The sequence below is a fragment of the Hippocampus bargibanti genome, linkage group LG04, assembly GCF_051943395.1.
Source record: "Hippocampus bargibanti isolate YZ-2025 linkage group LG04, ASM5194339v1, whole genome shotgun sequence".
Classification (NCBI taxonomy): domain Eukaryota; kingdom Metazoa; phylum Chordata; class Actinopteri; order Syngnathiformes; family Syngnathidae; genus Hippocampus; species Hippocampus bargibanti.
This window is the reverse complement of record NC_142737.1, coordinates 11,480,319-11,624,497: the sequence shown is the minus strand read 5'-3', so window position 1 is coordinate 11,624,497 and position 144,179 is coordinate 11,480,319. Positions and strand designations below refer to the sequence as shown.

General features: G+C 40.6%; 4 protein-coding genes, 1 long non-coding RNA gene and 1 other non-coding gene across 12 annotated transcripts in view; 3 read left to right on the top strand and 3 right to left on the bottom strand.

The window, feature by feature from the left end:
* cspg4ba (chondroitin sulfate proteoglycan family member 4Ba) overlaps positions 1-4,077 on the bottom strand; it is a 26,358-nt gene extending 22,281 nt beyond the window's left edge. Inside the window, exon 1 of the mRNA XM_088994036.1 lies at positions 3,840-4,077. Coding sequence (XP_088850162.1) covers positions 3,840-3,933 — 94 coding nt within the window. The 5' untranslated portion in view covers positions 3,934-4,077. The remainder of the gene's footprint in view (positions 1-3,839) is intronic.
* Positions 4,078-34,787: 30,710 nt separating this feature from the next.
* LOC148898996 (uncharacterized) lies at positions 34,788-43,558 on the top strand. Of its 2 annotated transcripts, none has more exons than XR_016114678.1 (3): positions 34,788-34,824; positions 34,911-34,990; positions 42,913-43,558. It is a non-coding gene; the product is annotated as an uncharacterized LOC148898996 (long non-coding RNA). The 2 variants fall into 2 exon arrangements; XR_016114679.1 differs by having other exon boundaries at positions 42,418-43,558.
* Positions 43,559-57,207: 13,649 nt separating this feature from the next.
* On the bottom strand, positions 57,208-68,063 carry lipg (lipase, endothelial). The gene is made up of 10 exons (XM_088994034.1): positions 67,741-68,063; positions 65,893-66,065; positions 65,605-65,784; positions 64,105-64,216; positions 62,241-62,459; positions 61,907-62,149; positions 61,008-61,128; positions 59,666-59,893; positions 59,482-59,586; positions 57,208-57,878 (listed from the first exon to the last, which is right to left on the bottom strand). The coding sequence occupies exons 1-10, from the start codon at positions 67,808-67,810 to the stop codon at positions 57,866-57,868; spliced, it is 1,464 nt and encodes a 487-aa protein (XP_088850160.1). The 5' UTR covers positions 67,811-68,063; the 3' UTR covers positions 57,208-57,865.
* A 1,788-nt stretch (positions 68,064-69,851) lies between these two features.
* LOC148898994 (E3 ubiquitin-protein ligase KCMF1-like) lies at positions 69,852-86,251 on the top strand. Its single transcript, XM_088994030.1, has 7 exons — positions 69,852-70,011; positions 72,211-72,378; positions 73,742-73,881; positions 75,966-76,067; positions 77,996-78,176; positions 78,288-78,609; positions 79,709-86,251. Exons 1-7 carry the CDS (start codon positions 69,996-69,998, stop codon positions 80,037-80,039), a joined length of 1,260 nt encoding a protein of 419 aa, XP_088850156.1. The 5' UTR covers positions 69,852-69,995; the 3' UTR covers positions 80,040-86,251.
* On the bottom strand, positions 82,324-143,600 carry slc20a2 (solute carrier family 20 member 2). 6 transcript variants are annotated; one of them, XR_016114677.1, is made up of 12 exons: positions 143,293-143,600; positions 110,858-111,399; positions 108,934-109,074; positions 108,620-108,705; positions 104,062-104,158; positions 103,757-103,876; positions 100,850-101,083; positions 100,114-100,765; positions 99,168-99,353; positions 92,715-92,799; positions 91,027-91,111; positions 86,693-86,849 (listed from the first exon to the last, which is right to left on the bottom strand). XR_016114677.1 is itself a non-coding variant. In XM_088994027.1 (11 exons), the coding sequence occupies exons 2-11, from the start codon at positions 111,144-111,146 to the stop codon at positions 86,685-86,687; spliced, it is 2,055 nt and encodes a 684-aa protein (XP_088850153.1). In that variant the 5' UTR covers positions 111,147-111,399; positions 143,293-143,600; the 3' UTR covers positions 86,553-86,684. The 6 variants fall into 6 exon arrangements, 5 of the variants coding, with proteins under 5 accessions (XP_088850150.1, XP_088850151.1, XP_088850152.1 ...); XM_088994027.1 differs by lacking the exon at positions 91,027-91,111 and having other exon boundaries at positions 86,553-86,849; XM_088994028.1 differs by lacking the exon at positions 92,715-92,799 and having other exon boundaries at positions 86,553-86,849.
* trnas-uga (transfer RNA serine (anticodon UGA)) lies at positions 98,088-98,169 on the top strand. Its single transcript has one exon. It is a non-coding gene; the product is annotated as a tRNA-Ser (tRNA).
* Positions 143,601-144,179: the final 579 nt, after the last annotated feature.

Genomic DNA, 144,179 nt, shown 5'->3' with positions numbered 1-144,179 from the left:
TGTTTATCGGTTTGAAATAAGTAGGAATTTTATGTTGCCAAAGGACTCTTTGTAATTTTTCAGAAACTCCTGCAATGTACGGTACTGCTACTCCTCTCCTTTTTGTATCTTGAGAATTATTGGTTTCATCCCCTATTCTTTCTTTCTGACATTTGTTGAATGACCACTGAGGGTACCCACAGTTAGTGAGTGCTCTCCTGATATGTTTTGACTCCTTTTCTCTACCTTCAGTGCTAGTTGGTATTAGTTTAGCCCTATGCTGGAGGGTTCTGATAACTCCTAGTTTATGTTGTAAAGGGTGGTTAGAGTCAAAAAGTAAGTATTGGTCAGTGTGTGTAGCCTTCCTAAAGACTTGTTTTTAGCGCTCTGTCCTCTTTTATAATTACTTTGCAATCCAAGAAGGCTAGTTGGTTCTCTTGAATGTCCTCACGAGTAAATTTAATGTTGAAGTCTACAGAGTTGAGGTGATCTGTGAAGGATTGAATTTCTTGTTTCTTAATTATGACAAAAGTATCGTCTACATATCTAAACCAGTGTCTAGGTTTAGTCCCTGGGAAGGATGTGAGGGCCTGTTTCTCCATCTCTTCCATGTAAAGATTAGCCACTATGGGTGAAACTGGTGAGCCCATAGCACAACCATGAATTTGTTTATAATTTTTTTCCCGAAATTGAAAATACGTAGTATTAAGGCAGATTTCTAATAATTGGCAGATGTGATCCGGTTTAAGTTTGGTTCTTTCATGCAGAGAAACATTAAATTAGATTAGATATGTAGACGATACTTTTGTCATAATTAAGAAACAAGAAATTCAATCCTTCACAGATCACCTCAACTCTGTAGACTTCAACATTAAATTTAGTCGTGAGGACATTCAAGAGAACCAACTAGCCTTCTTGGATTGCAAAGTAATTATAAAAGAGGACAGAGCGCTAAAAACAGAAGTCTTTAGGAAGGCTACGCACACTGACCAATACTTACTTTTTGACTCTAACCACCCTTTACAACATAAACTAGGAGTTATCAGAACCCTCCAGCATAGGGCTAAACTAATACCAACTAGCACTGAAGGTAGAGAAAAGGAGTCAAAACATATCAGGAGAGCACTCACTAACTGTGGGTACCCTCAGTGGTCATTCAACAAATGTCAGAAAGAAAGAATAGGGGATGAAACCAATAATTCTCAAGATACAAAAAGGAGAGGAGTAGCAGTACCGTACATTGCAGGAGTTTCTGAAAAATTACAAAGAGTCCTTTGGCAACATAAAATTCCTACTTATTTCAAACCGATAAACACGTTAAGGCAAAAATTAGTGCATCCAAAAGATAGGCTACCAAACGAAAAAGAAAGTAATGTAGTTTATTCAATACATTGTAAGAATGAAAATTGTAAAGAGCAGTACATTGGGGAGACTCAACACATTCTCAAAAAAAGACTTTATCAACATCGCAGGGATAATATAAGTGGACCTCAATCGGCAGTACATTTGCACCTAAAAGCTAGCAACCACTCATTTGACGACAATGAGGCTAAAATCTTAGCGAAAGAACATAGATGGTTTGAAAGGGGGGTAAAAGAAGCGATTCTTATAAAACAACAAAATCCTTCATTAAACCGGTCTGGTGGGGTGAGGTTCAATTTGGATCGTTCATACAATAGCCTGCTTAGGCAAAACAGGTTAGGCAACTTTCATAATGCTGATGAGGGTCGTTATGCTGATGAGGTGACACCGGTGGGAGTGGAGGTAATAGGCCAGTCGTTAGTCAGGAATGTAGGAACAATCAGTGGGGCCACAGGGAGGGGTCCTCTGCCCCCCCCAACCTGAGAGTAGGGACCTATCATAGCTGTGTGCCCAGCGCCACCATGTCTGGACATTAGGGATATATAAATGGGGCCGATACGACCAGTCAGACTTTAGTTCGCTGACGAAGCCTCTTGGATAGGAGGCGAAACGTCCGAAACCTTCACTTTTGTACAGATGACGGCTGAAGAAACCTTCTCATCGATATAATGGGAAATGTTTCTGTTTTTGACCAAATCGGTTTTCGAACAGGTTTCTGGAACAGATTATGGTCGAAAACCAAGGTTTGACTGAATTGAGGATGTAACTACTCCATTAGAGCAGGTAATTGACTATGGCATATTGTGACTGCCTCAGTAAAGGAACTCCGTCATGAAGAGACAATTTAGGAAATGTTTTCAAACCAATTGTCGGTTGACCATAGTCACATAACAAATTGCATCCATTACTGTTGCTATTTCCAATGGAGTGAGTGAGTCACAGTGAAATGATTCCTGATTATCCCCACTGGCACAGCTGGGTTGAGTGAAGCCCACTGAATTTCTGTGACACATGCCAAGGATGAAATCAAGCAGACGAAGCTAATGAATACACATACGAGTGTTAACAATGTATATAGCCATAAAAATAACACACATGCACAGCCTTGTCCCTTAGGAAGGGAGGGTGGAGCCACTTGAGTGCAGTATTGTCGTCACCATGTGCAATAACTACGCTTTGCCGCATTGCTGTTCTCTACATGCGTAAAAGTTTTGAACCAATCACTGAAGCATGTTATGTTGTTAGTAAAAAATAGAAACATACAATGCAAGAAAAGATTCACTACCCCCGCACAATACAGTAGATTGACATCAAATTAGAGCTGTATTAACATTTCTGCGGGCCTGTTTTGAAAATAACTCGCCAGTGATGAGGTGTTGCGATTTTCTACAGATGTTGTAAAAGTGAGCATTTGAAAAATGTAAACGCGACCAAAGTTTACTAGAAATAAAGTGTCATATACTGACACTGATGTTTCCGAATTAAATGATTAGAGTTGGGTTATACCCAATATTGGTCGTCACTCAATCAAAAAGCACATATAGCAATGTTAGCTACATCACACAATTCATTTTTAACATTTTTGGAAAACAAGATCAAAAAAGTAGGTCAATATAAGAGACTCTTGCTTTCATTTAAAATTGTGGGAGTATTATGAACTACATGGCTGAGAATCTACACAGGGATAAAGAAAAAAAAATTACAAGCACATTTAATTTAATTGACATGGTGGCGGTGAGTTAGCAATGATTTGGTCAATTATACTGCGCATTACTGTGAGTTTGATGATAGAGAATTTAAAGGACAACCGACGTCACTTTTTTGTTTTTTAACTAACTGAATATTCAGAGCGAGTCTTAAAATGTAAAATATAGGTGTATGCGGTGGAATCTTATTAAAATACGCTCAGTATAAGTCATTTGAAGCCATTTTACAAATTATGGACACAATTTGTCCGGAGACATCGGTTGTCCTTTAAGATCACACAACAGATACACATAAAGAACAGGGGGAAACACACAATCCTTAGCAAGCAAATCAGATTTTTTTTAACTGATATTGATACAGACAAAAAGTCACGATCATAGTAACACTTACGGGCAATTTACAGTGTTCAATTAATCTAACGTATCTTTTGGAAGTTGAAAGTAAGCCAGATAAAATCCATTCAAACAGGTGCAGAACGCAATGTTAAGATTCACACACTGAATCTTACAATTGTGAGGCATTTTGGCTGTAAGAGATACACATATTGTACGATGATAAACTTCATTCTTATATACTTTGTTGTAATCATTTTCAGCATAATTATTTGCTATATCTTACAGCTTGCAAAACCTAACACCAATGTTGACCTTTTTAGGTATTTTTTGGTAGTGGGCGTCATCAAACAATGAATGAATGCAATAGTTTGACTAAAAGAAGGTATTGCACGATAAAGTTGCAGGAAATTATATCCTGGTTTGTGTCGTGAGTTAGATTGAAGGCAGCGTAGTTACCTCCCGACGCTAGCTCGACCAGGAACGACCACCAAAACAGCCTGCAGACCCCCAGCAGCAACTTCTTCGGTGCATTTTTCCCAAAGGAGAACATCTTCCTTCACTAAGTCGACATTTCACATGCTTGCACACGGCGTTTATCTTATTGTCTTCTTTGGTTTGTAGTCCGACAGAGTTTCAACGGGTTCTGTGAGAGAAAACCGGAGTAAAGAGGGGACCACTTGGAAAGCACAGGGGAATTGAAAGACTCCGCCTCGTGAGCGCGCCAGCGCTCTCGTGAACGCGCGTTCCAAAATAACTGCGAGAAGACAAGCGAGTTGTCGAAAGAGGGGTGATTCATTTTCATTTACTTTTTTGTATTGTAACGATTTCAAAGAACAAGCAGCTTTTTTATATATATGAAATAAAACAACTGTAAAAATAATACAACGATTTTTTTTTTTCAAAACACGTTGACGACTGGTCGTTACCTGTTGCCAGGCGAAGGTCACTTGACTCATTCAAGTCATGCCACATAAATTTTATACAGTAAAGTCTCGTTATATCGATATTCAAGGGAGTCCGAAAAAATGTCGATATAACCGGGACTATCGATATATACGACCCTGTTTGCATGTAATTTTCTCCGTGCGTGCATAGAAATAGTCTCGATATAACCGGGACTATCGATATATCTGATATCGATATAACGAGACTTTACTGTATATTACATGTGGTGAGCGATCGGGGCCTGCAGGGCCTTCTCTGCTGGCCTAAAAATATCAGAATCATAGACTACTGTTAATTATATTATGTCAATGTTATTTTATTAAATAATTTCAAATTGTCTTTGTTTCCTTTCATTGCTTTTCCCTTATTGTGCTGCTTCCAGATGTGTTTTTGTATTTAAGAATTTAACCATTTAACCAATCACATTTCAGCCATCATTTGTTACCATGGTCAGAAATGTACCTGGACGCCTTCACAATCAGTCCTGCAGGCCATGGAGCATAAAAATCAATGTTGAGGAAACTGTTGCTTTAAAGGACAACCGACGCCACTTTTTTGTTTCTTAACTGACATCAGAAAAACGTTTTATAGCATCTAAAATACCCAAAACACGCAGTATGATATTTTTATTCAAATGCAAAACACCAATAAAAATGACTTAAAGTGTCCAAAATCTGCAAAAAAATGAGCTGCGAATTGGGCATTTTCAGAAAGTCCCGCCCCCAGTTTGTGACATCACACCAAGACGTCTTGCATTGCTTGAGAATCAAAACAATGGCTTCAGATTCAGAGAATATGCTTTCTTGTTACACATCCAGTTATGAATATGATTCAAATAGTTCTGAAGAGGAAAGCATACATGTTTGCAATCGATTAAAGAATTTATTTTTGAGGCAACATTGGGGAGAAACGATCACCAGAAAAGAGGCAAAAAATGCCGACCCCCTGTGGCCACCTCCGTTTTTTACAGGCTGATAAATTCCTTATATGGAGCTTGGACACCCTCTTCTTGTGGCTTTTGGGTGCAACACAAGGTTTTCAGACAAAACAATACAGCAAAATACATTGACGTGATGGAAGGACTGCTACAATGTGTCTTTTTTCGGTCAGGGGGTGTTCCTTTAGTGACATCACATACGGACGCGTCACCAACTCAAAAACAAGACTTCCTGAATATTCAGCGTGTCTTAAAATGTAAAATATAGCTATATGCGGTGGAATCTTTTGAAAATACGGTCAGTAGAAGTCATTTGTTTGTGAATGTTCACATTTACCGTTGAAATACTAAATCGAGACTAGCGGTGAGGCAGCAGCCGGCTGAGCCTCACCATGGATTGCGCAATGTCTATGCTAATTGTGCTGGCTTGCTCTGCAGTGAGAGACCGCATTGCTGTCCCTCTGCATATCGATATTAAAGTGTTCAAACACTTTTAGTATATGAACTAAATTTCTACTGTTTAGCTGGTGTATTTCATGTACAGTCACTGTACACTATAAACACTGTACTATAGTGTTTATTTTATTTTGATCAAAACTGTGTGCATAGGTGAGGCACACAGTTCTCCTGCGTCATGACAGGGGGCGCTTCTTGCGACTCCTCGGCTGCAGAATAATAGAATTAGTGACAGCAAGCTACAGTAAACAACAGCAAGTAAAGTGCAACCATCCAGTCATTTTTTTCGTGTTGCTTGGCCTTATTTTCAGAATGGAGGATTACATATATAAATTGAAAGAATTTTCTAAACTGGACTTTCAATCGAAGCAGGAGATCATAATTAAAGGAAGACCAACACCGGACTGTATTGCTCACAAACGGTGAGGAATTAATGTAAATCTCCAGGACAGCTTCTCAGCCTTTTGGCCAAGAAGGAGCTCATGGTCACTGTTCCAGCTACTACAGCATTGGTGGGGCGGTCATTCTCAGGACAAAAGACTGAAAACATACAGTCGGAACAGGACTGATCAAGGATGACTTTCTTCACTGGCAGTGATCTCCATTGAGACAGAGAGACTTTTAAAACTGAAGAATGACAAGGAAGGCTTCTACAAAGAAGTTATCGATGCATTTCTACAGAAGAAGCGGCGCATGGACTTCATTTATAAGTAAAGGTAACACAATAAGGTTTTTTTCATTCTTTTTTCTATACTACAGTTTGTATATATAAAGAATGCTGCCATGACATTTTAAACAAAACACGTTAACTGTTGCCAATCAAATGCTGAATAAGCTACTCTGTAGAGTTCGTTTGTAAATCTGACTGTGATGTCATGTTCCTCACAGGCCATGAACCTCATCGCACGTCACTGGTAAAGACACAGAAGACCTAAACCTTTCCTGATAAAATCATTCTGTTGTAATATTTTAAACGATATATATATTTTTTGTTTTATACAAGAAAATGCGTGTAGTTTCTCGCAATTGGGAAAAAAGAAATATAAATAATTTAAATCAACTAAATGAACAAATAAATCATACTTTTCACGTCGGAATACATTTAAAACAAAAAGGCTGCAAAGGGGCACTATGTCCAACAGAGGGCGTGAGAAGGCTATAGTATTTTTTGTTCCGTCCATGGTAGGTTCTACATACACCCTTCAAGTCTGGAAGACGTGCGCGCGCGCGCGCGTGTGTGTGCGTGTGTGCGCGTGTGCGTGTGTGTGTGTGTGTGTGTGTGTGTGTGTGTGTGTGTGTGTGTGTGTGTAAGCCTCCATATATGTTCATCTATTAGACTTTAAAACTCTATTAGCGTGAGCGTGTGTTACTTGCAGGTTGAGTGAACGCTGGCGCGAATGGCTGCCCGCAGAAGAAAAAAAAGTTCTTATCCCATGACTGTAAAGTGTCCTTGAGAGTTTTGAAAGGCATTTAGAAATAAAATGTATTATTATTATATGTATGTATGTATTATTATTATTATTGTTGTTGTTATTGTTATTATTTCATCCATCTATTTTCTACTCACGAGGGGCATGCTGGACCCTATCCCAGCTGTCTTCAAGCAATAATCGGGATACACCATGATGAACTGGTTTCCAACCAATCGACGAACAATCATCTATAATAACAATTTAGTGCTCTATTAGCCTACCACACATTTTTGGAATGTGGGAGGAAACAGGAGTACCTAGAGAAAATCCACACAGGCACAGTGGAATACAGTATATACAAGAAGTGCAGAGTTGGAATCGAACCTTGGAGCTGTACACTGTGAGGCCGACGCACTATGCAGTCAACCACTGGTCCCGGGCCTAAACAGTACTAGACTACTGAAATAACTACAATCTACTTCAGTACCATGTATGCACTTTTTGGCTCCACTTTATCACTGTTGTTTTTTTCTCATTTGTGTGTAGTAGGAAAATACAGAACAAACCGCATCCCGTCTTGGTTCAACATGGGACGCAACATGTAATTCCCAATTAAAGGACGTTTCCGTATTTTAGGGGACGGGTGGCAACGTTAAACTATGGCACTCATTGGCACAATAGGTGGAAAATAAATACTGGTTCAAGATGTAAAATGCAAAAAAATGCTGACCTCAGACTGAGGTTCGGATTTTTTTTATGTCCTTTTTTTCATGTTGGCGAGCTGTCATTCAAAAGTCAAAGACTGACTGTGTCACATTTCTGTGACCTCCCTCAAATTAGATTAACAAATTATTCCCTATAATTTCAAGCGTTCAAAATGCGGTTCTGGTCTGCTTTCATTGGCCTTGTAACACGGAACCGCTCCGTGCAAACTCACAAAACGCAGAACCAAGCCGAAGGTTATTGTTATGTTTGGCCCCTTGGAGCGTAGCCTCCAAACCTGAGTGGGTGTGTGGTTGCTCCTCCATCTGCCACGATGTGGGGAGTCCCAGGTGCTTTTTTGAAATGCCACAATAGAAATGAAGCTGCTATATGTGCGCGTGTGTGTGTGTGTGTGTGTGTGTATATGTGTGTGTGTATATATATATATATATATATATATATATATATATATATATATATATATATATATATATATACACACATACACACGCACGTGCAGCGCTAAGTCAGACTTTCGGCTGACAGCCTGGAAGCTGAGTCAGCCCCTTTTCAATACGGTGGTAAAATTTCACAGCAGTTGCCTCATGCTTGTTTAGGAATGATATGATCCTTAGCGGAATTATTGTATTCACAGTGGTGCAAAGATAATAACCGTGAACAAGCCTGCATTGTGTGTCGGTACACAGGGAGCCCTTGACACATGGTGGTAATGGGGGAAAAAGGTAGACTTGATGAAAGAACAGATCACCGAGTTGGTCGTGAAGTGAGTGAATAAGAATGGGGGGGGGGGGGGCTATAAATGAAACGTTAACGGGAAATCTCGGCCCCCTTTGCAGTGGAATTTGACATTCTCAAGATACCCAAAAACTTTTTGAAATAAGTGGAAGGGCTGGTGGTACCGGTTACAGGACAATGATCACCGCCAACCGCCAAACCGGTGATTCAAAGCCAGATGTAGCGAAGGCGTTATGATGAATGAAACATTTTCAATATGTTGGAGGTCAAATTGATCTATATGGTCAAATTGATCTACCGTATTTTCCGGTGTATAAGGCACACCCAAAAGCCTTGATTTTCTTCAAAAGATGACCCTGTGGCTTTTGCGCAGGTATGCCTTATATGTGAGCCACAACAGGTTTTTCAACTGTCAGCAGCCACAGACTCCATTTCCCCCGTAGAAGAAGTAGTGCGTAACGCCAGCCTCTCCTGTAGAGCCTTATATTGTGGTGTGCCTTATACTTGGAAAACTTTAATCTATTTCTATATTAAAGGGACATATGTCTTCTTGTGCCGGTCCCAAGCCCGGATAAATACAGAGGGTTGTGTCAGGAAGGGCATCCGACGTAAAAGCTTGGCCAAAACAAACATGCGGATCATACCTCTAAAGATGGAGGACACTGAAGGGAAAAGCCGAAAGGAAAAAAAGAGGATATTTGGAAAACATTTTTGTCGTTCATTGAAGGTGCGCCTTGTAGTCCGGTGCGCCTTATACATTGGAAAATACAGCACTGTCAGCAGTCACGACTGCATTACCCCCTGTAGAAGTAGTGCGTACCTCCAGCCTCTACTGTAGCACCTAATAATGTGGTGTGTTTTTTATTTTGAAAACTGTTACATATTTATATAATATATTTTTAAACTTTTTTTCATTCATTCAAGGTGTGCCTTATAGTTCGATGCACCTTTACACCGGAACATACAGTACAGGTAACATCCTACTTACGACCAGCTCGACTTACGACCAGCTCGATTTACGACCACCCGTACTTACAACCATGACCTCCAGACCCTATTTTTTACAATTGTAATTCTACACCTGGCACTGCAACGCGCTAGCAAGCCGGGAGGACAATTTTGGCCTGGCATCGCACTCTCGTGATGGCACCAGAAGGGGGCGGGGGGGTGTTGCGTGTCATTTAGCCTCCGAGTCTCTATTCAACATTTTGAATGGATTTCGACTTACGACCATTACGATTTACGGCCGTTTGGTCGGAACGGAACTTGGTCGTAAGTCGAATGTTACCTGTATATCGGAAATGTGGGGTAGAGAGGGATGAACTTATTCCACTGGCCCCTTTTCTTAAAAAACGTTCACTTGTGACTCAAGAATTCAATCAAGAACAAAATGACCTCCAATATAAAAAAATTTTTTTTAACCCATTCACCGCTATTTCCGAATTTATTCGGGAATGGCAAATTTGTTCAGGTTTTGGTTTTCATGCTGGGGGAGGGGTGCGGATAAAGCGCTGGTCAGACCTTGAGTAATGTTTTTCCCTCCCAGGAAGTGGCATTATTTGCCTTTTGTACAGCCGCCCCCATTTCAAGCTCATATAACTCAAGACACATAGAACTTAGGAATTAACTATTTTTTCTGATGAAAGAAAAGAGAAAAGCGGTTTCTTACGCTGCATTGAATGTTCATATAGTCGAAAATCTCAATATTCTATGGGTCCTGGAATTTGAATGAAAATAACAAAAACCCTGGCACTGGAGTGAACACATTTTTGCACGTCGTCTGGCAGGGAATTAGTTAACCTAACTAAAAAAAAGATTAATTTTTATTTAGATTAAAAAAAATGGTTACATTAAAAAGTGAAATTGGTCGACTGCACATTCTTGGGAAATGTTTTCCGGATGTCGGCAGGCGTGACCTCCTCCTTACCTGCTGGTGAGTCACCGTTGGGCGTTGAACAGGAGCTTCCAAGAAGGTGAGTAAAAGACACAGTACATGTTCAGATGCAGATAAAGAAGTTATGAGGAGTGCCAACAATCAAAGAGATGAGTCATGTAAACGCAACGCAGAATCCAATATCATATCAGGCATTCTCGTATGGAATTTACATCTTCTCTTTATCGCGTGTTTTCTTTATGGATACACCGGCTTCCTGCAACATTAAAAAAATAGCATGCTGGTTGTCGGTTTGTCAAAATTAAACGCTGAAATGCATTTTTTTTTCCACAGCTCACATTGACGCCTGATCAAGTCATTCATGATTTTACTTCCAATGTGAGCACGATGGTCTGTTTACTTCCTCGTCGTGCAGTGACCCACTACCCCAAGCTTTTAACTGACGCATGGCGCCAAGCCAGGATTGAGAAACGTCGTTTCTGTGTTTCCCGTTTCCACAACCCAAGCAAGGATAGAAGTGTGAAGCGGTTGTCAGTGGTCCAGGATCTCCAGAATACAGAGCCATCTTTTCACACCAGCTTCACAAACACACACACACACCAGGCTCAGAGAGGACCACCCTTTGAATCTATGCTGGTGGGAGTAGGGTGAGGGGGATGTGTGGGGGGGATACCATGGAAACTGGCAATGACCGCAAGGCCCACTTTCTAGGCATCCCAATGCCCAGAATCACACCCGGACGGAGGATTTCGGAGAGTAATGCGGTTTTTCATGGGGGCCCTGTGATTGATTCGAGCGACACAGAGATACCATTGAGCTGCACTGCGTGAATACCAACAAGTCAGTGAGGATGTTCAAGCATGCGGGAGTGTGGGGGTTGGGCGGGGGGGGGGGAGATAAGATAATTGCTGGGAAACGTGTGCAAGCAAATACTGTAAACGATGGAGAGCACACAAGCGAGAGGCTGCATTCGCCCCTACTTCAACACGTCTTCATTTTTGCTATGAGAAGAAATGAGCGTCAGCGCAGAGCGCCGATACGTATGTGGAACTGTCGCGGCTTGGTATTGAAGCGGATTTACGAGGGACGGGAGATGTGAGACAATCTCTGTTTGTCATTGGATGATACAGCTTTTTGTTTGCTTTAAACATTTAGCATGGAGCAGACGTGCACATTTCACCCTGACGTCCCTGATCCACTGGTGAAAAGGACGCTTTGATCCTCTCCTCTTTCATCTAGAACTGCTTCATACAATGAAAAGGGTCCAGAAAGTGTTTAAGATTGAATGACTGTGTCTTTTGTGTTGTGTCAGATTATTTGTGATTTATTGTTGTTGTTGTTTGATTAAAGATGGCGCGGGCGAGAGTGGCTGCCTTTAGAGCTGCCTTTTCTACTTCTTCCTTTCATAACTTTGCTGCTGTGAAATCTTAATTTCTCCACTGCGAGACTAATAAAAGCTATAATTCAATCCAATCCAATATCCAGCCTCAACCGACCATCGGCCACTGAGTGTCTTTATTTAGTCCGAGCTCTTTTGCAGGAAGCGTCGAGTTGCAGCACGTCATGTGTATTTCCAGTGAGTCAAAAGATGCATCTGTCCAATGTCCCCCACCTCCTCCCACCTCCCTTTAAGACAGGGGGGTCAAAGTCATTTTTTGCCGCGGGCCACATTGTAGTTATGGTTTCCTCTCGAGGGTCGTTATGAATTTGGGGAACCCATTAGAATGTTTAAATCCCTTCAAATATTACATATAGAGCACACAGAAAATTAATGAATAACTCGTTTTTTAATCTGAAGTCAAGAATAATGACTTTTATTGTGGTTGACATCCAAAAATATGAAATTTTGGCTCAGATTTTAGCAATCATCATGGAATTTAACAAGTTTAATTTGCTTTCGCGGGTGGAAAAAAATGATGTGGCGGGCCGGATTTGGCCTTGACTTTGACACCTCATAAGATAACAGCAGTCATACGCTATGCAAGCATCTTCATCACATAAAAGTAAAATGTAAAAAACATGTTTTTAAAAAACTGCTGGATCATCAAAGCCGGTTCAAAGTTGAAGATGCACTTGTCATCAACCCGTCGCATCTTTTAGATGGATCAGCAACCCCGATTGGAGGCTAATGTGAGAAGTGTATTAATAGAGTGAAAGTGACGCTGCTTCTGCAGGTATTACATATCCAAGATTATGACTCCTTACCGAAGCGAAACATGTTTCTCAGCGCAGAGGAACGAGTCGGTATTGCCGATTCTTCGGGTCAACGATGAATATTCAGCGCAAGAAGCCATTTCAACAATGTTTGCTAGTTAACTCATTCACTGCCAGACGTGCAAAAATATGCCCACTCCAGTGTCAGGGTTTTTGTCATTTTCACTTAAATTGCAGGATCCACAAAATATTGAGTTTTAGGACTACATAAACATTCAATGCAGTGTAAGAAACCGTAGACTCTCTTCTTTCATCAGAAAAAAGAGTTAATTCCAATAGTTACTGCATATGGGTCTCGAGTAATATAAGGTGCAAGTTGGGGCGGCTGTACAAAAGGAAAAAAAAACATTGCCAGAGGTCTGACCAGCGCTTTATCGGTACCCCCTGCAAGTAAAACCAAAACCCGAACAAATCTGGCGCTCTGCATCAGATTTTTAATTCCAGAGTAAATTCTGGAATGGCAGTGAATGAGTTAATAATCACAGTGAAGACATCATGAGAATCAACATCTCGGACTTTCTTTCACGTTGTGGCCAAAGCTTACGTCATCTTTGATACGCAGAGGGTATGGTCAAAGTTTTTCAGACATAAGAGACTTCGGAAACTTCTGCGCCTTAGAGGCATGACCATCGCTGTGCAGCAGCTGTAAATTTAAATTATTTCTCTGCTTGGATAGTTTCATGTCCGTCTGGAAATCAGGTCTTGCAGCACCAAAGCGGAACATTAACAATTAATTAATTGCAGATAAGTTAAAACATCTGATTTTTGTCAGCCTTGGCTGAGACATCGTTAGACAGGGAGTGACCAGTGTTTATGGGGTCCTGGGGGTGTTTGATGACCCTTGTTTGAAAATGTGCTTGACTTTAACAATAGGGTTAAAGATTCAAGTTTTTGGACCCCAGTTTTTCCATACATGGAGTTTTGAAATCTACTTTTGTGAAAGCGGCGATATCATGTAATCTTTGGACTCATTCACTGCCATTCACAAATATATTTGGGAATTGAAAATATGACAGAGCGCCATTATATATCAATATACCTTGCATTTTTATTTTACTACGATTAGAATATCTTGTTTTTTATCCTTTCACCCCCTCACCCCATCCCCTTTCAAATTGCTGCTGAGGACTGCAAATTTCCCCGTTGTGGGACGAATAAAGGTTTTCTGATTCTGATTCATTCCAGAATTTGTCGGGTTTTGTTTTTTTCAGGCTTGGGTGCCGATATATCGCTGGCCATGGCCTCTGGCAATGTTTTTTTCTTTTCCACATGGGGGCAGATTTCCCTTATTTCCATGTTAGCGCTTTGTTCCAGCTTCAGCTGTTGTTAAAGCGCTGTATAAACTAATATGTATATATTGCATTGTATTTTGTACAGCCACCCTCATTTCAAGCTCACATAACTCCAGACGTATATAATTGAGTAATCTTTTTTTCTGATGAAAGAAGAGAGTCTAAGGTTTCTGACACTGTATTAATGTTTATGCAGTCATAAAACTCAATATCCTGCGGATCCTGAAATTCAAGTGACAATGACAAAAACCCTGGCAGTGGAGTGGACATTTTTTTGCATATCTATGGCAGTGAATGAGTTAAAAAAACATTTCATCTTTGTATCCTTTCGATAGCAACATGGTAGTACCGAAGCCAATGAGGTCGTGGGTAAAGATCAGATTATGCAAGAACTTTGCAGCAGAACTGTGCTTTTAATGCTTTCAAGTTTTTCTTTGATGGCCTGGCATTAAGAATATAGTGTAGCAGCATGTTTTGTTTGTGTGCTTTGTCGCAGAAGATAAACGGGCATACCTTAACTCATTAAGTGCCAGTTGTGCACTGGATGTGTCCACTCCAGTGCCAGGGATTTTGTCATTTTCACTCGAATTCCAGGACCTATAGAATTTTAGGACTGCATAAACATCCAATGCAGCGTAAGAAACCCGAAACTCTTTTTCTTTATCAAAAAAAAAAAAGTGTTAATTCCTAAGTTATATGGTTCTGGAGTTATCTGAGCTTGAAATTGGGGCGGCTGTACAAAATACCATACAGTGAGTACTTGATAATTAATATAGAGCTTTAACAACAGCTGAAGCTGGAACAAAACACTAAAATGGGAAAAAAAGGGAATGCTGCCCCCTTGTGGAAGGGAAAAACACCGCTTGATCGGCACCCTCCTCCCGCCGTAAGGAAAACCAAAACCCGGACAAATTCGAGAATGGGCCTCCACGTCACATTTTCAATTCCATAATAAATTCAGGAATGGCAGTGACTGAGTTAACTGCAACACAATCGAACGAGGTTGGAAAAAAGGAATTCAAGAACCACACGTCTTTTCAACACACGGGTTTGTCAAACAAATATATATATATTTTTTTTTCTTCACCGCTGATTTAGTACTATTAAACGCATAGCTTGGTTGAATTCAATTAAGCACCTTTTATTTTCTTAACACGCAGCTAACATTCTTTCCATAGTTTGTTTGCTCGTGTCAAATACTATACTGTATATCTAGTACTGTATACATAAACATTCATTTAGTCTTTTTTTTTTTAAATTGCGGTAAACTTATGTATTTGGTAGATTTTCACGGGAAAACGTGTGTATCCTTCCAGTACAAATAATGGTTAAGCCTTCACCTAACTATTCTGCCGCGACCTCTATGCTGACTCTGGCTTTGTCAGCCGACCGGATTCTTAACAACACTCCCTGGCAACAAACAACTTTGGGAAAAGAATTGGAGTGATATCGACTGTACACTTTGATATACACGCCAAAAGCAAACAATGGGAGACATTTTGCTGTGGCTCCTATGACATTTCCAAGTTATGTTGGAGGTTGCAGATTGTTCTTTACCCCCAAGGAGCTGGCGGAACAGGTTTTCTATGGAATCATCGGCGGGGTTGCTGGGATGAGAAAGAGGCGCGGCCTAGCGTGTGAACAGGCGTGCCATTGGGTGAAAAGCTCAGGTGATATGCAGCAGCCATTAAATCTGATTGACATAGCATTATAGCCGTAGTGCTAATTTGACTCTTAATGCAAATACAAGCGAGTTGAAAAACTCGTCCAGCAGATGGCGCAATTTGTATTACTTTCCAGTTTTATAAAATATATAATAATAATAATAATTATTATTATTATTATTAATATTATTATTATTGTTATTATTATACGTTTTAGTTATGAGAGCCATTCAAAGCTCTCAAGGACACTTTACAATTACAAGGACATAAATAAAATCCTAGATAAAATTATGAAAAGAGATAAACCCGCCTATTTAAAATTGTATTTTCTGTGTAGCTCTTTCTCTTGTTTCTATTTCTAATTTTATTTTATTTATTGTATTCTATTTTGTGGTTGTATTTTATTTATGATATTACCTATGCTTGTCTGTAACTGTTAAGTGTCCTTGAGAGCTTTGAAAGGCGCTTAAAATATAATGTATTATTATTATTATTATTATTATTATTATTATTATTATTATTATTGTTTTGTTGTTATTATAAAACTACAGAGAAAGTGATTTTAAATAGGTGGGTTTTGAGATGGGATTTGAAGGTCGGAAGAGAATCAATTTTAACTCATTCACTGCCAGACGTGCAAAAATCCATCCATTTCAGTGACAGGGTTTTCATCATTGTCACTCAAATTCGAGCACCCACAGAATATTGAGTTTTAGGACTACATAAGGATTCAATGCAGCATAAGAAACATTAGACTCTCTTCTTTTATCAAAAAAAAGAGTTAATTCCTAAATTATATGGGCATGGAGTTATATGATCTTGAAATGAGTGTGGCTGTCCAAAATACAATGCAATACATACATATTGGTTTATGTAGCACGTTAACAACAGCTGAAGTTGGAAATGAAATGGATTATTATTATTAAAAGTGCTGACATGGAAAAAGGGAAATGCTGCTCCCTTGTGGAAAAAAAAACAACACCCAAACAAATTTGGGAATGGCGCTCTATGTCATATTTGTAATTCCCGAATAAATCCGTGAATGGCAGTTAATGAGTTAAACGGAATCCAAAGTGGTGATTTAATCTCAAATGTGTATGAATAAACTCATGCTACTAAAAGTTCAGTTTGAAGCAATCATGGAGGCGTGTGGCTTTCAAATAGATGAGTGGGTGTGGTTTGCCCTTTTCAATCACACGTGCTTCGTCAGGCACATGCGATGGAGCCCTCGGATTTCGGCACAATTATAAATATGAACATGCTGTAATTATTATCCGCCGAAAAATGTACTTGTTGGACTTTTTAAGATTAGCAATCGACACCGCCTTGTATTTAAAAATGGAGAGAGCTTTAAACTACGATGACATATGCCTCCAATTATCTGTCTGAGTCTGAATGGAGATTAGGACAATATTGCATAAGAAGGTTATACAATTTTAAAGACATAGGTAAGAATGGGATCCAGTTTATCAAGACACACGTTCCGCAGTTTTCCCTCACAGTTTAGGAATGTCATCCTGGGAAACAAACATGTTTACGCAAGACCATACAGGGCACCATTGTACAGTAATATCACCTGACTGCATAATAATCTGACTTGTATATTTTGCTACTTTATGTAGCCATGTGACAAGGTCAAAAATAATCTCCCCTCATTTTTGGAGGGGGAATGTGACCTTTGCGTATGTGATGAATGTGGTTGGGTAAGACTGACATCTGTTAAATCATCATTTATAAAAACACTGCACATTTGTACAGCCATATTATTTCACTTGTTAATTTTTTTGCATTCTCTTTTTAGTTTCTTTTTTTTTTGGGGGGGGGTATTGCTGGAAAGGTTTGGAACTAATTCATCATGGCTTCATTTTTGATAACACAAAAGAGGCATTTCATCGGTGGCATGCAGACCTTTTTAACTCATTCACTGCCATTCCTGAATTTATTCGGAATTTGAAAATATGACAAAGAGCGGAATTCTTGAATTAGTCCTGGTTTTGTTTTTTTCCTGCTTGTGTGCCGATAAAGTACTGGCCAGACCCGTGGCTATGGTTTTTTTCCCATCCACAAGGGGGCAGCATTTCCCTTTTTCCCATGTTAGCGCTTTGTTCCAGCTTCAGCTGTTGTTAAAGCGCTATATAAATCAATATGTATGTATTGCATTGTGTTTTGGACAGCCGCCCTCGTTTCCAGTTCATATAACTCCAGACCCAGATAATCTAGGAAATAACTCCTTTTTTTTCTGGTGAAAGAAGAGAGTCTAAGGCAGGGGTGTCAAAGTCATTTTTTGCCGCGGGCCACATTGCAGTTATGGTTTCCTCTCGAGGGCCGTTATGAATTTGGGGAACCCATTAGAATGTTTAAATCCCTTCAAATATTACATATAGAGCACACAGCAAATTAATGAATAACTCGTTTTCAAATCTGAAGTCAAGAATAATGACTTTTATTGTGGTTGACATCCAAAAGTATGAAATTTTGGCTCAGATTTTAGCAATCATCATGGAATTTAACAAGTTTGATTTGCTTTCGCGGGCCGAAAAAAATGATGTGGCGGGCCGGATTTGGCCCGCGGGCCTTGACTTTGACACCTGTGGTCTAAGGTTTCATACCCAGCATTGAATGTTTATGGAGTCCTAAAACTCAATATGCTGGAATTCAAGTGACAATAACAAAAACCCTGGCACTGGAGTGGACACATTTTTGCATGTCTGGCAGTGAATGAGTTAATGTCTACCCTATGTTTAAAATGTCACAAAAATGTGATTGTTAATTTTTCAAATACATTGATTAATGTATTTCAATGGGAGGATTGTGACACGTTACTTTTAATGTAAGGTATTTGTGATTTATTTGATGTAGTATTTTAAATGTCCTGTAAAGCACCTGTAACGCTGAAGCGGTTATAAAGGCTATATATAAATAAAGCTGTATTGTATTGTATTCCCTTTAGTGCAGGTCTATCTAGCAGCCCCTATTATAACCTCGATTCTATGCACCTTGTAATACGCTGGGCTCTGTATATGAAAAGTTTTAAAATAAGATATTGAAGATGCGCCTTATACTCCGAAGCGCCTTATAGTGTGGAAAATATGGTAAGATAAGAAGTGGACGAGCGTGATTGCTTGCAATTTGATTGACCTAAGTAGCTCTGCTGTATTCTAAATAATTTTACAACATTGAATATTGGAGCTGAGCTACATGCATACGAATACTAGAATGTCACGAAGGGGTCTTTTCTCATGTGTGTAAGAACAAAGCCAGGCTCAGTTTAATTCACATTTGATGGGTGTGAGAACAAATGTCTCTAATCACCTGGCAAGCTACCAGCTCAGTGTGTCCTCCTTTCTTCTTCCCCTTGATGTCTCCCCATCTCCTGCCCACTTCACCGTCTCGATTTCTTTCATCCCCTCGAATTCAGTGCCAGAAAAATGTCTCGCTCTTCCTCGCTCAACTTGCAAATGTCACATGACCAAAACCCAGAAAACAGGCGAGTCGTGATAGGTTGAAAACTAGTGATGTTATGATATTGTTGTTGTTTTTATCACAGTATTAAAAAAAACAGACAAATTTGTTGAAAAAAAAAAATGGATTTTTTTTTTGTTTTGGCCATATTAGAAATGTAATTGTTTTATTATATTTGTTGTTTTGTGCACTGGTCTATACCATCGCTGTGCGGTGGAATATTTGGATTCCCCAAACCACAGGTGTCAAAGTCAAGACCCAGGGGCCAAATCCGGCCCGCCACATCAATTTTTCAGCCCACGAAAGCAAATCGAACTTCCATCGAAATTCCATGATGCTTGCTAAAATCCTAACCAAAATGTCATATTGTTGGATGAAAACCACAATAACAGTCCTTATTCTTGACTTCAGATTTGAAAACTAGTGATTCATTAATTTGTTGTGCGCTCTTTATGTAATATGTGGAGGGGATTGAACATTATAATGGCTTCCCCAAATTCATAACGGCCCTCGAGAGGAAACCATAACTACAATGTGGCCCGAAGGAAAAAAATGACTTTGACACCCCTGCTCCAAACCAATAGTCGTCAGAATAGCCGCATTAAAAATATTATTATTATTATTAATAGTAATAATAATAATAATAATACATTTTATTTTAAGCACCTTTCAAAGCTCTCAAGGATAATAAATAGATAATAAAGAAGTAAATATAACAAACACACACTACTTATTCCTTTCCTAGTCCTAGTAGTCGCCGAAACATGTCAGCTAATTGAACACCTACACTGTCTGTAAGTAAAGAATCTGCTTAATATTAGATATCAAGTAGACAGGACGAACGGCTTTCCTCTGACTGTTATCACTTTGCTGCTGTGAAATGTAAATGTCTCCACTGCGAGACTAATAAAAACTAATCCAATCCAATCCAATCCTATAAAAAGCACCATTTTACTTCCGCTAGACAACATAGCATGATTCAAGTTAGTACTGTCCCTTGTATTGCTGCTGCCGTCTAAATTGTCACCTTACAAAAACTAAATTGTTCCACCCATCCTAGTGAACTGACATGTCCCTTTGTATCTCATCGACACTCTGGAAGCATCATCCAGAAAGTGCTGCATTAGCGGAGCGATTTAGCAGCACATAGCACTCGCATGCTAACATTAGTGACAAGGACAATGGAAAAATTGTTGGGGAAACACACTTATTTCAAACTCTATATCCCAGAGATGTGTTTAAGTTTTTATTTATTCATTTACCGTAAATTCCGGACTATAAGCCGCTACTTTTTCCCCAAACTTTCAACCCTGCGGCTATTTCAGTGATGCGGCCAATTTATGTAATTTTTCTAACAGCCGCCAGCAGCGCTCGAGTAGAACAGGTAAGATTAAGACCGGTGGAATATATGCCTCGAGGAAGACTGCAACTTCTCATCTTGAGCATAAATGAAATTAGCGTGAACATACCCTCATCATGAAAAATAAAAAAAGAAAGGCATATGACGCAGCTTTCAAACTAAAAGCAATCGAGCTGTCCGATAAAGAAGGAAACTGAGCTGCTGCACGTAATCTTGGCATAAACAAATCGATGGTGAGACGCTGGAAACGGCAGCGGGAAGAACTGGAGCAACATAAAAAGACGAAAAAAGCTTTCAGAGATAATAAAAGCAGGTGGCCCGAACTGGAAAACATTCTAGAAGACTGGGTGAACACACAGAGAGCAGATGGTCGAGGTGTTTCGACTGTGCAGATCAGACTGAAAGCAAAAACAATCGCCACCCAAAAGAAAATTCCGGATTGACAGCGAGAGAGAGGCTGAGGTAGCGTGCGACGACGTCTATACTACACTATTTCATTCCGACACTGAGGACGATGACTTGGATGGCTTCAGTTCAAAGGAGGAAAATGAACACGGTTTACCGCGATTTTCACCAGTATGTTCTTTTACCAGACCTGTTATACTGTGTTGCTATTGTGTTGCTAGCGTGTTGTTACCATGTTGCTACCGTTTCACTGCCGCGTCACAAGCATTAAAACTTTGAAAACGCTCTCTTTGTGCCATCTTTCTTTGTAAATATATTTACATGTTTTAATGTGGGCACATGCGGCTTATATACAGGTGCGGCGTGTGTATGTACAAAATCGATTTTCCTCTAAAAATGTAGTGGGTGAAGCTTATAATCAGGTGCGCTCTATAGTCCGGAAATTCCGGTAAGTCTTTGAACTCACTACAATGACACTGAAAGAAGTGATTTTTTTTGTATACACCACCATTTTCAAAGGGCCTCATGGGAAGTGAGAGTTGGTAGTGTGCTGTGTCAGATACTGAGAAGGGTGCTGGGGACTACCCCTGTGGAGGTGTTTTATCACATTATGAGCAAGGGAGGAAATGAAACATGCACTCACTGGATGGAGCAGTAGGTACAACATCTCATGATAGCTATGGTTAACAAAAATTATATCTTTCAAATCGATAAAAAATATAATTGGTAGGGTTTGTATTTTCATTCGATCACAGTGGGTTTAGGCCCAATCTGAACCCAGTGGAAAAAGGAATATATATATACAGTGATGCCTCAGTTTACGAACCCCTTGGCTTACGAACTTTTCGTTTTACGAACATTAAATTTATGAAAAATTTACCTTGGCATACAAACTTTACCTTGGCATACGAACTTCATTACACGGAGCTGCCTCAATGAGTGCTGTGTCGTTTGCGAACGAGCCCATTCTATCAACAAATTCCCCGCCCCAAGTCTCCGGTTAAAGCCATGTGATTGGTCAAGAACGCAGCATTGAGGGGGGGGGGTGGTGGTTTAATCATTAAAGAGACAGGCACAGTGAGACAGTTTCAACTTTGTTAGTTCAAAGACAGAGTGTAGACTGCAAGGTTAAAATAACCCATCAATCAGGCTCCACAAACAACCCACACAAGCCATCTGTACACTTGATGCAAAAAGCTATCAACCCAGCTAAACAGAACGCAATTGATGAGGAACTAAATAAAATGATCACAGAGAAAGCCCCTCCAAGGGATCATTCCTCAAGATGGTTTAAGAAGAAGGCTACGTTCCTCATCAAGTGTTTAATGCTGAAGAAACCGGCCACTCCATTCCATCAAGCCATCAACGACCATCACAAAGGTAAATAAAATGACTTTATTATACAGACCAATTTATTTCTTTAATTATAACACAATGGCACATTTATTATACATAAAATAAGGTATATTTTGTGTCGTTTTAAGGCTTAGAAAATTAGAAAGTAGAAATTTATGTTTTATGGGCACCTGGGAATGGATTATTCTCATTTTAATTGTTTCCTATGGGAAATTAATTTTTGGGATACATACTTTTCGCCTTACACACTCTGTCTGGGAACCAATTAAGTTCGTAACCCAAGGTATCACTGCATATATATTTTTGGTCGGAGAGCAAGGGGATTAGTGGTTTGCAGATCTGCCTCACAGTTCTGAGGTTCGGGGTTCAAAACTGGTCTTGCGGGGAGTTTACATGTGGGTGTTTTCGCTGGCTACTGTGGCTTCCTACCACATTCCAAAAACATGGAAGGGGTGACGACTCTAAATTATTCACATGCACAAATGTGAGTGTGAATGAAGGTTTCTCTATATACAGGAGTGTTTTATTTTATTATTCCCTCTGTTGAAAGTACACCTTGGGGTGCGTTGTATGTGTACCTTGCCGAATGTGTTCCTCTCTGCACACCTGTCTCTTGCTCGGGAAGACACACCTGTTTCTCGACCATATCCCCGCATTTTATGAACACCCCCCCAGGTCACATGTAACATACTTCGTAAAAGGATACAGATGTATGTAACACATACCTATCCACAGTCAAACACTATCCAATTACCGTAGTTCTTTTTCAGACTATGCAACAAACGTTAATGTTGCATAATAATTCCATCTGCCAAGGGGGGTTATGGGTTTTTTGTTGTTTGAACGATGACACCAAACTATTGGGTCAATATCACTATCAAGTGTCTTTGCTGTATCTTTAACAGTCATTGAGTCAACATGAAAACGTTGGCAGAATAATGAAACTGAGGTCTTATTGGAAGAGGGCAAACATTTACGCACGTAGCACTGCAATTAGAAGTTATGTAAAATGTGTTTTGTTGATTTTATATGTTATTTGCTGTTGTGGGTCATTTTCATTATGTATATTCTCCCTAAAAAAGCTAACAATTAAATAGATGGTTTCAGTAGCATAGTATCATAGTAGCATTTGAACAGCTCAGGGTGAAACAGTGTAGAGTTACAGAATAAATATTAAAAACGACTTTCAAAAAGTCCAACTATATTTGTTGAACAGTAGACAGTCCCATTTGAAAAGGAATGCATTTCGGTTTCATGAAAGACTTTCATGAAATTTTCCATGTGTGAATGTGAATTTGAATGTAGGTTTTATACGTACCCTTCGATTTACGGCCGGTCCAATCCAAAGTAATCTGGGTTAGAATCCAACTCACCCGCAACGAGTGTTTTATAAAACGGATGCATGGCAATTTTCATGTACCGTAAGTGGTTTCTCCGTAAAACACAAATATTTTTCTATTCGACACTATTGTCCAAATCTGCAAAGTGAGCAATAATTACAACATGGATTCATTTCTAAAACGATCTCAAACGTGTAATTGTATCCTAAAGACACAAGAGGCATTTTCGCCTCCACGTGTGTTGAATTAAAAGAGTGATCCCGTTTCTTTAAACAAAACATTGCGGGGGGCAGTTAAATATACTTGTGGGCACCATGACCTTACATTATATTTACTCTGGCCACTCACTGTTAATTACATGTCCGCTTTTCCTCCGAGTGTGGACTTCATGTCATTCCAACGTTATTTTATTTTATTCTTTATGACGCAGGCATGACATTCTGATATCCGCTTTCTGTCACACTGCCAACTTTACACTCAGTCGCTGATATGTGTTCAACATTGACTCAAGCAATGGAAACGTTCACTCATATTTGTGGGTGAGATTCACTGAGTTACACTAGAGTCCAAATCGGTTAAAATAGTGCCATGCTGGAGATTCAAGTCTTTAAAGGGACCATATCAGGGGCCTCCGGAAGGCATAGACTTACTTGATGAAAATAAGGATGTGACCATTACATTTTTTTAAAGTATTATAAAGTACAACATATTGTACCATATGTTATTTGGGCACTTTACAACATACTGTACTCGATATATAGTGTTTTAGGTTTCCCCATTTGTTTTCTCACCACACAATGTGGCGGTTGTTTAGGTACCTAGCTACCTGTTATTTAGCAAACGGAAAATGTTTAAAAATCCTGCTTACATAATATATCAGCAGAGTTCTAATGGTTGAAGAGTCTATCACGCTAGGTATGTAGCGAGCTAGGTATCTAGCTAGATAGCTTGAAACCTAGCTAGCTAGGTATCGACTTATCTAGCGAGGCATCGAGCTAGCTAGCTTGATACCTATTGACTTACCTAGCTAGGTATCTAGATAGCTAGCTTGATACCTAGCTACCGAGGTATCAAGACATACATACAGATACATAGCGAGCTTGATAGACTCTTCAACTATTAGCACTCTGCTGATATATTATGTAAGCAGGATTTTTAACCATTATTTTCAGTTTGCTAAATAACAGGTAGCTAGGTATCTAGCTAGCCGAGCGAGCTGACTAACCTCTCGTATCTGTCATGGTCAGACTCGCCATGTATGTGGGTTACTCATAATCAGAGCTACCAAACGGTCACTGACATCTGATTGGTGAGTAACGGTGGGATGTGGAAGAGGGTAACTTGAGTTTGTGTCATTCTCTCTATTTGTGTTAGTGTGTGTGTCTGTCTGCAATGGCATGGACACTTTGACTTTGAGTCAATGAGCTAGTTGGGTCTTCTCCTAACCCGTAGATTCCTGACCTACATTGTAGGTCAATAAGGACGTGGGGGGTTGCCGATAAGGGGCTGGTCAGACCTCTGACAATGTTTCCCTCCCACGAGGGGGCAGCATTTGCCTTTTGCTACCATTTCAAGCAAGATAACTCCAGACCCATATAACTTAGGAATTAACTCTTTTTTTCTGATGAAAGAAGAGAGTGTAAGGTTTCTTATGCTGCACTGAATGTTTATGTAGTCCTAAAATTCAATATTCTGTGGGTTGTGAATTTTGAGTGAAAATGACAAAATCCCTGACGCTGAAGTGGACACATAATTTCACATTGTCTGGCAGTGAATGAGTTGAAGTGAATTGAATGTCTTGATTGTAAGGATCATCTTATTTCTGAGGTGATATTCTAATTTATTTTGATGTTTGAGTTTTCATTCTCAAAAAGGTATAATTGCACAGAAATGCAACAAAGACTGAAACTCTTTTCCAAACCAATTGAAGAAGTATGAAGCTCTGAATGCAAAAAAAAAATATATATATATATATATATATATATATATATATATATATATATATATATATATATATATATATATATATATATATATATATATATATATATATATATAATATATATATAAATTTTTGTTCAAAGCTTGTCATGTAATATTGTATCAGCTAAAAAAGCTCGACAAAAAAAGTTTTTGGGAGGCTTCCAAAATGATGTGATGCCGAGATGAAGCGGATGATGCGAATGTGCTTTGCAGATGGCTGCACACGTTAACAAGTGATGGGAACTTCTTTCTTCAGCCAAACCTTTTGGTCCCGCGACAAATTCTGGGTGATGTGATGAGAACATTCCCTTCCACTGCACATACTTCCTTCATTATACAAGCACCAAAATAATGCCACGTGTGTTGTGGCGGCCAACACAACCTGGTACTACAGAACTCGGGACAATTAAATGACTGAAAGATGCAAAACTGGACTGGCACCCATCAAATCTGTCTTTGTCGCTTTTATAGACCACTCACTGAAACAGTATACTTAGACAAGATAATATTAACTCATTCACTGCCAGACAATGTGCAAAAATGTGTCCACTCCAGTGCCAGGGTTTTTGTCATTTTCACTCAAATTGCAGGACCCATAGAATATTGCGTTTTAGGACTACATAAAAAAAATCAATACAGCGTTAGATATACATATTGATTTATATAGCGCTTTAACAACAGCTGAAGCTGTAACAAAGCATTAATTACTAAGTTATATGGGTCTGGAGTTATCTGCGGTTGAAAGGCTGCCCCCTTGTGGGAGGAAAAACATTGTCAGAGGTCTGACCGAAGCTTGAAACGCACCGCAGCAAGAAATAACAAAAAACAAACACATTCGGGAATATCGCTCCACATCATGCTTTTAAATTCCAGAATAATTTCAGGAATGGCAGTGAATGAGTAAATGTTGCTGCATGGGCTGCTTGGTTGCTCGACTGGCACGTTTGCCTCATAAGCCAGAGGTGTAAGGTTCCTGTGTGGGTTTTCTCCGGGTAATAATAATAATAATAATAATAATAATAATATATTTAATTTACAAGTGCCTTTCAAAACTGTCAAGGTCACTTTACAAGTCTGAGGATCATTTTTTTTCTGTGGGTGAGCAGCGGCAGACACACGCACTAGCGTTCACTCAACACAGAAGTAAATGGATAGAAGGCTAGCTAAAAGCTAGACAACAGATAGCCAGCTAGATAGCCATCCAGCTAGACAGCAAACAGATAGCCAGCCAGCCAGATAGCTAATAGACAGCAAATAGATAACGAACTAGGTAGCCAGCTAGATAGCCAGCCAGGTACCCGGCTAAGCAGCCAGCCAGATAGCCAGCCAGATAGCCAGCTAGATAGCTAATAGCCATCTATCTAGATAGCCAGCCAGATAGCTAATAGACAGCAAATAGATAGCTAGCTGGGTAGTCAGCCAGGTAGCCAGCTAGCTAGCCAGCTAGATAGTCAGATCGCTAATAGATCGCAAATAGATAGCTAGGTAACCAGTCAGGTTTCGTCCCACATGACAAAAACAAGAATGGATCGTCTCGAGGTTTGATTGGGGTTGGTGACAAGGCACAGGCATTTCCACTCCAGTTGGTACTGGACCAACCCCCCCTCAATCCCCCCCCCCCAAAATATATATATATATATATATATATATATATATATATATATATATATATATATATATATATATATATATATATATAAACAAAAAATATACAAAGCAAAACCACAACGCTGTAGGTCAAGGTACAACTGTATATGGAGTTTTGGCGTTAAGTAAATGTTTGAAAGAAATTCTCATTGGAAGGCCTCGTTGTTCTTGAAGGTCGTGGTTGTCCTTTCAACTTTCTTTCTTGTGTCCACTACAACCAAGGAATGTTCATGACCTTTACTTGACATTGTTGCCAACTTGCCATGGTGCTGGCGAACTATTTTGACTCCCCGTATAGGCCGAAACACTACATGTTGCATTAAATAAGGTGGTGATTATTTTGAAAGATTAATAAATTGAGTCAAAGTATAGCATAGAATTAGAAATATTGTTTTATTTTAATCAGGTCTATTTCACATAAGTATTTCATGACCTCCATTACTAATTGATAAGACAACGTTTGTAAGGGAGTTTGTAACTTACAACAGTTATGTTTCAAAAGCATCTAATTCCAAAACAGGTCTTTCTACATTCTTTTCTGTTTGATAAGAATCAGGTCATCATAATACATTGAGAACATTGTAGACGATGGCCATTGTTTTGCGTAAATACAGTTGTAACACAAATTAAAAAAGTTAGAGTAAAAGTTACATAAACTATTTAAATTACTATCAGAATTGTGTTAGTGGTAGAGGGTGTGGAGGTAACTGTAAGAAAATAGTCTTCTCCTAAAATAAAGTAAAAATAGAAGATAATTTCATTTTGGAGTATTGCGCAATACAATTGTAATATTGCAAGAAAGTGTTCTTTAAAGGACAACAGACACCATTATTTTGTTTCCTAACTGACATCAGAAAAACATTTTATAGAATCTAAAATACCCAAAACACGCAAGCTGATATTTTTAGTCAAATGCAAAACACCAATAAAAATGACTTAAAGTGTGCTGAAACTGCAAAAAAATTGAGCTGTGAATTGGGGATTTTCAGAAAGTCCCGCCCCCGGTGTGCGACGTCATGCCAAGACGTCTAGCCTTGCTCGAGAATCAAAACAATGGCTTCAGATTCTGAGAAAATGCTTTCTTGTTACGCATCCAGTTATGAATATGATTCAAATAGTTCTGAAGAGGAAAGCATAAATGTTTGCAATCGATTACAGAAGTCTTTATTAAAGAATGATTAAAGAATATAGCATCCCGGAAAATGCACACGATGGCGCCAGGGATCCGTTGGAAATGGGCTGATTTGTCTGCTGGGAATTTGTGTCAACTAGTATCAAATAGTCGTCTTGCAGCAACACACAACGATCTACCACCGCGTTATTTATGTGTTTTCCTTCTAATTTCGCCATCAACACGAAGTTTTCAGACCAAACAAAGTACCCAAAATGCGTTGTGTGTCTCTTTCTCGGTCAGGGGCGTTCCTTCCGTGACGTGACGTCAGGACTCGTCACCAACTCGAAAACAAGACTTCCTGCATATTCAGCGTGAGTCTTAAAACGTAAAATATAGCTATATGCCGTGGAATCTTTGTAAAATACGCTCAGTAGAAGTCATTTGAAGTGATTTTACAAATTATGGACACAACTTGTCCGAAGGCGTCGGTTGTCCTTTAAATCCGATTTTCTTGTTTAACGATTTACTCATTGGAATTCATTCATTCTCACAACATTGCAGCTCATTTTTGTCAGCACTTTGGTAAACTGCAGCAGAGTTTCACGTTTGATGGTCATTTCATTTCACTGAAAAGTCAAAAAGACAAACCACTCGAGTTGTGCCAATGGCCTACTGGGGTAAACGTGTGTGAGTGTGTGTGTGTGTGTGTGTGTGTGTGTGTGTGTGTCTGTTGGCATCGCATGCAGAGGTGGCAGCTGCAAGCTCATGTGTTCCCCAGCTGTCCTTTTGCAGCCTTGCAGCTCAGAGTTTACATAACACACACCCCCATGCACGTTGCCCCCGAGCCCCCCGGTCCCCTCCTCCCTCCGCAGTCTCTTTACGGCCTCATCTTCACACTGGACTGCATTTGATGTGTCAGCCCAATGGAAAATCCAGTCCATACAGTGGATCTGTGTATAAAATCGGTGGTGGTTCGTATAGAGAAGCAAATTAGCCGTTTAAATTTGAATGTTGAATCATCATTTTTCATATTGGGAGTCAGAACGGGGTCATAGCTTCATACTCACTTGCACTGTCACATTGGAACGTTTAGGTAGCAAAAACTCATGTCGCGGTATTTGGGCCAAGCGGCAAGCTAGCAACAAGCTCTTTTAATGAGAAGAGAAAGGATTACTGGATGGCCTAAACAACTACGTGAACTGGTGCGTGACTAAACAGTGTCATTTCTACCATCCTCCAATGTCCTCTTCTCTTGATGACATCACGCCATCACCTTCCCCCAAAGGCCACGTGAAACCACAGAACTTGTGACTACTACTACTACAGTATGTATATGGAGAGTGCACGCCGTTTGTGAAAGCGTTTTAAAAAAAGCATCAAATTCAGTCGGTCAATAAAGTCTATCTAAGCAGCATATAAACATCTTTGATTCTCTGTTGGCATATTTTGACGCCGGGCAGCAGATATCACCACCCAGGTTAGCTTAGTGCTAGCTAGCAGCTGGTACAACATAACAGGACAGATTTCAAATTGGTCTAAAAGAAGAAACGCGGCGGTGTACAGAAAGGAATCCTTGAGTTTAAAATAAGTTACAATGCAATACATATTGATTGCTATATTTACTTTAAACTAAAAAGGAAAACAATTCCATAGAAGGTGATGCGGCTGAATTTTGAAATATTTTCCAGGAAGTGCGTCACGGTTTGCATGGTGGTGGATCCCAAAAAAGCAGGCAGGAGGGAGCCGGAGGGTGGATTTGACAAATTGTATTTAAATGAAGTCAGCAGGAACAAAATCTCAAACATCAAAGTCGTCTGAACAGAAAGGTACAAAGTATAAAAGAAAACCATGAGTAAAAATCTGCCACAATTAAACAAACCTGACAGGGTGAAGTAATCACATACAACGGCCCGACAACAAATGGTCGTGCCGGGAGTCCTTGTAACTGCCACTGATTGGAACGACCAACACCTGTGCAGGTGCAGGCGGGGCCTTGATGAAACATTTTGGTATAGATAAAGCACCACACTCCATTAACCATTTAATATTACAATCAAATTGGATTTTTCATTTATTGGAAATGTTTGGGACTTGCGGATGTGGATTTTGATTGCAAGTCTGAGCGCTAACATATCAGATATTCCATTACTCAATATTAGATACACCTGCAAACAGTAATCAGATTGTCACGTTTCGTTTTGCGACCAACGGGTGGCACTGTAGAGCCCCGCCTGCAGCTGCGCAAGTGTTGTTGTTTTATTCAATGGCAGTTAAAATCACTAATGACACAACGATTCTGGGTCTGGTCATTCTTTGTTTCACCCTGTCTTTTGTTGTTGTTTGCTACTTTGGACGTTTCTGTTTTAATGACTTTGTTGTTTGAGATTTTGTTCCTGCTGACTTTATTTAATACAATGTGTCAAATAAACCCTGATTCTCCCTCCTGACTGCTTCTTTTTTGGGGCCCTCCACCACCTCCACCAGTCAAATCGTGACACAAATTATGTCTTTCGAGAGTGTCGATAGTTGACATGAGAGCACAGAAATGTTTATAACAAATTTTTTCTCTGTCTGTATGCATGTATGCATGAATGCATGTATGCATGTAGGTAGGTAGGTAGGTATGTATGTGTGTATGCGTGAATGTGTGTGTATATGGGTGTCTGTGTGTATGAGTGTATTTATTTATTTATTTATTTATTTATTTATTTATTTTAATGTTGACTGTTGGTTAAGGAATTGAGACTCCCTGAGTTGTGGCAACATTAACGCGATGCAAAGGGAAGAATTGGAAATCCCTCCGACTTCACATCTCAGACAACCTGGGCTAGGCTATGAAGAGCACCCAGACCAATCCGCCCCTCCAAAATAAATAAATAAATATTCGGCCCCCCATGAGGAAGACTAAGAGTCGTGAAAGGCCACAGAGTGAAAAATAGCTTCTTCCCCATGGCTGTGTCGCGGAATTCTGCATATTAGTACAGTGGTGCCTTGAGATTTGCATTTAATTAACTCAATGACCGCAATTTTTTTTTTTTAAAGGAAAGAAAAAACCGTTTATAACGTCAAAAAACATAATAAAATTAAAATGAAAGAATGAAACTGTACAATATAATTCATTGGAACCACATGGGTAAACCCTAAACGATTTGGCTCATCACATTGAAGAAAAAACTATGATGTAGAAGTTAAAAATCTTGAAAAAGTCAAGCGTGAAAAACAAGATAATATTCCTGAGTATATTTTAATAGACGGTATATCGAACGAAAGCACCCTGAGGAAGTAACTCATCATGAGCACTTTCCCACCGAGGCGACACAAAGTGCCTTTTGTTTGGCTCGGTGCCACACATTCATTGGCTCATATTCAAAGAGAGTGCCGGGTCACGGCACAGAGATTAGGGTCACCCCGAAAGGCATGTTAGGGGAAACTGAGGAAGGAGGGTTGAGGAGGGGTCTCGGGGGTAAGGTTGGACATGGCGAAGTGATATATGTGTACATGACAGCAAATTAGTCTCGTTTGAATATGATGCTGATTTGTGATGCTTTCCGAGTCATAACTTTCGAGGAAAAACGTTTTTTGTGGTTGAGAATGAAACTGCAATATATTTCTGATTAGGTCTTCTTTTTCATAAATTCATAACTGTCTCGATGTCTCCCTTATCATAGGCATCATAATCTTCCACTAAAGCCCTTTAAAAATGTTGTACGGATGAAGTTTTATCACTCTCGGCATCTATCAGACGTTTTATGGCAGGGGTGTCAAACCATTTTTTTCCCGCATGTAGATGAAGAACATTTTCAATTTTCGACCAAATCAGGTTTTGAAGAGATTTCTGGAACAGATTATGGTCGAAAAACCGAGGTTTGACTGTATTTAATAGACAGTTTCAGGAGTCCTAAATACAGATTTATCTTAATGGGCCAATGCACCAAAGGTATATTGTTCATGTACTTTTTGTGTACCGTATTTTCAGGTGTATAAGGTGCACCGGAGTATAAGGCGCACCCCACTATAAGGCGCACCTGTAATCAATGTCTGAAACACATGACAAAAAGTTACCGGACACCAGGGCAGACAACTCTGAAAAGTTGTGAAACACAATAATAAGACGACTAATCGCAAAAAAAAAACAGTGTTGCAAAAATTAGTGCATCCAAAAGATAGGCTACCAAATGAAAAACAAAGTAATATAGTTTATTCCATACATTGTAAGAATGAAAATTGTAAAGAGAAGTACATTGGGGAGACTCAACAAATTCTCAAAAAAAGACTTTATCAACATCGCAGGGATAATACTAGTGGTCCTCAATCGGCAGTACATTTGCACCTAAAAGCTAGCAACCACTCATTTGACGACAATGAGGTTAAAATCTTAGCGAAAGAACATAGATGGTTTAAAAGGGGGGCAAAAGAAGCGATTCTTATAAAACAACAAAATCCTTCATTAAACCGGTCTGGTGGGGTGAGGTTCAATTTGGATCGTTCATACAATAGCCTGCTTAGGCAAAACAGGTTAGGCAACTTTCGCAATGCTGATGAGGCGATACCGGTGAGAGTGGGGGAAATGGGCCAGTCGTTAGTCAGGAATGTAGGAACAATCAGTGGGGCGGCAGGGAGTGGTCCTCTGCTCCCCCCAACCTGATTGTAGGGACCTATCATAGCTGTGTCCGGCGCCGCCATGGCTGGACATTAGGGATATATAAATAGGGCCGATACGACCAGTCAGACTTTAGTTCGCTGACGAAGCCTCTTGGATAGGAGGTGAAACGTCCGAAACTTTCAAATTTGTACAGATAACGGCTGAAGAAACCTTCTCATCGAAAGTATTAAGGATTGATCATCAGAATATATAGCGGAACAACACTTTAAAATGTACCGACCGCAAATTGCTTAATTTATCGTAAATATCCCTTGCTGATGATTTTGTTCTGGTTATCCTTTGTCCAAACACTGTTCGGCATGTTGCACAATGCAATGTTTGCGTTGCGTCACGTGCTACAAGCCACGTGAACTCCTCTTTCTACGGTGCTTTTAATGTACGTTTATGTTTTGTAGCCTCATTAATTTTGTTAGCTTCTTTTGAATCGTTCTTCTGGGGAAATGACACTCGGGAAAGTGCGGAAGCACGAATGCGGGCTTCTGATTGGCTGTCGAGTATGCAAATTGCCAAACAAACCGAAACTTCCAAACCGAACGAAGATTTTGAATTTTTTTTTTCTTGAAAAAGTTGTCGGCCACCGGTACGGAGACGTTTTGTAAGTTGTACGCCCAACGTAAAAGTTGCACGCCCCGGGCGTCCGGGCAGCTGTTGTTTCAGACATTGCTGTAATATATACAAGTTTTCCAATATGCACACCACATTATAAGGTGCTACGGTAGAGGATAGAATTACGCACAACTTCTTCTAAGAGGAGTTTGTGGCTGCTGACAGTCGTTACGAGACCGTTTGTGGCTCAATATTACTTCACATATAAGGCTCACCTACGTATAAGGCACAGCTCATCGTTTGAAGAAAATCAAGGCTTTTGGTTGCGCTTTATACACCGGAAAATACAGTATGTTGTAGATGCCTTCCTCGTATCATGATTTGACTTTATTATGGGTAAAAAATACCATTGTTTTCATATCATATGATATTGTTGAATTTATCCAGCCTTAAATGCTCATCCCAGACAATATTGTCAGACATTAAACGCGTTTAAGAGAATAAAATATTGGGAGGGGGGTAAGGACAGTGGCTACTACAGTGGACAAATCATGTAATCAAGAGTCTGTGTAAGCTCTCAGTCGTACAGGAGTGGTCCATCAACCACTGAAGAAACCTTTTCATCCATGGCGTTGCATAGAGAAAAAAAGATAACTCTGATTCTCTCTTTAGGAGACACCTTGAATGTATGTCGGGGTGTAGAAAAAAAGAGCAATGCTCTGACTGTTCCATGAGTCATTATTCCTAAAAGTTCCACCAAGATTCCTTGAGAACTGTACTGACAAACACTGTAACCCCGTGGTGGCTATAAAGGACAACACAGACGTCTTTCATATTTTCCTTCAACGTGCCGGAAACGTGACCCGCATAATCCCGCCGGAATCCGCACGTTCTCATCAACAGAGCCGTTTGTCACACATTTACAAAATCAACAGCAATGGCGATGTTGAATGAAGTGACCAATGGAGATGGAATGTGCAGAATGTCTGAACACGCTGACGTGCCTGTCGCTAATTTGAATGACACGCGCGAGTAACCCACACGCACCCAACGCAGAAAAGGAAATCTCCCCTGTCAATGAACCATAGTAACCCCCGGATAAGGTGAGGCCATATCTCTCGGCCAATCAGAATAGAGCGAAAATCAGGCAGTGTACTCTGAGCCAATGGTGATGCTTATGATCCTTCCCCCACACCCTGTTCCTCCTGAGTTCAGTTTTAGGCAGATCCTTTTCATTCTTTATGAAACACACTTTCGCAAGCCCCGCGGGCGGACGTGAGCTTACCCTCGGCGGTGCGTGATGCTCATTCATCTTTTGTTCTTGTATCTCTTCTAAGCTTCATGTCACAATGTCTCCCTCATTCATTTGCATGCCGCAGATACCCACGTCGACACCGCGTCACCAACGATGTCCGTCAGAATCAGAATCTGAATCAAAAAGACTCTCTCAACATCGCAGGTACAATGCTAGTGGACCTCAATCTGCTGTACATCTGCACCTGTATGCTAGCAAACACTCATTTGACGACAGTGAGGTTAAAATCTTAGCTAAAGATGGTTTGAAAGGGGACTAAAAGAAGCAATTTTTGTAAACAGCAAAACCCTTCACCAAAATGGCCATGGCGGTTTAAGGTTTAATTGCGACTGTGCTTACAACAAACTTCTTAGGTCGTTACCACGTAGGCTTAGTCATGTGAATTAGGTGATACCAGAGCTAATGAGGCAATCAGAGTCAGGGATAGAACATTAAAGGTAATTAAGAGGTAATCAGATTGGCTTCAGGGAGTAGTCTACTGCTCCCCCAGCCTTAGACCAGGGACCTATCAGGGCAGAGGTCTGGCACAGCCACCTATGTCCATTAAGGATATATATATGTAGGGCCAGGGATACCAGCACAACTTTAGTTCGCTGACGAAGCTCGTCGGATGAGGAGCGAAATGTCCGACACATTCAAAGTACAGATGACAGCTGAAGAAACATTTTCCTCAATGGACCACTCCTGTTCGACTGAGAGCATACACAGACCAATTATACAGTTACAGACGCTCCCCTACTTACAAACATTCGAGTTACGAACAATGGTACATACAAACATTTTTGTAGTAACATATGTAGTATTCTCTCTAGTTAAACATATCTTTATAAAGCATATATTTATTTACTTATATAAGCCTTAAACATACATTCCATACAAAATATAGCACTGAAGCAACTTATGAACAAATTCACCTTACGAACGACCGTTTGGAACGTATCTCGTTCGTAAGTTGGGGAGCGTCTGTATATTTGTGTTACTGTTTAGAAAGTTAATGGCGAAGGGGGAAGAAGCTGTTTAAAGGGCAACCGACGTCAATTTTTTGTTTTTTAACTGACATCAGAAAAACGTTTTATAGCATCTAAAATACCCCAAACACGCAGTATGATATTTTTTGTCAAATGCAAAACACCAATAAAAATGACTTGTGTCCAAAATCTGCAAAAAAAAAATTGAGCTGCGAATTGGGCATTTTCAGAAAGTCCCGCCCTCAGTTCGTGACGTCACACCAAGACGTCTTGCATTGCTGGAGAATAAAAACAATGGCTTCAAATTCGGAGAATATGCTTTCTTGTTACACATCCAGTTATGAATATGATTCAAATAGTTCTGAAGAGGAAAGCATACATGTTTGCCATCGATTAAAGAAGTCCTTCCGTGTCATTTTGAGGCATCTGGACTGCAATGTAACGTCCCACAAAAAAGGCAGAAAAATGGCGACCAGCTCCTGTGAGGAATGAAACAGTCCGTTTCCACAGGCTGTTACATTCCTTGCATGGAGCTTGGACTCCCTCTGCTGGCGGCTTTTGGATGTAACACAAGGGTTTAAAAAAAACAGTACAGCAAAATACATTGACGTGATGGAAAGACGCCACAATGCGTCTTTTTTACAGTCAGGGGGGGGTCCTTTTCTGACGTCACGTGAGGACTCGTCACCAACTCAAAAACAAGACTTCCGGAATATTCAGCGCGAGTCTTAAAACGTAAAATATAGCTATATGCGTTGGAATCTTATTTAAAATACGCCCAGTAGAAGTCATTTGAAGCCATTTTACAAATTATGGACACAACTTGTCCTGAGACGTCGGTTGTCCTTTAAATATCTGCTGGATTTGGTGCGCATGGATCGTAGCGCCTGCATTAGGGGAGTAGTTGGAAAAGGTGGTGGGCAGGGTGTGGAGCGTCCAGTAGGATTTTCTGCGCTCTTGTCTTGATTCTTGCAGTGTGTCGTCGAGAGTGGGTCGGGCGGTGCGAAAGATTTTTTTTTTATTTCCGCCCCGAACCAAGCCGTGATGGAAGTACACAAAAAATACAAATAAAATTGTCCCATGTAGGCGTGTCGAGATGTATACTTAAATGGCGCGTGAGCAAGCGCGATGTAATTTGAGGTGGGGAATGCTGACATCTGTGAATGACGGTTGCATAATCCCCATCAAGCTAAGACAGGACCGTGTCTGTTCTGTCCACGACTCGCATTCCCACAGAATCCCGTAACGCGGCGTCAAGACTCAGGTGGTCCGTTCCCATACGTGAGCAAGATGGAAAGGTTCAGAGATCAGCTAGTGAAAAACATTCCTTGTTTGATTTGGAGACCGTCTTTTGAGAGAATGTAATCGAAAACGCTTTATGGAGTGGAGTGTACTGTATATCCGTCATCCCAAACAAAGTTGTTGATGGGAAAGTAGAGTTTTTGAGCGAGTTTGTTTCACTTGACAGCGGGTGGCGCAGTGACCTAGTGATTAGCGCTGTTGCCTCGGGGTTGCAAGGTTCTGGGTTTGAATGCTTATTACCATTCCAAAACATGATAGTTAACAATAAAGACTTTCTTTGTGGGACATTTCCATACTAGGCCCAAATTTGAAATTTTTGGTTGGTCATTGTGTTCTGCACAAACAAAGTAAGAATTTAATTGAGTGTAAAGGAGAGTGCCGTGTGTGAGGTCGTATTTTTGAAAAGGGACATAAACCTTCATTGCTAGATCTGCAGCACAGAAGAATATTTTGTTCCATTTCCATAACCACATTATTAACATTTATGCCACACAACAATGAGCATATTGAAACAGGCAAGTTGCAGATTATTTTTTACTAATATCTATAAATTTGGGAATAAAATATTTATTTATTTGTTCTTATATGTGTTTAAACCCGTTTTTGCAAAAATATATATAAATATATTTTCTTGATTTTTTTTGCCTTGAAATTGTGAATCCCTTCAACTTTTTTTCAACATTTTAGTTTGATTACGGGGAAAAACTATTTCTATGTCAATTACCGTATTTTCCGGTGTATAGGACGCACCAGAGTATAAGGCGCACCCCCAATCAATGATGTATTTTCAAACTTTTTCCATATATAAGGCACACCTTCAATGAATGAAAAAAACGTTTTGCAAATATAATATAGAAATACAGTGATACCTCAGCTTACGAATTGGTTCCCAGAAAGTGTGTGTAAGGCGAAAAGTTCGTCGACCAAACTTTTATTTCCCATAAGAAACCATTAAAAATGAGAATAATCCATTCCCAGGTTCCTATAAAACACAATTTTCTACTAAATAAGCCTTAAAACCACACAAAATATACCTTATCTTATGTATAATAAATGTGCTATTGTAATTAAATAAATAAACTGTACTGTATAATAAAGTCATTTTATTTACCTTTGTGATGGTCGTTGATGTAGTTGCCTCTTGATGATATCTTGATGATAGTTGCCATGCTTTCTCGACGATCATACCCTCACTCACACTGTCCCCTGCTAGCTGCTTTTCGTTAATCCAAATCAACAGAGGTTTTTCAACCTCTTCTATTGCCTGAGACCGTTGCTTAGTCAACACAGAAACACCCTTTGCCACACGTAGAAATGGTCGACTTAAAAGTACTCAAAAGTACTCCACTCGATAACAAACCACGTCTGCACTCAAAAAAAGGGGGTGACAAAAACTAGTCTGTCAGTCACCGTGGCACTGCGTGGTTTGGTTCGTCCACCGAAAACTAGTTTGTCAGCCAAGACTATATGCTTGCGAATTTAATCTTCATGAGGCGAAAAGTTGGCGAGCTAAAGTGTTTGTGAACTGAGTTATCATGTTTTCCAAATATAAGGCACACCACATTATAGGGCGCTACGGTAGAGGACTGAGTTATGCACTACTTTCTACAGGGGGAAATTGAGTCGGTGGCTGACAGTAGTCACCAGTCCTGTTATGGCTCAATATGACTTCACCTATAACGTGCACCTGCGTATAAGGCACAGGGTCATCTTGTAAAGTAAATCAAGGCTTTTGGGTGCATCTTGTACATCGTAAAATACAGTAATGCCACTGCAGTCCCATTCTTAGCAAGTTGGCAAAAAAAGATACAGTATGTCATCTCCTCTAGAACAGTACCAATTGTTGTAGGACACAGTCAAGCATCTGCTGTGAAGTCAACACTGTAAACATTATTACTGTTTGTTCATTTCCTGTATCTTCACAAGATAAGTGGAAGGAGCAGTCCAGATAAAGCATAGAAACATCTGTTACGCTTCTCCCTCTGCCGATTTTCTCTTTCACCTTTTTCATGTTTGGGCGTCATTCCATTGCGGCACTGGAAATTGTGTCACTTCTTCTCCTTGACTGTTTCATTCAAAACCAAAGAACGTTTTGCATTGAGTCTCTGAGCAATTTACCTACGTAAGATCAGGAGACTGTTAGTAAGATTTTCATTGGTGTTTAATGTAATGACTCATGCTCAATTTGATTTTTTTTTTTGCTTTTTGGAAGGGAGGTTGTGGCTCACAAAGCTGTGTTAGACACCTGCTTGTTGCTGCACGCTGCAACATCAGACGACTGCTGAGCATGTTTTCACAGATGTAAGGCGGGCATTGTGTCATTCGGGTGTCTTTACCAACTATGTACCGTATGTCATAAAAACACACAGTGTGGTTTTCTCATAACAGTAATTAAACGATAAAAAAGGTCTTAAAAATAAGCAGTCTGCCTGCAAACGGGGCATGTATTGGTATTATCTATTGGCGTGGCCTGAATTGTTCAATTATTTATTTTCTACAGCGTTCTTCCTTTCTAAGAAGACATTGATCACATTTGTGATTTCTCACAATAATTAGGAAATAGATGCAATTCATAAAATATATCGGCCAGGATTCACATTTTGGATTGGATTAGCCTTTATTAGTCTCGCAGTGGAGAAATTTACATTTTCACAGCAGCAAAGTGATGAAAATAAGAGGAAAGGAAGAAGTACAAAAACAAAATACAGATGCTGCTGTAAAGGTGGCCATTCTCACGGTTCCATCATGAAGTCAAAACAACAACAAACAAACAACAAAAAAACGACTAAAATAACTAAATAACAAATAATGTTACACAACATAAAAGACGCAGACAGTCATTCAATCTTAAGGACATTCTACACCTCTGTTGTATGAAGCATTTCTAGATTAAAGAGGAGAGGACCAAAGCGTCCTTTTCACCAGTGGATCAGAGACGTCATGGTGGAATGTGCATGTCTGCTACAAGCTAAATGATGAAAGCAAACACGCAGCTGTGCATCCATTGACGAAAAGATTGTCTCATATCTTCTGTCCCATGTAAATCCGCTTCAATTCCAAGCTGCGACAGTTCCACATACGCATCGACGCTCCTTTCTTCTCATCGTGTGCCATGCATCCATTCAGCCGCAGACTGTCCAACAGTTTCACAATCGCTCCAGAGCTGTTCAGCGATGACAGTCAAATGGCACAGACGTTCTTCCCAAATCAAAAACAGTGCTGGCATATGCTGAAAAGGTGCAACCGCTCAGCAGAGTCTCCTCCTTGTTGAATGCCGTGGCCAAAAATGAATCGGCAAAATGATCGTTTCTACAATAATCCTGAAGAGTCACAATGTTTCATCAGCGCTGAGCTATTTTTGGAGTAGGCCCGACGGGCTGGTCATATTGTTTGCAAGGGCTTCCTGGTGACTGCGGGCACCATATTGGTGATTCCTGGTATACACAAACAAACATTAACACCTATGGACGGACTATTTAGAGCAGGGGTCGGGAACCTTTTTGACGAAGAGAGCCATAAAAGTAAAATATTTAGAAATGGCTTTCAGCGAGAGCCACAACACACGCGTGCACACACACACGCACGGCCACTTTTCAACAAAATGTCAGAATGTATTATTTAAAATACAGTAAAGTCTCGTTATATCGATACTCAAGGGAGTTCGAAAAAATATCGATATAACCGGGACTATCGATATATCCGACCCTGTTTGCATGTAATTTTATCCGTGCGTGCATAGAAATAGTATCGATATAACCGGGACTATCGATATATCCAATATCGATATAACGAGACTTTACTGTAACTTTGTGATAGTACACACCGTTAAAATGAATGGTTTTCCGTTCCTCACGATTGGTAAAAATCCAGCCAAACGATCGGAATGAAAGTCAACTTGCCGGCTCCATACGCAAAGTTACTGCTAGCTAGCCTGCACATGGCTCATTAGCTTCCACATTTGCGATGCAACATACTTCTCACAGAAGTATATTGATGCTAACATTAACATGGGGTTTGTTAAAATGTCACTGACATTCATGTGTTTCAGCGATGGTATTGTTTCATTGCAAATTAGAATCAGAACCTTTTCTCTCGACAAAGGCGAATTTGGTGTATTCAAGCTGAAGTGTACTTTGTTTTTACTCGTGGGGCTCATTTAAAGGGGCGTTTACCTGTTTCGACTGACGGCCAGTATCTCATCTCATCTCATCTCATCAGCCCCAACAGAAAATGAACAGAAAAAAGCGAGAATATGTATTTAGATTTATCGGAGAGCCATATGCAATCATCAAAAGAGCCATATATGGCTCGCCAGCCATAGGTTCCCGACCCCTGATTTAGAGCAAAGGTTTCAAGCCCATTTTTGTGGAGGGCCACATTTTAGTGACCATTTCCCTTGGAGAGCCATTATAACTTTATTCACATTGTCGAGAATAATGGCTTATTGTTTAAGTTACTGGAATGATGTGTTGTGCAATAGGAAATTGCTTACAATGTCTCTCTAATTTATTACACAAGAGAATTTGAAATTTTGGTACGTATTTTAGCAAGCGTTATGGAAGTTGCCATGCTTGATTTGCTTTCGCGGGCCGAATAAAATGATGTGGGGGGCCAGATTTGGCCTTGACTTTGACAGCTGTGAATGAGAGGCTTCAGTGAACCAAAAATACACGTGTCACATCATCCATACATCCTGTACCTTATTTACATGGCTGGCACACAGTGCATGACACGACATGACTTCATTTGACTAATTTGCATGATTCCGAAGAACATATGTAAATGAGACTCTGACTTATGCAGCATCTTGAAATCATACTTATTTAAAGGACAACCGACGCCTCCGGACAAGTTGTGTCCATAATTTGTAAAATGGCTTCAAATGACTTCTACTGGGCGTATTTTACAAAGATTCCACCGCATATAGCTATATTTTACGTTTTAAGACTCGTGCTGAATATTCAGGAAGTCTTGTTTTCGAATTGGTGACGAGTCCGTACGTGACGTCACTGAAGGAACGCCCCTGACCGAAAAAAGGACACATTGTAGCAGTCCTTCCATCACGTCAATATATTTTGCTGTACTTGTTTGGTCTGAAAACGTCATGTTGCACCAAAAAGAGCCAGAAGAGGGCAACCAAGCTCCATGTAAGGAATTTATCAGCCTGTGGAAACGGGCTGATTCATTCGATTGCAAACATGTGTGCTTTCCTCTTCAGAACTATTTGAATCATATTCATAACTGGATGTGTAACAAGAATGCATATTCTCCGAATCTAAAGCCATTGTTTTGATTTTCCAGCAATGTCTTGGTGTGACGTCACGAACTGGGGGCGGGACTTTCTGAAAATGCCCAATTCGCAGCTCAATTTTTTGGCAGATTTTGGACACTTTAAGTCATTTTTATTGGTGTTTTGCATTTGAATAAAAATATCATACTGTGTGTTTTGGGTATTTTAGATGCTATGAAACGTTTTTCTGATGTCAGGAAACAAAAAAGTGACAATGTATGAAAAAAAGTTGTCAAAAAAGTGACAATGTATGAATGTTACCCTCATGCAGTATCCCTGTTGCCATCTGACATTTATTTAATTCATAGGGCACAAGCAATGTGAAATACATGCAAGTCATTTGTGCCATCCTTGAAAAATTAGCATTCGGGTCACTTTAAAGCGTTAAAAATAAAAAATAAATAAGACTCTCTAGGTCACCTGTCCATCATGGACTTGTAAAATCACTTTCTTCTCCTACATGGAGTATTTCATGAAGTTAATGCTGTTTCCATGACTTCCTGTAGGAAAAAACGTTGCCAAATATGAATAAATTGGCAAGCTCTCCAATGTTGCTTTTGCCTGTAAAAGTCATCAGGAGTCATTCATCGACCTCGCTGGACTTCACCACAGGTCATCTCGCTCACGTACAACCCTAGAACATGCGTTGGCATTAAAAGATTAACAGTAAATCCGTGATTGTAGTTCTGATGAGGGATGAAGTTTGCTTTGAGGTGGGATCTGTCATCCGCTGACACGTCACGATGGTTTGATCTTGACATCTTGTGAATGAGCCCATGTGATTTTACAGCGTCAAATCCCTTCTACTGTATAGATCTGATGGGTAAGCCGATCAGCACGGCGTTTACCTGATCTGAACCCACACCGTTAAAATGACTTCTATCAAAGCACAAATGAGCTTTTTGCCGGTACTGTACGTGGTTGTTAAAAAGGAAGAGCCGATATGTTCCATTTTTCATAGACATTCGCAGGTTCACTTCCTTTTCAAACCAGCGCATTTTGTGAAAGTAGATGATTTATTGCATATGTGGCCCATTTCTCAAACCAGGTGATCAAATATTGTTCTGATTAGGAGTTCAAAACTGCAAAAAGCCTGTTCATTCATTGAGCTACAAAAATAAAAGCATTCCTGCATCTAAAGTTTCTTCCTAACTGTGACTTGAAGCTCATTTCATGCCGTGGTCAGCGATATAAAACCATTTCAATACGCCTTCTTTTCAGATTGGACTGAGAATTACTGTACATGAATGAGACAGTTTTTTTCTTCCTCTTCCCAGCTTTGCTTGCATTCCTCATATTTGTTCCCATGAGAAAGTCCCAGCCTTCACTTCAGACACCCAAAGATGCAGCAAAAGAGCAAATCGCATCTCTTTGAATAAAGCTTTGTTTTATTGTCCATGATAGTGGTCCAATTTTACAACGGTATGTAAGGTTCCCATCTCCCATCAAATAATTGCTTACAGTATATACACAAAAGTATACATATTTTGATGGAAATTTATTACATGTCATATTTATGTTAATTTTTTTAATTCTTTTTTTAAGAGGGCGAGTAAAGATATACAACTGCCTATTACTCCTTCCAGATACATTTTAAATATGCTAGTAGGCTGTTCATGGGCTTTTTTTCTTCTATATATATTTTTTTTTTTGAGTCGTACAGGCTTATGGTCACATTAATGGCCGAAAAAGTTTTGACTTTTTAAGAACTATTGTAAATAAACAAACCATTCACACTTTGATTCAAATATAGGGATACATTTGAGTTTGTAAACGCTGGAAGATGCAATTCCATTCCATTTCCATGAAAATGATTGTAGAATTTAGTTAAGGGTTTGTCACGTTCATTGTTTTTATTTTGATACTTGAGGACTGTTTATAGCAGGTGTGCTCAACCTTTTTTGACCAAAAGACCTACAGTACTTTTCGATGAACCAGCCTGCCGGGATCAACCAGCTACGACACACGCGCGCAACGAACGCACATACACACAAGCCATACCGGGTCCTTAAAACGAACAAAACGTGAAAATAAAATCAACACAAAAGTTGGTTTACCTTTGTTGAGTCCCGACGATGAGGCACGGGGGGCACTTTTGCATCATGTTTAAGACCATAGCTGATTCAGCTAAGTTTACGTGTTGCCGTTTTAAAATGCTTCTCCCGGCATTTCACATTCACATTCTTCGCCGGTGCCCTCTGTGAATTGTACATTAAACATACTCTGAATTAAAATAATAATCACTGCAAAAAAATATCGCTCAAGAGCGATTATCGTTCGCTGCTGACCGCGATCAACTTCCGGTTATCCGGGTCACGCTCATCACGTGACCTGCGGATTTTAAACGTTAGTTTAGTTTAGTTTACTTTAGTTTAGTTTAGTTTAAATAGAGACTGATCGGCGCATCATACAATTATATTAGCATAAACAATAACAATATTGCATTTGGCCGTCAAGTTTATTTTTCAACTAAATGTGTTGTGTCATTTATTAAAATGTCAATCTGATTCTGTGTAATTATATGAATGGAATTTTTAATTATAATATAAACTTCTCAGCATCTCACAAAAAAAACAGATTTAATCGCCAGAAATGATTCACCATGGGAAATTTAAATGGAGTTGAATCAGAACATTTCCCAGAAGCATTCAACAATGGATTGTTCAAAGGCTTATTCTTCTATTACTGGTAAAATGACATTTCTCGCCAAACAAATGATCCAAACAATCCTAGAGAACCAAGTAGACTTCTTGGCACTTCCGGTTGATTAAGAATCCAAGCATTCACCAAACTTGACCTTTTGCTTCTGGGTCTGTGTTTACATGCTGGGAGAGTCACCTTTGAATGTATTCTAATAACCCGGATTGAATTAATAGATTTTTATAAATGCTATGGTGTGAACGGAGAAATTTCATTGGTGAAGAGACTGACGGTGAGTTTCAGAGGCCAGTTGGAGCCAATTAACTCATTCACTGTCAGACGATGTGTAAAAATGTGTCCACTGCAGTGTCAGGGTTTTTGTCATTGTCACTCGAATTGCAGGACCCACAGAATATTGAGTTATAGGACTACATAAACATTCAATTCAGCATAAGAAACTGAGACTCTCTTTTTTCATCAGTAAAAAATAGTTATTTCCTCAATTCTGTTGGGTCTGGAGTTATATGAGCTTGAAATAAGGGTGGTTGTGCAAAACACAATGCAATACATACATATTGGTTTATATAGCGCTTTAACAACCGCTGAAGTTGGAACAAAGCGCTTGCATGGGGAAAAAGGGAAATGCTGCCCCCTTGTGGAAGGGAAAATAAATCTGGCCAGTGCTTTATCAGCACCCAAGCAAGAAAAAAAAAAAAAACCTGAACTAATGGCGCTCTACATTAAATTCGTGAATGGCAGTGAATGAGTTAAAACATCATCTGCGCAAGCAATAGTTTTTTAAACATGTCATTGATCGCAGTGTATCCGCAAATGGTGCAATGCAGTGTGTATTTAGTGCCGAGTAAATAAGGAAAGTCAGGAAATTAATTTATAAAACTCTGTTCTTTTCTATATGCTGCACGACTCACACTGCCAAGAAGGTGCAAGTGATCAAGGGGGGTAAAAAAATTCAACACTCAAACACGCAATCGTCATTAATGAAAACAGATTTAAAGGACAACCGACACCATTTTTTTGTTTCCTGACATCAGAAAAACGTTTTATAGTATCTAAAATACCCAAAACACGCAGGCTGATATTTTTAGTCAATTCCAAAACACCAATGAAAATGACTTCGAGTGTCCCAAAACTATTTCAAGATGACCCCGGAAATGCCGAGTTTCACGCCAGGACATCTTGGCTTGCTCTAGAATCAAAACAATGGCTTCAGATTCGGAGAAGATGCTTTCTTGTTACTCATCCACTTATGAATATGATTCAAATAGTTCTGAAGAGCAAAGCAGAAATGTTTGCAATCGATTAAAGAAGTCCTTCCAGATCAATTGAGCCGTCTGGACTCCAATGTAGCTCCCCGAAAATGCACAAGATGGCGCCCAAGCTCCGTTGGAAATGGGCTGATTGGTCTGTTGGGAATTTGTGTCAACTATTATCAAATAGTCATCTTGGTGCAACACACAACGATTCACCATCGCATTATTTATGTTTTCCTGCTAATTTCGCCATCAACATGGGTCAACACGATGTTTTCAGACCAAACAAAGTACCCAAAATGCATTGTGTGTCGCTTTCTCGGTCAGGGGCGTTCCAGACGTGACGTCACGTCAGGCATCATCATCAACTACAAAACAAGCCTTTCTGAATATTCAGCACAAGTCTTAAAACATAAAATATAGCTATATGTGGAGCAATCTTTGTAAAATACGCTCAGTAGGAGTCATGTGAAGTGATTTTACAAATTATGGACACAATTTGTCCGGGGGCGTGGGTTGTCCTTTAAATTGATTACGTCCAGATTTGTGTTTGAAAATAGGCCATGGCATTAATGTTTTAATTTTTAAAGCAATAAAAAACAATGTGTAGTTTGCAATGTGTTGTTTTGAAGGCCAGTTTAGAAAAGTTAAATATCATATCAAACTTATTTCATGCCGTTTATTTCCACGTCAGGTCATGATGCAATTCCAGTCACAATTCCAGTCGCCTTTCTATTATTTTGAGTGCAGTAAACGATGATTTCATATGGCAGTCATAAAAACAAAAGGAAATCCACGTGACACCACAAACATTGACGTCAGGTTGTGTTTGAATGTCACCCGCTGTGTAACACAAGCCCCTTCTAAACAAAACAAGTCTTAAACGCAAGGCCGGAGCTCATGGCATGCGTTCCCTGATTGGACGTTTGTCTGCCAGTCGATCATTACGTACTTCATAATAATAGTCACACCCGGTGATGTTCTGTACTCTTGTGGCGTCAAGGCGTTCTCGGGAGACATTAGTGGAACAGGTCGCTGGGACCAAGGGCATTACGTTGAAGATGACAATGAGATGTCACAAGACCAACTGTTTCCAGTCAACAATGTGACAGAGAGGTACAAAATGGCGGCCCCCATCCCCCCACTTGTATACAGTACAGTTTTGGTAGGAGTCTAGCAAACCTGTGAACCAGCCGTATTGTGTACGATTTTTTGCACATTTTTAGATGTGTACGGCATACAAGAGGGTTTGTACGGGAAACGCAAAAAATGTTAAATATAATTTTGAGATATTTTCAATTCCGTTTTCATCATTAAATATTAGCAAGATCAGGGCATTGTCATCAAATGGTGAGTATAGTTTTTGCTTGTTTAAATGTTTCTGTGCCAATGACCACTTTGTGTTTGGGAGCCTTTTACTGAGCGAGTTGCTTGTTTTGTAGCCACAAAGGGACATAAGTGTTCTTGTGCCGGTCCCAAGCCCGGATAAATACAGAGGGTTGTGTCAGGAAGGGCATCCGACGTAAAAGCTTGGCCAAAACAAACATGCGGATCAAACCTCTGAAGATGGAGGACACTGATTCGCTGTGGAGACCCCTTGAAGGGAAAAGCCGAAAGGAAAAGAAGAAGTAATATTAATTCTAACAAATATTGCTACTTGTAAAAAGCAAAGTCGACCACCAAGAAAACAAGTCCGTGCGAAAAGTCTCAAGAAACAAAAGTTCCGAGAAGACAAGTTCCGGTCAAGTGGAATTTTATTTTGAAATTGGTTAAATTATATATTTTACTGTGTTTTGTCTTCTGTAATATTAGTCATATTTTTTAATAAAAATTATACATCGTAAGAACACAAATTCCTTTTTTTGTTGTTGCTCTGGACAAATTCCATTTGTAATATCATTCATATTTTTTTATAAACATACTGTACATTGTAAAAACACAAATTCAATTATTTTTTTTGCTATGGACAAATTCAATTAGTCCACAGCAAAAAAAAAAGCCACAATGCTCTACAACAAAGAACATACTTGATTATTGCTAGAAATTGCGTTCCTGATCCACTGCTAAAAAGGACTATTTAATCCTCTCCTCTTTCATCTAGAACTGCTTCATGTCAGAAAGAGGGTACAGCAGGTTCTGAAGAATGAATGACTCTCTGTGTCTTTGTGTTGTCATATTATTTGTTATTTAGTTTTTTGTTTTTATTTTTGTGACTTCAAGATGGCGCCGCCGCGAGAGTGGACGCCTTTCCAGCAGCTCCTGTATTTTGTTTTTCTACTTCTTCTTTCCTTTCATAACTTTGCTGCTATGAAATGTGAATTTCTCCACTGCAAGACGAATAAAAGTACATCCAATCCAATCACGTTTAACTTTTAATTTTGTTCATAAAATTGTGCGATGAAATATCACACATGCAGTTTTTTTTTCTCAATAAGTAAGGAAAAATTGAGCTGTTAGTAAGATCACAGTGTCTCGCAGTTTAACAGGTATGGTATAGCTCATATTTTTTGGGTAAATGTTGAAAACATGAAGACTTGGTTCCAATCTAACTGTGACGTCCACAATCAAACGTTAATTCCCTTATGACATCATCAATGTATTAGCACCAAAAACAAATAGGTCATTCCGCATGCTAAGCTAGCCTCCATACTGTAAATAAATAAATAAAAACTATGCATATGCTTGCTAAAATTTGTCTGATGCTAAACGTGGGATCTTCACAATTTCACACCGCAGCTCAATATTGATAGTGTGCTCGTTCAAGTAACAGCTTCACACTTTATGACCTTTTATTTCCTCGAAAGTCTGCTGGACTTCTTACTTGGAAAAGCCGAACAATCCATGTGACCTGAGTTCTTTTAACTCTGGCCAAGATCGGACCATTCGTCATATCAGAACTGCTAAGGTGGGCAGTGTGAGGTTCTCACAACAGCTCGGAGTTTCCACTACGAGTGCAGTCACATTCTTAACTACGCGATAGCGAGTGACCCACGTGGTATCAGCTGGTGTGATTATCGGGCCAACGTGTGTCAAGATCTGCCTAGCACGATTTGCTACAAAGCTAGCGGCTAAAGCAGGAAGTCCATTAAAAGAATGTTTCAACATAATATATCTCTGTGGTTGTGAGGTCATAAACAGTAGGTGTATTTATTTATTTTTGGGTGTTGTTTGTAAAGTTTTGAGCACAATGCAGTGATACCTCGGTTTACGAACCTCTTGGCATACGAACTTTTCGGTTTACGAACGTTACATTCATGAAAATTGTACCTTGGCATACAAACTTTACCTTGGCATACGAACCTTTTTTGTACACTGAGCTGCCTCAATGAGTGATGTGTCGTTCGCGAACGAGCCCGTTCTTCTAACAAGAAAATGGCAGCCGACTGTTTTTGTCCTCTATTCCCTGCCCCCACTCTTTGGTTAAAGCCACGTGATTGGTCAAGAACGCAGCAGTGAGGGGGGTGGTTTAAACATTAAAGAGACAGGCAGACGACAGTGAGAGAGCTTCAACTTTGATAGTTCAAAGGCAGAGTGTAGACTGCAAGGTTAAAATATCCCATCAATCGGGCTTCACAAACAACCCGCACAAGCCATCTGTACACTTGATGCAAAAAGCTATCAACCCAGCTAAATCATTCCTCAAGATGGTGAAAGAAGAAGGCTACGTTCTTCATCAAGTTCCATCAAGCCATCAACGACCATCACAAATGTAATTAAAACCACTTTATGATACAGTACAGTTTATTTCTTTAATTATAATACCGTAGCACATTTATTATACATAAAATAAGGTATATTTTGTGTAGGTTTAGAAAATAAGAAAGTAGAAAAATATGTTTTATGGGGACCTGGGAGCGGATTATTCTCATTTTAATGGTTTCCTATGGGGAAATTAATTTTTGCGATACAAACTTTTCACCTTACACACTCTGTCTGGGAACCAATTAAGTTCGTAAGCCAAGGTATCACTGTATGTGCTTCGGCATACCAGTTTAGCGAGTGAGCTAAGCGCTCAGGTTTTTAGCCTTGTCAGTCCGCCCAATGACGTACTTGTGCTATCATTGTCGTGTCGGCATTTTTATTTCAAGTACGCAAATGAACTCCAGGATTTGGGAAAATCAGCTTTTCCATTCGGGAGGATTTGTGGTAACCGAATAGAACCACCACCTCTTCCCAGCTGTGTCAGAAAATTAGAACAGTAACATGATATTTTAAATATTTTATTCCATGGTTTCAGGGTTTGTGTTGGCATTCAGAATGCGGTATGAGGTTTCGGAGATGAAGGGGAGCCTCCATTTTCTCTGGTTGATGAGGTTACTGGACTTTGGAGATGAATCATTACATAACATTCATTCATTTATTCATTCCATATCCATATCCATATCCATATCCATATCATATCCATCCATCCACTTTATCCTCACGAGGGTTGTGGTGGGTTCTGGACCCTATCCTAGGTGTTTTTGGGCTGGAGGTTGGGGACACCCTGAACTGGTTGACAGCCAATCACAGGGCGCACAGAGACAAACAACCATTGACGCTCTAGGGACAATTTAGAGTGTTCAATCAGTCGGCCATACATGTTTTTGGAATGTGGAAGGAAACTGGAGTACCCGGAGAAAACCCATGTAATGGGGAGAACAAGCAAACTCCACACAGGAAAGCTGGAATGGGATTTGAACTCACAACCTCTGCACTGTGAAGTCACCATGCTAACCACTTGACTATCTACCAGTGACTACCAATACATTTTGTACTGGAATATATTTTGGGAGTAACTTGTTTCACCCTGTTTATTTCCGCATCAGGCCAGTATGCGGTTGCCCACACTTTCCTATAGGATGCCTTTTATTTTGTCTGCAGGTCACAATGACTACAAATGGCAGCCATAAAAACAAAAGGAAATCAACGTGACACCGCAAACATTGACGTCAGGTATACTGTACAGACGTGCATGTATAGATCCGCCTGTCTGTTGTCCGTCTGTCTGCTACCGAGTGACATAAAGTTATTTGAATTGAAGCCAATTCACGTGGGATAGCAGATATGAGACAATTTCTTTTCATCAATGGATGCTCCAGCTTCGTATTTGCTTTCAACATTTAGCTTTTAGCAGATGTGCACATTTCACAATGACATCCCTGATCCACTGGTGAAAAGGATGCTTTTGATCCTCTCCTCTTTCATACCTGCTGTAAAGGTAGCCACTCTCGCATCTTGAGGTAAATAAAAAATAATAAATAACAATGTGACACAACACAAAAAGACACAGACCGTCATTCAATCCTAAGCACTCTGCACCTTTTTGTTGCATGAAGCAATTCAAGATGAAAGAGGAAAGGATCAAAAGTTTCCTTTTCACCAGTGGATCAGGGCCGTCATGGTGAAATGTGCACATCTGCTACAAGCGAAACATTGAAAGCAAACACAAGGCAGTAGCATCCATTGACAAAAAGAGACTTACACACACACATATTTCCTGTCCCATGTAAATCCGCCTCAATTCCGAGCCGCGACAGTTCCACATCCATTTGACACCCTTGCGTTAACCCTAATGAGGAAACATATGGAAAATGGACGGAGGTACCCTGTGTTGAAGTACCATCACATCAGTTCCCTCAATTCTTTTGCACGCGTTTTGTTGTATGAGGCAGTTCTCTATCCTGTAATTTGTTTTTCTACTTCTTCCTTTCCTTTCCTCTTCCTTTTCACAAATTTCTCCACTGTAAGACTAATAAAGGCGAATCCAATCCAACAATTGAAACAACCTTGACACAGCGAATGTGTCTCCAGAAAATCCAAACAATAAATGCCACATTGTAGCGGATTTGCCTCCAAGTGGGTCAAACAAATGTTTACGTCTATCTAAGAAAATGTGACGCAAATGAATATTCCATTTAAAATGCACTCGATGACTCAAATGTGCGGCGTATACGGACGCTGAAATCACCAAAGCAACGGGGCACAACATCAAAATTCCATGCCCTCGCCACGGTCTGAGTTTGCTCCAGCTTGTCTCTCGGAGTAAAAATGGGTCACATGCTGCAGCGAGCGGTGAGGATAAGGGTAGGAATTGAAGGTGTTGTATGTACGGGTGTCCCTGAATCCTGGATATACTGTAACAACGTAACAACATGTTAGAACAAGTAAAGTAAGTAACAACATCAACCTTTTCTTCACAAGTGTGGGAAATCAGATTAAAGTTAGATTCTAGTAGGATAATACGAAATGTGTTTTCTTGAAAATAAAGTCAAAATGGGCCGAGGCAATTTGAAGTGGGGTGAGGGGAGTATGAATAGTGAACATTCACATAGAAGGCAGGCATTTAAGGCAGATCTTCCAAAATAAAAAATATCAAAAGATACAGCTAAAAGTGAACAACAAATAAAGAAAACAAACTAGAATATATTTGAAATATATTTTTGTTCAATTTGGAAAAAGAAAAACATAATTGTGTCTATCTGTAAATATCCTTGCTCGATTCTAAATGTTATTTTATATCAGTGTCTGAGATAACGTCTGCCCGGACCCCCGGGGCGTGCAACATTTGTTTTATTGAATAAAGCAAACATTTGAATGAAGATTTTGAAATCGGAATAAATTATTCTGATTTTGAAATCTTCGTTGGGTTTGGAAATTTTGGAATTTCGGCTCGTTTGGCAATTTGCATACTCGGCACGGCAGCCAATCAGAAGCCTGATTCGTGCTTCCGGACTTTCCCGAGTGTTATCACATCGTGCATTTGCGTATCATTTTCCAAAGTAGATGCACAGAACCTCAGCCCAGAAGAAAAATTCAAAAGAAGCTAACAACATTTATCGATAAAAAGGTTTCTTCAGCCGTCATCTGTACTTCTTTGAAGGTATCGGACGTTTCGCTTCTTATCCACGAAGCTTCGTCAGCAAATTAAACCTTAAAGGACAACCGACGTCTCCGGACAAGTTGTGTCCATAATTTGTAAAATGGCTTCAAATGACTTCTACTGGGCGTATTTTAATAAGATTCCACCGCATATAGCTATATTTCATGTTTTAAGACTCGCGCTGAACATTCAGGAAGTCTTGTTTTTCAGTTGGTGACGAGTCCTCACGTGACGTCAGAAAAGGACCGCCTCCTGACCGTAAAAAGACGCATTGTAGCGTCTTTCCATCACGTCAATGTATTTTGCTGTACTGTTTTTTCTGAAAACCTTATTTTACATCCAAAAGCCGCCAGCAGAGGGAGTCCAAGCTCCATGGAAGAATTTATCAGCCTGTGGAAACGGGCTGATTCATTCCTTACGGCTCGGTGGCCATTTTCTTGCCTTTTTTTGGGTGTGACATTCCCCCCCGCCCATTTGCCTCAAAATGACACGGAAGGATTTCTTTAATCGATTGCAAACATGTATGCTTTCCTCTTCAGAACTATTTGAATCATATTCATAACTGGATGTGTAACAAGAAAGCATATTCTCCGAATCTGAAGCCATTGTTTTGATTCTCCAGCAATGCAAGACGTCTTGGCGTGACGTCGCGAACTGGGGGCGGGACTTTCTGAAAATGCCCAATTCGCAGCTCAATTTTTTATTGGTGTTTTTCATTTGACTAAAAATATCAGCCTGCGTGTTTTGGGTATTTTAGATGCTATAAAACGTTTTTCTGATGTCAGTTAAGAAACAAAAAAGTGACGTCGGTTGCCCTTTAATTGACGGTAAATATCCCTTGCTGAAGATTTTGCTCCAGTTGTGGTTTGCAGCTTTAGTTTGCTGACGAAGCTTCTTGGATAAGAAGCGAAACATCCGACACCTTCAAAGAAGTACAGATGACGGCTGAAGAAACCTTTTCATCGATGGACCACTCCTCTACGACTGAGAGCTTACACAGACGTAACAACATTTCTGACGCTAGAAAACGTAAACGTACATTATCCTGTGACTGTAAAGTGTCCTCGAGAGTTTTGAAAGGCGCTTAGAAATTAAGTGTATTATTATTATTATTATTATTATTATTATTATTATTATTATTAAAAGCATGGTGGAAAGAGGAGTTCACGTGGGTTGTAGCAGACGACGCAACGCAAACATTGCATTGTGCAACAAGACGAACAGTGAATAGACAAACCACAACTGGAGCAAAATTATCAGCAAGGGATATCTACGATAAATTATGCGAGGGAGCATTTGTGGTAGGTACTTTGCAACAATGTTGTTGTTTTTTTTTTTGCGATTAGTCGTCTTATTGTGTTTCAAGTTATGAAAAATGGGGCAGGAAACTTTATGGCCGGGCAGGTAACTTTTCAGAGTTGTCTGCCCCGGTGTACACTAACATTTTCTCATGAGTTTCAGACACTGTTTAGATATATATTTTTTTTATGTATTTTATTTTCAAAAAAATATGGTAACCATGAGCTGTTGTAAAAGCGCTATATTAATCAATATGTATTGTATGTATGTATTGTATGACCACCATAATACTAGTTGTAGTTATTATTGTTATAGTAGCATGTTTATAACACATCCTCACAGATACAGAACTGAACTGTACAGACAAACAAAATTATACCAAAAAAGCCATATTTACTCATCCACAATATAGTATAGAGTGTTTGCACAAGGCAAAGAGAAGCAAGGACAGACAGTGTTGCACCATTTACAGTAAATTAACAGCACATCCTTCATCTTCTCTGTATTTCAGTACTATTTTGAAAGATCAAAAGATAGTTGGGTTAACACAAAGGATGGGGGATGAATTGTCATGATGTAGTTTTTCTGGCACGGGCAAATGTGTTACAAGAATGCAGGAACGCTGTTAATTACTATGCAAAGTCTGACAAGTCTATCATAAGGCGCTGTGTTTATGTACGGGTGTGTGGGGTGATTTATGATTGTGGCTACACATGAACTAACTTGCAAGGTAGCAAAAATCCGGAGGGACAAAATAAATTTCGATTACAATCAGGAAATGTAAAAGCGGCAGAAAGAAAAAAATACTTGTCAAGGGGTGGAAATTTTTGATTTGAGGTTACGCTGCGGAATTTTTGAACCATTTTAAATTGTATCCATAAACTTTGGTATTTAGGGTCATATAATGAAAAAAAATCATAGTTGCACTTAAGTTTTAAATTGAGCAGTTGCACAAGACTCCCACCCCAACCCCATCCCTCTTCAATTGCTGCTGTGGACTGCAAATTTCCCAATTGCGGGACAAATAAAGGTATTCTGATTCTGATATTTAGCCTAGCTCAAATGCAAGCCTACTTTGATGCCCCCGCCCGGACGAGCCGCATTTCTGAGGCTTGCACACTTACCTCTGACTATGCCTCACCACAATAGGAAAAAACAGAAAGATAGATATGCTTTAATCTGCTTATCATTGGCACCCATTGAGTGAAAAAAAGCAATATGGACTGAATCCCAAAAATTAATTTCCTATAGGAAACCATTAAAATGAGAATAATCCGTTCCCAGGTCCCCATAAAACATAATTTTGTATTTTCTCATTTTATAAGCCTTAAAACTGCACACAATCTACCTTATTTTATGTATAATAAATGTGCTATGGTATTATAATTAAAGAAAAAAACTGTACTGTACAATAAAGTCATTTTGTTTACCTTTGTGATGGTCGTTGATGGCTTGATGGAATGGAGGGGCCGCTTTCATCACCATTAAACACTTGATGAGGAACGCAGCCTTCTTTCACCATCTTGAGGAATGATCCCTTGGAGGTGATTCCTCTGCGATAATTTTACCTTTTTCCTCATCAATTGTGTTCTGTTTAGCTGGGTTGATAGCTGTTTGCATCGAGTGTACAGATGGCTTGTGCGGGTTGTTTGTGGAACCTGTACGAAAAAAAGTTCGTAAGCCAAGGGGTTCGTGAACAGAGGTATCAATAATATATATACACATATATATATGTACACACATACATACACATATATATATACATACATACACATATATATATATATATACATACATACATACATATATATATATATATATATATATATATATATATATATATATATATATATATATATATATATATATACACATATATACACACATACATACATACATACATACATACATATATATATATATATTGAAATGTATATTTTATGGAAACCCGGCAACGGATTATTCATATATATCTCATCTCATTTTCCGTACCGCTTATTCCTCATTAGGGTCGCGGGGGTTGCTGGAGCCTATCTCAGCTGTCTTCGGGCACGAGGCGGGGGACACCCTGAATTGGTTGCCAGCCAATCGCAGGGCACACAAAGACATACAACAGTCACTCTCACACTCACACCTAGGGACAATTTGGAGTGGTCAATCTGCCTGCCATGCATGTTTTTAGAGTGTGGGAGGAAACCGGAGGACCCGGAGAAAACCCACGCGGGTCCGGGGAGAACATGCAAACTCCACAGAACCGGCGACCTCTGCACTGTGAAGCCAGTGTGCTAACCACTCGACTACCGGGCCGCCTTATATATATATATATATATATATATATATATATATATATATATATATATATATATATATATATATATATATATATATATATATATATATACATACACACACACACACACACACACACACACACACATACATATACATACACACACACATATTTTTAACATCCAGCTTCAACATTTTTTGTGGTAGATTGTGGTAAATTGGGGGGGAGTCGCTTAGGGGGGAGATTTTTTTTTCTCCCTAAAAACATGAGTTGCCCCCTCTACTAAAAAAAGACAATACAAAACCCCAAAAAAATATTGCATTATTTCCATTTGGTTTCATACAAGGTTTCCAACTTCAAAAATACCTGGAATTTTGCAACCCTCATCACTCATGGAAAGAAAAGAGGAAGCTCAAGAAGAAGCTCAAGAGGAATCAAATTAATAGGAATAACAGGCAAATTTCTTTTATTTCCAAAAAAAAGATTATTTACATTATGTACAGAAACACACCCCACAGAACATACAGTAACACACTAAAACAGCCATGTGCAATGAGATCAGGACCGCTTCCAAATATACAGTGTATCAGTAATCTCACTCAGCAGCAGAAAGGCACACTCGTTGGTCATAGTCACCCCAGACATACAATTACTGCATCTAAAAAAGCCATTTGACACTATTATGGGATGTGCTATGATAAATAACATTGGTCTTGCAGTGCTTCAATTTTGTTTTCCATAAATTAAAAAAAGACACTTAAAATGTACAGTACACAGACTACAATAGTTGGTGTATTTCCACTGACAGACGTTCTACCTCAACATTCCGTAACTCTCGAGTGATCTTCTAAAGACCGCATTGACCTCTGTTCCCTTCCTGGCCTCTCAAGGCAAGAGAAGCGCTCCAAGTTTCCAGGAACCAACAATTTCAGGTGCACTTTAAAATGTCTGATGCCTCAAACCACTCCCGCTGTGCGTTGATCCTTCCTCCTCCGTTTAAAAATAAAAATAAAAAGTGCTCGGATAAAGCGAAGGCTCGCTTCACCAATTGGGTCCTTGTGGTCGTGGTGCATCGATTTGTAAGAAGCATCGGGGGCTTACATGGGCAGCCTGTGCATGACAAAAAACAACTTTAGTGGGATAATCCAATTTTTTATTTTCCTCTTCACAATGATAAAATAAAATGTCAAAAGTAGCCAACAAGTCAAGGTGGCAAAGCAAGAGGAATATGCTAGCAAAGACAAAAACTAAATAAAATACAGTGATACCTCGGTTTACAAACCCCTTCGCTTACGAACTTTTCAGTTTACGAACGTTACATTTATGAAAATTTTACCTTGGCATACGAACTTTTTTCGTACATGGAGCTGCCTGAATGAGTGATGTGTCTTCGCGAACGAGCCTGTTCCTCTATCAACAAAATGGCAGCCGACTGTTTGTGTCCTCTATTCCCCGTCCCCAGTCTTCAGTTAAAGCCACGTGATTGGTCAAGAACGCAGTGAGGGGGTGGTTTAAAGTTTCAACTGTGATAGTTCAAAGGCAGAGTGTAGACTGCAAGGTTAAAATATCCCATCAATTAGGCTCCACAAACAACAATCTGTACACTTGATGCAAAAAAAGCTATCAACCCAGCTAAACAGAACAAAATTGATGAGGAACTAGATAAAAGTATCGCAGACAAAGCACCTACAAGGGATTATTCCTCAAGATTATAAAAGAAGGTTACGTTCCTCATCAAGTGTTTAATGCTGATGAAACCGGCCACTCCATTCCATCAAGCCATCAACGACCATCACCAAGGTCAATAAAATGACTTTATTATAAAGTAAAGTATATTTCTTAAATTATAAATAGTATAATAGATCATTTATTAAACATAAAATAACGTATATTTTGTGTAGTTTTAAGGCTAAGAAATAAAGTAGAAAATTATGTTTTATGGGGACCTGGGAACAGATTATGCTCATTTTAATGGTTTCCTATGGGAATTTAATTTTTGGGATACACACTTTTCGCCTTACACACTCTGTCTGGGAACCAATTAAGTTCGTAAGCCAAGGTATCGCTGTAGATGCTGGCAAAAGCAGGAGAAAATTCCAGGCAGTGCTGGCAAATTAAGTTAGATTCATAGTCAAGTCGGCAAAAGAAGCGCAAAAGACTTGGTCAAGAACAAATTGTGAAAAATTCTAGAAAAAGTGGAGGGAGTTGAAATGGAATAAGCAAATAGGAAGTCAATGCCAATAATAGATAGAAGGTATGGTAGCTAAAGAAGGGCAAGTCTAAACAAAGCTGCAAAAAAGGGGAGGTGCCAGCAGTGTTGGGAAAGTAAGAGTCGTTCGTACAAAATAAGCGTCAAATAAAAAATAATAATAATAATGTTTCATTTCTAAGCGGCTTTCAAAACTCTCACGGACACTTTACAGTCACAGGATGAATTTTTCTGTGGGTGAGCAGCGGCAGCCACACGCGCGAGCGTTCACTCATCCCGAAAGTAACTCAAATAGATAGAAAGGTAGCTCGCAAGCTAATCGATAGCTAATAGCTAGCTAGATAGCTAATAGTTGCTTTATAAAGTGAGTATTGTGCTTGAAATCGGGAGTCTCCCGACCAAATCATGAGACTTAACATGTATGGGAGGCAGGGTGGCATCTTAAAAAAACATAATATGGGTTTTAAAACTTGGTTTAAAAAGATTTGACAAAAGTCTTCTTACCGTTTTCTTGGTTTCACTTCCCATCCGTCGCGACACTTGACGAACGTTAGCGATTCGCCAGGTGAAATTTCTGTTTTCAACGGGTCTTGGGCACAGAAGGTAAATCTACAAAAACAAGAATCCGTCAGCGGGCATGTTTAACATCAACTGTGTGTTCACAGACTATCCATTCATTACCACTCACTTCTTCTGAGTTTCTCCGGCTTTCACGCGAATCCGTCGGATCTCCAGCACAGGTTTGGCAGAGGTGGGGTTCCAGCCCCAGAAACTCTTCTTGATGTTCTTCCACACCGAGTACAAAGACTCGCCCTCGCCTTCCCAACTCAGGCGGATCTTGAGCAGGTCACCGATGTCTTGTTCGGTGAACACCAGGAAGGTGTTGGTCAAGTTCAGGCCAATGGAGGCGTCGTGCCTACGCAAACCAAAAAAAAAAAAAAAACATGCAGTGAACAGAGTCAGACAGAGTTTAGCAACATTGTTTTGAGGTACAGTGACACCTTGGCTTACGAACTTAATTGGTTCCCAGACAGAGTGTGTAAGACGAAAAGTGTGTATCCCAAAAATTAATTTCCCATAGGAAACTATTAAAATGAGAATAATCCGTTCCCAGGTCCCCATAAAACATAATTTTCAATTTTCTAAGCCTCAAAACTACACAAAATATACCTTATTTTATGTATAATAAATGTGCTATTGTATTATAATTAAAGACATAAATTGTACTGTATAATAAAGTCATTTTATTTACCTTTGTGATGGTCGTTGATGACTTGATGAGGAACGTAGCCTTCTTTCACCATCTTGAGGAATGATCCCTTGTAGGTGCTTCCTCTGCGATAATTTTACCTAGTTCCTCATCAATTGTGTTCTATTTAGCTGGGTTGGTAGCTTTTTGCATCAAGTGTACAGATGGCTTGTGCGGGTTATTTGTGGAGCCTGATTGATAGGATACTTTAACCTTCCAGTCTACACTTTGCAACTACTCTACACTATCAAAGTTGAAACAAGTCCAAATTTTACTGTTTTCTATCCATTTTCTCACCATTTCACTTTTGTTTTTTTGTTTCAAGCTCTGTTGTCTCCTTTTCGTGTGTGTGTGTGTGTGTATGTGTGTGTTTTCTCACTCGCTGTTGTCTGCCTGTATTTTTAATGTTTAAGCCCCCATCTCCACCCCTCACTGTTGCGTTCTTGACCAATACGTGGCTTTAACCAAAGACGCCATTTTGTTTTTGGGAGAACGGCCTCACTCTCTCTCTCTGTCTGTCTGTAACCCCCACCCCCTGACTGCTGCTTTCTTGACCAATCAGGTGTCTTTAACCGAAGACAGGGGGCGGGGAATAGAGGACAAAACAGTTGGCCACCATTTTCTTGTTAGGAGCACGGGCTCGTTCGCGAACGACACATCACTCATTGTGGCAGCTCCGTGTGTATCCCGAAAAATAGTTTGTATGCCAAGGTAACATTTTCATAAATTTAACGTTCGTAAACCGAAAGGTTCGTAACTGTACTTTAAATGTGGAACTTACACGTCAACCCAGATGTCTTCCGTGTCATTATGAGCTCCGATCAACTTGACGTGGAATGTCGGGTCAGCGTTATCCGCCTGCTTCCTGTTGAACACGTGCATCTTCATCTGGTAGTGGTAACCTTCAAGATAACGCAATTGGGTGTTAATGATTCAACAAGTCATTCAAGGGCAGTCGCGTGACTTTAGGTTAATAATAACAAGACGTAATAAATGGGGGCAGGGTGCGGTGAACTATATTCCACCATGAATACATAAATAAAAAAAAAATAATTGAACAATTTTAGGTTGTAGTTGGGCTGGTGAAACTAGCTAAAGCTAATAAGGCCAGCAAAAAAGATTACAAGCCACACTGGCAAAGAAAAGGGTCAAAACTAAGATGCCAAAGGGTACGAAAATTGAACCCAAGGCGATCAAATGAGTAATAATTTAAAAAAAAGAAAGGAAGATAACTTGACTCGCACAAAAAAAGAAAAAAGTGGATGGAGCACACGCAAGCCAGGTCTTCGGTAGCAAAAACGCTAACAGGAATGATAGCAAAATAGGTATAAAAAAAATCTATCCATCTAGCTAGCTAGTTAGCTACATATAGCTAGCTAGCTAGCTATATGTTTCTACTTTTTTGACTGTAGATTTGTACTGTACTTACTGGCCAGCATTATTTTATCTTCCCTAAAGCCGTAAATTATTTTCCCAGCATTTATTGATTTTATCAGGAAACATTTAATAATTATTTTGCTAGAATGAGAAGCTCAGACTTCATGCGCCATCATAACTTCGACTTTCACTTCTATGGCAAAACGAGGAGTAAATCAAAGCAATGTTGGCTTCCCGTTTGAACAAGTCGCAAAAAAAGTTCTGAGTTGCTAAAAACGACAAAAGCGGGACATGACAACTTACCTCCAAATGGGGTGTCGGCTCGGGTCTTCAGGTACATTTTGCTGTTGCGTCTCTTGCGCATTCTGCGGGCCTCGTAGCCAATATTGTTGCAGCGGTTTTTGCGGCAGCTCAGACAGATGCCCTTCTTGAAGCGATCCGGATCGGTGCACTGGTACGCGAAGGTCACGTGGTCCCGGTTCATCAACGAGTCAACAAAAAGGTGGACCGCTCGCTCGTGCTCACATTTCATCACGTCCATGAAGTCTGGATCAAGGAGGGTGGAGGACGTTGATATTCATTAAAAACTGATCGACTAGGTCAGGGGTCAAACTCAGCGATTCCCAGTCCGACTTACTTCCAGCCATGACCAGCACGTCGCCGAATGAGCACCCGGGTTGGACATCGCCTCCATTGGGGTAGATGTCCACGTCGCCGACGGGCTGTTGAATCCCGATGCTCACTCCTAAAGCTTTCTTGTTGTACGTGTGGAGGACGTCGACAAAATCGGCGTCATCCGGCGAAAGGCGATTCTCTTGCGTCACACCCTCAAACATCGGCCCCGCTGGGTCCAAACCTAATCAGAAAGACCCCATATCAGTACAACAGTGATACCTCGGTTTACGAACCCCTTGGCTTATGAACTTTTCGGTTTATGAACGTTAAATTTATGAAAATGTTACTGATAGAGTGTTTATGCACATTAGTAAACATATTACGTTATTTCATGTTTAGATTAAGTAAACATATGTTTTTTCATGTTTAGCTTAGTATATATTATGAATTGTGCACGTTTAATTTCAGTCTAATTTAGTTAAATAAAACTATCAGTCTTATTAGTACAATAGCCGTGGAAGGAAAAAAGCAGCGGCTCCAACTTCAATCTAAGACCCGCCCAACACTGAGTTGCTCGTAACCGATTGGACGGGAAAGGTCGACTTGTTCGCAACTGATTGGACAACAGATCGCCACTCTGTACGTTTAAAAACTTGTCAGAGCGGGAGCTCTCTCTCTTGCTTTTCTCTTTGTTCTTTGTGCTCTTGTGCGCATGTCTTCGTCCCACCGAGACGAGAAGTGCTTTCTCTGTCTCATTAGAATAAAGTAGATGTTTGTCCACCATCTATTGTACTTGCTGATATTTTTATCAAGTGAACTCCAGACAATGCGCGAACCAGGAAAGACAAACGAAGATTTAATCGGACAGTTACCTTGGCATACGAACTATTTTTCAGGATACACACGGAGCTGCCACAATGTCGTTCGCAAACGAGCCCGTTCTCTTAAAATAAAATGGCAGCCGGCTTGTTTAGGTCCTCTATTCCCCGCCCCCAGTCATCGGTTAAAGCCTCGTGATTGGTCAAGAACGCAGCAGTGAGGGGGGAGGGGGTTACAGACAGAGTGAGTGAAGCCAATCTCCAAAAAAGGAAATGGCTGCCGACATTTTTTGTCCTCTATTCCACGCCCCCAGTCTTCGGTTAAAGCCATGTGATTGGTCAAGAACGCAGCAGTGAGGGGAGATGGTTTAAACATTAAAGAGACAGACAGATGACAGAAAGAGAGTGACAAAATGGATAGAAAACAGTGAATCGTTTCAACTTTGATAGTTCAAAGGCAGAGTGTAGACTGGAAGGTTAAAATTCCCATCAATCAGGCTCCACAAATAACCCGCACTAGCCATCAGTTCAATTTGAAATGAAAAGACAAGCAAAGGAACCAGCTATTAATGAAGTTTCTAGTGTGTCTGCTTGCATCTGTTGCTGTTGCAATATCACAACTTCCAAGATGTACAACCCAGAGCTCCTTGACAGTTTATGCAAAAAAGCTATCCATTCCATCAAGCCATCAACAACCATCACAAAGTTAAATAAAACAATTTCATTCTACAGTACAGTTTATTTCTTTAATTGTAATACCATAGCACATTTAGTATACATAAACTAAGGTATGTTTTTGCGTAGTTTTAAGGCTTAGAAAATTGACAATTATGTTTTATGGGGACCTGGGAACTGATTATTCTCATTTTAATGGTTTCCTATGGGAAATTAATTTTTGGGATACACACTTTTCGCCTTACACACTCTGTCTGGGAACCAATTAAGTTTGTAAGCCAAGGTATCACTGTACAAACACACACTATGAGTAGCAGTGAGTAGACTTTTTTCCTACTCCCGTGGGGTCCACTCCCATTTTCAAACTACAGAGAGGACCGGTGCACAACATACCTGTGATTCTCCCGAGGGATCCTCGCACATGCGTCCCAGCAAAGCCCGCGACGTGAGCCCCTAAACTGTAACCAATTAGGTGCACCTTCTCCAGAGGCAATTGCAGCTCATCCTGTTAAAGAAAAAAATATATAAATAAAACCGACGACATCAGCAGCTGCTACAATGAACAAATGCTGGTGGTTAGCCAGCCACGCTCAGTTCACATGGACAAGGCTTTCTTCCACGCAACGCCGCCTTTGCCATCTGTCTTGACGGAAACGTCTTTGTCCAACCTTTAGAGGATGGAAGCAGCCCAAAATCCCTTTTCTGGATTGGCGTTCTGTGGACTGGTCTCGTTTTAATACCGCAGCAGAATTTTACTGAGTTCGAGTTTGAGAGAACTGATGTGATGGTACTTCAACACAGGATACATCCGTCCATTTTCCATATATTTCCTCATTAGGGTTTACGCAAGGGTGTCAAATGGATGTGGAACTGTCACGGCTTGGAATTGAAGCGGATTTACGTGACACAAGAGATGTGCGTGTGATAATCTCTTTTTGTCAATGGATGCTACAGCTTCGCGTTTGCTTTCAATATTTAGCTTGTCGCGGACATGCATATTTCACCATGACGTTCCTGATCCATTAGTGAAAAGGACGCTTTGATTCTCTCCTCTTTCGTCTAGAACTGCTTCATATAACAAATAGGGTGCAGAAAGTGCTTAAGATTGAATGCTTGTGTCTTTTGTGTTGTGGCATATTAGTTTTTTGTTGTTGTTTGATCCAAGATGGCGCAGCGAGTGTGGTTGCCTTTCCAGCAGCTCTGTATTTTATTTTTCTACTTCTTCCTTTCCTCTTACTTTCATCACTTTGCTGCTATGAAATGTAAATTTCTCCACTTTGTATTATATATTATATTCAATTTTTGCCATGGGCCACATTGAAATAATAATAATAATAATAATAATAATAATAATAATAATAATAATAATAAATTTCATTTATAAGCATTGTAGTTATGGTACCATTATGAATTTGGGGAAACCATTACAATGTTTAATCCCCTGCACATATTGCATATAGAGCGCATAACAAATTAATGATTAACTAATTTTAAAATTTAAAGTAAAAAATAATGACTGATTGTGGTTGACATGGGACAATTTGAAATTTTGCTTTGACTTTAGCAAGCATCATGGAATTTCACAAGTTGGATTTGCTTTCGCGGGCCAAATAAAATGATACAGCAGACCAGATTTGGCCCGCGGGCCTAGACTTTGACACCCGTGGGTTAACAGGAAACCTGAAGGCATCACATGTGACATGCTGGACCAGTCTAAATCATACCATGGGACACAAAGATTAGTATTCAACTAACATCTTAATTTTACAGACATCGGCAAAAGCTGTGAGGCAGAACTGCAAGGCAGATATGAAAACCACCAGTCCACCATGCCATTTTCAAAATGTCTTTTTTCCAAATTCCAATTTCAGTTTGTCAGGTGACATTTTGTACCTGGAGCCAGTCGAGCATGATGGCGATGTCCTTTCCGACGGTGTGCGTGTAGTTGACAGCATCTTGGTACAACTGCTGGGCCATGGAGATCCAGTCCACCACAACCACATTGGCCTCGCTCTCACGCTCCATGACGGCGGCCACCAGTTTGTACATCCAGTTCTCAAAGATACCACTTACCTGGATTTAAAAAAAAAACACGCAGGAGGTCGTTTTAATCCGGGTGTTTTTTTCCCCCAGATTTGTTCGACACATTCAGACAAATTGAAAAATGTTGTTTCAACTGACCGTCCAGCCATGGATGATGAAAATGGTCTTGGCTGTGGCGTTGAAGCCGCATTTTTGCAGACAGTCCTTGTTTCCGGCATTTAAGTAGCAGCCCTCCTGATCCAGATCCAAACTCTTCCTCATGTTGTATTTAACTGTGATATCAATACCCTCCGTTGGTGACTCATCTCCACCTAAGCAGAAGTTCAAGGTGAAGACTAAACATGCAACCCAAAAAAAATACATCACAGGAGGTCCCTCATTTGTTTATTTTTTGGTGTATGGATCCAAAGTTTTGATCTTCAGTTGTCAAATTTAGGAACAAATATGTCTGTTTAGTTTGAAAAGGAAGTAAAATCAGCCATTTTTATAAAACAGCCAAACCCTTCACTAAATCGCCATGGTGGTTCGAGGTTTAATTTAGACCGCGCTTACAACAGACTTCTTAGGTCATTACCACATAGGCTTAGTCATGCTGATGAGGTGATACCAGAGCTAATGTGGCAATCAGAGCCAGGCATAGGGCCAGAGTTACCATCACAACATTAGTTCGCTGACGAAGCTCTTCGGGTGAGGAGCGAAACGTCAGACACCTTCAAAGAAGTACTGATGATGGCTGAAGAAACCTTTTCATCGATTTTAGGAAGAAATATATACTACTAAATATAATACTTTTTAATCTAAATTTACCCCAAGTCGGCAAATATCTTAATTGGTCTTAGTTTTACTCCCCCCGTGCTTTCTCCTATCTTTGTGACTGCTTTACTTCCTTGCATACAATAGTTGTCCATGTAAAGCAGTGGTTAGACTTCTGCCAATGTTTTTTTTTTCTTCCACGAGGGAGCAGCATATGCCATTTGTCCATGTTAGTGTTTTGTCACAGCTTCAGCTATTGTTTAAGAGCTGTATTCATCAACATATATTGTATTGTATTAATGCACTAAACCTACCCAACATGGGTACCAGTCCGTTATGCCCCAAGGATACATGATGAAATTAAATTGGAAGTCTGCCATATTGGGTTGAAGGCACGATTGCGAGGCAAAGAAAAGGGATGCTCATCCTTTTTCATCCCTTGATCTTAATTTTCCTACCTGGTGCTTTATACTATCTTCATGGCTGCTTTATTTCATTTATATGATAGTTGTCCATGGCGCTTTGTTCCAGCTTCAGGTATTGTTAAACCACAATATAAATCAATATGTACTGGATTGCATTGTATTCTGGCATTCATTTGCCAAAGTGAATCAAATGCACAGGCTGTGTAGGTTTTGCCACCCAAACAAACTTTGAAAAGCCAGTTGGATTAAATAAAACCAAATTACTTGGAGGCCATGTCTTTCACACAGCTGCAGCAGCCATATTTTGGATTGGATTTGCCTTTATTAGTTTCGCAGTGGAGAAATACATAATTGCACATCATCATGACACATGCATGTCGGCCTTGCATTATTATATTTCCAATGGGAGTGTGCATGGTACAGGTGTAAAAAAATGCAAATGTAATAACATAAACTTAGTGCAAATATTACAGACTGTTGGGTTGGTTTGACTATGAAAATATGCAGTTTTTTTTTTTTGTTAGACAAAATGGTTGAAATGGGACCAATGCGAGACTAATATAGGCAAATCCAATCCAAATACAATGAACACGAACGCTCAGTCGCTGGAAATGCGCTGACTTGGCATATGAATGAATGCGTTTTCTTTTTTTTTTTCCTGCTCCGGTCAACAATTTATAATTAATAATTTACCCTGGGGATGTAACAAAAGCGGAAACGAGTTGATTGACATACATATTGGAAATATAAAATCCAAGTGGATCAATGAATAGACGTGTAATGAAAAAAACAACAACAACAATCTTACCGTGTTGTCCCTGCGTAAAGCCAGTAGTGCACAGTAGAAGAATCCACGGCCAGTGGGTTTTATGATTCATTTGAAAGCCGAGTTTTTTTTTTGTTTTGTTTTAAACGCGTCTTTGTGTGGTCGTGGCGGGACAAAAAGAGTCGGAAAAAACCGGCCTTGGTGCGTCTAGGTGCGTCTTGGTGCGTTGGTCCGTGTGGCTGGTCGAAACGGTGCGAAGCGAACTCACTCGGGTGACCAAGGCAAAAATGTATGAGGTGGCATCAAGGCGCTCATTAGAGTTTTAAATAGTTTCCTCCGGGATTTTGAAGTCATCTGATCATGGGCTGATCTGCAGAGGCTCTGATTGGTCAAGCCCCCGTTTGTTTACGTCGGGGGGCGCGGCCAATGTTCAATGAAGACGTAGTAAGACGTGCTTCTCACGTTAAACGTCAAGAGGCGTGTGCGACCAACACACGCACACACACACACACACACACACACACACACACACACGTACGCGTGCTTGGAGAAAGGAAAGATGTGTTGCATTGAAGCAAGGTCATGTATTTGTTGCCTAATTCACACAATGTGTCGAATGTACACATGACTTAGTGTGTGGGGGTGGGGGGGGCAACATGCTTTTCACATGAAATCCCATTGATGACTACAAGAGCAGGCTGCGCTTTGTCGTAAAAGCTTCACACAGAATGAACAGGACCCGGTGGTGTTGGTGCTACGGTTGTGGGGGCACCTCGGGGCACCATCCCCCACGAAATCCCCTCCTTTCACGACCATTCTCCTTCCCCTTTCTTTGCTTGGCTCTCGGGCAAACCACCATCTTAGTTCACTTTCAATTGATGAGTTGAAGAATGGCTGCGACAATAACAATACCGCTGTGTGCGCGCGTGTATTGGTGTGTGCGAGTGTGTGTGGATGTGTGTGTGTGTGTGTGTGTGTGTGTGTGTGTGTGTGTGTGTGTGTGTGTGTGTGTGTGTGTGTGTGTGTGTGTGTGTGTGTGTGTGTGTGTGTGTGTGTGTGTGTGTGTGTGTGTGTGTGTGTGTGTGTGTGTGCGCGTGTGCCACCACGACGATCCACTGCCCCCTGTGGCGAAATTGTTATCTTAATTTAATTTTAATATACAGTAAAGTCTCGTTATATCGATATCGGATATATCCCGGTTATATCGATACTATTTCTATGCACGCACGGAGAAAATTACATGCAAACAGGGTCGGATATATCGATATTTTTTCGGACTCCCTTGAATATCGATATAACGAGACTTTACTGTAGTAATTCAATTCTCATTATTAATTCAGAGTGTCGATCCTTGGAAGTGAAGCGGATTTACATGGGGCAGGAGATGAGAGAATATCTCTTTTTCATCAATGGATGCTACCGCTGTGTGTTTGCTTTCAACATTTAGCTTGGAGGTGCACATTCCACCTCGACGTCCCTGATCCACTGGTGTAAAGGACACTTTGATCCTCTCCTCTTTCATCTAGAACTGCTTCATGCAACAAAGAGGTGCAGAAAGTGTTTAATATTGAATGACTGTTTGTGTCTTTTGTGTTGTGTCACATTATTTCTTTATTTTTTTTACTTCAAAATGGCACCGCGAGAGTGGCTACCTTTACAGTAGCTCTTGTATTTTATTTCTTGCTGCTGTGAAATGTAAATTTCTCCACAGTGAGACAAATAATGGCTAATCTAATCTAATCTAATCTAATCTAATCTAATCTAATGTAATCGAATCTGTAACCAAAATAGTTGAAATATTATTTTTGCATAACACTGTGGAGTAGAGACTTCCACGATTGACTTTTATGCATCTGGTGTGGTATTGTATTGTATTCACATTAGTTTATGATTCGGATATTTTTAGGCCAGCAGAGAAGGCCTTACAGGCCATGACGGTCCACCACGGATGAAAAGGAACTAGGTTACCCAAGGGTCGCGGGTGTACCCCAGCCCTAAACCAGCTGCCTTCGGGCAGCATTAAGCCGAGTCATATCGTCTTGCAGGGCCAGACAACCGATCTGCAGTGGTTCCATAACAATGACAACACCGCCATCCTGCGTCCGAATGTGCGATGAGCCGAACGGTGACACAGCAGGAGGCGGACGCAGGGAGGGCAGCAACTCACCGGATCCTTCATGAGGGAAGAGGCCAGGGACAGCCAGCAATCCCCGGCTTCTCCTTCTCTTCACTAATATATTCTTCGTTTCGCTTTTCCGAGTCATCCCCGAGCCCGGGGCCGCTTTCGGCTTCGTAGGATGTCCCGCCATGAAGGTAGGAAAAATCGGCCCCCATATAGCGAGCAAGGTCGCCGTTTGCCAGAAACGTTGACGGTGCGGTGCGGGGAAACAGCACCGGCTAAGGGAAGCTAACCGATAATGTCTTACTAGTAGTCGTTGGGCGGTGTTAGCAGCGTGGACGCGTGATGACAAACCAGTCAACACGAATGTCCATAAACTCAATGGTGAAATAATGACTGGCATGCGCGTTCAAATGCGAACCGGAGTCAGAGACGACACTGTCAAATAGGCGGAAGAAGACCCAGAACATTTTTGCTAAGTGCAGCTAACGCGCTTTAGTTAGCATGGCGGCTAGCCCAAGCTCCGGTGTTGGTTGTGGTTACCACACTAAGCTGAGGTTGGCATTGCCGATAATTGGCAGCTGCAAGTCGGGGCGAGGCTGCTCTCGCATGTCGCTTGATTCATTTCAGATCCAAGCCCCTTCTTGCTATAATAAAGTTGGCCCACCTTGGAGAGCTAATGTGTGACAAATGTTCAGTCCAAGCATGCCCTTGCGGCCAACCTTGTCCCGGCTTCAAAAAGTCCGTCCATAATAATTCCACCATGCCATATCACACGTTAAATCGACCCTTTTGAGATGATTCAAACGTTGAATTAGAAAACAACCTGGCTCATAAGCAGCTCGTTCAGTCCTTGCGAGGCTACTTAATCAGGCTCCAAGCGGCCCTCCACTCACGTGTACACTGTTTAAAATAATCAGAACGTTGACAGTTCAGGAAAACTGAAGTTCAAAACACAGCACTATGCATCGTTATTACAATTGTGAAGTAGGAGTTGAAAATATCAATAAAATCACAATGAGAGTGCTGTCAATTATAGTCATTTATGATGCAGCGATTAGTCTAATTATTTCCAGGGTCACCTGCTTTAGGTGGAAATCACCCAATCATATAAAATACGTGTTTTTTTTTCCCGCTCATGCTTTTAAGGATTAACATATTCACGGCCATTCCCGAATTTATTCAAGAATTGAAAAGTGTGACGTTGAGTGCTATTCCCGAATTTGTTCAGGTGTTGGTTTTTCTTGCGCGGGTACTGATAAAGTGCTGGTCAAAACTCTGGCAATGTTTTTCCCTTCCATGAGAGGCCAGCATTTGCCTTTTGTCCATTTTAGCGCCTTGTTATAACTTTGAGCTGTTGTTAAAGCGCTATATAAATCAGTATGTATGCATTGTATGATATTTTGTACAGGCGTCCCAATTTCAAGCTCAGATAACTCCAGAACCATATAACTTGGGAATTAATAGTTTTTTTCTGATGAAAGAAGACAGCCTAAGGTTTCTTACGCTGCACTGAATGTTTATGCAGTCCTAAAACTCAATATTCTATGGGTCCTGCAATTTGAGTCAAAATGACAAAAACCCCGGCATTGGAGTGGAGATCCTTGGCACATAGTCTGGCAGAGAATGAGTAATTTAATTAATAAATTAAATATTTTAAAATACCAATTTCCCCATTGTGGAACTGTTAAAGGCTTTCTAAATTTGATTCTGATATAAATCAATATGTATATATTGTATTGTATTGTATTGTATTTTGGACAGCCGCCCCCATTTCGAGCTCAGATACCTCCAGATCCATATAACTTAGGAACTAACTCTTTTTTTATGAAAGAAGAGATTCTAAGATTTCTAATGCTGTATTGAATGTTTATGTCATCCTAAAACTCAATATTCTGTGGGTCCTGCAATTTAAGTAACAATGACAAAAACCCTGGCACTGGGAATGGACACATTTTTGCGCATCGTCTGGCAGTGAATGAGTTAAAGTTAGTATTAAATTGACCTGTGCATGCATATATCTTTTGGAGGTGCGGCCTAGTAGGGTGGCATGTGACTTTGTAAAATCTTGCTTGTGAGTTTCTGGATGAGTTCTCTTGGTGTCTATGTTTTCCCAATTTCCCCGACATTCAATAAAAAGCTAAAAGGTGCAGTGGACGTCCTTTTCCCATATGCGATGGCAAGCTAACTTTTGGCTTGTCCAATCAAGGGTCGCCGCAGCGAGTCACCACGTGATTTATTTGGTCCATTAATTAGCCCCGGATGCCGTTCTTGACACACGTCACCTATTTTTATCTGTGCTCGGTATCTGGATACTGCCCGCAAATTTAAAAATAAAAACCGAGGGTGGGAAAAAAAACAACGGACACTGTTTTCCATCTCTGTGTTCTCAGGCGTGAGCTGCGATGCGTGTTTGAAGGGCAACTTCCGGGGGCGACGCTACAAATGTTTAATCTGCTACGACTATGATCTGTGCGCCTCGTGCTACGAGAGCGGCGCCACCACTACCAGACATACTACGGAGCACCCCATGCAGTGTATATTGACACGGGTTGACTTTGGTGAGTGCTGCTTACAACTTAACTGTACTTTGTGGTAAAGTGCACAAAAGTTCTCAAAAGCCAACGGTCCGGTCCGCCTTATCATCCCGTGTACCTTACGTATGAATCAATATTCCGATTTCCTGGTCTTTTAAGTGTTTTCTCAAGCATTTGTTTACAGATGCAGTGGTTGTGAAAACACTCAACACAAACAAACACTCAACACTATCAAGAAACCTGTATTGTATTGTGTTGTATTCCCTTTATCGCCGCTCCATTTGTGGATGCATGACGCAACCGCAGGCACAATTGTACTTTCTATGCATCTTATAATGCGGTGCGCCCTATAAAACAAAACACTTTTAAAATAGTCCATTCATTCAAGGTGTGCTTTATAATCAAAATCACCTTTTTTGTGTGGAAAATATGATATGCAAACATCCCAAAAAATCATAGCACACTTAACCTTCCCTTGTAAATTCATTTTACAAGAAGCTATCTTCATTGATGGAAAAAAACAAACAAGGCCTGTTATTGAAGGCAACTTCAATCTAATGTAATAATAATAATAATAATAATAATAATAAATTTCATTTCTAAGCGCCTTTCAAAACTCTCAATGACACTTTGCAGTCATGTAATATTTTGTGTGGGTGAGCAGCGTGATGTAATATGATATAATTAATATCAGAATCATCTTTCTTGCCAAGTATGTAGAACACACAAGGAATTTGTTTCCGGTCGAACATGCTGCACTAGTATCATGAGCAAAAAAATTGCAAAGAGGCACTATACAATTCCATTTGGGATTATTATATATATATATATATATATATATATATATATATATATATATATATATATATATATATATATATATATATATATATATATATATATATATATATATATATATATATATATATATATATATATATATATATATATATATATATATATATATATATATATACATATGTGTGTATGTGTGTGTGTATGTATGTATGTATGTATGTATGTATGTATATATATATATATATATATAGATATATATAGATATATATAGATATATATATAGATATAAAACAACACAATACAATATATATATGTAGGGCAATGAGTCTGCACTTGAGTGGATCATTAAAAGTTTATGAATGAGAACTGTCAAGTAGTCCCACTTGCATAATTTAAAAAGTCGCCACAAGCACTTGTGGCAAAAGACTACGAGTATTTGTGGTTGACTCGGCTGTGATTTGACAGGAAAAGTTGGCAGGAAAGCCCAAGTCAATGAATATGCGGTGGCTCCTTCTCTGTTGTTAGATAATCAACACACAGATCACACTTTGGTCCTGGCTGATAATGCCTCATCCTTCTTTGCCACCAGACTTGTATTACGGCGGAGAAGCCTTCTCGGTGGAACAGCCCCAAGCCTTCACGTGTCCCTACTGTGGCAGGATGGGCTACACAGAGTTATCCCTGCAGGAACACGTGGCCGCAGAGCACACGGAGACCTCCACAGAAGTGGTATGGCGCTTTCAAGATGTATGACCGTCATCGGATCCTGTATTTTGACATCAACTTGCGACCGCCTGACCTCGGAAATTGATGCAAACTGTAATGATCGCCGTTGAAAGACACTGTTCTTCCCCTTTTGATTGACATAAAGCATAACCCAATGCTTTAATATTATTGCAAATAAAATGCTTAGAATATATTTCAAATCAACTAGTACATGTAAAATATTGTTGGCGCTATAAATGTATAAATGTACTTCCTGAATGACAATACAATACTTCTTAAAGGACAACAGACACCATTTTTTTGTTTCCTAACTGACATCAGAAAAACGTTTTGTAGCATCTAAAATACCCACACAGGCTGATATTTTTAGTCAAATGCAAAACACCAATAAAATGAGTGAAAGTGTCCCAAAACGACTTCAAAATGACCTTGGAGATGCCGAGTTTCAGAAGGTCCCGCCCCCTTGTTCATGACGTCACGCCAGGACGTCTTGCCTTGCTCAAGAATCAAAACAATGGCTTCAGATTTGGAGAAGATGCTTTTTGTTACTCATCCAGTGTTGAATATGATTCGAATAGTTCTGAAGAGGAAAGCATAAATGTTTGCAATTGATTAAAGAATGTCCTTTAAAGGACAACCGACGTCTCCGGACAAGTTGTGTCCATAATTTGTAAAATGGCCTCAAATGACTTCTACTGAGCGTATTTTACAAAGATTCCACCGCATATAGCTATATTTTACGTTTTAAGACTTGTGCTGAATATTCAGGAAGTCTTGTTTTTGAGTTGGTGACGAGTCCGTACGTGACGTCACTGAAGGAACGCCTCCGACAGAAATTTTTTTTTAACATTGTAGCAGTCCTTCCATCACGTCAATGTATTTTGCTGTACTTGTTTGGTCTGAAAACCTCGTGTTGCACCAAAATCCACCAGAAGAGGGCAACCAAGCTCCATGAAAGGAATTTATCAGCCTGTTAAAACAGGCTAATTAATTCCTCACAGGAGCTTGGACGCTATTTTCTGGCTCTTTTTTGGTGATCCATTTCCCCCCAATGTTGCCTCAAAATGGCACGGAATAAATTCTTTAATCGATTGCAAACGTGTGCTTTCCTCTTCAGAACTTTTTGAATCATATTCATAACTGGATGTGTAACAAGAAAGCATATTCTCCGAATCTGAAGCCATTGTTTTGATTCACAAGAAATGCAAGCCGTCTCGGCGTGACGTCACGAACTGGGGGCGGGACTTTCTGAAAATGCCCAATTCGCAGCTCAATTTTTTTGCAGATTTTGGACACTTTAAGTCATTTTTATTGGTGTTTTGCAATTGACTAAAAATATCATACTGCGTGTTTTGGGTATTTTAGATGCTATAAAACATTTTTCTGATGTCAGTTAGGAAACAAAAAAGTGATGTCGGTTGTCCTTTAAGGGTGCGTGTGTTGTCTAAGCAGTGGTCTCAGGCAATAGAAGAGGTTGAAAAACTTCTGTTGATTTGAATTAATGAAAAGCAGCTAGCGGGGGACGGTGTGAGTGAGGGTATTATCGCTGAGAAAGCACGGCCACTTTACTCGGATATCATCAAGAGGCAACTACATCAATGACCATCACAAAGGCAAATAAAACGACTTTATTATACAGTACAGTTTATTTAATTACAATCCAATAGCACATTTATTATTCATAAGATAAGGTATATTTTGTGTAGTTTTAAGGTTTATTTAGTAGAAAAGTATGTTTTATGGGGAACTGCGAACGGATTATTCTCATTTTTAATTGTTTCTTATGAGAAAGAAATGTTTGGCAGACAAAGTTTTCGCCTGACACACTTTCCGGGAACCAATTAAGTTCGTGAGCTGAGGTATCACTGTATTTTCCTCATTCGCTTCAAAGCTAAACGTCTCTCCTGCAACGCTCCAGCCACCTGTCGCTAAATACCAACGCGCTTCTCAACATGCCTCTTATGTAAAAGCAACCTGTTGATGATGAGTCCCGTATCTTGAAATGTCACAGGGATTCGCAATTATTAACGCTAGCAACTCGGTGGAACCTCGTCTGTTTACTTCCTTGTTTTTTTGTTGTCCTGCAGATCTGCCCCATATGCGCAGCGCTGCCGGGCGGAGACCCCAATCATGTGACGGACGACTTTGCTGCCCACCTTACACTTGAACACAGAGCACCCAGAGACCTGATATCCTTTATAATCCCGATACTTTTCCCACAGACTAATGTTACCGCAGACTGACATGGTGCTTTGTTTCGAAAGAAGTTGGGGCGAAAGCAGAGAGCCAAGAGGAAACGGCACGTAAAAAGACAGAGCGTTCAAAGGGTTACACTTAATTCATTCACTGCCATTCCCAAGTTTGAAAATATGACGTAGTGGTTTTTCTAACGGCGGGTGCCGATAAAGCGCTGGTCAGACCTCTGGCAGGGTTTTTCCTGTCCGCGAGGGGGCAGCATTTGCCTTTTGTACATGTTAGTGCTTTGTTACAGTTTCAGCTGTTGTTAAAGGGCTATATAAATCAATACGTATGTATTGCATTGTGTTTTGTACAGACGCCCCCATTTTAAGCTCAGATAACTCCAGACCCATATAACATAGAAATTAACTCTTTTTTTCGAATGAAAGAGTGTCTAAGGTTTCTTACGCTGAATTGAATGTTTATGTAGTCCTAAAACTCAATATTCTGTGGCTCTTGGAGGAATTTGAGTGACAATGACAAAAATCCTGGCACTGGGGTGGACACATTTTCGCACATCTGGCAGAAGACAGCTTATTTCACATCGCCCATCCCCACTAGCTCCAACCTATTTTTATGCCCCCACATGTCTCAAAGCTGCAAAACATGACGCATCCTCCCGTATCCTTTTGAGTGTTCGACTCATCTGCATTTGCTTGCCATGTGGCAGCGATCCACTCTGGGGACTCGATTGTGGCGGTCTGTTTATCGAAACACTTTCAATTAGATGTGGCGGAGTGGTGGGGGGGGCATTTGTGGTGAAGAATCAAAAGAACAAGTCTCGCTATTTTGCAAATTGCTTTTACTCAGCGCCACAGTGTGTGGAGCAGGTTCTGTTTGAATGAATCAGGTGCACAAGCTAAGTAGCTACCGACTTGTATCTTTAACTCATTCACTGCCAGATGATGTGCAAAAATGTGTCCACTCCAGTGCCAGGATTGTTGTAATTGTCACTCAAAATTGCAGGAAGTCTCAGAATATTGAGTTTTAAGACGACGTAAACATTCAATTCAGCGTAAGAAACCTTAGACTCTCTTCTTTCATCAGGAAAAAAAGTTAATTCCCAAGTTATATGGGTCTGGAGTTATCTGAGCTTGAAATGAGGGTGACTGTACAAAATACAATATGTACATATTGATTTATATCAGAATCAAAATCACAAATCCTTTAATAGTCCCACAATGGCGAAATTTGCATTTTAAAATATTTCATTTATTAACTCATTCACTGCCAGATGATGTGCAAAAATGTGTCCACTCCAGTGCCAGGGTTTTTGTCATTTTCACTCACATTGCAGCAAGCCTCAGAATATTCAGTTTTAGGACTACATAAACATTCAATACAGAGAAAGAAACCTTACTCTCTTCTTTCATCAGAAAGAGAGTTAATTCCTAAATGTTATGGGTCTGGAGTTATATGAGGTTGAAATGTGGGCGGCTACAAAATATAATACAATGCATATATCTTGATTTATGTAGCACTTTAACAACAGCTGACACTGTAACAAAGCACTAACATGGACAAAAGGCAAATGCTGCCCCTTTGTGGAGGAGAAAAACATTGCCATAGGTCTGACCAGCGCTTTATCGGCAACCAGCAAGAAAAACCAAAACCCGAACAAATTCGGGAATGGCAGCGAATGAGTTAAAGCTTCAGTTACTGCGCACGATTGAAGTGAAAATTTTCGGGTATGGTCTTCGGTGCACCTAAAACGGAACCGAGTTTTGTTTCACAGAGAAGCACGTAATCCTTTTGAATTTGGCGACAAGTATTATGTTTTATAAGCTACGCTAACGAATGAATCACTGGATGTTTTTTGCTGTTGTTATTTTGCTTTTCCAAAAAAATGGTGACAACATTCCTTAATGGCGCTATTCACGACGAATCGAGCGGCGTGCGCCACGTGAGGCGGATGTTCCACCCTGGGCGCGGATTGGGCGGCCCCCGTGCCCGCAGGTCAAACATGCACTTCACCAGCAACACCACTGGGGGGCTCTCGACCAGTCAGAACTCCTCTCAAAGCTCCAGTTACAGTCGGGAAGCCATGGACCCCATCGCAGGTGCGATTTTAGTCGGGGCGGGTGAGCGGATGGAATTTGTTCCGTGAGCATTTTTTTGGGTTTGCTCCCATCGTGTGGGTTTAAACAAAATATTTCCGGGTCCTCCGACAGAGCTTTTATCGCAGCTGTCTGGTGTGCGGCGCTCGGCGGGCGGCCAGCTTAGTTCGGGCCCATCGGCCTCGCAGTTGCAGCAGCTCCAGATGCAGCTCCAACTCGAGCGGCAACAAGCGCAGGCGGCGCGCCAGCAGCTCGAGACGGCGCGCAACGCCACACGTGGCGGACGCGCCAACGCCATCCTCAACGCCAACTTGTCCGCCGCCGCAAACAACCCCAACCTGAGCGCCAACCACAATAGCAACCCCGGGACGAACGTCGGCCCTTCGGAGAGCCCCACCCAGCACACGGCGCACAGCTCCCACTTTCTACTCAACAGGTCAGCTTTTTTTAACCAATTCAAACCAATCGCATTTAACTTGTTCACTGCCATTCCTAAATTTATTCGGAAATTGAAAAGACGACGTGGAGCGCCATTCCCGAATTTGTTCGGGTTTTGGTTTTTCTTGCTGGAGGTGATGATAAAGCGCTGATCAGACCTCTGGCAAGGTTTTTTTTTCCCCTTCCACAAGTGGGCAGCATTTCCCTTATTTATATGGTAACGCTTTGTTTCAGCTTCAGCTGTTGTTAAAGCACTATTTAAATCAATGTATTGTATTGTATTTTGGACCCGCCCTCATTTCAAGCTCATATATCTCAAGAACCATATAACTTGGGAATTAACTCTTTTTTTTCTGATGAAAGAAGACAGTCCAACTAAGGTTTCTTATGCTGCATTGAATGTTTATGTAGTCCTAAAACTCAATATTCTGTGGGTCTTGGAATTTGAGTGACAATGACAAAAACCCTGGCACTAGAGTGGACTCATTTTCGCACATCATCTGGCAGCGAATGATTAAAAAATAATAATACATTTTATTTCTAAGAGCCTTTCAAAACTCAAGGTCACTTGACAGTCACAGGATAAGATTTTCTGTGGGTGAGCAGCGGCAGCCACACGCGCGAGCTTTCACTCAACCCGGAATAACTCAAAAAGATAGAAAGCTATCTAGCTAATAGAATGCTAGATAGTTAGCTAACTATATAGCTAATATGTTTCCTGACTCAAATAGCTAGCTAGCTATATTGCTAATAGTTAGCTCTCTAGCTATCTAGATAACTAATAGATAGCTAGCCAACTAGATAGCTAATATGTTTCCGGACTCAAATAGCTAGCTAACTATATTTCTAATAGCTAGCTAGCTAATAGATAGCTTGCTAGCTAGATAGCTAATGTTTCCTGACCCGTCCAGTTGCAAATGGCTGAAGAGTTGCTCGCGTGCCCAGATAAAAACCATCGCCAGAGGTCTGAGCAGCGCTTTATCAGCACCCCTGCAAGAAAAACCAAAACCCGAAGAAATTTGGGAATGTAAGCGGATGAGTTAAACGTTGTACACTCATCCAAATGTCTTTTTTTTTTCAACCCATGCTTTCCACAGACTAAGCGAAGCGCGCGTGTCCGAAGCTGAGCGTCAAGCGTGTGAAGCGCAATGGGCAGACAGGAGCTTGTTCGTGACGGAGCTCCTTCTGTCCACACTATTAGCAGAACAACAACACCACCATCACCACCACCACCGCGACGACGTCGAGGACGACATCGCCGAGCGCTGCCGCCGCAATCCCGGCTCGCTGCGCAACTTCGCTGACTTCCAGTCCATGGGCTGCATGGACGTGATGACGCTGGACGTGGCGCTGGAAAACCTCAACCTCAAAGAGAACAGCGCCGCCGCCTCCCCTGCCAAGAAAGAGCCGCCTTCCCCGTCCCTTTGATGGAGCAAATCAAACCCCAAAACAAACAAAAAACTGCAAATTACCCCCTCAAAACCTTCACCCCCCTTCCTATTTTTTGTTTCTTTTCACTCTTCACTGACAACCCTCCTCCTCGCCCCCATTGCCGTGTGCATCTGAAATTTAAGTTAGACGAGTGAATGTGAGAGAGAACTCTGAATCTATTATTAAAAAAATGCAAAAACAAATCTATATCAAAGCTGATAATCACTTAACTTACACGCTGGCCGCGAAAGATGGTCACGGAAAAAAATACTGCTGTTAAAAGCTAATACGCATGATCAAGTTTCACGTACACACTCGTGATCGACAGCCGTCACCCGTGCCCCCCCCCCCCCCCCTTCTATTGTCACCAGGCTTTCGAATGACTCGACACACTACAACACTTTCTATCAAACACAAACATTCACTCGGACCCTTATGTGTGTGTGTGCGCGGTCTCCACGCCTGGAAGTGAAGGGAACCCCGTCCTTTTATACTCAACCCCCCGCCCCCCCCGACCAATCCCACTAACTTCTCTCTTCGTTCCGATGGATGTGCGCCAGGCCTCATGAAGAAGACATGCAATGTATGAACTTGCGAGCTGAGTCGACCTTTCAGTGTGGACCACAATAAACATGTTTTGGATGGAAAATCAACTAACAAAATACTGTACTCACTCTATGTGTGCGCATCACCGTCTGCCTGCAAGTTTCGTTTCCCACGTGATTTATGACTCACAGACAGAATTTTAGCGGTGAATGCAAAGGAAAAAAGTATTGGAAGTTCCTGTGCAATTTGTCATAAAGTGCCATTTAAATGCTTTGTGGGCTTCCTTCTCTGAATAACGTGTTCATTTTAAAGTCAAATTGTTTGAGGAGAAACTTCAGAGGATTGGAGAAGTGGCCGAATAATTCATTATACAGCGATACCTCGCTTTTACGAACCCCTTGGCTTACGAACTTTTCGGTTTACGAACGTTAAATTTATGAAACTTTTACCTTGGCATACACTTTACCTTGGCATACGAACTTTTTCGTACACGGAGCTGCCTCAATATGTGATGTGTCGTTTGCGAACGAGCCCGTTCTTCTCACAACAAAGTGGCAGCCGACTGTTTTTGTCCTCTATTCCCCGCCCCCAGTCTTCGGTTAAAGCCACGTGATTGGTCCAGAATGCAGCAGTGAGGGGAGGTGGTTTAAACATTAAAGAGACAGGCAGACGACAGTGAGAGTTTTAACTTTGATAGTTCAAAGGCAGTGTAGACTGCAAGGTTAAAATATTGCATAATCAGGCTCCACAAACAACCCGCGTAAGCCATCTGTACACTTGCTGCAAAAAGCTATCGACACAGCTAAACAACACGAGGAACGAGATACAATTATCACAGAGAAAGCACAAGAGATCATTCCTCAAGATGGTGAAAGAAGAAGGTTACGTTCCTCATCAAGTGTTTAATGCTGATGAAACCGGACACTCCATTCCATCAAGCCATCAACGACCATCACAAAGGTCAATAAAACGACTTTATTATACAGTATTCATTTCTTTAATTATAATACCATGGCACATTTATTATACATAAAATTAGGTATATTTTGTGTAGTTTTAAGGCTTAGAAAATTAGAAAGTAGAAAATTATGTTTTATGGGGACCTGGGAGTGGATTATTCTCATTTTAATGGTTTCCTATTGGAAAGTATTTTTGGGATACACACTTCGCCTTCCACACTGTCTGGGAAGCAATTAAGTTCGTAAGCCAAGGTATCACTGTATCTTGAAATCGCAACAAATGTATTCTTGTGTAAGTACAAGTTTATCAGAAAATATCATTTTTTGGCTCAACTTTTTGGTGTAAAACTCTAGATACTTTCATATGCTATTGACCAAGTTTTGTCATAATTCTTTTATACTTGAGTTGTTCCGCTCTCTTTACAGTATATTCCCCTAATTCACTTTTTTTTCCCACAAAAATCACTTTTTTCCAATGCTTTCTTGCAAAAACATGTTTTTTTTGCTTGATTTTTTTTGCTTGAAATTCTGGGCAAAACTTGCCTTTTTAATTACACAAAATTGACTAAATTTAATTTTCAAATCTTACATTTGAACGGTCTTCAACCAAGACATCCGGGACCTTCATCGAAGTAACTGAAAAGACACACAAAATACACAAAAATGGTCAACCTAATCATGGGTGTGAATGATTGGTAGGTGACCAATCCTGGGCATATGGAATGTTCAGAACATTTCAGAAGTCACGAAATAAGAATAGGCAACACAATAAAATATGTATTCTTTGTAATTTTAATTCCCATAATTTAGTTTAAATGCAGACATTTTTTCCTCACGATAATCTTAAATAAAGACATTACAGTACGATAGAAGCAAATCAGAGTAAGAGTTTGTTGAAGCAGGCTACAGTTTTTTTTAATTGTTTGTTAAATTCACACGTCAAACGTGATGCAGCGAGGGGACAGGGAGTAGCGTTAAACATTCAAAAGACGACACGGAGCTGGAAAAAAAGCCCGCAGGCAGGCCGGCCGGGGGGCGAGGACCACCACGTTCGACGACGATAACGCACGCAGGTCAATCACGATCAAATCGGCAACTCCAAGCACTGAGACTTTGGGGGAGGGGCTATTTCGACAGAGTGGGCGGAGCTACGCAGTAAAGCGCGACTGACGTTTTCGAGCAAGCAGGGGAAAAAAATGTACATTCCGTCCCCGCTGGTTGCACGACTTTTTTTTGAGGTAAACACGAGTTTGCATTCATCACAATGGGAAAATGTCACCCTCTACTGGCAATTTACGCTAATTTGTGCAATGATATTTGTTTTTGAGCTATTGTTTTGGTTAGACAGTGAACACTCGAATTTTTAATCACGAAAAACTGTCCTGAACAGGCAAGTTTTGTCATGTTTTTGTCATTTCCATAACATTAATCAGAATGCCGTGTTCTGACTGGTTGCATACAACACACTGAAAACGAATAGATCGAGACAAATAGACATTCCAACCAAAGTATTTTTTTTAATTTGAATGACGTCTGTTATTACGAAAAACACGAAGCTCTGTAGATAATCCAGAAATAATTGGATATTTTTTTCTGATTTAGAAATATTTGCGTAAAATAAAACGTCTTTTTTCGTGTATTTTAAAATACAAATTCAAACATCGAAGTATTGGTTTCCACCAAAATGATGAAAAACAGTCAAAAATATCAAATAGGTTGCGAGTCTTGATTTTGGTCTCTCAGTTTTTTTGTCTTTATACTTTTGGAGCATTTTTTGCATTAAAATATTACTTTTTAAATTATATGTGCAGTATTTTAACGTTAAAGAAATTTTGTGAAACATCAAAACAATGAATGCAACCTGTGTTAGCTTCCGGGTGTTCACTGTACTAGAATTTCTCGTCATTGATATGGTTGATGTTTATCAGTCGGAGCCATTACTCATATTTCTTTTACACAAACTGCCACCAGAGGCCGATGTTTAACACCACTTAGAGCTTGTGCTTCCCCTTTGACTTTTGGGGGCTGACACTGCTCGGACTAATACGTACAAAACAAAACAGTGGTGGGAGTTACCAACATAAGGGGAGGGGGGCTCGCATATTATCAGCCCACGTTAGTTGGTGGCTAACAATCCTCCTTTTACAAATGATAACTAATTCCGACCACACATTTCTGACAATTCATTCTGTTCCATTATTGCTGCATTTAGGACCCCCCATGCTTCGACCTCCCTCTACCCGGCACGCGCCCAAACACAAACAGTAAAAGAATGTCTTCACACATCCACGCCGTTGAGTAAAACGTTTACCCAAATTGTGTTTTTTTACACACGCCTCGCCATTGTTTTCCATTATTGCTGTGATTACAGACCCCCCCCCCCCACCCTGTCGCCCTCATCACACACATACACAGACACGAGTAACGGCCAATAAAATGTCCAGTTTACCTTTTTTCACGATGTACGCCAACTTTAACACCCTTTCACTCTGTCTTGGCCCAACTGGCTACGTGGCTAACGCTAGCAAGATGGCCGCGGGCCTGTGCCATTTTTCCCCAAACAGGAGGGAAACAAAATTACAAAGTATATAGTCGTCCGCAATATCCAAACACGGGAGGTTCTATTTGAAACTATCAGCAGCCGACGGGTATCCCCAGTTAAAATATTGTAGAAAAATATAGTTTTGATGAAAGCGCTCGTTAAAATCTTTTAGCTGTCGCGCTCAAGTGGCGTGGGGATGGTTAGCATTGCAGCAGCTACAAAAATAACAGAAATCATTCTTCTCTCTTACTAGACACTTCTGGTTCGTGTGAAAATGCTCATTGGCATCGTGAGGCAAAGTGACATTTTTTCCAGTCTTGATATGAATACTAACAAAGAGTATTAGGGCCAAGCTGACAAAAACAATTCATCAGGAAATGAGAGCCAAAGGTGGGAACCAAGTTACATATGAAGACAATATTGTAATTTTAACTGGTCATATTTTGGAGATAAAGAAGTTGTACGATAGATTAAAGTCATTATTATGAGTATTAATTTGTATATTATTGAGGAAAACTGTTTATTTGAGCTTAATGTTTTAATATTACAAAAATAAAATTGGATATTTGAGTCACAATACTGTAACATTGAACTATTATATTCTTGTGTAAGTTTTTTTCAAATGGTATTTTTTTAAAGTATGATTAAATTTGTATGTTTTTAATCTCAGTCAATATTACGAGAATACTATGTTTTTGAGATTAGTTGTAATATCAGAATCAGAATCATCTTTTTTGCCATGTAGAACACACAAGGAATTTGTTTCCGGTATTGCCCAATACTACAGTTTACTACTACTACTACTACTACTACAGTTTTTCAACGCATCCTATTTTAAAGAACATTTTGAAGAAACTCATATTTTCAACAGTAAAGTCAAAAAATATTCCATAAAAGTGAAGTTGTATACTACATAAATGAAGTCTTACATTTTCAAGATGTGGTCATTTTTACCAGACCTACATCTTTTACACTTTGGTTGACCAAAAATATTTTTTTATGAAAGAGGACTTTCTTTAAAAGCAGTCATATTTTCCAGAACAATTCCAATATTTTTATACTTATTGATATTTCCGGGAGTTACAGATATAGGATTCAATTTTTTTTTTATTTTTTGATAGATTACCAACAATATCCAACTCCATTCTTAGAAAAATCCAACCTTCATCTCAGAGAGCGATTATCTATATTTTTAACTGGCCCTAATACTCGTTGGAAGTTTACAATGTAAACACCACAGTACGAAATGATTGAGCACAAAGGAAACACAGCGTGTCACAAAAGGCAAGTGGCTACCATGTAAGCAAACAATTGTTCATCTTCAAAAATTACAATAAAATTTAAAAAGATACACTACAAGCAACTTGATTATGCTTGGATAAATTAAAAGAAAATAAGATTAAAGTTTTTGTTCGTCTACGGGGTCACATGACCCAGTTACAAAGCTGGTGATGATCAGTACTGGTGAGGTCATTCTACTTGCTAGGAGTCAAACAGCAGGTTTGGAGGAGCTACATACGTGATAAGTAAGCTCTGCATATTGTTATGAATAATAATACTGTACTATAATTTTGATATGACACATTGAGGCATCTCGTTGGAGCACATTTGTCACGTGACACCAAATGGATAGAAAACAAAAACAAGGCAGATATGAGCTTTTTTCTTGGAGCGTTTTGGCTTCCCGCTGCACCTTAAACCTTTTGAAAAGTTATCATGGCGATTAAAATAGTTGCCTTTGGCACGGTGATTCGTGGGAGAATTACCTTTTTATTCCTCTATTCTTCAAATACAGCCGCCTTTAACTTAGCAGCAAAATAATAGGTCCTCTTCTTTTTATGCGATTGGCAACCAGCATATCGGTGCAATACCGCCACCTATCGTGACGCCTTGGTATTACACCAAGGATCAAATTTTCTCATTTTCATAGATGAATTTCCCATAAAAATAATAAAAAAAGAAACATATTCTGTATATGATGAAAAGGTGCAGAGAAGAATCCATTTCCCGACAGTTTAAACAAATACAACAAATCATGAGCCACCTTCTCAACCCACTCGCTCAAATTCTTGAAGGTCAGTATTTACAGTACAGATTTACGGTATAGTACATCCAAAACCCATTCAGAAACACACACACACACACACACACACACACACACACACACACACAAGCATACAAAAAAATAACTCTGTAGTCAATTATGATTTTTTTTTCTTTCTTTGTATGATATCGTGATCGAGAAATAAAGACGCAGAGACAGTCTGATCATCAACATCATCACTTCCTCCACTTGTAGCTGGCTAACATGAGAGGGGTTGGTTAAGTCCATGTACATGAAATCCCGTCATGATCGGCTAATACGTACACTTTTATTATTTTTGTTGCAGTAATAATTGTCTCAACCACGTTTTAAATTTTTGGGGACGTGAATTTGAGCTGTCTGTACAGTACTGTAGATTCAGAACCAACCCTCCTCACGGCCGTTTAATTTTTTCTGCTTCCTTTACCTCCGGCAACCCAGTAAGCAAACACCTCTCTGGACTTCCTCTCAGACTTGCAAGGCCCTCCTTGACGGCAGCGCCTCTCTCTCCCTCACACGTAGGGCAGGATGCCGTAGACGAAGACGGCCATGACGGCGGCGCTGAACAGGCCGGCCACGGGCACCGTGACGAACCACGCCAGAAAGATATTTCTGAAGAGACGCCAGTCCACAGCCTTCCTGGAGCGGATCCAGCCCACGGCCACCACCGAGCCCACCTGCGGGACCACCGGGGGGAGGCAAGCGTCAGAGAAAATGCTGTCAGCTATCACGCTACGGAAAGCGCAAACACGTCACAACAGAAAGCTGCAGGCTGCTTTTCTCTTTTTTTATTTGGATTTTACTTATTTAATCAACTAATTATACAAACATTGAATATTACCTATACAATGTTAAGTACTAACCATCCATTTTCAACTCTAAAGAGGGTCTGTTAGAGATGTTCGGTCGGACAATGTGAACAAAGGCTCAAACATAGGAAGACTGTCTTTTACTGCCGGCAGGGGACATAGTCATTCATGACCAACACCCAACTTCTGCGGCCCTCTGCCAAGCTATGTATTGAGAGTATATGCAAATTTAAGTGATACATTAGTAAAACATAGTCTTCGTAATTTGAATACCACACCCCTGGATGTCCCATGGTACAAACACCAACATCCAGAAACCACCAGAACATGGACATTTTAATGGTTGTCCTTTCCATGAACTGATAGATTTGTAACCTGGCTAATGAGCTCTTCCTGTGAAGGAGTTCACCAAGTCCTAAATTTCGTTCAAGGCCACATCTCCGGGTATTGTTGGAGCATATCACAGCTGACTTTGGGCTAAACGCCAACTTCACCCTGAAGTTTTTGGCACTCAGTCACAGGACAAATACGGAGACAAACAACCATACACGCCTACATTCACAGCATCACTGAGTGGGAACTGATTCTACGCTTGACACACACAAGTCCGGCGAGTGTACCACAACATCACCAGCGATTGGTATACAATAATGTTACTTTTCATTGAAACATTTACAAATTCAATAAAATTGCTTTTGTTTGTCCTTTCTTGTTGATCTGATCTGGTTGAAACTGTCTTCCATACATCTTGCTCCTTTATTATTATAGTTTCATAAAAAAATGTATTGATTAATGTATGTTAAACATTACATTTTTCAATCGTTTGTTATATAGGACAACCGACGCCTCCGGACAAGTTGTGTCCATAATTTGTAAAATCACTTCAAATGACGTCTACTGAGCGTATTTTACAAAGATTCCACGGTATAGAGCTATATCTTACGTTTTAAGACTCGCGCTGAATATTCAGGAAGTCTTGTTTTTGAGTTGGTGACGATTCCTGACATCACGTCACGGAGGGAACGCCCCTGACCGAGAAAGCGACACACAATGCATTTTGGGTACTTTGTTTGGTCTGAAAACTTCGTGTTGATCCGTGTTGATGGCGAAATTAGAAGGAAGACACATAAATAACGCAATGGTGAATCGTTGTGTGTTGCACCAAGACTACTATTTGATACTAGTTGACATAAATTCCCAGTAAACAAATCAGCCCATTTCCAACAGAGCTTGGGCCCCATCTTGTGCATTTTCTGGGACATTACATTGGAGTCCTGACGGCTCAAATCGATATGGGAGGACTTCTTTAATCGATTGTAAACAAGTATGCTTTCCTCTTCAGAACTATTTGAATCATATTCATAACTGAATGAGTGACAAGAAAGCATCTTCTCCGAATCTCAAGCCATTGTTTTGATTGTAGAGCGAAGATGTCCAGGCGTGATGTCACGAACGAGGGGGCGGGACCTTCTGAAACTCGCATTTTGAAGGAGTTTTAGGACACTTTAAGTCATTTTTATTGGTGTTTTGCACTGTGTTGACTAAAAATATCAACCTGCGTGTTTTGGGTATTTTAGATGCTATAAAACGTTTTTCTGATGTCAGTTAGAAAACAAAAAAATGGTGTCGGTTGTCCTTTAAATTAATGAATAAACACATTTCTAAAAAAGTACAAAAACAGCCTGCAGCCTGCTTCTAAAATGCACACTTTCATATGCGCTGGTTAGTTTAAGCAAGCCGGTTAAATAATTTGTCACGTTATAAAATATTGTAACAAGTGGAAGTCTGAAATCAACACTTCTGTTGCGTGAAATTAATAATTATCATAATTCAACATTTTACTTTGAACAACACCAAATAGCTGATGTCAGACCTCCATCGAGCGAGCCTATGTCCACTCACCTTCTTTTACCGCCGTCACAGAATCAAAGGAGTCTAATTTTACAATCGCAAAAGGTCACATGACCAGAAAGTGCAATGGATGCTGGGGCGGTCACAAGCCAAAGGGGGAATACGTTGGCTGGCACGCCATTTGTGTTTTGGACCAATGTGCCAATGCATGTTGGTGCAACGACACAGGCCAAACAAGATTTTGTTTTGATTTCAAGCATGCGGCGATGAAGCGTCAACTTGACGCGACCTCTGTGTTGCTGACAGCATGCCAGCGGTCATTGCACATCATCGCAGCATGGAGCAGCTCGAGGCGCCTCATCAATCTGAGGCCACCTGGGGAACGGCCGCTAAAGCTGTCAACACTGTGTGGAAACTCTTCTTGAAATCAGGTTTAATTACATGAAAAAAAGAAAGAAACAAACATTATCTGTGTTCCTCTTTCAGTCTGACAACTTGAGCGGGTTTCCCAGAAATCAATCAATCAATCAAATCAGTCATATGACTCGAAACATCAGAGAGTGAAGCATTTTGCCATCAGGGTGTATTAAGGAGTGAGCCAGGAATGTGAGGGAAATGGTGATGTCGATAAATTGACATATTAGTGCTCAATTACGTACCAGTTTTGACGTTTGTGCAGTTTCCCCCTCCTGCCACTCATCTGAATTAACAAAAGTGGCCATTTTAGACACTCTGAGTGAGAACGTTATTTTGAACGTGTGATCTTGAGGAACCATTAACTCCATAACTGCCATTCGCAATTTTTTGGGGGGAATTGAAACGCATGACGTGGACCACCATTCCTGAATTTGTTCGGGTTTTGTTTTATGTTGGGGGTGGGGGGGGGGGGGGGGTTCGGTCAAACCTCTGGCAATGTTTTCCCCTCACACGAGGGGTCAGCATTTACCTTTTCTAAAGCCACCCTCATTTCAAGCTCATATAACTCCAGACATATATAATTTAGGAATTAACTCTATTTTTCTGATGAAAGAAGAGAATCTAAGGTTTCTTACACTGCATTGAATGTTTATGTAGACCTACAACTCAATATTCTTTGGGTCCTGGAATTTGAGTGACAATGACAAAAACCCTGTCACTGGATCGGACACATTTTTTGCACGTCTGGCAGTGAATGAGTTAAATTAATGCTACCCACTTTTTTGTAGCACTATTTTTAATGGCTCTTCTCACGAGGCATTTAAATCATTCATCGCCAGACAAAAAAATAATACAATAAATACATATTGATTTATATCAGTGAATGATTTAAATGGCTCATGAGAAGAGGAGCTCACGTTTGACAATGCAATGTTAAGGGTTGAACAAAACTGTTTTTTGGTTTGTTTTCTTTGGGGGGGTCTCTTGTCAACTGAATGGCTTGAAGGGACAAGAATTCCACCCAAAACCAGCAACACACATAGGGCTGTGCATCTTTCTGTGTGTTTTTGTTGTTTTTTTACTTGCCGAAACATTATAGCTATGAATTACAAAGTGTTTAAAAAAAGTATAAAAACAGTGCTACAAAAAAGTGGGTAGCATTAATTTAACTCATTCACTGCCAGACAAAATGTGTCTGATCCAGTGCCAGGGTTTTTGTCATTTTCATTCAAATTCCAGGACGCACCGAATGTTGAGTTTTAGGACGACATAAACATTCAATGCAGTGTAACAAACCTGAGACTCTCTTTTTTCATCAAAAAAAAAAAAGTTAGTTAATTCCTAGGTTAGATGGGTTTGGTGTTATCTGAGCTTGAAATGGGGGCGCCTGTACAAAAGGCAAATGCTGTCTCCTTGTGGGAGGGAAAAACATTATCAGAGGTCTAACCGGAGCATGGGAATGGCGCTCCACGTCATGTTTTTCAATTCCCAAATAAATTTGGGAATGGCAGTGAATGAGTTAAAAAAGGGACCAAATTAAATTTAGGGACATAGAAATACATCTTCTTTTCCCAATTTCCTCAATTTCCCATTGACCAGTGTGATTATTAATGTCCTCTGATTATTCTATTCAATCAATGAATTTTGAGGGAAAAAACTGCACAAAGGACCAAAACCGCAACTGTGGAGCTGTGATTAGCGATTCCTTCATCTACATGTGACACTGCGACGCCGCGCTTTGTTTAAAGCGCAGCTTCGCGATAGGAGGCTGGGATACCTTGCAGTGGGTGGAGCTTATTGGGATGCCCACATTTGATGCAACAAGCACTGTTAGCGCACTCATTACTTCAATGCAAAATCCGCTGTGAAGACAGATGAGGAGAGAGAGAGAGAGAGACAGACAGAAAGAAAGAGCGAGAGAGAGCGAGAGGGAGAGACAAACATGGAGAGAGATGGGAGAGGTAAAAAAAAAGTGGAAAACAAGTTGTGACAGGTGGGCAGGGCGGGGTATGCGGACGGGAGGGGGCTGGGGGTAAGGGGGGTCTGCTTCGCAGTCAAGCACAGGAGGGTGGAGGGCCCACACGCCAAACCATGCGAGTGCTGACAAGGAGAAATGGAAAAGAGGAATGAGACAGGATGAGACGTCATGCTGTTTGGAAAAGGGGGGGTGGTGGTCATCAAGGATGACCTGGGGCGTCTCGTACAGTCCAGTCTGGTTCCGACATTCCTGTAAAGAGGCGGAGGAGAGGGGCCGCACGCAGATCTGTAAGGGGCTACCAGAATCCAGCTGCACATAATCCTCTTTGGAGATTGTGATGATTGTCAGCGTTGGAGCAATTATGATCATTTTAAAATTTCACAACTATCATCTAATTGTCTATAAAATTGTATTTTCGCTTTGATGCACTAAGAAACCTGATAACATGATAAGCAATCCACTGGACTAACCGCTGTCCCCATTGAGCATGATGTGAGGTAAGAAGATCCCTGGTAAGAATGTTAAAAAAAGCTATAATAATAATAATAATAAGAATTATTATTATTATTATTATTATTATTATTATTATTATTATTATTATTATTATTATTATTATTATACTATGAATAATAATAGTAATAATTAAAATATCAATACTACTACTACTAATAATAATAATATTCAGAATATGAATAATAATAATAATGATGATACTACTACTACTAATTATACTAATAATACTACTAATCATAATAAAGTTATTTTTAATACTACTACTATTACTGATAATAATAATATTAATAATATTTATACTACTACTACTACTACTACAAATAAAAATAGTAATAACAATATCAGTTATAACAATAATAATAATGATAATAATAATATTGATAATGTTATTAATATGACAACTACTATTAATACTACTTCTAATGATAACAATAATATTTATACTACTACTACTAATAATAATAGTAATAACAACAATATCAATAATAATATTAATAAGAACAATAATAATAAATTATTAATATTAATTAATTAATTAAATTAATTAAATTAATATATTACTACTACTACTAATATTATACTACTAATAATAATAATATTTATACTACTACAGTACTAATACTACTACTAACAATAGCAATAATAATAATAATAATAATAATAATAATAATAATAATAATAATAATAATAATAATAATAATAATAATATGTGGCAATTCTGGGGCATCAATCAAATTTTAGAATGGATTGGGTTCAACCTTGAAGATTCCCCTTGGAAGAGAGAGAAAAAAAAGTTACATCCAGTTCCCCCGTAATAATGTTGATGTACTTTGGCCTGAACTTTGTGTGCTTCTGAACATGCATGACTGGTAACCCCCTGAGGAAGTGCGTGCGTGCCCTCGCGCCCTGAACAAATCCTGTAGAGGGACAAAGGCTTGAGTTGAGGTCCCATGGAATCCACTGGGTTGTCATACCTTGCAGTGGGTGGTACTGACAGGGATTCCGATATTGGAAGCCAACACGACTGTGAGTGCGGACGCCAGTTCAATAGTGAATCCACTGTGGAGGGGGAGGAGGGAGGAGGAGGAGGAGCAAAGACACATTTTTTCATTCAAATTGCCCACAGCATGTGTGTGTGTGTATGGGGGGGGGGGTGGTATTTGTGTTGAGGGAGAGGGGCTGCCCGATGGCACCGTCTGGCTACATTCCAAGCAAGCACTAAAAGTGCGAGTCACGCAACTGCTATTTAAAATATGCTAAACACAGACACACACACACATTCACACACACACACACACACACACACACACGCGCACACACACACACACACACACACACACACACACACGCACACACACACACACACACACACACACACACACGCACACACACACACACACACGCACACACACACACACAAATGCACTGATAAAACATATGATTGCACTTTGTACATGTGTAAAAAAACATGAAAATGACTGTTTACGACAAATATTGTATCTTTGTCCATCAACAGACGTCAGCGACAAGCAGAACAGCAGTTCTAGGCTCTTCCATGTCCACCTGTTGCCATTCATACAACAGAATAAAAGCTTTATGGTTAACTAAACAGGCCTAGATTTTACACTACATACAGTATTTTCTGGCATATAAGGCGCACCAGAGTATAAGACGCACCCCCAATGAATGGGGGTGCGTCTTATATATATGGGACCTCAAAATATTTTGAAACCTTTTCCATACATTTATAAGGTGCACTGGATTATAAGGCGCAGCTTCAATGAATGAAGAAACGGTTTCCAAATATATACATATGTAACAGTCTTCCAAATATAAGGCACATCGCATTATAAGGCGCTACAGTAGAGGCTGGGGTTAGGCACTATTTATTCTACGGGGATTGGGGGTGTAATGGGAGTCGTGGCTGCTGACAGTAATTGCGGGACCTGTTGTGACTCAATATAACTTCACATATAAGGCGCACCGGCGTAAAGGCGCAAGGTCATCTTTTGAAGAAAATTAAGGCTTTTGGGTGCTCCTTATACACCGGAAAATATGGTACATCAACGTAACTTTTACAGCACAATTTACATATTTTCGATGCAAATACTTGCACGGACGACTACAAGACCCAAAAACTATGAGTTCCTATCACTTGAGGAGAAATGGTTTCCTATTCCAAACAAAGCCTAAAGCTCAAAACACTCACGTCTGTGTTGTATTCACACCAAATAGTCTGTAGTTCATGGAAGAAGAGCACCATGACAAATCATGCGACACTATCCTTAATTGTCTCCTGTCTCTGTAATACTCACGGCGTTGACCCAAATAGTCCTAACACTTACTGAGTCGTCTGTGATGTTCGTTTCCACAGATGTTCCATCGCTGCAAGGCATTGACTCAATGACCCTTGTGATGTGTAAGAAACAGCTAGCTGCCCCAAATAATCCAAATAAAGGCAGTATGTGTTTTTCCTTGTTTCATCATGAATACCCCCCATTCCATGGGTCCGTTGTTCAACTACAGTGATACCTTGGCTTACGAACTTCATTGGTTCCCAGACAGTGTGTAAGGCGAAAAGTGTGTATGCCAAAAAATACTTTCCCATAGGAAATCATTAAAATGAGAATAATACGTTCCCAGGTCCCCATAAAACATAAGTTTCTACTTTCTAATTTTCTAAACCTTAAAACTACACAACATATACCTTATTTTATGTATAATAAATGTGCTATGGTATGGTATAATTAAATACATAAACTGTACAGTATAATAAAGTTGTTTTATTTACCTTTGTGATGGTCGTTGATAGCTTAATGGAATGGAGTGGCCGGTTTCATCAGCATTTAAACACTTGATGAGGACCCTTTTTCACCATCTTGAGGAATGATACCTTGTAGGTGCTTTCTCTGCGATAATTTTACCTTTTTCCTCAGCTATTGTGTTCTGTTTAGCTGGGTTGATAGCTTTTGTATCAAGTGTACAGATGGCTTGTGCGGGTTATTTGTGGAGCCTGATTGATGGGATATTTTAACCTTCCAGTCTACACTCTGCTTTTGAACTATCAAAGTTGAAACGAGTCCATATTTCACTGTTTTCTATCCATTCTCACCGTTTCACTTTTGTGTTTTTTTTTCACTTTTGTTTTTTTGTTTCAAGCTCTGTCATCTCCCTTTCGTGTGTGTGTGTGTGTTTTCTCACACTCTCTCTGTCGTCTGCCTGTTTAATGTTTAAACCTCCCCCCCACTGCTGCGTTCTTGACCAATCACGTGGCTTTAACCGGAGATGCCATTTTGTTTTTGGGAGAACGGCCTTACTCTCTCTCTCTCTGTCTGTAACCCCCACCCCCTTGTTATTGACCAATCACATGGCTTTAACGGAAGACTGGGGGCCATTTTCTTGTTAGGAGAACGGGCTCGTTCGTGAACGACACATCACTCATTGTGGCAGCTCCGTGTGTGTCCCGAAAAATAGTTTGTATGCCAAGGTAAAATTTTCAGAAATGTAACGTTCGTATACCGAAAAGTTTGTAAGCCAAGGGGTTCGTAAACCTAGGTATCACTGTATAGGAGTGTGGGCGCTGAGCGCTTTTTCTTCTCAGTGGATCGCTGGCAAAGCCGTATGAGAGCGGCAACAATGGCCGACAATGAAGAAAATAAATGTTTCCGTCCATTAAACTTCTTATGAATCCGCAATGTGCATTTGCAGTGTCGGCGCAACCAAATGTGAGGCCGCATAATAGAGGCACAACCAGTCGAGAACATTAACACATTGGCCTGCCCTGGCTCCCACACGGCGAGGCATGGAAACAGACCACGGGAGGAAGGAGCTCCTTTGGAACGCCGAACCAGAGCAAATTTGCCTTTGGGCGCTGGCAACGAGCTGTGACGGTGATGGAGGGGAGGGGGGGCATTAGAAAACAAAAGGAAGGAAGGAAAGAAGGTGCCAAAGAGAGAGGAGACATGGAGAAAGGGGTTGAAAAAAACCATCAGACAGAATCACTGTGAGAATGACCGCGAGATTTCGATGTGAAGCACGATGAAAAAAAAAAAAAAAAAAAACAAGACAAGAGAAAACGATGAGGAGGGGAATATTAATTAATTAATTAATTAATATCATATTAATTCCTAAATGATATGGGTCTGGAGTTATATGAGCTTGAAATGAGGGTGGCGGTCCAAAATATAATGCAATACTTACATATTGCGCTTTAAAAACAGTTGAAGCTGGAACAAAGTGCTAACATGGAAAAAAAAGGGAAATGCTACCCCCTTGTGGAAAAAAAAAAACATTGCCAGTGGTCTGGCCAGCACTTTATCGGCACCTACACAAGAAAAAACAATACAAAACCAGAACAAATTCGGGAATGGCGCTCTACGTCATATTTTCAATTCCCGAATAAATTTGTGAATGGCAGTGAATGAGTTGAGCAGAGATTGAAGAAGTTTAATGGACGGAGCGTGATGGAATGAAGAATAAGTGGGAAGCGCAAAAGAACGAGTCGGGCTAGCTTTTCTCGTCTGGTAAAATGGACTGAAGCCAGCGTCCCAATGCGCTAACTTGTCCTCCTCCACTTGATATACTTCACTTTACCCAGAAGGCCAAAGTACTTCCTGCTGCCTCTTGTGATGCATGTCACAGAAGAAACCTTGAACAGTCATGACTCGTATTCAGAAGGGCTAAGCTTTCAAAGAAAAGCCCTTGACGGAGGAAAGGGGGAAAAAATGGAGAGACGTTTGGCTGAATTTCACTGTAGAAAAATCATTTTTTCACAGTGCCAAAATAAATAATGTGACAAGGAATTGGGGGAGAAAAATGATACAAATCCAACCTAATGCAAATCCAACCTAATGTGAAATGTGATCATGTCAGCCTGGTCAAGCAACTTAATGACCTGAGATTCGCTGAAAGCACTCAACCAAAAAATGACAAAGTCACCCAATTAGCTGCGTCCGCTGCTGGTTGAAATTAAAGCGCTTGTTCATTTCAAATACGATTTGAGAAGTCAAGCCTATTCTAAATGACTTGGGAGGGAGCGGCGAGGTCCATCTCAGGCTGTTTTTGGAATGGGATATAGCACTGGCGTCAAAGTCACGGCCCAGGGGGCCAGATCTGGCCCACCATATCATTTTATTTGGCCCGCGAAAGCAAATCAAACTTGATGCTTGCTGAAGTCCAAACAAAAATGTCAAATTGTTGTATGTAAACTACAATAACAGTCATTATTCTTGACTTCAGATCCATACACAAGTTATTCATTAATTTGTTAACCAATCTAATGGTTTCCCCAAATTCATAACGGCCCTCGAGAGGAAACCGTAACGACAATGTGGCCCGCGGCAAAAAAAAGACTGACAGCCTTGGTCCATCCATTTTCCGTACCGCTTATTCCTCATTAGGGTCGCGGGGGTTGCTGGAGCCGAACCCAGCTGTCTTCGGGCACGAGGCGGGGGTCACCCTGAATTGGTTGTCAGCCAATCGCAGGTCACACAAAGACAAACAACAGTCACTCTCACAATCACACCTCGGGACAATTTGGACTGTTCAATCTGCCTGCCATGCATGTTTTTGGAATGTGGGAGGGAACCAGAGGACCCGGAGAAAACCCACGCGGGCCCGGGGAGAACATGTAAACTCCACACAGGGAGGCCGGAGCGGGACGCGAACCGGCGACCTTTGCACTGTGAAGCCGGCGTACTAACCACTCGACGACCGGGCCGAGCCCTGGTACACAAGGAAATAAAATCTACACAAGCATGAGGAAAACACACAAACTACGTTGCGCTGTTATTGCACTTGAAGCCGTAAGCTTAGAAAGAGCAGATAAAAATGTTCCTGACGCAGGCATGCATGAATCTCCACCCCACGTCCATCAAAAAAAAATGCCAGCAAGCGAAAAGGCAGAACATGCATCAATAGGGAGCATACAATACATAGTCAAGGATATGCGCTGAACACTATTTCGGTCTAAGGACAGAGCGAGCCCTTGAGCTTCTGATATATTCCTGATCATTATGTAACAAGTGGACAAACCGAAGAACAACATGCAGCGTGTCACTCCCATTTTCATTCTATACCCGAAGGCCTAACAAATGCAACCGGCATCTGAGTCCATTCATAAATTAGTACAGCTTCATTAGCAGACGCTTGGAAATGCATTCAATGGAAATTAGTCATACTATTAACTCATTCACTGTCAGATGGTGAGCAAGGATGTGTCCGCTCCAGTGCCAGGGTTTTTGTCATTTTCACTCAAATTGGAGGACCTACTGAATATTGGGTTTTAGGACTACATAAAAATTCGATACAGTGTAAGAAACCTTAGACTCTCTTCTTTCTTAGTGAATGTTGTCATGGCCGAGTGGTTAAGGCGATGGACTTGAAATCCATTGGGATCTTCCCGCGCAGGTTCAAATCCTGCTGACAACGAACGCATTTAATGCAAAAATAGAAACATTAGACTTTTGGTTCAGCCGAAAAAAAGAGTTAATTCCTAAGTTATGTGTCATGATCTGGTTGGCGACCAACGGGTGGCGCTGTCGGCTGCACCTGCACAGGAGCTGATCAGTGGCAGACTGCCACATTCGGATTGGTGACCAACAGGTAGCACAGTCAGCCCTGCTGGTCGTTACAATCAGTGGCAGTCAAAAGGACTCCCGGCACGACCATTCGGCGTCGGGTCATTCTATGCACTGTGTATGCAATTGTATGCTGTGCATGTGTTTGTTTCATCTTGGCAGACTTTTACTGTTGGGTTTTTCTTTTGATACTTTGTATTTTTCTGTTCAAATGATTTTAACGTTTTAGATTTTGTTCCTGTTGACTTTTTAGATTTTAGATTTTGTTCCTGTTGACTTTATTTTAATGCAATTTCTCAAATACAACCTGCTGCTCCCTCCTGCCTGCTTTTTGGGACCCATAACTGCCATCACCACCTTGCAAACCGTGACAATATGGGTCTGGAGTTATCTGACCTAGAAATGGGGTTGGCTTTACAGAATACAATACAATACAATACTGATTAATGTAGCGCTTTAAAAACCGCTGAAGCTGTAACAAAGCGGTAACATGGACAAAAGGCAAATGCTGCCCTTTCGTGGAAGGGAAAAACATTGCCAGAGGTCTGACCAGCGCTTTATCACAAGAAAAAAAAACTGAAAAAATTCGGGACTGGCGCTTGATGTCATGCTTTTCAATTCACAAATAAATGTGCGAATTGCAGTGAATGAGTTAAAGGTGATCTTAAAGGAAAATCTTGGATGTAAAGGTTGACTAATTTCCATTCCAGCCTCAGTTAAGTAGTCAAAATAGATCATCTTATCCAAAAATGAAATAAATATGACAAAGAAATAAAAATCATGAAGCGTGGTCATCCAACATGACTTCCGGCCACATTGCCCCCCCTCCCCACGTGCGTCCTCTCTCACCTTGAAGGTGTGATGGGAGTCAGATCCTTCCCCATGGTTTGGATGACCCGGCGGCCCCACACCCACAGGCCGGCGCAGATGCCCACGCCGCCGTAGAAAAGCAGCCAGATGGGAGTGGGGGCGTCTTGCATCACACCACCTTGGTCATAGATCATCCACAGCGCCACCAATGGTCCGATGGCATTACTGCACAATGGGAGAGGGGAGCTTGAGGTGAGGCTTCATGTTATTTGCTGCAGCTTTCAGACACATTGCACAAGAAGAACACTGCTCTCTCTTTCTTTATAATAATAATACATTTCATTTATAAGCGCCTTTCAAAACTCTCAAGGACACTTTATAGTCATGGGATATTTTTTCTGCAGGTGAGCAGCGGCACCCACACGTGCCAGCGTTCATTTAACTTTCTTTCACTCACTCTTCTCTCTCTTTCCCCCTCTTTCTCTCTCTCTCTCTCTCTCTCTCTCTCTCTCTCTCTCTCTCTCTCTCTCTCTCTCTCTCTCTCTCTCTCTCTCTCTCTCTCTCTCGCTCGCTCTCTCTCTCTCATTTCTCATGCAGTCTCACACTCTCTCTCATAATCTCACTCTCACTCATTCAGTCTCTCTATTTCTCTCTCTCATACAGTCTCTCTCTCTCATTATCTCACTCGCATACGGTCTCTCTCCAACTCTCACTCTCGCTTATGCAGTCTCTGTATGTATCTCTCTCTCTCTCTCTCTCTCTCTCTCTCTCTCTCTCTCTCTCTCTCTCTCTCTCTCTCTCTCTCTCTCTCTCTCTAATTCACTCACTCTCTCTCATACGTCTCTCTCTCTCTCTCTCTCTCTCTCTCTCTCTCTCTCTCTCTCTCTCCCTCTCTCAACAATATTTCTCTCTCTCTCCGCCATACTCTCACTCTTTCTCTCATTCAGTCCCCCCAACATACACATGCACACACAAATATTGGTACCTGACGTCATTGCCTCCGTGGGCAAAGGAGCCGAAACAGGCGGTGAGAATCTGCAGGAAGTGGAAAAGCAGAAAGACTTCCGACTTGTCCTTCTCCTCGTGGTCCTCGTCAGCCAGGTCGTCCAGAGGCAAAGGTGCAGATCCCCCCTCTTCCTCCACCCCTTCCAGTTCGGTCGCCATCTTCATCTCCACGCCGCCCTCTTCTGCTTCGATCTCCGCCTCCGCCACGGCGTTGCAGTACGACGAGTAGCTGTCGTAGCGTATACGCTTCTTGGAGTAAGACACGCTGTTGCTGCGTCCGCCACTGCTGCCGCCGCCGCCCTCCCCGACCAGCTTCTCGCTGTCGTCTCGAGATTCCGTGCGCATGATCGGTTGCACGGGCATCCCGCAGATGGCCGCCGTGTAGCAGGTGTAGCTGTTGTTGCGTCGCAGCAGGCGGTAGTTGTTGTCGGGCGGGTTGGCGGTAGCGCCGGGACGCTCGTTGTCATCCATCCGGCCCAGGTGGATTTTGTGCAGCAGGTCCTTATACAGACCTGAGTCCTTGTGTACCGTGTGATAAACTTGGCCGTCACTGCGCATGTGGCCGTCAAAGCTAAAGCTACCATTGGAGACGGGCGACTTGAGGCAGCCGTTGGTCATCGAGTGAGTCCGGCCTGCACGAAATGACAGGAAGTAGAATAATTTAATTTAAAATAAGGAGACAAAATAAAATGAGTTTTGAAGTTAACGGTTTGTACCGTAAACTCGTCCGTTTGGCATGACGTTGCCTCCGTTGGTAGGGTTTGTGAGTTCGCTGTTCGAGGTGCGCGCGTTCCTCTCGCTGCTGCCCCCAGTGAGTGGCAGCACAGCTTCATCTGTACCCTTGGCCCCGGGAAGCTCCTTAAAGACGGGGCTTTCCTCCTCCTCCTCAGGGATTTTGTCTAAGCTCTCGTCAGAGATTCTGGACAAAGCCTGCTCCTTCTTCAGACGACCTGAAGAAAAATTGACAACGCACTAGATATACTCTAGTTCAACCTTGATAGCAGCGGTTCTTAACCCAGATTCAATTGGACAACATGGGTTCGGGAAGTCGGAACCCAGGGTTTCGAGGGAGCTTCCGCCATGAGATATATAAGACATATGCGACTCAACATGTTAGTTGGTTGTGACACACCTGCTTGGCCATCACTGGATGCAGATGACCACATAACCTTGCTTGGCTCATCAGTGGCGTGGGAAATTTAGTTCGGCGACTAGTCAAGGTGTGACTGTTGTGATCAAATGTCGTAAAAAAACAAGAAAAACACCGTATTTTCCGGTGTATAAGGCGCACCCCCAATGAATGGTGTATTTTCAAACTTTTTCCATATATAAGGGGCACCGGATAATAAGGAGCACCTTCAATAAATGAAAAAAGTGTAATACAGTAAAGTCTCGTTATATCGATATCGGTTATATCGATAGTACTGCTTATTACGATACTATTTCTATGAACGCAAGGAGAAAATTGACATGCCGCAGGATCGGATATATCGTTAGTCCGGTTATATCGATATTTTTTCCGACTCCCGAGAATATCGATATAACGAGACTTTACTGTATATAATTACATAAATGTTTTCCAAAGATAAGACTCAACACATTATTATGTGCTACGGTAGAGGCTGGGGTTGAGTTTTATATATCCTAGCATGGACTCCGCACTACTACTTCTACGGGTGGGAAATGGAGTCGTGTCCGCTGACAGTCGTTGCAAGACCTGTTTTGGCTCAATATTACTTCATACATAAGGTGCACCTGCATATAAGGCGCAGAGTCATCATTTGAAGAAACTCAAGTCTTTTGGGTGCGCCTTATACGTCGGAAAATATGGTAAATAAAAAATTGTGCAAAAAAAAAATTGTTAAACCGCAACAACACCAGGTCTCAGGCACACTACGTCACCTGAAACATCTAACCAATGTACCGTATTTTCCGGTGTATAAGGGACACCGCAGTATAAGGTGCACCCCCCCAATAAATGGTATATTTTCAAACTTGTTCCATATGTAAGGCGCACCGAACTATAAAGTGCACCTTCAATGAATGAACAAACGTTTTCCCAATATAATATATAAATATATAAAAATTTGCCAAATATAGGGCACATCACATGATAAGGCGCTACACTAGAGAGGTTACGCACTACTTCTTCTATGACGGGAAATGGAGTCGGTGGATGCTGACGGTAGTTGCGAAACCTGTTGTCGCTTAATATTACGTCACATATAAGACATACCTGCGCACAAGTCACAGGGTCATCTTTTCAAGAAAATGAAGACATTTGGGTGCGCCTTATACACCTGAAAATATGGTTTACTCATCCGTTGAAATTGTATCTTTTTTTCTGTTTTTAAGAAATGTGTATATATCATGAAGGGTTCGGTGGAAGTGCACATTAACTGGTTGGGTTTCGGTACTACTAAAAAGAACCACTGTTCTATTGTGATCTTTAAAAATATGAATCTAAATTCAATCACTTGGGCTAGCAAATTGGACTGAAACTGTATCACTGCTGGAAAAAATATAATTAACCAGAGGAAGAACTGGAACATTATTGAGTGTTATTGCTGCTGAACCCCCGCCCCCCCCAAAAAACAGTACAGTACACAAGTTGAGCTACAAGTTGGTTCAAGGCTAACTTATTCTAGCGCAACACCCCCCTAACCCCCTGTCGAATTCACAAACAACACTCATTCCAAACACAACCTCCAGGAATTCACTCAATTTATTTAAGGCGGATGTAGTAATGGCCCGCTTAACGTCACCTATAATCCTTACAGGCATCTAGGTCACAAAGTGTATTTGGATGCTTGGCCTCGTGTGCAGGGTTCAAAGGCGAGTCATGAATTCGTGAACAGGGTAAATATTGTGCAAGTTCTGCTCTTTGGTTCATTTTTAGTTTTTGAATTGAAGAATCAAAATTAAATTTCAATTTATTGAGCGACCATAACCCGACAATGTGAAGGCGCTGCTGATAGAACGTTTATATACAGATCCGTAAACATCCTGTTATTCCATTTCTAGTTTAGTCTATATATGGATGTAGTAGTTTATTAGATAACTTTGTGTATCTGTAGTGTGTACCGTTATTAAACATCTTTAATTTAAAACAGATTCTTATCTTGCGTCTACTTCCACCTTCGTCAGAGTGTCACGGATGTTGTTGTGACGCGACGAAACATGTCAGGTATTTGAACACCGAAAATACACTGTCTGTAAGATAAGAATCTGTTTTAAATTAGATATCAAGTAGACAGGATGAACTTAATACAACTATTAAACATCTTTATTTTCAGTCTGATATCCTGTTACACCCTCCTCGTTGCTGATAGACCCGGTCGATATGATGTCATCACTGCTGTATGATAAAACCAGGTGAAAGGGGCGGCTCTATCTCTCTCTCTCTGGCCCTCTTCAACCGACCTCACAATGTCCCAACTGTCTACAAGATTAAAATAATCTCTTTTGTTCAACACCTTGGTTCCTGCTGATTTTACTTCCATTTTCTAACACCGTGAAGAGCCATAAACCACAGGGAACCATCATTTTTAAACCCATCAGCTGCATGTAAAAATCAAAACACTTTTGGGAGGCTTTAGCAAGAAGCCAATGAGTCAACCTACTTGCAATTTTCCTCTTCATCCAGGGACAGACGAAGATCCAAACTATTGCTGCGCACACCAGCGATCCTGCCAAGGTGATGAGAAAGATGGCCCACACCGGCAGCATTTCTATCCCCAGCACTGGAAGCAATAAGCGCAGAAAATAACATAGAGTCAACAGACGACCACGTTCATCGATCAATATTTTTGTCACACCCGCAGTTGGAATTTTGAGCACGCTGATTACAGTGGCGGGCGGAATCGCCTCTTCTGCCTGACGTGATAATTTGATCGTACGTTGGTGTCAGACTACACGTGGATCTTACATGGCGCTCCTGTGTACATAATGGAGAAGGTGTTGATCCCAATGGTGGTGGCGTAAAAGAGGGGCAGCGCTCGCAGGCCATTGGGGACCGAATCTTCCTAGAAGAGTTAAAAACAAGCACCGTTTCCGGATAAGCAGATATGATTTGGGTCATGTGGTTCATATTGATTATCAATATAAATTTCAGAGATAGTGGAAGATGTTTGAGGAAACGTGGCTTAGGCAGGCGTCATATGCCACTTTTCCACAGCGCGGTACGGGCTTGACATGCATGGTGGGTTTTTCTACTTTGACTTTGTACCGTGGGAAACTGCAAACAAACAACAAGCGAGGAGAATGAGGGTCTCCTGTAGATACTACACAGCGTAAACCTCTTGGCCACGTTTCAGGAGACGTAATTTATTTGTCTGAAACGAAGAAAAAGGGCAGCTGCAGTCATTAAAAATGTGAAGAATTAAGGCACAGAATTCTTGCTGCCAACAGTAAGTAAGACAACATCATCGTGAAATCATGCTCAAGAGCAAATTGAAGACACTAAAAAAACCACACAAATGAAACATGTTGACGTTTAATCACACAGCAGCTGTTGCCAATGTTAGCGGCTAACACCTAGCTTCTACATTATAAACTGTTAAGACGCGTCAGACATGAAAATGACTGTGCTCACTTTAACCTTTTTGATACTGACGGTACAAATGAGTACCGCCATAAATTTTTACTTGTAGAAAATAAATGAGAGTACGATTCTACCTAAATTTGCTGTCGGTACAAGTTAGTACCCCATTGTTCCGACATCTAGCGACACAAGATTGCATCAGAATTACTCCAGGTGTCCAATGAGTGTAAATTACTTTGCTCGGTTTTATATTGATTTTTTTTTTGTTACTAAATATCTATTAAAATGGTTTCCTGTCTTTGCATTCTGATGTATAAACTCTTTAGCTATTGTTTTATTTATACAACTAATAGAAATGTGGGATGAGATTTTATTTAAGATAAATATTGTACATTTTGTTAAAAAAAATACATATTTCTGCATTTAATGATCGATATGTTTGATTGATATGATATCCTTAGAAGTCAATGAAATGATTCAGCATCAACATTTTTTCCAAAAAAAACTCATTTTCGGATTACGGCATAATTGCGGTTACAATCGATCAATCGCGAAGAAACTTTCATTCCTTTCATCACTTTGCTGCTGTGAAATGTAAATTTCTCCACTGTGAGACTAATAAAGGCATATCCAATCCAATCCAATCCAATATATATATATATAATCTAAATTACCTGTACTTGATGATTTCAGTTTTCAAAAAGATATACAAATAGTAAAATGTTTGTGAGTCCCAGCCCAAATGTACTATCAGAAGTCCTTTGCTGCCATTGTGTGGAACTTAGACAACTACAAACCTTTATATGGGGTTCTCAGTTTTTTTTGCTTGTTTTGGTTTTTCTTGCGGGGGTGCCGATAAAGCGCTGGTCAGACCTCTGGCGATGTTTTTCCGTTCCACGAAGGTGCAACTTTTGCTTTTTGTCCATGTTAGCGCTGTTAAATCGCTATATAAATCAATATGTATGCATTGTATTTTGTACAGCTGCCCCCATTTCAAGCTCAGATAACTCCAGACCCATCTAACTTAAGAATTAACTCTTTTTTTCTGATGAAAGAAGAGAGTCTAAGGTATCTTATGATGAATTGAATGTTTATGTACTGTAGTCCTAAAACTCAATATTCTGTGGATCCTGCAATTTGAGTGAAAATGACAAAAACCCTGGCACTGGAGTGGAGGAGTGGACACATATTCGCACATCGCCTGGCAGTGAATGAGTTAAATATCACGACGGCATGGCAGTAATTGTACGTCCTCTACCAGGTGCCATTGTCGTCAATGTAAAATGACTTTCAACAAATCTATTTCATAAACGGGATTGATTTTCTTCTCTCAATGCTCATATCAAAACAGAGTAACAAGCCCCAATCCTGGTCAACTAAGCCGTTGGCATCACCATGGCAACGCCATCGGAATCCCTCACCACCCCGCCTCTGCTGACTCAGATCAGCTGATGGGAAGCTTCTCCGATGTCAGAGTTGTTTAGCAAATAGTTGTCTGATATCGCTGCCAGTTGGACTCTTTTTAACCGCTTGCTATTGTTGAAAGACAAGAGCCGTGATCCTGCTTCCAGCCTGCGTGTCTCGCCACGTGAGAGGCTCCCGTCGCACGTACATTCAATTTATCCCCTCTGCCTGCGTATAGTGCCATGCAAAACTGCATTCGTGGTTAAGCCTGTTGTCCTCTCGAGCCACATTTTCACCAAATGTTAGAACTAAAATCAGATCGCAACTGTTAAAGTTTGGAACGTGATCACATTTGACAAGTGTGACATCATAGAAATGGTAAAAGGTCTAAAAAGGAGAAAAAAATACTCTCAAATGTAAGCCTTAAAGGACAACCGACACCATTTTGTTTCGTAACTGACATCAGAAAAACATTTTATAGCATCTAAAATACCCAAAACACGTGGACTGATATTTTTAGTCAAATGCAAAACACCAATAAAAATGACTTAAAGTGTCCCAAAACTACTTCAAAATGACCCCGGAAATGGCAAGTTTCAGAAGGTCCCACCCCCTTGTTCGTGACGCCACGCCAGAACGTCTAGCCTTGCTCTAGAATCAAAACAATGGCTTCAGATTCGGAGAAGATGCTTTCTTGTTACTCATCCAGTTATGAATATCATTCAAATAGTTCTAAAGAGGAAAGCATAAATGTTTGCAATCGATTGAAGAAGTACTCGTGTATCAATTCGAGCCGTCAGGCCTCTAATGAAGCTTCCCAGAAAATGCACAAGATGGCGCCCAAGCTCCGTTGGAAATGGGCTGATTTGTCTGCTGGGAATTTGTGTCAACTAGAATCAAATAGTAGTCTTGGTGCAACACACAACGATTCACCATCGCCTTAAAACGTAAAATATAGCTATATGCCGTGGAATCTTTGTAAAATATGCTCAGTAGAAGTCATTTGAAGTGATTTTACAAATTATGGACACAACTTGTCCGGAGGCGTCGGTTGTCCATTGAATATCAACACCAAATTTTCCCCTTCTACCAACCGCAACAGCCAGCCGAGACACAAACGAGCACATCCTGACTTTGAGCCGCCGATGCAGGCAGTCTGCTTGAACCAATCGTCCCAGCGAGGTATTCACCCTGCGATCACGCTGTCGTGACCTTCCAATGAGTTGCCACACGCTTTCCTTCCTCACTTGCCAGAGATTGCCTCTTATATAACACGAGACGCGCTGGTGTTGCCAAAGCAAATGGATTTTTATCTGTGCTGAAGTAAGTTTTTTTCACAGTTGTGCACATGCGTGCCGGTGAGTACCGTTTTTTTTTTCATACAGGGACTAAATCAGGATGACAGTAGAAAAAAAGGCCGTAAAATTACACGCATTCTGATTTGATTAACCACACTTGAATAGAAATAATAACTCACATAAACCGTCAAAACCAATTTCTCAAATCCATTTAAAAAATTTATCGATTTTGTGTCCTGGCTCTTTAATAAATCCAATTGAGTCAACTGAAAGTGTTGTTTTATGGCAGTGCTCACAATTTTGGGGCGATCAATTATTTGTGACACTGTTTTTGTAAGTGTGGATGAACCATAAAAGCTGAACAACGCAACAACAGGATTCAGGTGGAAAAAGTCCGTTCAAAGAAAAGTGTTCATTTAACAGCTGATAATTAAGTGATTTACAGTTTCAGTTCCAGTACAACCCAAAAGTGCTTCATAGGGTTGAGCTCAGACGTCATGTTCTTCCACAGTGGCGCCATCATGCTGGAACGTCCCCCAAACTGATCCCACAAAGTTGGAAGCACAAGAGGGAATTTACCAAGATTCGGGGGAGAACAAATGGATCCACACCGACTTCCTGATTGATTCTTTAAAAGACCAAGAGGCGAATACAGATGCTCCCCACCTTACGAACGAGATGCATTCCGAGCAGTCGTTCGTAAGGTGAATTTGTTCGTAAAATTGCTTCAGTGCTGTATTTTGCATGGAATGTATGTTTAAGTCAAACACTGAACGGGAAATTCACACCTACGATCTTGGGTCTTCAGTAAGCTATTACTGAAGCTGCTGGCACGTCATTACGGAATGACGTGCCAGCAGCCATTACTTTTTGTTATGCATCACGTCATCCTGGAGCGTCAACTGGGAATAAGGATTTCCTCCCTGCCCACATACTCTACGCAGTCAATCATAAGGGAGCTCGGCGGATCGGGGCCTGAACTCGTTGGCAAGACTTCAGCATATTGGTCAGCTGATTGGTCAGCCTTGGTGTCCGTCGCGTAAACATCCAGCCTTTGAAACCTCTAATGTATCTGTTTGCATGTGTGCGCGTGAAGCACAGTACGCAGCCAATCGCAAGCGAGGTCGACTGGAAAAAGGCGCGCAATAAAAAAAATCTAACTTAGAGCATCTCTGTCCAAACATTTTTCAACATACTGTACCCGTAAAAAAAAAGTGTCTGTACTGATTGCAACAACCCACCTTGTTGAGAATGGTATTCCTGATGAGAAGAAAGAGAACTCCAGACATAAGCCCAGACAACAAGGGGGAGATGAACCACGACGACACTGCACATAGAGAGAAGTGATCAGGCCCAAAAGTACCAATTGAAACACTTGTATTCATCTTTCTGTTCATTATGCATCTTCCCCATGCCTCTGAAAACCAAGGCGCTAAACCACGTGGGGGAGGTAACTCCAGCAACTCACTTGGCTGCCGGTCAATAGATATAAAAGACTTTCTTGCGGGGAGTTTCACAATACCTAAGCTAACATTTTAAAAAGGATTTATATTACCAATCTTGACCAACTGCATCCACTGGACGCCCTTGGTGCCTATGGCGACCATGGAGAAGCCGATGGTGGCGCCCACAATGCAGTGGGTTCCGGAAATGGGCAGTTTGAGGAAGGAGGCGATGAGCTGCCATACTGCCGAGCCTGTAAACCACACACAGACGTTAATTGATGGGGGTGAGGTATTCAATAAAACGGCATGGGTGCATTTGCGTCATTACATCTCACAGTCACATGCCTCTAAACTGCCTCTAAATGGTAGCTTTTTGTTCCTAAAATGTTTCATTTCCAGTACTCATTCTACTTTGGCTTTTTCCTGACGTGTTCCTTCTGGTATAGTCATTGTGCTGACGGCAACTATACACTAACATTCAAAATTTTGTGAGTCTCTTACGAAGGGTCTTTTTTAAGGGGTGATGAAATTTTTGGCCCATTAACTCATTCACTGCCATTCCCGAAATTATTCGGGAATTGAAAAGTGTGACACGGAGCGTCATTCCCGAATTTGTTCGGGTTTTGTATTTTCCTGCGGGGGTGTGCCGATAAAGCGCTGCTTAGACCTTTGGTAATGTTTTTTCCCAACCACGAGGGGGCAGCATTTGCCTTTTGTATCCCTCTTGCAACTCATATTACTCCAGAACCAAATAAGCTAGAAATTATTTTTTTCTGATGAAAGAAGAGAGGTTATGTAGTCCTAAAACTCAATATTATGTGGGTCCCGGAATTGGAGTGAAAATGACAAAAACCCTGGCACTGAAGTGATCACATTTTTGCACATATATGGAAGTGAATAAGTTAACAGTGTTCAGATTGGATTTCTGATTAATCGAATGCTATTTTCATTTAGCTTTTTAAAAGTGACATTTCCAAGTGAGTCTAAAAGTTCGGAATTATCACAAAGGTTCATATCAGGACCGATTTTGGTAGACAGAATGATGAATCAAGAAAAGTTTGGTTGAAGTCTGATATAAAATATATATCAGCCATTCAATCGTGTCTATTTTGGTCCCCACACTGTTAAGTGCAATACAATACAATAAATATTGATTTATATCATGCTTTAAGAACAGCTGAAGCTGTAACAATGCGCTAACATGGACAAAAGGCAGGTCATTCCAGAGTGCGGCCCCAGTAACGGATAAGGCCCGATTTCCTCTGAGCCACCGATTAGTTTTTGGCACATCTAATAATGTCTGGTCAGCAGACCTGAGGCGCTGGGATGGTGTGTAAAATTAAATGAATGACTACGGAGAGTCAAGAACAGGGGTGTCAAACTCATTTCCCATGGTGGGCCACATATGGCCTCGGTCGATGTCAAGTGGGCCGGACCATTAAAATGACACCATACATGCTATAAATAACCAAATATCATTCCTTCACTACCGAAACTTGTTGAAAACACACCAAGCACAAAGGTTTCCAATGCATCTCTGTAAAAAATATGACATGGTTCATTTTTCATTGAAAATTCTACACTCCTTATCTACTTTTCTCTGTTTGGATAATGACATTTTGGCTAATGAGGGTGTTGAAACTGTGGTTGAAAAAAAAAAGACCACGGTTGAAAAAAACAGCTGTTTTCTTCTACGTTGATCGAAACAGCTACACTGTGCGCCCTAGTGGACAATCCTTGAATTGCATCTCATTAAAAATATGAATTCCATGTCGTTTTTGCATTTTTTCCACTTTGAAATTATCATGCGGGCCTGATCAAACCTCCTTGGGGTCCGGTTCCGGCCCGCATGTTTGACACCCCTGGGCAAGAACATCTCCAAGAATGATGCATTGCAGTTCTACAAACCACAAGAAATGGTCAAATGGTTAAGTGAACGCCTCTCTGATAGTGTCATCAAAAGTGAGTATTATTACCAATAAATTCATTGATTTAGAATTGCCACAGACCAAGCCGAAATCAGTGGTAACTTACCGACCATGGCGCTGACCTCGCCTGCCATGAGCACAGGCACCGTCTCGTTGTACAAGTTAACGTCGATGATGCCTTTGCGAATGGTCTCGCCCACTTTGGCACCTAGCAGCATGGACCCCAACGTTTCAAAAATGGATGCGAGGAAGCAGGCCTGCTTCAGCGTGACCACCCCGGACCCCACCGCCGTGCCAAATGAGTTGGCCACGTCGTTGGCGCCCACCGAAAAGGCCAGAATGAAGGCGATGATAAAGCCAAAAATGACCATCCACAGATATGAATCCAGATCCATTTTGATATGTTTTCACACCGGGCACAAGACAAAGACAGAATCTTAAATACACTAAAAAGTGAAAGTGCCCCGGGGATGGTGGAGGGCTCGAGGGGCCCGCTCCTTTTCTTCGTCCCCTGGTCGGAAAAAGGGGTGGAGCACAACTGTTAACTAAGCTTGTGGAGGTGAGTCCAAAGATTGGAGACTAGTGATGTTGGGTGCAGAGAGCATTCCATAGTTTAGTGTGAGGCAGCCTGTCCGCACGTTCTCTATCCTGCAAGAGAAAAGAGAGAACCCTGAGTGCTTTTCAACAATTTTAGACCGCTCCTGACAGAAATAACCATTTTAACTGAACCAAAATGCCAAAAAGAAAACGGAGGCGATAGTGGTGAACTGTACATTTTATCTGAATTGGCGACGACACAATTATATATATTCTTTTGACATGATCAGTGTAGCTCAGAATTGTGATAATGATAAAAAAATATTTTGGAACCACACCAAAGAAGGGCTATTCGTTGGTGTGGTATGACATAGAGAGCATTCCCAAATTTGTTCGGGTTTTGTTTTTTCATGCTTGGGTGCCGACAAAGCCCTGGCCATTGCCCCTGGCAATCCATTTTTTTCTTTTCCACAAGGGGGTAATATTTCCCTTTTTCCATGTCAGCACTTTGCTACAGGTTCAGCGGTTGTTTAAGCCCTATATCAATATTTTGGACAGCCACCCTCATTTCAAGCTCATATAACACCAGACCATAAAATTTAGGAAGTAACTCTTTTGAGATGAAAAAAGAGAATGTAAGGTTTCTAACGCTGTATTGATTGTTTATGTAGTCCTAAAACTCAATATTCTGTGGGTACTGGAATTCAAGTGACAATGACAAAAACCCTGGCACTGGAGTGGACACATTTTTGCACGTCTGGCAGTGAATGAGTTAAAGAGAACATCAACCCAAACTTTTCTTTAAAATAATGTGTTTTATGTGCCTTTGTTGATTTAAACACTGTATTTGGATTAATACTGTGTTTGTGGAATATAAATTATGTAACCAAATCCACCCGGTAATACCAATCTCGGGGCTCGGCCATTTTGCCACTTCCTGTTGACTAAAAATAACCGCAAAGTTGCTCAGGGCTCAGGTAAAACCACCCACCTATTTTCTGAAGCTGAGCCATAATTGGTTGTTCCTTGAGTCTTGAGGATCTGTGGTGCCATTTGCAGTCAACAGTAAGTGGCAAAATGGCCGCCTCTAAAATAGGTAACAATGGATACAGTTTGTTGCTGAACTCAAATAATGATGACCTTTAAAAACAGAGCACGTCTGTGTAGTGTGCGGTGTGCCTATTTGATTCACCAAACAATGAAAATTAGCCATTAATCATATAGTCAATCACAATGTCCATCCTAAATGTATGCTAATGGTGTTAGATGCTGACAATTGAATTTTCAGCCAATGTAAAATTAGAAGCATGAACACAATGCTGCTTTATTATGTTGGTCGAACGGACCATTGCCTTCTACGGTCGTGTCAATTGTTCATAGGGCGCATTTCATGTAAACAAGTCGATTAGCTCAGCGTGAGCTGTGCTCATTGCGAGTAGGGGGGGGCAAGCAGTTACTCTATTCCTCACAGGAGAGCCTCCATCTGGAAATACTGAGGTCACACACTATTCTCTGTCCTCCATTGGAACATGGCAGACGCATATAAAAGCTTAAGTGACGTTGATTAAGTGCAGGTGAAACTACATTGGATAAGTATGTGTCATGTTGACAGTTTATTTGATTCCTTGGTCAATTTAAAATTCAAAGCATTTAATTCTGCGCTGACGGTTTGCTGTCAAACGGCTTTAAAATTAAACTGAAAAACGACGGCCGTGATTTCCTTTCTCATCGAAAAGGATCCTCAAGGGGACGTTATAAATGGCAATCCTGTTGACCAATATGATTGCCTCCAAACCACACCAGGTTAATAATTTACAACCAGGTAATACAGCTGCTGGGAAAAGGTTACAACACTTCCTGTTAAATTACAGCAAAGGACAAAATGCTGTTGCTTCCACCGAGAAAGGAAATGGCAGACTTATACAACATTGCTTTCTTTATTGAATCACGCCGACCGGTGCATCGTGACTACACCAGACCACTCAAACATCACTAGCATTTCCTGCCTCGGTGTGCACAAAACTCTTGGGCCACATTTCTTTGCGTCTATCTATCTGAACTTGTTTTTCATACCTAGCAGCGCTCCTGCAGCTTATCATTATAACAACATTTGTGGGATGGTGATACAGACACTGTGAATCCGATGGAAATGAAATTTAGCCGGCGCGTAGGCCTGTGAAGTTGATGTGATTTGTATCGAATTAAACTGTCTACACCACATTTATGAAGGTCAGTGGTTTCCAATGCTTTGTGACAGCTTTGAGAAACAGCTGTACAAAACGGTTAAACAGTATATATTATGTCACATACTGTATATATATATATATATATATATATATATATATATATATATATATATATATATATATATACAGTAAAGTCTCGTTATATCGATATTCAAGGGAGTCCGAAAAAATATCGATATAACCGGGACTATCGATATATCCGATATCGATATAACGAGACTTTACTGTATATAAAAGTGGAATTGATGGTGGCCCGTAAAGTACTTAAAACAAATACAGTAAATGGGACATTTGACGACAACTGATGACTGGCATACACGACTGATAGCATCCTATTGCATCTCTCCCCAAAATATTGCATTTGTACTGTAAACCAAAGTACAGTACATTTTTAATATATTAACTTATTCACTGCCATTCAAGAATTGAAAATATGACAGAGCGACATTCCCAAATTTGTTCTGTTTTTTTTTTTTCTTATTTGGGTGCCGATAAGGCCTCTGGCAATGTTTTTTCCTTTCCACAAGGGGGTAACATTTCCCTTTTTTCCATGTTAGCACTTTGTCCCAGCTTCAGCTGTTGTTGAAGCACTATATGAACCAATATGTATGTATTGCATTGTATCTTGGACAGCCGCCTTCATTTCAAGCTCATACAACTCAGACCCATATAATTTAGGAATTCACTCTTTTTTCTGTTGAAATAAGATAATCTAAAGTTTCCTAAGATGCATGGAATGTTTATGTAGTCCTAAAACTAAATATTCTGTGGGTCCTGGAATTTGAGTGACTATGACATAAACCCCGGCACTGGAGTGGACACATGTCTGCACGTCTGGCAGTGAATGAGTTAAAAAAACCATTTCACTCAGTTTGGAATGAATACATGAAATTAACAATTTGAATCTAAACGAATTAAGACTTTCAAGAAGCCCACTTTTTTTCTGTGACCTTCATCATATTCAGAGAATCCTCACCAAATTCAAGGGCACGTTGCACAACTAGTTGATGAGTCATTGTAAACGCATGTCTTGAAAAAAATGTGCAAAATCTGAACCATTTTTAGGTATAGCAGGGACCTTATATAGTGCCCAGTCAGAAAAATCTCGCAAAATTATTCTCACTCTCAGCAAGATAGCAAAATCTTGTTTCAGAAAGCAAGGAGTTCTGCAGTCACTGAGGGAGAAAAAAACAAACATTTTCAAAGAGATTAGGATCATATGCGCTCGCTGGCAAACGAAAATAGGGCACAGATTGTACTGCACTGTACTTTCCTACCATAATAAGAAAGATCTTCAATTCAAGTTAAACGTCTCCAACCGTGTCCATCAAGACTGGAAATCTTTTGCGTATAAACACTGTCCGAGGTGCTGACGCTGACAAAATTCATATTTACACAACACATACTTCACTATTCGGGAGTGGCAACTGTCCTGAATGTTGCTACGATATTCTCTGTGCATAATTTTGGCATGTGCACAAGTCAAATTCATTCATTCACGGTTGTTCGCCAATGTTTGCATACTGCAGGTTGTAATGCAATTTGTTAATGAATCATCCTGTCCTGAACACCCGGATAAAAACCACTTGAAAGTGACAACAAGCTCTTCTTGAGAATTATTTGTAGCAGAGACAATTTCTTGTGTGTGGTCAAGGGAGACACAGACACATAAAGAGACTAAAACCCTTAATTGGGGGAGGGGGTGTTGCATGACTTAACTCATTTGCTGCCATTCCCGAATTTATTCGGGAATTGAAAAAGATGACGTTGAGCACCATTCACGAATTTGTTCGGGTTTTGGTTTTTCTTGCAGGGGTGCTGATGAAGCGCTGGTCAGACCTCTGGCAATGTTTTCCCCTTCCGCGACGGGGCAGCATTTGCCTTTTGTCCATGTTAGCACTATGTTACATCTTCAGCTGTTGTGAAACCGCGATATAAATCAATATGTATGCATTGTATTGTATTTTGTGAAGCCACCCCCATTTTAGCTCAGGTAACTCCAGACCCATATAACTTAGTAATTAACTCGTTTTTACTGAGGAAAGAAGAGTTTAAGGTTTCTTCCGCTGAATTGAATGTTTATGTAGTCCTAAAACTCAATATTCTGTCGGTCCTGCAATTTCAGTGAAAATGACAAAAACCCTGGCACTGGAGTGGACACATTTTTGCACATCGTTTGCCAGCGAATGAGTTAATTTCAGAAAATTACGACCAATTGCGAAAATTCACATGCACATCTTTACCTTCCCCCAATTTGATCCTTGAAATTAACAAAACGATAGTATTTTGGATTTTATGGTCAATAAGCAGGGCATCCGACGTAAAAGCTTGGCTATAACAAACGTGGATTAAACCTCTGAAGATGGAGGATACTGATTCGCTCTGGCGACCCCTTGAAGGGAAAAGCCGAAAGGAAAAGAAGAAGATGGTCAATAAGCTTTTACCTCCCCACAGATCTTTCACAAGGAGAAAAAGTACAACCAAAATTCACACGCACGTCTTCATCCATGCCCATATCAATCTCACAAAAGCTCAAAACAATCGCTCCAATATTTGGGATTTTATGGGCGTCAAGTTTTTTTTTACTGCCTCGTAGTTTAACGCTGCCTAATGCTAGCAAACTACAACCAATTGACACCAAAGGTCAAAATAGGATTTGACGTTCATCCACGTTACAGAGAAGCAGTGATGGGAAAGGCTCATAATTTGGAAAACAAAAATCGACATTCCACAGTGTAAGACTTCAAAGGGGAACAGCTTTGCAGAAAATATTCCCCTGACAGCAAACTAGCATGCTAAGCTACAACGTCTGCCTGTGGAAACCCGCGCCGTGCCAACAATGTGATCCCTCCTCTCACTGTTTGCAGCACAATGGCTCATGAATCTGGCTGAGATGCCACTGCAGCGCCGACACTACAGCTGGCGGGAAACACCGTGTCACGAGCTCGGCCCCGCATTGACACGCGGCGGGCACAGTCCACCCCGCCTCCTCTCACTAAACCGTGGATGGACGCTGAAAGGGCCAGAAAGCGGAAGTCGCATGCGGCACGGGATGATGATTCCCGCTGTCATTGTGATACACCTGACGTCCAAGGACAAGGCAACAGATGGCTGACTGACTTATGACAAGAAAGAGAACAAGAGCGATCCTGAAAGTAAATTCCACTCACCTTCAACCGGACCCACATCTGCGAGAAACTGTCGTTTGGTGAAGACAGTACAGCAACGTTTGTGTGTGTCTGTGTATGGGGAGGAGGGGGAAGTGAGCGGAGGTGGTGCTGATAGTAAGATAAAAGCCAAAAAGAGACTGACCGTGTGAATGACTGGAAAAGAGATGGTGTGAGAGAGTAGATGATGACAGGAGGAGTGAATGGAGACTCGAGAGAGCGGGACAGACAGAATGAGATTTCGGCAGGTTATGGTGTTGAGAGAGAGAAAGAGAGAGAAAATCAGAACCGAGACGAGTCTAGACAGCCTTTCCAAAGGATAATCTCTACGTTGAGAACACACGCAGGCCAATGAGTGGCTGTCGGTGTGCAGAGAGGGTGGACGTGAGAGGAGGAAGCAGCCAATGATGGCGGACTGTCGAGATCAAGGACAGTGAAAGCCAGAACTTTGAGTTCCGCAAGTCGAAGTGGATCACAATGAATAGATAAAAATTCTAGAACAGTTCAATTCTACAAATAATGCTTGGGAATTTGATCTCATGTTTATGAATTCTGTCTGGAAGGAACGGGAGTAAAACTGAAAACAGTCAAGCTGGATTAATGAATCTGGGAAGCATCACTCAGATCAGTGAAACCATATAATGAAAACAGGAGCTCAGAACATTCAGAAAGAGATTCTCCCATCCCTCAGTGCAAAGAGAATAATGTGAGCTCCCCACGCAAGCTAGTAAAGATCCCCGTCAAGGGTGACCAATGCATCATATAATTCAGTTCCAACCCTGCCACGTTTTAGCCAGCACTTATAATATATAAAATAAAATAAAAACACTTTATTGGGGTCACTATCGTAGATCTTAAACAAAAAAGAGACGCCACTGAACCAAAATAAAGTGCGTGAAGGATATGAAGAACGGAAAATGAAATCAAGAGTCGCTCTCCACATTGGTTGTTTTTTTGCACTCATTATGCAAGCAAGAAGTTTTAATGTTAGCATTATGCGACCAAGTCAATTATCATCTTGACTTGCGCCACCAGTCCATCATAGAAGGACGTAATGGAGATAATATGGCACAATTCAGTAAAATGCATCGACGGCCAACAGCCAGTCAGTCAGTTAATAGCTAGCTAGAGCTCATAACAGCCAACTCTACCTCAATCCCTGACACGCACTGCATTCACCAGAACAGACTGCGTCTTTTGAAGCCACACATACCTACCGTCACATAAACGACAGTATGGACTGTGAATATAGCGCCCTTTCATGGCCATCAATAATATGCATCAATGCATGCATCATTTAAGCAGTGGTGGGCTGTCAGGGCCTGCAAGGCCTTCTCTGCCGGCCTAAAAATATCTGAATATGTAATGTGAATTATATTTTGTCCATGAATTCTTACAAAGTAATTCCAAATTGTCTTTCAAGCTGAAAGACAATTTAGAATTACTTTTCTTTGCTTTTCCCCTGTTGTGCTGCTTCCAGATGTTTGTATTCGTATTTAAGAATTTAACCAATCACATTTCAGCCATCATTTGTTACCAGGGTCAAAAATCGATCTGTACCCCTTCACAATCAGTTCTGCAGGCCCTGAGCATAAAAATCAATGTTGATGTAACTGTTCGAGTTGACAACCCAAGACCTGCTGGAAGGCGCTGGAAACGTCAGTTTTCACAAACTATGATTAGCTAGTCACGTGATTGGCTAGTCACTAGCCAATTATAGTATCACTAGCCACTAGGTGATAAGAGCATACTGGCCAGAGCTAGCACAATGTATCTGTAGCAAGCATCATAAGCAAATATATTGTTGTATTGATTTAATAGCGGTTTTGCCAACCCACAGAAATGGATTTGGCTGCAGATACAATGTTAAAGCCATTTTCAGGACATACTTTGCAAGACTAGATGGACATCGTTAAGGTTGGACAGCTTCGAAGCTAGCGAAAATAGCAAATAATATTGCAATTTTATGAGCTTATCATGAATTCAGACATTCATTGTAAAAAAAAAATCGAACAGTTTAATGACTGTATTTCTTAAGTTTCTTCAAGTCATAAGTTATTTCCTGGCCAACTGCACCCTCTCATGGACGTGTAGTAATATCACACCACACTCGCAGCTCATTGAGTCAAACGTAGCACTGCTGAAGGCCTAGAAGTGACATGGACGGCCCACCATTATTTTTAAGGATGTAAAATAAATGTTTATCCCATAAACTTGGTTCATCAATGTAATATTCAAAACTAAAAATATTAAATGGCTCGCAGACATATTATAGTTTCATATTTTGACTGTAATTCTGACAACAAGATGTCATTAAAACATTACCTCCTTGGAGGAGGTGATGATGCTGATGTTGCGCCATGTGGCGACATTGTCTTGGGTATGCAGCCTCATTGCACATGACCGACCACACACCATCTCCGCCACAATTGTTCCTTTCAATTACCCATTGGCAACAGTGCGCCTCTATGCCACTCTGTTTTGTCGACCCGGCAGGGTCTGAGTCATAACAAGGTCGTCATTTTCCAGACAAAAAGCAGAGTCCGGTTGGCTAAGTCTTTACAATAATATTAGAGGAATATTTCACTGCCTCCACAATAGCCCGGCATGGCTTCACTGACCAGTCAGAGGTGTTTTATTCCCCTTCCAGACCGCAACTCTGTAATATTTTACAATTCATGACAGCTATAAATGCATGGATGTAAATGATTTACGCCTCACCGATCCTTTCCCCAACCTCGCCGCACATTATCCCCATATTACAAACCCAAATGTTACTTACATACATGACTGAAGCAAAGCTATTTATATGAAGCGCAGTCTCCTCTCGGTCCTCTCAGCCGCTCAGTGATTTGTCCAGTGTGTGTCTAAGAGTTGTGAGCCGGTGCTCCCGTGGCTCCTCTCCTCTCAGTGCCCCAACTGGCCGTGCCTGCTCGAAAGCCTTTCTGCGTCAGCTGCACCTGCTGACTCTGTGTGCTCCAGCAGCGGGAGGGCGCTGTCGCCTACGAGCAAAGTGCACGCACATGCGTGTGCACGCACATTCTGTGCAGTGTTATGATCAGTCAAGACTCCATGTGTAGGAAGAGGAGGAGAGGTGTTGATGGCATAGAGGGGCGTGGGGTCAAGAATGACAACAACAGCATGCATGACTGCAATGAGAATGTCTGTTTCAACACCACTTCCAACCCCCCCATTCCCCCGACAACACAGCGCCTCTCACTTTGTCTCAACACAACGACTTGACTTTTCCCAAACATTCTCTTGTTTTTTCCCCCTCTCTGTATACAAGTTCAACAAAAGCATTTTTCTTGGTCGAGTAATAACATTAACTCATTGCAATTAAGCAACACAAAGTTCCCATTCAGATGATGTTATCAAAGCAATATGCGTTCGAGCAGAGCCGCAAAAACCTCAAAGAATGAAGCAATTTGCACCTTGATATAAATACTGTTCACTGTTGCATATGTGACACGTGAATGAGATTTTGGCAAGGTAATGCTCCGAAAAGCACGTTGAAGCAGTGCAGTCAATGCATAATTGGCTGAAGAGGCAGTTATGCCATTATTGTTTTGACTGTGACACACTCGTACATGCCCATAGTAAACATCTTGTACACTACGATCAGATGGAAATGATAATACCATATTTTAACCTTCAACCGGAAAAAAAAACGTCTTTGTCAGGTACTCAATGCTACCAGAAAGAACAGGAGCAACTTATTTGCGATAGTATCAAAGTCACAGGATAATTAATTTATCGCTGTAGACATGATCATCCTTGATCACAAAAATGGCCAAAATCCGACTTCAACGGACAGTTAGGATGGCAGAAAAAAATCATTGGAACTGCCCTACCCACTCTCGAGGACTTGCACACTGCAAGAATCCAGACAAGAGCTCAGAAAATCCTGCTGGACCCTCCGCACCCTGCCCACCACCTCTTCCAGCTACTCCCTGCAGGGGGGCAGATGCTACCGATCCATGTGCAGTGCACATGGATCGGTAGCGTCGGTAGCATCGGTAGCATCGGTAGCACATTGTGCGATCGGTAGCACATTGTGCACCAAATCCAGCAGACATTTATTTAAACAGCTTCTTAACTTCTTAACTCTTTAAACAGTAACCCAAATATAACTGTATAGTGCGTCTTTGCAATTTTGCACAACCCTGTGGAGCGCCATCTCGTTATAATCATTGTAGCTCCAGCTGTGTACTCACTTGAAGCCACTATCTGCTTGATACTTTGCATATTGTCTCACAGCTGTTCCCGAGAGGTATCACTTACATTAAGGAATTAGATTAGTTTGTATTAGATTAGATTATATTAGAATAGCATTTATTAGTGTCCTCCATACTTGGCCAATAAAGATGATTCTGATTCTGACTGTTAGAAGTTAGAAGCATGGCCTGCCACAGGAGGTGCTGCGACATTTCTACACGGCTGTCATCGAATCCATCCTGTGTTCTTCCATCACCGTTTGGTTGGGAGCCGCCACAAAAATGGACAAAATCCGAATTCAACCGACTGTTAGGACGGTGGAAAAAATCATTGGCACTGCCCTACCCACTCTCGAGGACTTGCACACTGCAAGAATCCAAACAAGGGTGCGGAAAATCCTACTGGACCCTCCTCGCTACCGATCCATGCGCACCAAATCCAGCAGACATTTAAACAGCTTCTTCCCCCAAGCCATTAACTCCTTAAACAGTAACCCCAATAGGACTCTATAGTGCCTCTTTGCATTTTTTTTGATGGTGATACTACTGCAGCGTGTTCTACCGGAGTAAAATTCCTTATGTGTTCTACATACTTGGCAATAAAAATGATTCTGATTAATATCCAATTTCATTTACAAGATGGTTCCTATCTTTATAGGGGTGAAATGCTGTAGCACAGCAGTCCCCAACCTTTTTTTGCCTACAGGACGGGTTTAATGTCAGACAATATTTATACGACCCGTGCTTTACAATGAAATAATATATAACCTGCATGATAATTGCGGTATTTTCGAAACATAATGATACACAAATCATAACATGAGGAACGTTGTATCTGGCCACAACACTCTGATTGCTATGGTAAAGTTTAAACCCACCTTCAAAATGAGATAAGTGCATGGAAAATATGATTCAACATTGTCGTATATTATGAAGAGTGGGCTAGGTGCTTGGGAATATTCCATTGAGATGCCTATTTTAAGGACTTGTGATACTCTCGATTAAATATAGCCTTCGTTTTCTTGAAGGTCATAGGCTTCTCTTTGATCTCCCGGGTGGCCCTTTTCCCCTTCTCAAAGAAACTTTCTAAATGTTTGTTTGTGACTCATTTTGGGTTTCATTTTAGCGGTAACATGTCACATGACTGAGAAGCGCGCCTTGATGTCAAGCGTGACATACTGTAGACGGATGTAACGGAGAAACCGGTAATTTTTCAAAATTGGCCAGACCACTGGCAACGTTTTCCCCTTCCGCGAAGGGCAGCATGTTAAAAGCGCTATATAAATTAATATGTATGTGTTGTATTTTGTACACCCACTCCCATTTCAAGCTCAGATAACTCTAGACCCATATAACTTAGTAATCAACTCTCCAGAGTTATTCTCCAGAACCAAATAAGATAGAAATGAATTTTTTTTACTGATGAAAGAAGAGGGTCTAAGGTTTCTAACGCTGTATTAAATGCTTATGTAGTCCAAAAACTCAATATCCTGTGAGTCCTGCAATATGAATGAAAATGACAAAAACCCTGGCATCAGGTTGGACATATTTTTGCACATTGCCAGGCAGTGAATGGATTAATGTATGTTATTTCTTCTTTCTGTGTAGCGCGGTACCAAATGAAGGTAAATTTGACAGTCTCTTATGATACATATTTTTTACAGCCTTTCTAGATTTTATATGAGGAATGATAGCATAATGAGAATGAAATGTGAATGTAATGTCTTTGTGTAACATGAGTGACAAAAACAAATTGAGTGATTTTTAAAGGACAACCGACGCCTACGGACAAGTTGTGTCCATAATTTGTAAAATCATTTCAAATGACTTCTACTGAGCCTATTTTACAAAGATTCCACCGCATATAGCTATAGTTTACGTTTTAAGACTTGCTCTTAATGACACGGAAGGACTTCTTTAATCGATTGCAAACATTTATGCTTTCCTCTTCAGAACTATTTGAATCATATTCGTAACTGGATGAGTAGCAAGAAAGCATCTTCTCCGAATCTGAAGCCATTGTTTTGATTCTCGAGCAAGGCAAGACGTCCTGGCGTGACGTCACGAACAAGGGGGCGGGACCTTCTGACAGGGAAACTTTCTGAGGTCATTTTGAAGTAGTTTTGGGACACTTCAAGTTATTTTTATTGGTGTTTTGCATTTGACTAAAATATCAGCCTGTGTGTTTTGGGTATTTTAGATGCTATAAAACGTTTTTCGGATGTCAGTTAGGAAACAAAAAAATGGTGTCGGTAGTCCTTTAAGTGGCCATATAAAAGTTCATACTCCAAACAATGGACAGGCGGCCTTAGCAACAAACAGGGGTGCCAAATGCGTTACAACAACAAACAATCATGCTGAGTAAGTTATGTTAAAATAGTATTTTAATGTCAGCTCTCTTCGGTTTCACTCCCCTGTTCCGAAATGGCAAAATGACTTTTCACTTTGGACTTGTTGAAGTAACGTTGATGTCATTGCATTTGTTTATTTGTTTGTTTGTTTGAAAGGGTGTTTCAAAGAGCATTAAAAATAAGATCTTGCACATTGTGCAGGGGAACTCAAATGTGGAACACAAAGTATTGGGGAACAACTGGTTGTTCATTGGTTTGGATTCAGACCTAACATTTTCCTATTGGGCAGAATGGGAAAAAGAAGCGGAAAAAAAACTGGAAAAAAATAACTGTGACCACTAATGAATGACATGGCGAGTAGTGTCCACTGTTTAGGTGTGAAGGGGCCTCATATGACACAGATAAACAAAAAATATGGGTAAAAAACATGGAGTTACATTTTAACTGAGGTCACACAAAAATATGCCAAGGTCTTGTGACATTTGCTTGCGAGATATGTGAGGGCCGTGCAAGATCTTCGGTTTCGATCCCTGGATTTTCGAGCAGCTTTTAAGATGTATTTTTCCCAGAATATTTAGTAAGGATTTGGATCTGAATAGTGAAACCAAGGCGGCTTTTGCCTTTGCTCCACTGTATAACCGTTTTGTAGATAAAGCTTCAACAGAGAGACGAATATATTATAAAAATTATTCTGGTGAGGTGACTATTTTTTATCTATAAGAACAACTTTCCGAAACTGACCAACACCCGTTTCTTGTCATAAGACATTTATCACAATTTATGCCAACCAATTCTGCCTTCTTAAAAAAGTTAGGTGTCCGGTTTTAATCTTGTTTTCTCGTCTGCTTCCATGTCCCTGAACGTTGGAGTCATCTTAAAAGGCAAGGTCTTTTCTGTTTTCTTCGCCTCTGTCGAAACAGCAGCGGTTACCAACTGGAAAGCTTCACCCCTTTTCCCTGACTATGCACCCTGCTACCCTTTCATGAGTAGGTTGTGTTTGCAACAGAGAAATGTTAATCTGGCTCTGGGCTCACAAGTACAGTAGCGCCAGGAAGTTCAACATACCAACGCGGTTTGCCGGAGCCGAGAGTGGTGATCTCGGATCGGCATGGTTCGGTATCAGCATGTGTTAGCGCCGCAAAGTAGCCGCCGGTGAAAGTGAAGACGTGGTGCATTGAGGACAAGGTGCGACGTTGATTAAGGACGTTTTGTAGCAGTGCTCAGGGGATTGAATGAATCCTCTTCCGCACGTGACTGCCAAATGTCCTCTTCATAAGAAGGGATTGCCAAATGTCTTTAACAAATGTTAACGTATGGTTGTCACGTTACATAACCCAAGCCACTGAAATGTGATCCGCGTGATCAGTCTTGCTTTTAAAAAAACGCCAGATTGACATTGTTAATTGGGGAATAAACATGACAAAGTTAAAGCTATTTTCCCCTAACAATAAAATGGTTTAAAACTGACCCACCAACAAAGAACCAATGGCTCAGAATAGAGGAAGAGATATTTGAGTTGGCTAGATTCACACACATATTGAGGGTCCAAGTAGGGAAGTTTAAAACAAAATGGGAATAATGGGATGAATATAAAATACAATCAAACAAATTAATGAACTAGCGGCACCACAAATCAGACAGTCAAGTTAGCTCATGAATATAAATAAAAAATATGGGTAACTTGTCACTATTAATCACTATATTTTTCCTTTATTGTTATTATTTGTTTTGTTTTTGTTGATGGGTTGATTGGTTGTTTTCCTTGTTGAATAATTTTGAACAGTTACAAAAGGATGTTGCTATACAAATTGGCCACAAAGCATTCTGTATTCAAATGTTCAATTTCAAATGGTCTTGTATGTTGTAAAAATAATAAAGATGTAAGTTACGAAAAAATATATTTTTTCCCCAAATATTACTAAATGTCTTTGCTCTAATATTTCAAACAGAGTTTACGTCCAAAGAGCCTTGTAGTTAACTCATCCATCGAAATGAATCATCCATCGATGACTGCGATGTCCACAATACAAATGTCAGCTACAAGCAATGACCTTAAAATCATCCTTCTGTTATTCTTCCTTTCAATGAAAGAAATATAAGGACACTTTCAAAATAAGACAGTCAACACCTCGCACACTTGCGGCTCTGCACCTGGGTATTTGCATCTTCAGTATTGTTTTACATTCTTAGCCCCAATATTTTGAATCGTTATTTTTAGTCATATTTGGAATGTTTTTTTTTTTTCACAATCTTCCCGATCAGACTACATTTTTTGGAGAAAATACTCATCTATAAATTTGTCAATACGCTTTATCCCCACAGGTTTCATGAATATGCTGGGGCCAGTCCCATCTCACTTTCGGGCAGTATGCAGGGGACACCCTGAACTGGTTGTCTGCCAATCGCAGGTAAAAAAAATATTGGAACTTCATTAGTTTTTTTTTAGAATTTAGGGTGTTTGTGCTTTTATTCAATGCATTCCAGGGTGTGTCAATTTTATGGATTTTTTTTCTAGCAACATTTGAAAAGGTGGTTCTTGTCGCATGCAAATGAGTACATTCAATTATTATTATTGTTATTATTTAAAAATAAAATAAAATAAAATAAAATAAAATAACACAACATGACTCAACTAAAATAAAATAAAATAAAATAAAATAAAATAAAATAAAATAAAATAAAATAATTTATAAGCACCTTTTCAAAGCACCAAAGGACACAATTGCGTGACGAATCAATGTGACCATGGCTCGCATTACCCTGACCAGCAGTGGAGCAGTTTGGAGACCAGAATCAGTATATTACTTTTAATTAGGGGAAGAAAAAAAAACAAGTGCAACGCTGTGACCAGCACCCATTAAAGTACATATTCTGTCATGTAAGCAGTACTTAATTATAAGACTGCTGAAATTACACTTGGCAATTGTACAGATCTTTGCATGAGGCATGTGCAAAAACTCCGCACCACACTAATCAGCAAACACAATTCCCCCCCGGGGAACATCTCAGTCGGGACGAAATGAGCACTGTTTGTTTACAGTGACATTTTCGGAAACAGACAGCTCACACAAGATTTTCATGGTCTGCCAGCACTGTACACAGGCAGTGGAAAAAAGAGTTTTTTTATGATAATGAAAATGTGTGCGCTTTTAACTCATTCACTGCCAGACGATGTGTCAGGGTTTTTGTCATTTTCACTCAAATTCCATGACTCAGAAAATATTGACTTTCAGGACTACATAAACATTCAATGGAGCGTAAAAAACTTACTCTCAGGAAGAAAAAGAGTTAATTCCCAAGTTATACGGGTCTGGAGTTATCTGGGCTTGAAATGGGGGCGGTTGTACAAAAGGCAAATACTGCTCCCTTGTGAGAGGGAAAAACATTGACAGAGGTCTAACGAGTGTTTTATCAGCAACCCCTCCACAAGAAATCCTGAACAAATTCGGGAATAGCGCTCCATGTCATGCTTTTCAATTCGGGAATGGCAGTGAATGAGTGAACATTTATCATGATGCCAAGCCACATTCAAGGGGAAAAGCCTACAGTGCATACATACAGTACACTGCCACATGTCACACATTCTTAGTAGCTTGGAGAGGCATGCGTGATATCCGGTGTTTGCATCTATATAGAAAGAAAGACAGAAAGATAAGTGTAAGTGAGTGAGAGAGAGAGAGAGAGAGAGAGAGAGAGAGAGAGAGAGAGAGAGAGAGAGAGAGAGAGAGAGAGAGAGAGAGAGAGAGAGAGAGAGAGAGAGAGAAGGTTCCCCGCTAAGCTGGATCTATTGGCCTGTGCCCTCCTGCTCCTAATCCTGGCTTTCAGCACATGACCCAGCTAACGGTATTAGGGGGGCACTTTGATTAGCGCCTGCTGCTGTGTGCACAGAGTGGGAGACAAGGCGGGGAGTAAGCACACGGGGTCCTGTACACACCAGCAACGGCTTCCTTCTGTTCAGACGTAAACGCACGTCCCGTATTAAATCTGCGTCCAATCTTGGTGCGCAAAAGCTTCCCACGGACGTTTAGCCACGAGGCCGGTCAGATTAGGTCCGCCCAGTCAGTGTGTCAGCCGATTAGCGGCATACTGTTATTTTAAGGAAAAAACTAAGTGTAATGCTCAGAAACGTGCGGCGAGCATTAGCCAAACGGAACGAATGTTGGTGGTCACGGAATTTCATAACTACAGGTTGTGTGAAGGGGTCCTTGAAGGGATCAATTTCGGATTGGTGCACGGACATTGAATGTATTTTGATGCTTCACAATGGTGTAGTTATTATTATTGGATACCATCTGTTTCAATTCATAAAAGGGGTGAGTTGAATTCATTAGGGAAATAAAAAGTTTGGTCATACACACACGGGTTCAAACGTTTTTATGATAGAAAAATACATTGAGACTAAAATTAATCATTTCAGAACTTTTTTCACCTATACTGTAATTTATCCACCTATGTGTGTCTGCCACCGCATTTATTTTTCATTCTCTTCTCCAAAAGATTACCATATTTTCCAGTGTATAAGGCACACCGGAGTATAAGGCGTACCCCAATGAATGGTTTATTTTCATACTTTTTCCATATATAAGGCGCACTGGAGTATAAGGCGCACCTTCAATGAATGAAACAAGTTTTTCCAAATATGATATATAAATATATAAAAGCTTTCCTAATACAAGGCACACCACATTATAAGGTGCTACAGTAGAGGCTTGGGTTATGCACGACTTCTTTTACAGGAAGAAATTGAGTCGTGGCTGCTGACAGTAGTTGTGAGACCTGATTTTTAAGTGGACTCTCTCGCTCCCTTGTTGCAAAATAAAAATCGGCGGTCAGGAAGTTGCCCGTGAAACTCAACAATTGCAGTCTTTCATCGTGACACTATCAGTGCGGCACAATCGCACAAGAATCCTCCAAGGAATGCACCCCATAATCCTCACAGGAAACAAAACAAATAGCGAGCAAACAAATCCTCGCTTGTTCCCATCTCGACACATCCGCACACTGACAGGAAAATAACAGTATTTAATTTCATTTGGTGCTAATGTGTAAACTTTATGTTGACAGGCTTAAAGCAGAAGCCTCCGCAGCATTAGAAGTTCTGCTCCTTTTCTCGTACAGCACTGGCACCATAATGACGCGTGAAACATTATGAAGATGTCATCGGCTGTTCAGTACTGCGGGGGTGGGGGGTCTTTGTGAACTTTCATGACATTGAATCCTAATCTCTCACGTCACCGGGCAAAATTTCAAACGACATCACATTTGAAGAAAACCTGTTTGCTCTTGCATGCTCTTTGATTCCCATTCATGTTTTTACACAACACAAAAATTTTCACAGCGGTTGTATTTTCCAGACTGTGTTCCAAAGTGATTATCATATCTATATTTGGAGTATCATCAATCTATAAAGGTCAAATTATGTAAATGAAGAGTGTTAATGGATGAGGGTGGGTATAAGGAAAGAAATCATAGTCTATTAATCATGCAGTTAGTTTAGCATGAATATCCTTATTAATACTTTAGGAACAGTGAATTGGCTAATAATACGCTGAACTATTAACACATTCACTGCCATTTCCGACATGGGGCGCCATTGCCGAATTTGTTCGGGTTTTGTTTTTTCTCGTGGGGGGTATGCCGATAAAGCGCTGGTCAGATCTCTAGCAATGTTTTCCCTACCACAAGGGGACAGCATTTCTCTTTTCTCCATGTTAGTGCTTTGTTACAGCTTCAGCAGTTGCTAAAGTGCTATTTAAATCAATATGTACAGTGATCCCTTGCTACTTTGCGGTTCACTTATCACGGCTTCAGTGCATCGCGGATTTTTTTTCAGGGGATTTTTTTTAATGGCATGCAAATGTGCAAACAAACAAAGTAAAAGAAACAACACTTCAAACAACACTGCAAAGAAAGCAGAATAAAATCAAACCCATTGGCTTTGACAGCATTCTGCTCCATGAGCTGGTCCCTATTCTCCAAAAAAAGAAAGACAAAAAAAAGAAAGAGTGCCAACAACTACCGATAACAATGTTCTTCTCTTGGAGAAAGACTCCTTCAGTAGAAAAAGACGCTACAGCGCAGCGGAGTCAGGACGAATGGGCGCAGCAGCAAAATATTGTTTGAGAACACCCTTCTTTAAATTAGTATTTTTTATTTATTTTTATTTATTTTGTTTAGTTAAGCAGTATGTACAGTTTTTGTACATTTTCTTATTTATTTTGTACTATTTTTTTTACTACATTGTACTTCGCAGATTTCACCTATCGCGGGCTATTTTTGGAACATATCTCCCGCAATAAACGAGGGTTCACTGTATTGTATTGTATTTTGTACAGTCGCCCCCCATTTCAAGCTCAATTAACTCCAGACCCATATAACTTAGGAATCAACTGTTTTTTGTGATGAAAGAAGAGAGAATAAAGTTTCTTACGCTGAATTGAATGTTTATGTACAGACGCTCCTCTACTTACGAACATCCAATTTACAAACAACGGTACATACAAACATTTTTGCGGGTATATTGAAAAATGTTCGGACAGAGATGCTGTAAGTTAGATTTTGTATTGTAAAGTTCAACTCCATTTGATTTATCTTATCATGTACATGTACATACTCTACATAGAATAATAATAATAATAATAATAATAATAATAATAATAATAATAATAATAAATTTCATTTCTAAGCGGCTTTCAAAACTGTCAAGGACACTTTACAGTCACGGGATTTTGTACATGTATATATCTTTATAGAGCATACTGTATATTGTATTAAATATTTATTATTATATATAAACATATATAAATATTAATTATTATTAATAAATAGTTATTATTTATTATTATTATTATTTCAGTACAAACCAACACAGGTTACTTATACAACCCTTAAACATACATTCCATACAAAATATAGCACTGAAGCAACTTGCGAACGAATTCACCTTACAAACGACCGTTCGGAATGTCTGTCATTCGTAAATTGGGGAGCGTCTATAGTCCTAAAACTCAATATTCTGTGGGTTCTGCAATTTCAGTGAAAATGACGAAAACCCTGGCACTGGAGTGGACACATTTTTTGCACATTGTCTGGCAGTAAATGAGTCAAGAGCTTAATCACATGATTGAATGCTGGTATAAGATCACAATGGCGTTCTCGGCGTGGCACCAGTGAGCAGACAAAATTATTTGGAAGGTGGCTGCTTTTCTGACTGTATGTTCTATTGACAATATAAACATATAATCCAAAAGAAGAATCACGGGGAATAAGATAGTCAGGCAGACAGGTAACATCCAACAGATAAGGAAAATATGCTACTTGTGTTTTATTGTCCCTTGTAGGTTGTAAAACCGCATCTTTCTTTAATTTGTTCATATCTTTATGACACTATAAAATCTTACGTGAGCTTTTGAGGAGTTGCGTAATCTTGGCGGCATCTCCTGCCCGATTGTTTTTCGGTTTCGGTGTTCAGGGGTTTAAGAAAGAGACATTAAGAACACATCATGCCGGATCATAATAAGGGCAGTGACTCCATTTGCCACAGATATTGTGTAACATGCATGTTATGTGATATGAGGACGTGTGGACAGTTTAAATCGGGGAGAACTAAAGTGAACTCTGTTGCCAGTTAGCATGACAAACTCGGATTTGTTTGTTGAGCTGATGTTAAAATTCAACTTTACTCTTCAGTGCATACCGCATATCTTCATTCCTCCCTTATCTTGAGTCATGCACAATAAATTGACCGGTGTCGACCGTGCTAATCCCGAGCCATCAAGGTTGCCTGTTGATGAATTTCGTCAGACAAACTGCCCTAGCTTCTAACCCGACATTGCCTAAGGTGTCGCATGTCTGTCGCTTGGGTTTGTCGTTGTGGCAGGAATGATTTGGCTGGAAATAGCAGTGTGACATGAACACTGATCTGCAAGCCAGCTGCTCATCCTTACATGGAGCCCTGCCTTGGCCTTACAGTCCAATTCCGTGCTGAACAAGTACTGATGTGACAATATGAACCACCGGTGGCAGGCAACAAAGCATAACACAACAGTACGTGTGTCACCCAAGAGTGGAAAGTTAAATATGGAAAAGACAAAACTGAGTTATTGATTCGAGACTGATCGTGACTTAAATTCTTCTACCTTCTGAGTTTTGATTGCAAACCATGGATGACGGAAATTTGGAATTGTTCTTGTTTGTTTTTCAGTCAGCAAATAGCGGACAACAAGCTACTGCCGCCAACTGGAGGTAGAAACTGCACCTAGTGTGACAAAACAATAAATATTGATTTATATAGCACTGTAACAACAGCCGAAGCTCGAACAAAGTGCTTTACCATGACAGCTATCATATACAGGAAATAAAGCAGTCACAAAGATAGTAGAAAGCACCAGGGAGTGAAACCAAGATCAATTCGGAATCATGCTTGGTCGAATGCCAAAGAGTATCCGTGAGTTTTGAGATGGGTTTTAAAGACGGGCAGTGTCGTGCGGCGAGACAGCAAGCAGGTGGAAAGAGGATAAAAGTTCACTCAGCTAGATGCAGGAAGGGTATTGTGAGTTTTCTTTATTTGAAGTTGATATCAGCTTTCAACAGACCACAGGTAACACCGCTCTCCAGCTTGTCCTTTGTCCCTCTTCTTCCTCCTCCAAGCGACTGGTTCAGTCTAGTTTTAAAGGTGCTTCACCTGAGCTTCTGGCCAATCAGATCCCAGCGGCAATTGGCCATTCCCAGGTGGTTGCAATCACCTTCTCAATCAGTCTCAATCAATTAGTGGTCGCCCAACTCTACTGTTTTGGATGGGGAGAAATGCGCACCTTTCTCCCATCCAAAATCCAGAACACACAAAATTATTCAACATTTCTTTTGGCATCATGACAGGCAGATTGAAAAGTATGTCTTTCAGAAGCCAACGCAATCATTATGACTTGCCAATAAAGTCCACAAACTCATGAGGTGGAAAATAGCATTTTTGCCCCATTTTGATTTCTTATGGCCAATACTACAAATATGTATGAATAAATACTACGTTATTGTCGATGACAACAACAAGAATAACATTTCCAATTTTCCACTTGGCGTTTTCGATAATGCTCCTCATTCAAAATCACCCGGGACCTGAATGGTGAACTCATGACTCATCTGAGTTAACCAAGCCCTGGGCACTCCCAAACAAATATACTTGAGGGAAGAATCAAAAAAAAAAAAACACACGTCTTCACTGCATTGGCTCATAGTTCAGCAGTTGGGATTTGTCATTAGCATGGCTAACACCACATACTCTGGAAAAACAAGGGAGGCTTTATGCGAGCAGGCCTTTGGTGGGGACAGCGCAACTCCCAGAAGGCGAACACCAAACACAGCAACCCAACTCTCAAGGACCGTGTCAAAAGGCTGAACTTCAGCCAAAGACACACAAGAAGAAAGGATGTCACAAAAGAAAGCAAAAATAAAAATAAAAACTTCACTGTCACAGTTTGAGCTACCTTTTACCAGCTGTCTGTATCTGTCTCGATAAAAATAAATACAAAAATGAACACACACAGGAAGACCATAACCAGCATGACAACACATTTAGCTAAATGACCATGCTAATTGATTATGCTAATTTTCAGGGGAGAGAGAGCGAGAGAGAGACAGAGAGAGTAAGACAGAGAACGAGAGACAGACACAGAGAGAAGAGCAATGGAGCGAGTGAGAACGGGAGAGAGAGAGAAAGTAACAGAGAGAAACAGAGCCAGAGAGAGTAAGACAGAGATTAGAGCAAGAGAGAAGAGCGAGAGAGCGAGATAGAAAGAAAGAAATTGATAGAAAGAGAAAGAAACAGAGAGAAAGAGACAGAGTGAGAGAAGAAAAGGAGAGCGAAAAAGACTACGAGAGACAAGAAAGAGAGAGAGACAGAGAGAGAGAAAGAGAGAGAATAAGAGACGGCGAGAGACGGAGAGAAAGAGAGAGAAGAGTGAAGGAGTGAGAGAGAAAAAGGGAAAAGGACAGAGAGAAAGAGAGTGAGAGAGAGAGAGAGAGAGAGAGAGAGAGAGAGAGAGAGAGAGAGAGAGAGAGAGAGAGAGAGAGAGAGAGAGAGAGAGAGAGAGAGAGAGAGAGAGAGAGAGAGAGAGAGAGAGAGAGAGAGAGAGAGAGAGAGAAACAGAGCCAGAGAGAGAGAAGAGAGAAGAGCAAGCGAGAAGAGCAAGAGAGAAGAGCGAGAGAGAAAGAAAGAAATTGAGAGAGAGAAAGAAGGAAATTGAGAGAGAGAAAGAAGGAAATTGAGAGAGAGAAAGAGAAAGTAACAGAGAGAAAGAGACAGAGGGCGAGAGAAGAAAGAGAGAGAGAAAAAGACTACGAGAGACAAGAAAGAGAGAGACACAGAGAGAGACAGCGAGAGACGGAGAGAAAGAGAGAGAAGAGTGAAGGAGTGAGAGAGAAAAAGGGAAAAGAACAGAGAGAAAGAGAGAGAGAGAAAGAGAGAGAGAGAGAGAGAGAGAGAGAGAGAGATAGAGAGAGAGAGAAAACATCTACGAGAGAGAGAAGAGAGAGAAAGAGAGAGAGTAACAGTCAGCAAGAGAGAGAGAAGAGAGCGACAGATAAAGAGGGAAAGTAACAGAGAGAAAGAGAGTGAGAGAGAGAGAGAGAGAAAGTAACAGATAGAAAGAGTGTGCGAGAGACAGACAGAGAGAGAGAGAGAGAGAGAGAGAGAGAGAGAGAGAGAGAGAGAGAGAGAGAGAGAGAGAGAGAGAGAGAGAGAGAGAGAGAGAGAGAGAAATTAACACAGAGAAAGAGAGTGAGAGAGAGTGAGAAAGGAACACGCACACACAACAACGACAACGATAGTAAGAACACAAACATCATTAATGATTGTAAATTGACCAATGAAATGAGTTCCTGGAAGCCACAGCATGCTGCAAACCACAAATATTTAACCATCTTAAAAGCCCATCGGATCCAATTTGAGGCTGTGGCAAAACCTAAACAGGATCTTTCAAACAACCCATTTGCTGAAATGGTTAGGATTCATTTGACCGCTGGCTTGACCCTGAGGGGGGAAAAACTGCACATTTTCAGTGTTTGTTTTCGCCCTTTTTCTGTCAGCACTCACAACTGGAACTTTTTATGATGTGCCAGCCAGCATCTCAAGATGGTATAAATGCTGGCCTTTTCCAAACATCCGTGGAAAGGAGTTTTTTTTTAAAAGCTGCATTTAAATCAAACATCCCAAGGTAGAGGACAAGTGGATGGAGCTTCGTGTTTGACTGACAAATCTCAAAAGGCGTTTGTTTTGACAGGATTATTGCCATTTCCTTTAACGTAAACTCAAGCTTTCCTGCCGTCATCTCTTTGTCTGACCTTCGGGAAGAGCGGTGTGAAATGTTATCAGATCTAAACGAGCAACGACAAACAGAACAAAAGAACGCTGCCGTACGCATACATACAGGACATCAACATACACACAAGCATGACGATGCCCCCCCCGCCCCCCCGCCTACGTTGTCATGTGATCCTGTCATCACGATGACAGAGAACAACATAACAGCGTGATTGTGCGCCGAGGACGAGGCGGGATGACCAGAGAGACAGACTGTTCAGTGACACTGCCAGACACGAGCAACAAGAAGCCCGCCAGCATCCGACAGTATTGTCATGGAAACCAGAAGAGAAATCCACTGCCCCTTTTTTTACATACATCTCCTTTTCTTTCCTGTTCTGGATGACCTTCGTCATCTGTAAGAGGAAGGTCATCCATCTTTTACCTAACGCTACAATAACAAAAGCACCGGCACACAGCAAATGGTTTAATCACCTCCACATATTTCACGCCCCAAAAAATTGATGGATAACAAGTTTTAAAAATCAGAAGTCAAGAATAATGACTGTTATGGTAGATTACATATGACAATTTGAAATTTGGGTTCAGACTTTCGCAAGCATCATGGAACTTAACATGCTTGATTTGCTTTCGCGGGTCACGTGAAAAGATGTGACGGACCAAATCTGGCCCCTGGGCCTGGGCTTTATCATCAGATTGAGGAATAAAGAAATAACATTGCTTGAATGTGAATTCAAATATCTGATTCTGCATCCATCCTTTGATTTCAAATACAGTAAAGTCTCGTTATATCGATATTCAAGGGAGTCCGAAAAAATATCGATATAACCGGGACTATCGATATATCCGACCCTGTTTGCATGTAATTCTCCCCGTGCGGGCATAGAAATAGTATCGATATAACCGGGACTATCGATATATCCGATATCGATATAACGAGACTTTACTGTATTAACTTATTTGCTGCCATTCCCGAATTTATTCGGGTATTGAAAAGCTTTTTGAAAAGGGTTTTGGTTTTTCTTGCGGGTGTGGGTGCTGATAAAGCGCTGGTCAGACCTCTGGCAATGTTTTTCCCTTCCACGATGGAGCAACATTTGCCTTTTGTCCATGTTAGCGCTTTGGTCCAGCTTCCGCTGTTGTTAAAGCGCTATATAAACCAATGTGTATGTATTGCATTGTATTTTGGACAGCCACCCTCATTTCAAGCTCAGATACCTCTAGACCCATATAACTTAGGAATTAACTCTTTTCTTCCTGGTGAAAGAAGAGAGTCATGGGTTTCTTACGCTGTATTGAATGTTTATGTAGTCCTAAAACTCCATATTCTTGTGAGTCCTACAATTTGAGTGAAAATGACAAAAACCCTGGCACTGCAGTGGACTCATTTTTACAAGGCTAGCAGTGAATGAGTTAAAGATGGTATGAGACCACAAGTAATTGATTGGATCAGTGACAGTGTTAAGGTATGATGGGTATCTCCATCAAAAGCATTCAGTCATTGTGAAAATGTAGCAAATTCTCTCAAATAAATTGACAAAACAGGTGATTTTCATCCTGTATATTTATATTATTTTGTAAATGACGCATGTGTCTCCTGAAACTGTTGTTTACCCAGAAACTATGTGGAAATTCCACCTTAAAGAATCCCTCGGATGTTTTTAGTCACATTCCAACCGGCATTTCATCTTTCGGCTAAAACAGTTGATGGTTACAGAATAAATATTTATACTTAGATTTCAAACCGGTCATCATCTGATGTGTGTCGTTAACCTTGATGTTGTCAAGCTTAACACTGCCTGGAAATTAAATATCAATTGATATTTTTTAATGCTATTCAAAATACAGGGATATGTTAAAAATCAAATAAGGACTGCAAAGAAGTCAGAAATTGATTAAATAATCACAGGGCAAGATTGACCATCACAAATACTATCCCATCTTAAAAAAAAACGGCAAGCTGGAAGTATCCGTTTCAAAACAACTACAGGTCTGACAGGAAAAGCAAGACTTGTCAGAGCAAGAAATAAATACAAAACAACCGTTGTCAAGAGCCCAAGTTGAAATCTCTGTGACAGTGTTCACACATGTCTGGTTTGGTTCCACTGAAACAAAATGATGCATTTGGTCCTCCAGTGCGTTTTGTTTGGTCAAGTGTGCCTATCCTGTGACTGTAAAGTGACCTTGAGAGTTATGAAAGGCGCTTAGAAATGAAATGGATTATTATTATTATTATTATTATTATTATTATCCGACAACAGGAATTATTTTTGTCCGCGTGGTGTTGTCATGCTCTTGTTTTACACTGAAGTATTTCTAACTTTCATTGTACGTACAGTGAGACCTCAACTTACAAACACCTTATCTTACAAACTTTTCGTCTTACAAACGTCAAATTTCTGAAAATTAAACCTTATAATAAGCACTATTTTCATAATACACACCCACCACGGCTGGCGGAGTGATCTTTGGCGGAAGCACACGACCGAACAGTACCAAAGGTTAAGTTACCAACAGTCCTTATAGAAGGTGACTCTCCTTCCATAAGCCATCAATGACCATCAAAAAGGTAAAACATTTACAGCACAGTTTATTTCTTTAATTACATGTAATGTGCCTCTCTTTCCAAACAGCAATTCCCTTTGACCTTCGACCTCCAACGCCATTCCATCAAGCCATCAATGACCATCACAAATGTAAATAAAGTGACTTTATGATACAATGCAGTGTATTTCTTTCATTACAATACAATAGCACATTTATTATACATACAATAAGGTATGTTGTGTGTAGTATTAAGGCTTATTTAGTTGAAAAGTATATTTTATGGAAACCCGGGAACGGATTATTCCCATTTTAATGGTTTTCTATGGGATTTTTTTTTTTTTGGAGATACACACTTTTCGCCTTACACACTCTGTCTGGGAACCAATTAAGTTCGTAGGTTGAAGTCTCACTGTATGTTAAAAGGCAGGATCTCACCATATGAGTGAAGCATGTGTAAGCTAAACGTACGCAGTAGTTGTCTGTTGTTAGCTAGTTACCGTATTTTCCGGTGTATAAAGCCCACCTGAGTATAAGATGCACCCGCAATGAATGGTGTGTTTTCAGACTTTTTCCATATTTAAGGCGCACCAGACTATAAAGTGCACTTTCAATGAATGAAAAAAGTTTTCCAAATATAATACAGTAAAGTCTCGTTATATCGATATCGGATATATCGATAGTCCCGGTTATATCGATACTATTTCTGTGCACGCACGGAGAAAATTACATGCAAACAGGGTCGGATATATCGATAGTCCCGGTTATATCGATATTTTTTCGGACTCCCTTGAATATCGATATAACGAGACTTTACTGTATATAAATAGATAAAACTTTTCCAAATATAAGGCACACCACATTATAAGGCGCTACAGAAGAGGCTGGGGTTACGACGACTTCTTCAAGAGGGAGAAATGGAGTCGGTAGATCGTAGTTGCGAGACCTGTTGGGGCTCAATATTACTTCACATATAAGACGCAGGGTCATCTTTTGAAAAAAAACAAGGCTAGTACACCGGAAAATACAGTAGTTACTTTCATTCACTTCACATGAATATTTCACCATCCATCCATCCATTTTCCACGCCGCTTCACCCTCATTAGTGTCGGGGGGGCTGCTGGGGCCTATCCCAGCCGTCTTTGGGCGCTAGGCAGGGGACACCTTGAAGTGGTTGCCAGCCAATCGCAGGGCACACAGAGCCAAAAAAAACAGTCACTCTCACACCCAGGGAAAATTTGGAGTGTTCAATCAGCCTGCCATAGATGTATTTGGAATGTGGCAGGAAACCGGATGACCCGAAGAAAACCCACACAGGCCCGGGGAGAACACGCAAACTCCACACAGGGGGGGAGGACCGGGTCTTGAACTCACGAGCTCTGCACTGCAAAGCCGGCATTCTAATCACTCGACTACCGGGCCGCCTTGAATATTTCACTATTTAACAGTAAATCAGATTCGGAGTAACTTTAGGAATCAAGTATTACATTCTGTACTTTGTTAAGTCAACAGACAACGTGGCGCCATGGCGGAAAGTTACTCCAACTATGTCAGCATGCAGCGTACTGAGAAAGAAAACTGGTCTGACGCTGCATTCTCAGTGTTGTATTGAACTTGAAAATGTTTCACAATATATTATCAGCATCTGACCACCCAATCGCCCCCCCCCCCCCACACACACACACACATATGCAAGTGCATTTATGTCAAGACTGCAGCACTTTAACTGCTCTAACACTGAATGACCAAAAATGATCACAGAGGGCAGCTTCGTTGACCGCCTCTCATTCGTGTGACGCAGCCAGCGGTGCATATGCTCAAAGAAATGTTTAACCAAAGTTTCAAAATAAATATGGGTTTCAGAGTCAAGGAGACTTCGGCTGATTATAGGTGAACAACTGATCATTTTTTTCAGTTGTCACATTGAGAAATTTAGCTACAGCATTCAGCCCTGACATTGAACACAACATTTATGACACAGGGATCAAAATTGAAAACTTTTCCAATACTTTTTGATTTTTAGGGTATTATTTCCATCCACACAATTTCTGATCTGTTTATCCTCACACCTCATTATCTGTTTAGCATATCCCAGCTCTCGTCAGGCAGTACACGGGGGAAACCCTTAACCGGTTGTCAGCCAATCACAAGGTACACAGAGACGAACAACCATCCACACTCGCACATAAGGACAATTTAGAATGTTCCATTTACCTCAAATGCATGTTTTTGGAATCTGGGAGGAAACTGGAGTACCCAGAGAAAACCCATGAAGGCAAATTGAGGGACTGCAAACTTCACACAGGAAGCCGGAATCGAACCCTGCACTTCTGCAGCCTGAGGCCGATGTGCTAACCAGTCAACCAACCAGGTGGCCTGGTATTATTTCCCAATTCATAAAATCAATTGTTTTATGTGTTTTTAAGACCCTGAGGGAACTATTTTCATTTATACTCGCCCGACCTGTAAAACTGGTTCCAAGTACACTAATTATACATTCTGGATTTCAGACAAGATATTTATTTTTCATAAGGGAAGATGTTCCATGTAAACTGTGAAAGCAAAATGTGTCCTCATCTCACTCTGCGCCTCTTTTATTCAAACAAGCTTGTGAGCAGTTTGTTCTCAATCTGAGTCTGAACAAGATGCACACTCTGGAGAGCCATCCTTGTAGGGAGGCCTTGTCCAACACAGAGGCTCAAATTCATGCCTGAGTCTGGTTCTGACTGCCACTCTAAAAACTCTGAGATTAAAACAAAAAATTAAATGGAGACATTAGATTGTATCATTAAAACTCTTATTTTTCCAATTTGGCTAGGATATTTTGTCACTTTAAGACACCTTAATGAAAACAATAATATTGAGCCCTTTTGGGTGGATACTGATCAACTATAAATTGAGTGACGGCCCCAATGACCATGGAGTTATACATGAAAACTGCATGCTTTTTAACTGATTCACTGCCAGACTTGCAAAGATGTGCCCACTCCAGTGCCATGGTTTTTGTCATTGTCACTTGAATTCCAGGACCCACAGAATATTAAGTTTTAGGACTACATAAACAGTCAATACAGCATTAGAAACCTTAGACTCTCTTCTTTCATCAGAAAACAGCAGTTAATTCCTAAATTATATGAGTCTGGAGTTATATGAGCTTAAAATGGGGCGGCTGTACAAAATGCAATGCCATACATACATACATAATGTACATATTGGTTTATATAGCGCTTTAACAACAGCTGAAGCTGGAACAAACAAACAAAGCGCTAACATTGACACATTTTTGCACGTCTGGCAGTGAATGAGTTAAAAATAAATGAAATAAAAACTCTTATTCTTTCAATTTGGCAAGGATATTTTATCACATTGAGCCATATTTATGAAAACAATAATATCCACCCCTTTGGGCGAACACTGATCAACTATAAATTGTGTGATGGGCCCAATGACCATTTAGTTACTGTATTCATGAAAACCACACGCTTTTTAAAATGGCCTTCGGTTTATCAAGGCTTTTCGACTGCCATAACAAATTGTCTTCTACTGGAATGATTTAAAAAAACATGCATGAGTGTATGGAGGCTTAGAAAGCATCTCGCCGGCTTCACCTGCGCGCACAAAGAGAGGATCTACTCAACAAACAAGAGTGAAAGGGTGTGGGAAAAGGCAAATACAATCATTATGCCTTAACTGCAGTTGAGGAGATGGATGTTTTGCAGGAAATGAAAGTGACAGGGCTGTGCCATGTTACTCGTCACATCAAACTCATTCAGAACACTTTCCATTGCATACAGCAGGGTGTGTTCGCGTGTGCGTGTTTCTGTGTATGTGAGCTGGCGCGCACGCATAATCACAATATGTGCCTATAAAAACGGAAGTCTTTCATCCGCCAATCTTATCAGGAACATGCTTTCATGACTGATTTACAACATATATGACTTGACAAGAAACAACAATCTATGTCTTTCTGTTTTTGAAAAAACTTCCACATGGTCGAAAACATTTCATTCTTTCCAGACACACCTTTTTCTTTGGGGTGCAAATAACAGGAAGACCCATTGGTGACTTTTCTACCTCCCTTATCTGAGATGATGATTAATTATTAACTCGCAAACTCCAGATGACCATCACGTCCCCCTGCTATTGCTGAACTGTTTTCTTTGTTTTTTTTAGTTAGTGTGCATATGCTAACTAATGGGATTTTACTCCATCTCCAAAATAAATCAGTTATTTTGAAAAGTAAAACTATTCAAATAAACAAAAAGGAAATTAGTTTGATCGTCTGGATGGTGACCAGAATAGGGTGTACAGTACCTGGAATTGTTCAATTTTTGCTTCAGCCAGCAGGGAGTGAGATACAGTCAGTCTCCGCTTTGATAATGTGTCTCAAATAAGATCCAACACAGCACAATAGTCCAGTTAAAAATAGACTGTAATATTTATGCATTTTGTGATTTTCATGCTGCTGTTCGATAGATTGTGTTGCGGGGTGTTCCTGCTATTCTTTCAATCTCCTGCATACTCACTCCTTTTGTGTGGTGGAAAATCTATCATGTTGACAATGGGATTGGTTGCCTCTTTAGTAGCAGGAACATAATGAATGCCTGGCTCCTCACAACAGCACAGACTCCATTAAACACGCACACACACACACACACACACACACACACACACACACACACACACACACACACACACACACACACACACACACACACACACACACACACACACAGAACAGGCTGACATGACCCCAATAAAAAAAATCCCCAAAAATTACAGTAATCTCTGAGCCCACCCTCAATTAATGAAAAACCGTGAATAAGTAATGCATTTTAAAACATTTATCATAGCCTACATTCACAGTTTTAACCAGAAATAGTGTATATTACAAACAACTCTATGATCCTAATTCCCACAGCGTTTCCGCATTTTTTAACCTCATCTTAACTCATTCGCTGCCATTCCTGAATTTATTTGGGAATTGAAGAGTGTGACGTTGCGCGCCAAGTTTTAGTTTTTCTTGAGGGGGTGCTGATAAAGTGCTGGACAGATGACTGGCAATGTTTTTTTCACTTCCACAAGGGGGCAGCATTTGCCTTATGTCCATGTCGGTGCTTTGTTGCAGCTTCAGCTGTTGTTAAAGTGCTATATACACATTCATATTTCATCTATTTGGAGCCTTTCAAAATAAATCAATATGTATATGTTGCATTGTATTTTGTTCAACCTCTCCCATTTCCATCTCAGATATCTCCATATAACTTGGGAATTCACCCTTTTTTCTGATGAAAGAAGACAGTAAGCTTTCTAATGCCGTATTGAATGTTTACGTAGTCCTAAAACTCAATATTCTGTGGGCCTGCAATTAAAGTGAAAGTAGCAAAAACCCTGGAACTGGATTGGACACATGTTTGCACATCGTCGGGCAGTGAATTAGTTCAAACAAAACCATTATAAAATAAATATAACAACATTGACATGTACATTATCCGGACCTGTTCAAAATCAATATCCATCAATATTTTGATGGATCCCTGGGCGTGCTGGAGCCTATCAAAAAAACGCGAATATTGTAAGTGAATTCGCTAATAAATTTGGGTGCGTGTTTTGAACAGTGGGTATAAAATTGTGTACATTGCGCATGCGCGACAGCCGATTTGGCTCCTCGCCGAACCCTCTTCGGGCTCCAACTGAGTGAAATGAACTCGCGTGATTAACTGTCAAGCCGCTTTTTAAAAAACAGCCGAGCGTCCACCCTTGCTTGTACTGTCCACTTTCCCTCTGTAGTTCCGCCGGCTGCCGGTCCAAGTCCTTGCAGCCGGCGTTTTTGTCCAAAATATATGCTTTCGTGGGCGCACACTCGGGTTGGGAAGTCCCGCACGTGCCAGCGTTGGCGTGTTTTCCTTGCGAAGGGACATGCTGGCACACACGAGAAAGAACATCTCGAAATTCTACACGAATGTGTCATTACGCGGAGAATAAGCTCCGTGACTTGGAGACTCGGCGGCTGATTTGTAATACACGTATACACAACACACTCGGCCCAGGGCCCCGTTCCTCCTTGAACGCAGCGGACACACAACAAGCTAGCTCCTAATAAAAGAAACACCCCCTGAGCAACAATGGCGGGTTCAAGGTAAACTCGGACAAGGTACTCACCAACCAAACAAGACACCACCTCGAAGCTTGAGGAAAACAACGCCGCGTGTCCCCTTTCTCGCCGTGCTTATGTTGCCCCGAGAGAGGTTCCGGTGGAAAAATGTCACAGATTCCAGCGGTCGGCCTGTCGGGTCGGTCGGTCGCCTCCCCCGCCTCGCTGCGTTCCTGTCTCGGGAGAGTGATGCGTGTTTGTCCCCCTTCACTTGGAACCTCTCTCACGCCACCTTGTTGCCAACGCTGCGTTATGTCACCTGGCTCTATGCTTCGACTCTTCTCCGGGCGCTCATGCGAGCACACTCGGGATGACAGCTTTGGGATGGATGGAGGAGGAGGAGGAGGAGGTGGTGGTAGTGGTGGTGGTGGGGGCCGAGCGTCAGAGGTGGAGAGCGAGTGAGTGGTCATTCTGCTCGTGTGCACAAGAGAACGATCGAGTTTAGATGGGAATGACTGTTACACGTTCATAGAAAGGCGCATTTAATGCACAGTGGTGAGTTGAGCCCGATTAGCTAGTGGAAATCACAGTTCTTTTTAAGTTCGAGCACCGGATAGGGTCTAAATCACGTTGTCACCCAGTGTGTCGACAATCACCCTGATGATAATGACGATGTTTAATCCTGCTAAATGTGCCGTGCAGCCATTGTAAAAGCGAACATGTGCGCGGGGGCTTGTCGTGTTACATAACTGGTTAAATCGGCCTACAACAGAGTGTGAGAGGGGAGGGGCTTGGTTAAACTGGCAACTAAACATGAAACATAATAACAGTTTCAACAGGTACTTATGAATTTTAAAATTGATGCAAGAGGGACAATTAAATAGAGTTGCAGTAAACATGTCATACGTTTGAATTTCTGAGGGCACGGGTTAGTTCTCATTTATCCAATTAAAGT

What these genes read in the sequence shown, in the direction of transcription:
- slc20a2 (XM_088994024.1), bottom strand. Translation starts at nt 111,146, where the DNA reads ATGGATCTGGATTCATATCTGTGGATGGTCATTTTTGGCTTTATCATC. An exon ending in TATGTACACAGGAGCGCCAT is followed by an intron (nt 103,877 to 104,061) that starts GTAAGATCCACG and finishes TATTGCTTCCAG; the next exon opens with TGCTGGGGATAGAAATGCTG. An exon ending in CACGGAGGCAATGACGTCAG is followed by an intron (nt 99,354 to 100,113) that starts GTACCAATATTT and finishes CCCATTGTGCAG; the next exon opens with TAATGCCATCGGACCATTGG.
- lipg (XM_088994034.1), bottom strand. Translation starts at nt 67,810, where the DNA reads ATGAATCATAAAACCCACTGGCCGTGGATTCTTCTACTGTGCACTACT. An exon ending in TCATCATCCATGGCTGGACG is followed by an intron (nt 65,785 to 65,892) that starts GTCAGTTGAAAC and finishes TTTTAAATCCAG; the next exon opens with GTAAGTGGTATCTTTGAGAA. An exon ending in GAAGACATCTGGGTTGACGT is followed by an intron (nt 59,894 to 61,007) that starts GTAAGTTCCACA and finishes TGGTTTGCGTAG; the next exon opens with GCACGACGCCTCCATTGGCC.
- LOC148898994 (XM_088994030.1), top strand. An exon ending in CGGAGACCTCCACAGAAGTG is followed by an intron (nt 73,882 to 75,965) that starts GTATGGCGCTTT and finishes GTTGTCCTGCAG; the next exon opens with ATCTGCCCCATATGCGCAGC. An exon ending in AGCCATGGACCCCATCGCAG is followed by an intron (nt 78,177 to 78,287) that starts GTGCGATTTTAG and finishes GTCCTCCGACAG; the next exon opens with AGCTTTTATCGCAGCTGTCT.